At 34.5% G+C, this 144,179-nt stretch overlaps 8 protein-coding genes, 1 long non-coding RNA gene and 1 other non-coding gene across 14 annotated transcripts; 9 read left to right on the forward strand and 1 right to left on the reverse strand.

The window, feature by feature from the left end:
* Positions 1-22,359: 22,359 nt before the first annotated feature.
* Positions 22,360-23,070, forward strand: LOC145639886 (uncharacterized). Its single transcript, XM_081691210.1, has one exon. It carries the CDS (start codon positions 22,360-22,362, stop codon positions 23,068-23,070), a length of 711 nt encoding a protein of 236 aa, XP_081547336.1.
* Positions 23,071-28,892: 5,822 nt separating this feature from the next.
* LOC145638814 (large ribosomal subunit protein uL16) lies at positions 28,893-31,821 on the forward strand. Its single transcript, XM_081689851.1, has 4 exons — positions 28,893-29,051; positions 29,675-30,176; positions 30,601-30,682; positions 31,536-31,821. The coding sequence occupies exons 1-4, from the start codon at positions 29,042-29,044 to the stop codon at positions 31,611-31,613; spliced, it is 672 nt and encodes a 223-aa protein (XP_081545977.1). The 5' UTR covers positions 28,893-29,041; the 3' UTR covers positions 31,614-31,821.
* Positions 31,822-41,923: 10,102 nt separating this feature from the next.
* LOC145638815 (uncharacterized) lies at positions 41,924-53,234 on the forward strand. 4 transcript variants are annotated; one of them, XM_081689854.1, is made up of 11 exons: positions 41,924-42,207; positions 42,479-42,923; positions 44,359-49,027; positions 49,153-49,201; positions 49,279-49,361; positions 49,452-49,517; positions 49,846-49,935; positions 50,441-50,617; positions 51,220-51,645; positions 51,735-51,836; positions 52,989-53,234. In XM_081689854.1, exons 2-9 carry the CDS (start codon positions 42,499-42,501, stop codon positions 51,253-51,255), a joined length of 5,595 nt encoding a protein of 1,864 aa, XP_081545980.1. In that variant the 5' UTR covers positions 41,924-42,207; positions 42,479-42,498; the 3' UTR covers positions 51,256-51,645; positions 51,735-51,836; positions 52,989-53,234. The 4 variants fall into 4 exon arrangements, with proteins under 4 accessions (XP_081545980.1, XP_081545978.1, XP_081545979.1 ...); XM_081689852.1 differs by having other exon boundaries at positions 53,004-53,234; XM_081689853.1 differs by having other exon boundaries at positions 51,220-51,460; positions 53,004-53,234.
* Positions 53,235-57,892: 4,658 nt separating this feature from the next.
* Positions 57,893-87,082, forward strand: LOC145638816 (DNA-directed RNA polymerase III subunit 2-like). 2 transcript variants are annotated; one of them, XM_081689856.1, is made up of 38 exons: positions 57,893-57,974; positions 58,252-58,327; positions 58,522-58,643; positions 58,818-58,910; positions 59,912-59,984; positions 60,072-60,162; positions 60,247-60,299; positions 61,469-61,533; positions 63,077-63,182; positions 63,277-63,387; positions 64,991-65,050; positions 65,868-65,906; positions 65,989-66,039; positions 66,169-66,267; positions 66,414-66,473; positions 66,567-66,659; positions 67,488-67,589; positions 67,683-67,793; positions 67,882-67,998; positions 70,288-70,404; positions 70,812-70,892; positions 72,758-72,862; positions 72,936-73,016; positions 73,101-73,232; positions 73,341-73,385; positions 74,548-74,625; positions 74,871-75,010; positions 75,111-75,201; positions 77,988-78,109; positions 78,423-78,558; positions 78,635-78,765; positions 82,768-82,893; positions 82,969-83,024; positions 83,481-83,551; positions 84,892-84,976; positions 85,057-85,160; positions 86,192-86,320; positions 86,518-87,082. In XM_081689856.1, the coding sequence occupies exons 2-38, from the start codon at positions 58,253-58,255 to the stop codon at positions 86,566-86,568; spliced, it is 3,402 nt and encodes a 1,133-aa protein (XP_081545982.1). In that variant the 5' UTR covers positions 57,893-57,974; position 58,252; the 3' UTR covers positions 86,569-87,082. The 2 variants fall into 2 exon arrangements, with proteins under 2 accessions (XP_081545982.1, XP_081545983.1); XM_081689857.1 differs by having other exon boundaries at positions 67,683-67,760.
* An 8,957-nt stretch (positions 87,083-96,039) lies between these two features.
* Positions 96,040-98,596, forward strand: LOC145639887 (uncharacterized). The gene is made up of 2 exons (XM_081691211.1): positions 96,040-96,534; positions 98,309-98,596. The coding sequence occupies exons 1-2, from the start codon at positions 96,040-96,042 to the stop codon at positions 98,594-98,596; spliced, it is 783 nt and encodes a 260-aa protein (XP_081547337.1).
* Positions 98,597-99,507: 911 nt separating this feature from the next.
* Positions 99,508-99,891, forward strand: LOC145639888 (uncharacterized). The gene has a single exon (XM_081691212.1). It carries the CDS (start codon positions 99,508-99,510, stop codon positions 99,889-99,891), a length of 384 nt encoding a protein of 127 aa, XP_081547338.1.
* Positions 99,892-104,119: 4,228 nt separating this feature from the next.
* On the reverse strand, positions 104,120-105,441 carry LOC145638818 (uncharacterized). Its single transcript, XR_014114709.1, has 2 exons — positions 104,726-105,441; positions 104,120-104,569 (listed from the first exon to the last, which is right to left on the reverse strand). It is a non-coding gene; the product is annotated as an uncharacterized LOC145638818 (long non-coding RNA).
* Positions 105,442-105,656: 215 nt separating this feature from the next.
* Positions 105,657-113,065, forward strand: LOC145638817 (peroxisomal OPC-8:0-CoA ligase 1-like). The gene is made up of 6 exons (XM_081689858.1): positions 105,657-106,594; positions 108,495-108,944; positions 109,650-109,795; positions 111,933-112,000; positions 112,113-112,215; positions 112,488-113,065. The coding sequence occupies exons 1-6, from the start codon at positions 105,814-105,816 to the stop codon at positions 112,605-112,607; spliced, it is 1,668 nt and encodes a 555-aa protein (XP_081545984.1). The 5' UTR covers positions 105,657-105,813; the 3' UTR covers positions 112,608-113,065.
* A 6,273-nt stretch (positions 113,066-119,338) lies between these two features.
* On the forward strand, positions 119,339-123,306 carry LOC145638819 (lysine histidine transporter-like 8). The gene is made up of 5 exons (XM_081689859.1): positions 119,339-119,736; positions 120,810-120,943; positions 121,332-121,762; positions 122,004-122,135; positions 122,605-123,306. Exons 1-5 carry the CDS (start codon positions 119,402-119,404, stop codon positions 123,094-123,096), a joined length of 1,524 nt encoding a protein of 507 aa, XP_081545985.1. The 5' UTR covers positions 119,339-119,401; the 3' UTR covers positions 123,097-123,306.
* Positions 123,307-142,578: 19,272 nt separating this feature from the next.
* LOC145641135 (small nucleolar RNA R71) lies at positions 142,579-142,685 on the forward strand. The gene has a single exon (XR_014115202.1). It is a non-coding gene; the product is annotated as a small nucleolar RNA R71 (small nucleolar RNA).
* The last annotated feature ends 1,494 nt before the right edge of the window (positions 142,686-144,179 follow it).

Raw genomic sequence — 144,179 nt, forward strand, 5'->3', positions numbered from 1 at the left:
AATAAAATGAATAAAATTAAATATGAGCTAGTATGACCCCTAATCCTAAGAACTAAGCTTGATTAGGCCTCTCCTTGAACTCTTCATGGATCTCCATCCATCTTCATCATGGGCCTTCTCATCTTGGGCTCTTTTTTGGATTAATCAAGTATTTAAATAATTAAACTAATTCATAATTAAAATAAATTACAAAAATACTTAACGATACGCATATCGTATTTAAATTACAAAAATACACAACTATACGCAGATCGTATTTTCTAATTTAAACTTTGGGCCATACTAGTCATTTATAGCAATAATAATATATCATATATAACATACCATTTCCACATAATAAATCACATAGCATACTTTGCCTAAATTAAAATATCAGATATTCTTAATTAAGGCAACGTATATTTCAAAATATCACATATTTTAGGACACGATTAGATAATATCTCCATATTATTCATTACCATAATTAAAATATCATATATTTAAGTTAGGAATGAGATGAAATCAAATAAATATATCATCTAAGAAAATAAATCACATTTATTTTCTAGGATTATCTTAACCAATTTAAAATTTCATCCTAATCATTAGTTAACCATCTAATTTTAATTTGATTAAAAAATCAAATTATGGATAATCTGTAACACCCTAGAAATTCCTTTCTTTTAAAATACATGTTTTGCCCTGTTTAAAAATTTAAATAGGAATATCTAAGATATTACCGGCACCGTGAAAACGGCTAAGGCAACCATCAAAGACACACAGCGGAAGACTAATTTCAAAACCATTCAAAACAAGTCAACTTGAAAAGTCAACCAACGAAAGTAAAGTCAAAACCAAAGTCAAACGAAGTAAAATAAAACAATCCTACAACTTGGAACCATTGTAGGCCCTTATTAAAACCAAACCGACTTTAAAACTTTTGCGTTGGTCATGCATGATAATAATATCATAAATAATTAAAGCGTTAAACACATCATATACTTATAGAAACTAGCATGATTCGTTCTTCACCCATGCCCATTCATGAATATGCTTCATCACCTGAAAACCTCCTCTCTACTTGTCCCCACTACTCGCCATTAGAAAATGGGTCGTCGTAGGGCCAAAGTAAAGACATGGCCAAACACACAAACACACACAATCAGCAAAGCTGAGTACATAAGCGTAATTAAACACACTAACATGCTTTCACCTATCAACACACACTTACCTCATTGCACTTGTTCACAAGCACACACACCAATCAACAAGACACAATGACTAGACACTAATTAGTTCATTTTGCATTGATTACGCATCGAACGGGTTTCCACCTCCTAACCTCCCCCAAATAAATTTGAGGTTAACTGACACGGAAGCTAACCGTGTCAGCGACAAAACCACTCAAAGGTGGCGGAATTCCTGCGCATAATAATAAATAAAAAAAAGGAATATACAGCGTCTTGTACTCCATTAGAAGTTATGGTTAAATATAAAACCCCATAACTCCCCCCATTGTTCATACTCAAGGTATATACGTTCCAAGAGTTTTGGTGCGTAATCTCTTTCACTTTACGTTATTTACATATTATTAGACTTGGTGATGACTCTCAAAGCATAATAAGTCAATCAACAATAATTATTCAATCAAAAAAACATACCAATTTAATTCTTGAATAATTAGTGACCACATATTATTTAATGTTGAACCCTTTTTAATTCTACCTCAGTGTCAAAGACACCTTAAACGCATAATGCGCCAAAAATCCTATCCCTCGGTGTTAAAAACACCTTAAGTGCACAAAGGCACCAACATACAATTTATTCCTCGTGTACATAGACACTTATATAGCTCCTTCCTCATGCTTAAAGCATTAATAAAAATTATTTGAACCATAATAAAATTCCTTTTCAATATTCCCAACGTAATTAAACATGTAGTTTAATTAATCATGTCTTCTAACATGCCATAAATAAAAATGTGGTTCAAACACAACATGCCCAAAATATAATTTTCCAATCCATAACCATCACAAATAATTCATGTTTCACAATTCAATCACAAACACCATAAATTCACAATTCTATACATACACCTTAGCATGATACTACTTGTAATTAATTGAAATCAAACCTAGCATGATTCTACACCACCAAAATATGCTAAGTACGCGTACGTACCTCAAATAAGCCCTTAAAGTAGCCGATTACACTACAACAATTTCCGAACCAAGTCTCCTACATAAAGGGACAATAATACTATATTAATTACCCTTGTATACACAATTTCCAGCAACTTAAACTCACTTTAAATAACTTATAATAATCTGAAAATTATTTAAAACCCCCTAATTAAACTCCTTTTAATGGATAATCACACCCTCTTATTAAAAATCACAATTATACTACTTTAAATAAAATTCCAACATTTTAAACTAATCAAAAATCCTTTAAAACTTCATCAAAATACATCTTTATACTTAAATTATCCATAGAAACATTAAATTATCTCTTACCCCTTTTAAACTCAAAGATAAAATTTAAAGCATAAAAAAAAACTTCGTTAAAAATCAAAAACTGCTCAAAAATCATATTTAGAGGCTGAATTTGGCCACGAGAGGGTAGTACTCATTACCAAAGGTAGTGAGTCTTTCTTCAAACGTTGTTTTCACTCGAAAAACACTACTTTTTTTATCAAAATCGGAGGAGTTTAGAACCTGATCGGGATTAAAACGAGATTAATATTAACGAACGGAAATCTAATTATTAAAACATGAATTTGCGTGTTCAAAATAAATCTGAAATTAAGTTAAACTAATAAGTAGTTATAATCACCAAAAATTCAAAACATCATTACTATAAAAGCCCTAAATCAATTATTCATAAAAACCCTAAAATCATGATTTTCAATAATTAAAAACCCTAGGTTATAAAATTTACAAAATCTGAAAATTATAAAGTTCAATCATCAAAATACAATTTGATACTAATTAAATTAATTAATTTCAAACAATAAAATCAAAACCCATAAATCAATAATTATAATTACACAAATTAATAAAACAAAGGAGAGAGAAAATAAGACTAACCTTTTTGTGTGGGAAATTTTTGGGGATTCATGGGGTATTTATAGAGTAGAGAGTGTAGGGTTAAATTTGGGCTTATAAAAATGTGGGCTTGAGTTATGGGATGGAATGGGTTATTCCAATAAGAGTATGTAGGAATAATTTACATTGCCCAATAATTAATAAATGTTTGGCCCAAAACATATTTTACTTTTATAAAACTTTATATTTAAAATACTTTAACCCTTTAGAATATTTAATTAAAATACTTGAGCCCTTGACAATACATTTTATTAATACTTAAATACTTTATAAAAATACATAAAAATACGGGGTATTACATAATCACATAAACCAAGTCAAATAACCATAATTGGAATTGCTCATTTATCTCCTTGAAAACAGATTTTCAAACATTTATCCATAATTAAATTTAAATCCATAATTTAAAATTAATTAAAATACTTTATTTTTATCAAAAAAATATATATATATATATATTTTTTTAAATCTAAAACAGGGACTTCCGTGACTGAACAGTTGCCCAGCCACGGCACCGCCGCCGCAGCAGCCAGGCCGGAGCCCAGCCGCCGCAGCAGCCTGCCACCGCAGCCAAGCAGTCGCCAGCCACGGCAGCACTGGCTGGCGCACCACCCTTAAATTTTTTTTTTATTATTTTGAAACAGGAAACAGGGGACTGCCGTGACTATGCAGGCTGCCCAGCCACGGCACCGCCGCCGTAGCAGCCAGGCCGGAGCCCAGCCGCCGCCGCAGCCAGGCAGTTGCCCAGCCACAGCAGCGCTGGCTGGCGCACCAGGCAGCAGCCCAGCACACCAACCGGCAGGTGCTTTCCCCTGAATACGCCACTGCCCTCCCCTGAAAACGCCGCTGCTCTCCCCAGCGCCCCTGACGACCACCAGAGCAGCCACGGTGGACCACCGACGGGCGGTTCTGCCACCCAGCCGTGGCTGCTCCCACTCAGCCGTGGCTGCTCCCACTCAGCTTCTCAATTTCCTTTTTTTTTTTGAGTTAAATTAATTCCACAACTCTTGCAAAATTAATTTGGTGATCTAATTAAATTAAGCATAAACTCCTTTATACATAATTTCAGAAAATTAATCTAAAATCTCCATTTTAAATAATATAGGGCTTTTGATAAAATTTGATTTCTAATTCATATAAAACTTTTTTTACATGAATTAATTAATCACACTAAAAACCCTTTTTAAATATGAGAAATTAAATCAAATAATATGAAATTAACACATTAATTTTCGAAATTAGGGTTCATAACACAACAAAAATCAGAAAATAATTAATGCATTTAGGGCTAAAAACTTCGGCTAGGGTTAATAAAAAAATTGAGCAATTAAATCTACATTTAATTGATTCCAATCAATCAAAATCATATTTTAATTGGGTTATTCGATCCATAATTCAATTCCTCCCCTTAATCAAATTAAAATTAACATAAAATACATCAAAATAATCATATTATTGTGACCAATAAATTATATGCAAGGGGCTAACTGATACCACTGTAGGGTTTTAGGTACTCTAAGCGGAATTTCATGAATCTCATTCATACGCACCTAAACAGGATCTCATGCATATACAAATAAAGGATCACATAATAGTTTAGAATTAACCTTTGATGCGTGAATTCCCAAGCTTTCTTCTACCTTCTTGCGGAGATTAGAGCCCCAGTTGTTGCTCCTCTAATATTGGTCCACAAGTGTAGATCGAACCTCCACCAATGTAATCCCCCGTATTTTTAAAATATTTTATAAATGAAATTTTTTTTATTTATAATATTTATTTGTTATTTTCCGGAATTTAATTTCAAAAGTTTTAAATTATTAATTTGGGTCGAAAATTATTTGAACAAATTATTTTATGCACCTTTATTCTACAATTTATGTCCAATCAAACAAACCTAACCCATTTGTTTACTTAATTGACCCATTATTTTTATGAGGCCCAATCTTTCTTTTTACCCTACAATAATTCTCTTCTATAAATACCCCATGAATCTCCAAAAATTTCCCACACAAAAAGGTTAGTCTTATTTTCATCCTCCTATGTTTCATTATTTTGCTTAATGTTAATTTAATTGTTTTGGGTTTTGATTTTAGTATAAAGATTATATTTTTAGTATCAAATTATATTTTGATGGTATAAAGATTATAAATTTCATATTATATTTATGTTATAAATTTTCATATTTAATGAATTATAAACCTAGGGTTTCAATTTATTGAAAATCATGATTTTAGGGTTTTTATGAACAATTGATTTAGGACTTTTATAGTACTGATGTTTTGAAATTTTGGTGATTATAATTACTGATTAGTTTAATTTAATTCCAGATTATTTTGAATACGTAGATTCATGTTTTAATTTTTAGATTTTCGTTCGTTAATATTAATCCCGTTTTAATCCCGATCAGGTTCCGAACTCATCCGATTTTGATGAAAAAGTAGTGTTTTTTGGAAACAACATTTTAAGAAAGACTCACTACCTTTGGTAGTGAGCACCACCCTCTCGTGGCCAAATTCAGCTTCTAAATATGATTTTCGGGCAGTTTTTTATTTTAACGAAGTTTTTTTATACTTAAAATATTATCCTTGAGTTTGATTAATAAAATTAATTATGTTTAAAGTTAATTAATCATAAATATATATGTTTTTATTGAAGTTTTAAGTGTTGGAAATAGTTTCTAAGTACTACTTTTGATGTTTTATAAAGAGGGTTTAATCACCCATTAAAAAGGGAGATTATTAGGGGTTTTTATATAATTTTCAGATTTTTATTAGACTTTGAGCTTGCTGTAATTTCATGTATAAGAGTGTATTTTAAGGTTTTTATGAAGAAAATTTAAAGAACTATATATAAGCCTTTAATTTTAACTAAAGGGAAGGTTTTAAAGTGTTGTTTGATTTGGATTTTGAAGGTTTTAAAGTAAGTTAGTATTGCTGTAATTTTGATTGAGATGTTATTATTTGGTTTAGGAGAGGAGTTTATTGAAGGTGATTTCTAGTTAGTAAAGTGGCATACCAATTCGTTTATTCAAGGTACGTACAAGTTACGAAACCTTTCTTTTAGGTGCATGTTTAAGGACGACGGATTGAGAACTTAGTATCATGTATAGGGATGACTGAGTTAAATTGTTTGGTTATACATTGTGAATTTCGTATGACGTGCACTATTTTATATTGCAAGTATTATTTGTGCTCTAAGTATGCAAGGTGCGCTTAGAGGCAAAGGTATATGATTGGTGTAATGATTAATTTATTACTCATTCATAATTATGCAAGCAGGATGAGTAAAGGAAGAATTTAAGTCTTCTAAGACGAGGTTAAGGTTTTGGGGTGCCTTATGCACTCAAGGTGTTTATACACCGAGGTAGTAAAAGAATAAATAATAAATGTTGCTTGCCACTAATAAATCAAGAATTGAAATTGAAAAGTTGTTTTACTTGATTAAATTGATATTGGATTGATTGTATTGTTATGCATATGAGTCATCACCAAGTCTAAACCTGTAAATCACATAAAGTGCAAGATGGATGAGCAATAAAACTCTGGATTGGTGCACTTCTGGAGTAATGACAATCAGGGGTTGGGGTACATGGGGTATTAGCCGTGTACTTTTCTCGAGGTCGTCTGATCTACGAGTCTCTTATTTCAAATATTTTTTCAAAACTAGGAGTTAGGTGAGATCTCATACTAACTACGGTCACGGAGTCGCGCCCGTGGTCGTTGGATGTTTATTGATGTTTCCGAAAGGAGGCATGGGGTTTTTCTTTTATCGATGTTCCAAATGGAGCATGGGTTGGACAACCTTGTCTATTGCGTAATACAATGAATAAAAATAATGATTTACCTATTATTAATTAATGGAGTCTTAGTAATATAAATAGTTGAGTCGTGTGTTGAGTCTATAATTTAATGATGCATGATGATTGATTATTAGTAGCATGTTATGGATTTCTTAATTTATTTTGCAGCTTGTATGTACTCAGCTTTGCTGATTGCGTTCTTTGTGTGTCTTTCTTTGGTCATGGCCTTCGCCTTTCAATGACCCTGTGACGATCCAATTTTTACACTTGTAATATTGGGGAGCAGATTAACTACAGGTTCTTACATACGCAGCATTCGCATCAAGGTTGTGGGATTTTGAGTGGAGAGTTAGTTATTGTTCGCAGTTTGTTTTCTTTTGCAAGTTTGAATTTATTTAAACTCGGTTTTATTTTTATACTATTTCTTCTAGTTTGGATTTTGAATAAGGACCTTAATGGTTCCAGCTTGTATCATTTAATTTGGTTTTGGTTATTGGTTTTGAAACTTATTTATAACTGAGTTAGTTTTTCCGCTGCTATTTTCTGATAAAGCCTTAACGTTTGAACACATGGCGGTAGCACGTCAGTAATTCTCTTGGATTTTCTTCAGGGTATTTACAGGTTTTAAGAGAGAATTATTGGGGTGTTACAACCAATGCTAGTTGGACGGGAGAGATTAATCTCCTCTTCTATGGAGAACTTCTAACCGGTTGTAGAGAGAGAGGAAGGGAAAAATATTACGTTGTTTCTTTTTTAGAGATGAACGTCTGTTTTTATTTTTCCCCAAGCCCTTTATTATATATAATCATATTATCTAATTAGGGCAAGACTTATTCCTATCTTACTCCTTATGGCCAGTCATTCAATAAGCCCAACATTTGGACTCGGTATTCATGTTCGACCTAACACTATAACGTGTGACCTCATAGGATCCATTTAGTTGGCATTGGTTTAACCCAATGATCAATATTGGTCTCTAGCAAGACGTAAAGACGACCCAACTAAACGAACTTATTATCTCCATAATACGATCCATATTATATTTTGTAATTGCACGAGAGTCGAGGACACATTTCCTTCATTAACATGTTCCTTATATTCTTGTGATCAGAGTTTGAATCTCACTAGACTACTACAGATAATTTATATTAGAGTCTTCTATTTTTAATCCCCTTATAAAATTAAGAATCCAATTTTGAACACTAAAAACTTGAACAGGCTCCCATAATATTCTAGATTTGCCCCTGGTATTGTGGTAGATTTCACAATTAGGCGCTGCGAGTTACTCTTAATTTCCCAAATAATTATAGATTAATTCTACATGATTATTAAAGGGCTATAATCACTTCTATTATAGTGACTACAATTTTTGTATAGCCATTACTCACATAGCCTTTCTATTCAATTGCTTGTCTCCTGACTCTCCTCGATGGTGATGTTTACACTACTTCAACTTTCATCCATTGTAAATTGCAGCCCAATTTAACTTTTTCATTAGTTTACATGTCGAAAAATCTTCGGTTAAGGTTTTAGAGGTCATTTTAGTTCTTAGGGAATCGAATTGAGCTCGGAATTAGCAAAAAAAATAACCTAAATGTCTCATTTTTACAGTTTTCCATAAATTAATACATTTTTATTACGCAAAATGAGGCACTAACATTATTTTTTCGACATATAAACCGATGAAAAAGTTGAATCGGGCTGCAATTTGCAAATTTTTTTTAATGGCTGCAATTTGCAAATTCCCCTTTTTTTTATTCAGTTTGTCTCTATATATACGTTCTATAAAATATAAATATTATTTCAACTGTATTTACCCAATAATTATAAATTATGATTATTAGAAATAGATATTAAAAGTTTGAAACCAATCTAACAAGCTAGATATCACACAATATATTATTTCTTATATATTAGTAATAATCTGTGATCTTTGTCACAAAAAAAAAAAAAAAAAAAAAAAAAAAAAAAAAAAAAAAACTGTGATCAAAACTTATAAAATTTACAGTAACTCAAAAAATGCAATGGGGCAACAAATAGAAAAAGAGAAAATTTTGTTTTGTCAAATGCCAATAAAATATTCAAGTACGTTTATATATTCTGCACCTTTTTTTTTTTTTTTTAATCCAAAGGAACTTATACAGACACTCTGCTAAACTATCCAATTTTTTGGGTAGTTTCTTAACAACTCTCATTTTCCTAATAATCTTATTTTATTAAGCACAATTTCACCACTGTCGATCTTGACTTCAATTCGATTTTGTCCTCTATGAAATGACAAATCCATATTCCTTATCTAGCTGTACTTTATCATTACTTTAAGACCAAATAAAAAGTGCCAAGTACAATGCACTCATTATTATTGTTAATTATAATTAGGAGATGCTTTAATCCCATCATTATCTAACGATTTATGAAGCAATAAGTAGATTGAGTATCTAGTTTACCCAACGAGCGTATATTCTACTTCCTTTATCTCCAAATATTGTTCATAATTTAATAATTAAACTAGTGAGTAGCCCGGGCGTTGCCCCGGGTTAGTACTTTTATAGTTGTGCAACGGCTAATTTTTAAGAGTATCTAATAGTTTGTATGTAGTATGTATGTGACTTCAATAGTTTATAGTATAATATTATTTATTGTGCAAGGTTAAAGTATGATTGACAATTAGTCTAGATGGTTAAACAATAACCTTTCTTCTAAGAGGTCAAGTGTTCGAACTTTCAGGAATCATTTAACAATGGTAAAACATACAAAAGTAAGTTTATTACCAACTATTTTCATTGTTTCTTTTAGGAATTCTTTAAGAGTGGCAAAACAAACAAATGATCATATATAAATGATATGATAAGATTGTAACAAATTAAAGTCAACACACTAACTCCCTTTTTTATATATATTGGTACAAATTCTTAAATGGACCTGGTTCACACTAATTTATTGTGGACCACTAACATTAGAGAAAATATGGTTGTTTTATTAATAAAAAAAAAGGGTCACTATAATTAAAAAAAAAGGTCACTATATTGAAATAAATATCATTTTGGTAATATATAGGCCTAAATGGTTATTTTTGTAATGAAATATTTTATATACTGATCAATATGAATAATAAAGGCCACTATGCTAAAATTAGGGTAATAGCGTCGTATTTCAAGTTCACAATATTATTAAACGTTGTAGTAGTTTTAATAAAGGTTACTAGGTTAAAAATAAGGTTACTATGTTAAAAATAATGGTCACTATGTTCAATATAAAGTCAGTTGCGTGTGTATAGACCTCGGGTCCACAATAATATTATTGTGGACCAGGTCCACGCAAGTCTTTTGGCGTGGACCTGGTCCACAATAATAATATTATTGTGGACCCGAGGTCTATACACACGCAACTGACATTATATTGAACATAGTGACCATTATTTTTAACATAGTAACCTTATTTTTAACCTAGTAACCTTTATTAAAACTACTACAACGTTTAATAATATTGTGAACTTGAAATACGACGCTATTACCCTAATTTTAGCATAGTGGCCTTTATTATTCATATTGATCAGTATATAAAATATTTCATTACAAAAATAACCACTTAGGCCTATATATTACCAAAATGATTTTTATTTCAACATAGTGACCTTTTTTAAAATTATAGTGACCTTTTTTTTTAATAAAACAACCATACTTTTTCTAATGTTAGTGGTCCACAATAAATTAGTGTGAACCAGGTCCATTTAAGAATTTGTAAAACACTTGCGTGGACCTGGTCCACAATAATATTATTGTGGACCCGAGGTCTATACACACGCAACTGACATTATATTGAATATAGTGACCATTATTTTTAACATAGTAACCTTATTTTTAACATAGTAACTTTTATTAAAATTACTACAACGTTTAATAATATTGTGAACATGAAATACGACGCTATTACCCTAATTTTAGCATAGTGGCCTTTATTATTCATATTGATTAGTATATAAAATATTTCATTACAAAAATAACCACTTAGGCCTATATATTACCAAAATGATTTTTATTTCAACATAGTGACCTTTTTAAAAATTATAGTGACCCTTTTTTTTGTTAATAAAACAACCATACTTTCTCTAATGTTAGTGGTCCACAATAAATTAGTGTGAACCAGGTCCATTTAAGAATTTATATTTGATATATTGGAATGACATAGAAAATGAATCAAACAAAACATAATCACAAATTTTGAACACTAATTATGTAATTAGGCAACCTAATGTCGGTAGTTGATATAAAGCTATCTTTCAAAATTATTAACTAATTAATTAAATAATTGTACGAGTACAAATAATAGTTTTCCTCTATTATGTTTGTGCACGTGCATACACCATAACAAAACGAACCTTGTTAGCAACAAAATCATCATATAATATCTTAATAAAATCCATAATTATTTAATTAAATTGTCCCTCATTAAAACAATAGTACGGAAGCTTCTTACAAATTGACATTAGTTTCCTAACTAGCTGTTCCCAACCTAAACCATTTTAGGAAACTTCATTCAATCTTCCTAAATTTTACAAGTATAAATATAGCTTGAGTTAGTACCTAATTCTATCATCATTATCATACAAATCATCATAATTAGCAATAATCAAAAATTCAAACTAAACCAACTCAAAAAACATCTCAAACATGTTTTCAAGTCTCCCAAACTTCACCGAGCTAAGGGACCTTCACAAGCGTGCAAATGACCTCCTTCAATCATCCCAAGTCCAACAAGCCTTAGGCCAACACCACCAAGAGCCTACGACGACGTCGGTCCGAGAAATCTCTGAGGCCTCATTAGAGATGCTAGATCTTAGTGGCATAACAAGGGAAATCCATTCATTAGTTAAAGAACATTTACAAGAGTTACAACACACATTACGTCGAGCCAAGTTTGAGGCCGGAGGGTCCGATTTCGAGGCCCAAATGTCGGCTCACGGGCTATATAGGAAGAAGCTTAACAAAGAATTGGCTAAATGCTTAAGGACAATCAAAGGGAGTAAAAATAAGTATTTTACGTCGGATCTTTCACTAATTGACCAAAATCTTATAGTAGTAGTACATGTTTTAAGGGAGATTAGAAGGGCTACTATTTCTTTAGTAGAATCTTTGTTAAATCTCCTTTCATTCCCTACTACTATAAGTATTGTTCATAGCCAAAGATCATTATCATCGTCATTAGCCTCGAAATTTCGACGTGTAAATTGTCAAAGGTTGTTGGAACGATGCGATTCGATGGAGGTTCGAATGGCGAATAAGAGGTTGGAAGAAGTTGAGAAGACAATGGAAGATGTTGAGGTTGAATTAGAGTGTATTATTAGGAGTTTGATCCATACTAGAGTTTTACTCTTAAACATAGTTAATTATTAGAAATATTAATTATCATATAATATGAAATGAAGTATAAAATTATGGGTTCAATTCATTCATGACTATTCTTTGATTCTTTATAATTTGTCTCCTTAGAGCACTCTCACCAATGGGGAGAAAAATGCCTATGGGGAGTTTTTGGGTTTTAATCCAAAAATAAAAGTCCCCATCAATGGGCTAAATAAAAAATGCCCATGGGCAAAACATTTTTTTATCAAAGTTTGGGCAAAAATAAAATCAGACCAAGAATGAGTGGGCCCCACGTGCGACGCTGGCAATAGCGTTTTTTTTGCTCACCACGCCTCAAAACGCAGCGTTTTGAGGAAGTGTGTGCTGCGCTTCAACTCAAAACGCAGCGTTTTGAGGAAAGGAAAAGCAAAAAAAATACTAAATGCACCCCTGACAGGCGCGTCAGCACGCCCAATCAGGCGCTGACACGTGTCCTGTCAGGGAACTTGGACCAATCAGGAAATTCCTGATTATTGCAACGGTCATATTTTTGTAACCGTTATTTTGTGCTTTTAAAATTAAAAAAAAAAAATTACCAACGGCTAGAAAAAAAAAATTCCCTACAAATAGAGACCCATTTTGCCTATATTTTCATATTTCCAAAATTCACATAAATTTGTTGTATTTACATTTTCTCTCAATTTCTCCCTCATAATTAGTCATCCTTTTAATATTATTATTATTATTATTATTATTATTATTATTATTATTATTATTATTATTATTATTATTATTATTATTAAAATAAATATTATTATTATTATTATTATTATTGGAAGTATAATTATTATTGTTATTATTTTAGTAGTATTGTTATTAATATTATTATTGTTGTTATTATTATTTTTGTTATTAATATTATTATTATTTTTTTTATTTGTGTTATTATTATTATTATTGTTATTATTGTGTTAGTTTTTGAAATTAATAAAAAAAAATAGATATGGATCCCAATAACTCCTTTTACTCACTACTTTCTCAAAATTGTAATGATTTAGATGAGAATTTCATGAATCAACCTCAATTTCAACTTTTCCTACAAAGAATGAGCAACACCTCTCTGCAAAATCCTCCACAACAACAAATACCTCCACAAATTCCAACTGAAAACACTGATTACGAGCAATCACCTCCTGTCTACCAAGGAAGTAACTCTCAGTACGATGATAGCTTAATTAGAGGTGTGACATTCTTGGACATCCATCCAATCCAATGTTGTACTTCAACTTCATTCTGAGATATGAAATAATGACATTCTTATAGCTTAATTAGAGGTGTTATTAAATTACTTAATGATTCCGTTTATATTACCTAACTCTATCCCAGGCCAGGAAAGTTAAATTGTTTATAATTCGGCTTGAGCTTTTTTATCCCAGCCACAAATACAAGTATAATTCTTTATATATATATATATATATATATATATATATATATATATATATATATAAAGGGATCCGGTGAGAATAGGTCCATATGTGAGAATTCATACTTATATGAGAACTGATTTAAAATTTAGAACATGTGGGTAAAAATTTAGAACATACGAGTTAAAATTTAGAACATGTGACTCAAATTAAAATTTTGAACATATGAGTAATAATTTAGAACATTTGTGTGAGTAATATGTTTAGAACATCTGATTTAAGAATTATAACAAGTGATTAAAAATTTATAAAATTTGCTTTATGAAATTTTAAACATATGAGTAACATTTAGAACACTTGATTTAAGATTATGAACATGTGAATAAAAATTTAGAACAAACTGATATTGAATATAGAAAATGTGAGTAAAGAATTTAGAACATACGAGTAAAAAAAATAGAACATACGCTTTAAAATCTGGAACATATAATTAAAAAATCTTAGAAAATCTGGAACATATAATTAAAAATCTTAGAACACACGTTTTAAAATTTAGAACATAAAAGTTAAAAGTTTGGAACAAGTTATTTAAAATTTATGACATCAAGCTTAACTAATTTATAGTTTAGAACATGTGAGTAATAAATTAGAACATTTGATTTAATTTAGAACACCTAAAAAAAAGTTTAGAACATCAGATTTAAAATTTAGAACATACGAGTAAAAATTTAGAACATAAAGAGTGTTCTCACATAAGAAAAATTCTCATATAAGAAAAATTCTCACGAGAGCCTTCCCCTATATATATAATCTGACCATCTTTTCAATAATAAAAAAAATTTAAAAGTTAAATGGCAACATACAAATGTTGGTTTATTAAAATAAATATGTAAATAAAATAAAATAAATCAAGACTGCTATGGGTTGTTTTAGTGTGGTCCTATGCGGACCAGTTACACCAATCGACCATGTTATGTTCACTTCACTTAAAATAATAAGTTGTAATGTAATCTTAATTTTTTTATTTGATTCGTTTGATCCAAATTACTATGATCACTTGATTTTTTGTTGTATTTATATGTTAAACATGTAAGAATACACATTATTATGTGAGATTTGAATTTCATTCTTCTTAACATAGGCATAATTGATAGCTTGTAATTGGGATTTAGAACAGTGGCGGATCCAGGAATTTATAAATGGGGGTCCAAAATAAACTTTCAACTTAATCATACCAATGTACGAACAACAAAGTAAAGAAATGTCAAGATACATCACCGAAAATTACAAATTGTTTTCAATAATACAAACCAAATACATTCATAAGGGGGATAATCTGCTGCTTGGAGAAGTCGGAACTCGGAACTCGGAAGCGGTCAGCGGCGACGAACTTTTCCGGCACCAATCTAGCGAACTCAGGTCGGCAAAACTAGCTGTGAGGTTGTGTTAGGCGGTAGTTTGGTAGTAGTACTAAGTAGATCTGGGCATTTGAGCTATTGAGGCATTTGAGTTAGAGAGAGAAAGTTGGGTAAGGGTTGAAAAGGGTGAGTGACTGTACAAGAACTTTTTAAAAAATTAAAAAAAAAAAAAAAAATTGTTTTTATGTACCCCAATCACATGAAACATTTAGGAGAATTGAAGAAATAAGGAGCCCACTACTTGTTTGTAATGTGCCAGACACATTTAAAATGGGGGTTCAATTTTTTGGGGCTTTTTTTTTTTAACTAGCTTGGGCTTATATACCTGATTTTTTTTTTTTTACAAAATGGGGCTGCAATTGCTCACCATAAGGGCTTAATAGGTTCACCCCTGAGTTAGAACACGAATTTCTCAAGCATTACTTGAAATAAGGTATGAAATGTGGTTTGAATTTTGCTTAATTTTTACCTTATTGAATCCATTGCATGAGAGCTTGTATATCGATAGGAAACATATATGTGATATAGTTTTTTTAATCTTAAATACAGTTTTGCTCCAATTATGCCCCAAATTGAGGTTTCACGTCAATTAAAATTTTAAATTTTGCTTAAAACTATGTTAATGTGTTGTCTATTTCACTATTTGTCTAGATATGGGATTAATAGCATCAAATATTGCGTACATGGTCTGGCGATTAGGGATTCTTATATAAATTTGAGGTCTTTTGAACAAATCTTGTGCAAAGCTAGCATGCGTGTTCTTATTACGTAGTATATACAAAGCACTCAAAGAAAGATGGTCACATAGAACGTTAAATTTCACATTCTCTTTATTTATCCCCTTGTTCCTTACACAAACATTAAAACACACCCATTTTGATCATCATCAACATAATTTTACACCTGCGCTCACTCACTATTTACAAAACTCACCTAAAAACAAGAGTGTACAATAAATGAGTGTCATGTTATATGTATCATAAAAGTTTTGGCGGGGAAAATATAACACCATATATAAAGTGTCAAGTTTCATTTATTACATAGTGTAATTATAATAAGCTACTTTGTATATATTAATCTCATAACTTGGCCCAAGCTAAAAGTTGAGCCTCCTTACTCCTTAGTCCCTCCATCATAAGGGTCTGTTCACTTCAACTTAATTTCAGTCCAGTTCAATTCAGCTCCAACCAGTTCAGTTCAGCTCAGCTCTTAATTTCCTTCTCTCATAAAATATTCATTTAAGCTATATTCAGTTCACTTCATCTCCAATCAGTTCAGTTCAGTTCAGTTCAGCTCCAATCAGTTCAGTTCAGCTCAATTCAGTAAATGTGAACATGCCCTAAGTCCTAACTATTGTTCATGCAATGAGTCTTGTATAAGGCGGATTAAATTAATTTTATTGTAAGACACTCAATTTGGGGGTAGCTTTAACAATTTTTATGGTAACTTTAATCTCTTTAAGGTAACTAACTTTTAGTTTGTAAGGAGTTTGATTGTATTAAAACATTAATAATGGATACAGCTATGAAGGCTTTTGATTAATCTAATACACTATAAGTGTTTTTTAATGTAAAATTTATGTTAGGAAAATGACAACTTTTTTAACTTTAAATATCTATAGGGTAACTTTAACCCGTCTTACAATAAGTTAATGAAAGATTGTCGTAATCAAGAATATGTGTTATTCTTAAGTAAATCTGAAAATGCAATAAAAAAGTGTTAGATTTCGGGAAAACTCCTCAGATTGGAGTGTGCACTATTGATTAAAATATATGGCGGTTTACAAGGGTCGTAATCCTATTATGATAAGGATACGGAGTATAACAAATAATATACAAAATTATCCTAATCTTGTGACAAATATTATCTAACATATAATATCTATCACACCCCCGCAGTCGTAGCGGGAGGAGGTCGTACGCTAAGACTGGACCTGAATTCCAGAAATAATTCGCGTGGTAGGCCTTTCGTGAAAATGTCTGAAAACTGATATCTTGAAGGAACATGTAGTACCCGTACCTGCCCCAACGCAACGTTTTCTCGAACAAAATGAATATCCATCTCCACATGTTTGGTGCGTTGGTGCTGTACCGGGTTACCAGAAAGGTAGATAGCACTGACATTATCACAATAAACTATAGTAGCCTGCCGTAGAGGACAATGCAGCTCAAGTAAAAGGTTACGAAGCTAACACGCCTCAGAGACAACATTAGCGATGCTTCGATATTCTGCTTCTGCACTCGACTTAGATAATGTATGTTGACGCTTAGATGACCAAGACACGAGGTTGTCCCCAAGGAAACAACAATATCCCGAAGTGGAACGTCGGGTATCGGGACAACCTCCCCAGTCAGCGTCAGTGTAAGTAACCAAGCGATGAGAAACAGTAGGATATAAATGTAAACCATGATCAATGGTACCCTAAACATAACGCAGAATGCGTTTCAATGCCTCATAATGAGGTTCCCGGAGATCATGCATAAAAAGACACACCTGTTGTACCGCATAAGAAATATCTGGCCTAGTGAAAGTGAGATACTGAAGAGCACATGCTAAACTGCGATACAAGGTAGGATCCCGAAAAGGTGGTCCTGCATCTGCACTAAGTTTGGACTTAGTGTCTACTGGAGTAGCGGCAGGTTTACAAGAGGCCATACCTGCATGTTCTAGAATCTCCTGTGCATACTTTTCCTAGGAAAGTAGCAAATAAGAAGGTTTTCGGGTTACTGCAATACCCAAAAAATAACTCAGAGGCCCCAAGTCAGACATAGGAAACTCAGTTTGCAGCTGAGAAATGATCCCTGTACGCAACTTATCAGAAGAGGTAGCTAAAATAATATCATCAACATATAGAAGTAAATATGCCATATCATCACCCTACCAGAAAGTAAAAAGAGAATTGTCACTCTTGGCAATGACAAAACCCAATTTGATGAGAAAATTTGCAAAGCGTTGGTACCAAGCTTTGGGAGCTTGTTTCAAACCATAGAGAGCCTTGCGGAGCCGACAAACATGAGAGGGAGACCTCCGATCAACAAAACCCGGAGGTTGATGCATATAAACAATTTCCTGCAGATCACCATGTAAAAAGACATTTTTAACATCTAATTGATGAATCGACCACTTTTTAGCCAACGCTAAACTGAGAACAGTGCGAATGGTGGCCGGTTTAACAACCGGACTGAAGGTCTCATCGCAATCCACACCTACTTCCTGCGACATGCCATCACATACAAGACGAGCTTTGTGCCTTTCAAGGTCACCATTAGACTTGTATTTATGCTTAAATAGCCACATACAATTAACAACATTTTCCCCCGTAGGCCTAGGCACCAAATCCCATGTCCCTGTTTTAATTAAAGCACTATACTCATCATTCATCGCCGCATTCCAATTTTGGTCATTTAAAGCTTGTTTATATGATTTTGGAAGAGGGGATTTTATGTGAGGAGGACCCGAGTTTTGAACTGTGAGGTTACAATATTTCGGGTTAGGCTTAAAAATGGCCCGTTGACTACGGGTTATAGGTGGGGACGGAGGAGGTGGCTGTGTTGGTTGAAGGGGTGGGATACCACGCATAGGCGGTGGAGAGTATGTAGGTGGCGAAATTGGCAGGGGGATTGCGGGGTTCCTGCGGATGGAGAAGGTGGGCCGCAGGTTGGGTGTGATGTGGGCTGACCGAAAGTGGGGGGAGGGAAATTTGGTGTGTGGGCTGATGGGGAGCCGTTGGGAGCTGGCCCAGTGAGAGGTTGGGTTGGCGTGTGTGGGCCAGGGGAAGGAAAGGAGTGGGCCTGCTGACTTTGTGGAGTTGGGTTTGTTGATAGCTGATTTCGCAAAAAGGGGTGTGTGATTATAGGGGATATGTCATCATAACCAAGAAATTCATAATCCTTTAATGTGAAATTAGCTAAATTCTTGTATGGGAAAGTGGACTCATCAAACACTACATGCTGGGAGATATTAATTTTATTTGTTGAAATATCTAGACACTTGTAGCCACAATGATTAGAGGGATACCCTAAGAAGACACAAGGTGTAGATTTAGGAGCTAGCTTGTGAGGAGTTGTGGCGGTCAAATTAAGAAAACAAAGACACCCAAAAACCCGAAGGTGATCATATGATGGGTTAGTGCGAAAGAGAGCTTGTGCCGGGGTCAAGTTCTTTAAAGACTTAGTTGGAAAAATATTTAAGAGATATGTAGCGGTCTCTAAGGCATGTGCCCAATAGGTAGGGGGTAAAGAGGCATGGAATAGTAGAGTGCGGTTGACATTATTGATAGTGCGAATCATTCTTTCGGCTTTACCATTTTGAGGAGAAGTGTGAGGGCATGAGAATCTAAAAACCATACCATTTTGTAGATAAAATATTTTGAAAGGATCATTGTCAAATTCCCGACCATGATCACTTTGAAAGGATTTGATGGGACGTTCAAATTGAGTTAAAACATATTGTCTAAAGATGAGAAAACTTTGGTAGGCTTGGGATTTAGATGCTAAGGGAATAGCCCAAACATAATGAGTAAAATCATCAAGAAGCACTAAATAATATTTGTGACCATTACTACTACGAATAGGAGATGTCCACAAATCGACATGAATAATGTCAAAAGCACAAAAGGTATTACTATTCGAATGATTAAAAGAAAGTCTAACATGTTTCCCTAATTGACAAGAATTGCAAAAATTGGAGTCTATCTCCTTATTGTAACTGTTTAGGGTATTTTTACCCTGCCACGTGGCCCAATCAGAGGGTGACACGTGTCAGCCTCAGATTGGTCCAAAATGGACCAATCCCTGCTTGACACGTGTCATTCCAGAAATAAAGGGGAAAAGGCGGCCTTCAGGCCCAAATCCCGAGAACGCCGGAAAACGGCGCAGCCCACCAAATGATTAGGGTTTAGTGAACTAATCAGGGGCAATTCCCAATGACCCTATAAATAGGGAGATGTCCTTCATTTCAGGGGCACGTTTTGATCATTTAATACACCTGCATTCTCTTACATCAGAGAAACACCTGAGCTTGGAATCCGAGCAGATACCCACCTAAATTTCCGTACTCTTTATTCCTTTTCAAGTTACTAACTTGATCGTTGGAGGCGGAGCACCACTCAACAGGTGTCTCCGTTTGTTTTGCAGGTACAGCTACTCCCGGATCATTCTTCGTGTTGTAACTCTCCCGAGGGACAAAAACCCCCAAAACAGTAACTAATGAAATTATTACTCCTAAGAAAGCTTATAGAAGAAGCTCCCGGGTGACCTAGGCGATCGTGCCAAGTGGAGGGGGCGATTGTGGTGAGAGAAGTGGCAAGGCATGTGCTTGGATCGGTTGTAGTGATAGAATAGAGATCTCCCGAACTATTGCATCTGGTGATTACCCTCCCCGTTCGAAGGTCCTTCACAGAAAAACCATTAGGGTCAAATTCAATGGAAACCGAATTGTTAGAGGTGAATTTACGGACTGAAATAAGGTTTTTAATAATTTGAGGGGCTACGAGGACATTATTAAGGGTAAGAGAATTATTCGGGAAATTATAATGACCTTAAGCAGTAATTGGAATGCGATGACCATTGCCTACTAAAATATGATTATTAGTGCTTAATTTAAATAAGGGAAGAAGATTACCGGAAGTGTGAGTCATATGAGAAGTGGCTCCCGAGTCCATATACCATCCGTTATCCGGTGAGGACAACCCCAGTGTTGAATAAGCACTACCAAGCTCCGTGGGAGTCATGGGTTGACCGTAAATGGGAGATCCAATGTAATAGGCCTGTGATACCATGTTAGATTTCGGGAAAACTCCTCAGATTGGAGTGTGCACCATTGATTAAAATATATAGCGGTTTACAAGGGTCGTAATCCTATTATGATAAGGATACGGAGTATAACAAATAATATACAAAATTATCCTAATCTTGTGACAAATATTATCTAATATATAATATCTATCAAAAAGTATAGCCCCCTGCAGTCCCACTCGTGCGCAACAAACATGAAACATCTCCTCAATCCCAAATACTTTTAACCCGGATTTGGAAAATTGGATCTAATATCTGGCCAAGACGTGTAGAAATTGGATCTATTATAATACAGTAGTAATTAACGTAGTACACCCAAATGTAGCTAATTAAGGGTACTTACTTAGCAAGGCAAATGAAGTAATTTCAAGGAGCATCACCCCCTAAAACTATGGATCTATATATCAGATCATCGTAGATTTTCTCTCAGAAATCTTATCTTATTGTATCACAACATGACAGATGCATTATCTGTTTCGTTTGAGATACATTGTACATGTACATATGTATTTTTCAAATCTACTAGCTACTTTCACACGTACAAATTCTCATATACTTTCAATTGTTGCAAGTATATGGTTCTAAGATGTAGAATTATTCTTACCGCAAAAGTATTGTAACTCGGATAAATATACAAATAACTAATATTGAAGTGATCAATAAATACAATGCAAATAACTTTTCATGTCTTGTAAATTTGCAATAAGCTTGTTATAATCGCTTTATAATCTTTACACATTTCAAGGGTTTTTAAAAGCATTATAAAGTCTCTAATTAAAGAGGATAGATGACAAAATACTCATAATACTTTGATAGTTGTCGGTTAATGACTTGATTCATGCTCTTTCATTCCAAATAGCTTATAGTCCAGGTTTATATGTATTCGAGTTTTAAATTATGAGTATTAATTAGTCAACACTAAATTTTCAAAGTGATTTGGTTTGAATCGAGTTTTGACATGTCTAGTAGAAATACTTCCTTTGTCGCCTACAACATGCAACACACAAACAATATTATACATACAATTAACCACCTCCGATCCATGCAATAGATATAATCATTTGCCAATCAACCTGGTACGTTGTCTATTTCATATAATCGACCACGTACGTACGTTACTACGGAAGGTTCCTAGTGGCAAATATGCTACATCTAACTAGCTGTTCCCAGCCTAGCTTTTTGTACGTATTCCGTACATCATCATAAAAGGAAACTTCATGTTCTTCTTCCTACATTTATTTAGATGTTTTTCTACAATTACAATTATATAAGATCACATCTACTTAATTAGGATCATATTCCATAGTAATCTCAACCTTGATTTGATTTCATTCACCTACTATACTAGCGACAATTTTTGTGTTTTTAGCGGCTTCTTTAATTTGAGTAGTAGGTAAAAGCACAGATTCTTGTTGTGTTAGGTTAATACTTATCAGGATATACACAATTTATTTGTCAATAAATTGTCATTATCATCCCTTAATAATAAAATAATGTCATCTCCTCGCCCTAATTTCACTGATTTAAGTGATCTCCACAAATGTGCAAATGATCTACTACACTCACCACACATCCAACAAGCCCTTCACCACCAGCAACAGGAGACGATGTTGTCCGTTCGAGAGATCTCGGAAGCCTCATTGAAGATGTTAGATTTGTGTGGTACAACAAGGGAAGCTCATTTACTTATCAAGCAACACCTCCAAGACCTCCAACACACTCTCCGTCGAGCCAAGATTGAAGAGTTTGACTTCGACGCCCACATCATGGCACACACCCTACACCGGAAGAAGCTCAAGAAGAAGGTGTCTAAATGCCTTAGAATTACAAAAGGGACGATGAAGAGTAAATGTTTTACGTCCGACCTTTCGCTTTTAGACCATAGTCTTATAGTAGTTGTGCATGTTTTGAGGGAGGTTAAAGGGGCTACTATTTCTATTTTAGAGTCTCTTTTATCTCTTGTTATATTGCCAACTACTATACCTAGTGTTAATCATGGCAAAAGTTCATCGTTCGCGTCGAAATTAAGGCGTATAAATTGCCAAAGATTGTTAGAGAGATGTGATTCAATGGATATTGGAGTGGCAAATAAGAGATTAGAGGAAGTAGCAAGTGCCATGGAAGAGCTTGAAGTTGAGTTAGAGTCTATTATTAGGCGGTTGACGAGAACTAGAGTTTTACTCCTTAACATTCTTACAAATTAGGTGATAGAATATCTAATTAAGGACTAGCAAACCCATTTCATTATTTAATAATGGTGTTTTGCCAAATGTGGGGTTAAATGATACTAGTAGCTTAGCTAGTTTAAAAGCAATATATAATTCATAGCAGAAAAACAAAATTAGCAACGATTAAATAAAGGATTTTTATCTGGTAGCAACATATATAATTTTGTATAATCTCATATTGGTAATAATTGTTCTCTAATCTAGCTTTGTTTATTTCTAATTTTTAACGTAAATTATCATTGTAAATTTATTATAATGTTAAAGCTCAAAGTTTGGGTTTATTGTTTGATTGAAAATCAAGTTGATATAGTGAAATTTGAAATTAAGGCACCCAATACGTGTGTGTGTATATATATATATATATATATATATATATATATATATATATATATATATATATATATATATATATATTAACACAACCACCTTTTTTATGATTCCTTTCACCAAAGGTATACTTGTTTTAGGTTGCAATCTTGAGAGAAGACGGACTTAACTTTACCCATACCTATTGGCCTAGGAAAAATAATACTAAAACAATATTACTCTTTTTTTTTTTTTTTGAAAAGACGGACTTAACTTCACCCATACCTTACCTATTGGCCGGAAAAAATAATACTAATACGAATTGAAGTATATGTTTTGAAATCAGATCTAAAACCCCATTTCAAGCTAAGGGGCTGCCTGGAATGGGTGTAATGGGAGGGGGAAAATTACATGAGTAATAATTCTGGATTTTTTTAAAGTTTGGATCTAGGGTAATTAATCAGTGGGGTAATCTATTTCCCTAAAAATGGGGTTAATAATTACCCACCTCCCCCCTAGCATAACAATTTCCCCCGTAACAATTCCTCTTCTATACTGCATCTTCTTTTCCCCTGCTATGTACTCTCTCCTTCACCTTCATATCCCTCCACCCAATTGAAGTTGTTGCCGCCATTATAGCCGCCTGGTGGAAGCTGCTAGCCGCCATAGCTCATCAATTCCGGCGAATTACGAACAAGTATCTTGAATCGGACCCACTGGTTGAAGAGATAGTTGAACAAATGGTTAGGGCTTTTGATCCTTCAAGTGAGGTGATGCTCGTGGTGGTCTCAAGTTTATCAACGACATGGTGGTTGCCGCCGATTGCCATGAATTGGTGGTCTTTACCCTAGGATTGTTGCCAAACTTTAGAAAATGAATTATTACTCTCTAAATCAATGCTCAAGTAGAATCTATCCCGTTAGATATTACCCCCTTCATTATTTCTGGAATTCCAGGCATGCCCTAAAGCTAAACTATATACTCTCCTGATCTCCTCACACACTAATCATCAGTTTTATTTAAATGCAACAAAAGTTCCCACAATATAATTAATCTATACACGGATAAATGATTTATTTCTATAATATTGGGTTAATATTGCATTATTTTTTAACACAGTTAAATAATGTACTCGTCCAACATGTTCATTTATTGCATTATTTTTTAGCACAGTTAAATAATATATTCGTCCAACATGTTAATTTATGTTAATTATTTTTGGGACGAAGAGAAATAAATTTGTTTAATAAGGGCCCTTACAAAAAGATCTACCGGCCCAATGCATTCCTAATTCTAACAGGCCTACTAACAGCCCATCAAGGCGCATATAAATAGTTGCCTAATCTCCTCCAATTTGTAACAGGTAACTAACTACTACTGAGTAAGACACTGTTTGATTCACCTTAATTTTGCTGAACTGAAATTATTTTTACTGAACTGAACTTATTTTTACTGAACTAAAATTATTTTTATTGAACTGAAAATATTTTTACTGATTTTCTATTATAATTCTTCTTTAAGAAAACTGAATTTTACTGAACTGAACTTATTTTTACTGAACTGAAATTATTTTTACTTAACTGAACTTATTTTTACTGAACTGAAATCATTTTTACTTAATATTATTTTTTTAAGGTGAAAAGAACAGGGCCTAACTCACATTTACTATAGATTCACTCGTGAACAAACATACTACAAGTGTCAAGTCACCCTTGCTTTGGTTCATCAACTAATTTAGGGCCTTTAGGCAATGGAGGGATTTCCTTTAACTCTTGAACAAACTTCCAATATAATGCTTCCTTGAACACACCCATTGCATAGTTTTTTTAAAGAGATTATTTAGGCAGTTTTTTAAAACCAAAAAGAAACACAACTATATCACCCATTCACCCTGACCAATACGGTATACGAATATATAATAAGTACACTTTTTTTTTTCTTTTTTTCTTTTTTTTTTTATAACACAAACAATCATTATATGTTTCATCTACAATCTTTCTTACTTTATTTTTTTTTAACACACACCAAAGATATATTATATAGATATGACCTAAAGGCCTTTAGGCAGCTTAAAGTTGTTCATTACAATAGTTAGGTAAATTGGTATAAACTACCTTTTTTAAAAAAAAAAACCACCTTTTATGTTTTTTTATTTACTAACCCAACTTTTTAAGTACCTAAATTTTTTATTGCACCACCCTTATTTCAAATCTAACAGATTGCATCTCAACTATCTACTTCCAAATCATCAACCATAGAAAAACCTTCCCTTTCATCACTTCAATTACCTCGATTTAAGGTTTGAGAATAAACAAATATCACAATTTAATTTTTGTAGCAAAATTAGGTTTGGTTTTTTAAAGCTTTACTCAATTTAGTCATGAATTTATATAGAGGGAAGGGTAAAATGTTTTTTGGGGTGAAAAAATACATGATTTAGAAGCGAAAGGCATAAGTTGTGGGCCCCCTGACGTCTCAGTTAAATTTTTCGTCAAAATTTGAAATAGAGGTGGTGCAATCAAGAATCTATGCTGTATATTAAAAGGCGTTCCTTTTAAAGGAACGGTGCCACGTGGCACTTTTCAAAGTATGTGTGCCTATGTCACAATGTCATGTCATCATCCAACGTATATGCGCAACGTAAGCTAGCCACTTCATTTAACAAAATAAAATATATATGCTTTCAACAAGATTCGAACCCATAACCTCCAATATATGTAGGAAATCTTCAGCATTCTGAATCATTTTCTTTACGACATCAACATCTGTTTCTAGTTCAAGGTGATGCAGGTTGAACTTTTTTGTAGCAATAAACCCCTCCCTTTTTGTATTTCTTCCACTATACTTTTAATACCCATAAGTCATGATACCAATTTTTTCCCAAACATATGTTTTAAAAGATATAGTATATTCAACAATTGTGGTAAAAAGAGTTTTAAAAAAAAATTCATTTTCCAAATCAATCAATAATTATATCCTAGGAAATTTTGTCATTTTTATTTTTTTTTATTTTGTCAAAAACTACCTAGTAAATTTTTTTTTTTTTGTGAGAAACTATCATCTAAATAAAATTAGGGCTTGTTTGGTTCACCTTATTTTTACTTATATGAACTGATCTGATGTGATCTAATCTGATCTGATTGTCTAATTTGACTAAACATTTATCTTAAATGTACGATAATCTATAAGGAAAAAAATATCAAGTGAGATCTTGTTAAATTCATAATAATGTGTATTTTATTAATATGTAATTTTCACAATTTTTTTAATTACGAAATTCAAAATATTTAGCGATAAAAAACTACACATCAAACGGTGATCTCATCAGACATTATTTTTTCTGATCTGATCATTACTTATTTTTTCTTAAATAAGTATAAATAAGGTGAACTAAAAGACTTTATTTGCAAAAACATGTCACTCACCATATTTTCAAGTTTGACCTCAAAAACACGGTGTTGACCAATCATGTGACTTCATTAAAACTTTTTTTTTTCCTATTATTTTCCTTCCTCTTTCTCATTTTTCCCTATCCTAAATTCTAAAATTCTTGATACCAATTTTACTTGTTTTTTCTAACAACAAAAAAAAAAAAAATTACTCGTAATATTTGGGCCATGAACCATAGAATTGATCAATAATGATTTTATTTTATACAAATTCTTGGCTGCATTCTAGTGCAGCCAAGCTAGCTGCAACAACAATAAATATGAACATATAGTACGTTAAAATGAACATACGTTTTTTTTTCTCCTATATCTTAATTCTCTTTCTTCTTCTTCCTTAGCTCTATTATTTTTCTTTCTCTTCAGTTTTCTTCTCAATTTAAAATTTTCTCTTTCCTCTTTACCTCACTTCCCTTCAATCTTTAAAGTTTTCTTCTTCTTTATATAAAATTTTGAGTTAGTAATTCGTGTTTTGATGGGTATACTCTTTTCTTTCTAAATCTATGAGTTTCAGATTCAATCATTTGGCTTTATCAAAGAGGAAAGAAAAAAATGGAGGAGAGAGAAAGTTGAGGTCAAAGAAAACAATGGAGGTTAGATTTTATCAATTTGTAATTGTATTTTGTATAATTTCGTTGATCATGCATGATGATTTATTCTTTGATTATTTGAAATTATTATGAGTTTGTGATGAATATCAATTAAATTGCTTAATTGTTAATGAATATCAATTGTATTGCTTAATTTGTAGTTATTTTCTCTCTCCCCTATCTTTCTCTCTCTCTTTTGATTTTTTTTCTTTTGATTTCTAATCATGTTACAAATCAATAATTATTTTCTCTATGATGAATCAAGATTAGATTTAAGGTTTATAATCAATTTTTTAGAGTTTCAATAATTACAATCGATCTTGAATATAATTTCTGCAAAAAAAACTGAATACGTAGGAATTTAAAATGAACATCTTTTACAAAATGAGCATTTAGTACACCGAAAATGAATATTAAATACATAAAAAAATGAACATATTTCGACAATTTATTTTATCTTTATTTTTCATTAATAATTATGTACAATGAATTTGAACCTTTATGAAAATCATGTTCATTTTAATATCCTAAATGTTCATAACTTTTTGTTACATATTCATTTTATAAGTGTTCATTTTTTAATACTAAATGTTCATTTTTATTAGGTTGAAAGTAAAATATAATACGTTGAAAGTTAAACTATCTGAACATTTATGTTGAAAATCTGAACAATTTATTATGAATATATATGTTTCGTTATTGTTTACGAACATATCTGTTATTGATTATGAACACATATGACATATAAAGTGAATATTATTTATATTTTTAAGTATTGTATTGATGATTATATATTATAAACATTCTAAATAATTATTATGAAGATATTTTGTGATGATTATGAAAATTCTGATTATTTGTTATATTTTAGTGAGTACATATTAATTGTATTTGTAGAAGACAAAGACTCTGAATTAGTGAAGAAACAACTAAGAAGTGATGAAGAAGTATATGATATGTACAATGAATTTGCCTTTAAGTTGGAGAATTTCCAATGTATATGATCCCAATTTAATGGTTGTATGATAAAGGTTCATTTCTAATATACTAAATGTTCATTTCTTTTTTTTTTTTTGACATGTTCACTTTTTATTACTGAATGTTCATTTTTATTACTGAATATTCTTTTTTTTTTTTATTTATGTGTTCATTTTTCTAACTAAATGTTCATTTTTAAGGTCGTGGTCTAGCAAATTTATGATTATATGATAATTAGATTCATTTTTAATAAATTATCATTTCCTTGTAACATGTTCACTTTTTAGTATTAAATGTTCATTTTTTTTACGTGTTCATTTTTTGTTTTTATATGTTCATTTTTTTCATGTTCATATTTTTCAACTAAATGTTTATTTTTTATTTGGGTCGCGCGTTTTGGGCTTCACTTGTTGTAGCTATCTTAGCTGCACTCACCAATTGTTCATTTTAAATACGCTAGCACAAAGCCCACCAACATCACAAGTTAGTGAGTTACAGACCTTAACAAACGGCCCAATAAATAGGGCACCGCAAAAATTCCTTGTACTATATAAATTCTATTTCTTTTTAGTATCAACACTGATTTTAGGGTTTAGTTGCTCCACATTTTGCTGAAGAATCGCCGCCATGGGAAGAAGTAATCCTCTTAATCTCTCTCCTTTTTATTTTTCTCTTCCATTTCCAATCTGTTTGTTAATTATTCTGGAAAGTTATACCGATTTGTATGTTATTGATCTGTTTGTTAATTATTCTGAAATATTATACCGATATTAGTATAGAAATGTATGTTGTTGATGATTCAATTTGCAATTTTTGCGCATTTCTTGATATTATGATATAAATGCTCTTGTTTTTGCTTAGATTTCATCTGCTAATGTATTCAGTATTGTTGAATTAGATATGAGGAGTTAATTAGTTAATTTGGCTGCTTTTATTTGTAATTTTTGGAATTTGTGTGAATAATAATTAGGTTTTTAGATTTTGTTCAGCTTCGCCCTATTTTAGAGTTGTTTTAAGTCTTACAATACTTATTTTTATGTGCATTTGTTATACTTGAGATTGAGAATGCATTATAGTAAATCAAATTTAAAACTTTATAAATTTTATATCATGTTTATGAGTTTTAATGTTATATTCGTATAATGATATTGCCTTTGAGGTTTTACAGTTAATGAGATTGAAATGTGAGATGTTTTACATTAGATGGATAATGATTGAATAAAAAACTAAAATGGGATTTGGGTAATTTGATTTGTTTAGGACCGGCAAGATGCTACCGTCAGATTAAGAACAAGCCATACCCAAAATCGCGATTTTGCCGTGGTGTCCCCGATCCTAAGATTAGGATTTATGATGTGGGTATGAAGAAGAAGGGTGTGGATGAATTCCCATTCTGTGTCCATCTTGTTAGTTGGGAGAAGGAAAATGTGTCGAGTGAGGCTTTGGAAGCTGCTCGAATTGCTTGCAACAAGTACATGACTAAGTTTGCTGGAAAGGATGCTTTCCATCTAAGGGTTAGGGTGCACCCGTTCCATGTGCTCCGTATTAACAAGATGCTTTCATGTGCTGGAGCTGATAGGCTCCAGACAGGTATGAGGGGTGCTTTCGGCAAACCTCAAGGTGTTTGTGCCCGGGTTGCAATTGGGCAGGTGCTTCTTTCTGTTCGATGCAAGGACACTAACAGTCACCATGCTCAGGAGGCTCTCCGTCGTGCCAAGTTTAAGTTCCCTGGTCGTCAAAAGATTATTATCAGCAGGAAGTGGTATGCTATTTATTGGTTTTATTGATTACTTGATTTAATTTATTGTGTGTGGTTGCAAACATGCAATATCATTGCTGAACCAGAGTTTTCTTGTAAATTGTGATTTTATTAACTCTATTTGAAAAGCTCCAACTTTTTTTTAAAAAAAATGATCAAGGCATACCACATACTCTTTAGTAATTTTGTTTTTAAAGATGTTTAAGTTGATGCTGAAACTGGTTTATCATAGTATGGAGGAATATAATTCCTGTATATGATGTCCTTTTCGATGAAAACTACCTGTTAAAATTTGTTGATTTAACCCCAAGTTTTGGCATTTATTTGTAAATCTTGAATTGAAGGTGTGATGGTCATGTAAATGGGAGATTTGTTTCTTTGTGGAATTGCTGAAAGTAATCTTTTTTAAAATTTGTCTCTGATGCAGGGGCTTTACCAAACACAACCGTGCTGATTATCTCAAGTACAAATCTGAGAACAGAATAATGAATGATGGAGTCAATGCTAAGGTTTGTGAAGTTTTTTGTTTAATGTTACTAGGGAACTCCTAGCTTGTGTATATTTAACATATTCTAAGTTGCTTGATTGTTTAATCATGGATTCTGTGGTTTATTTTCTAAATGTCACTGATCTCAATTTTCATCCTTGATCCAACACTGTCAGTTGCAAGTTTTAACTATACATGTTTCTGTTAGCCAACTAGCTGTTAGTTACATGTTTGTGTCTACTCAGCATTAGTCTGTGATTCACAATGTAATGAGCCTGCTTATAGTTATTTCTGAGTAAAAGTTGCCTTAAAATGATGAACCCAATTCCAAGTATGGGACTTCTTTCAAAAAATAGTGTCTAAGCATACCAATAATAAATTTTTTATTGTTGTATTGAAGAGCTAGATGCTATCTGGTTTGGGGTGAATGCATGGTATTGTGAACTAGGTGTGATTGTGTGCAGTATTTTCTCATGAAATATAATTACTAGTCTATTTATACTATTATATGTTTAATGTTCCTATGATTAAAGAACTCTTATAGTAGCCTTTTTTCCCAGGTACATGTATGAATACTTGTGTTGATTATCTGGCTTTAAATGTTTAATGTTCCTATGATTATGCATGTTTAGTATAGTGTTTATACACCTGAACAATGGTAAAAATTATGGTGTTGTGTTCGATGCTGAACATTGATGACCGCATTAAACTACAATTACTTGTACATCTTATGCATGAAAGATACATACTTTTATATTATATTTGCTTATTTATTGTGCTTTCTGGTCTTATATACTCCGTATGTAATTTCCTTCAAAAATTATAGTAATGCAGCCTCTGGGATTTCATCTGATCTCTATTTTCTTACCTTGCAGCTTCTTGGATGCCATGGACCTCTATCCAACCGTCAACCTGGCAGAGCTTTCCTAACTGCAGCTACTGCATCTACATGAGAAAGAGTAGCTGTGTTCCTTGGCTTTGAGTAGTGATCAAACCGAACCAGAACCCTTTTTGACTGTAGTTTCAACTTTATGTTATCTTTTGAGTTTACTGTTGTTGCCTTAAGTTTTGAAATTGAACTTCGTATCTTTAAAAGTCATGTACACTTGCTGTTTGCACCAATGAATCTATTCATAGTTGTGCTTTTGTGGTTGTTTCTGATTGGTAGTGTGATTATGAAATTGAACTATGCTGTTTGAACTAGGTTGCATCTAGAATCTGGAATTTCTTAACCCTAAACAATGTCCCAGATCAATGCAGGATGAAATTAGAGCAGTGGGCAGTACTCCATGCACTATTTAGTGTTTATTACGAATATAAGAATATTTTTCTGCTCTTGGTCTGATTATGTGAGATTTCTCTTATGTGTGAAGTTTCTTATCATGTGATTTATCATGTTACAGTCGCCTGCGTTGTTAATGTGGTACTGGGTTATCTATACTTGCTCTATTGACACCTTTTAAAGGCCTATGTTTAAGATTTGAGTATGTTAAATTTAGGGCTGGCAATCCCTAACATGACCTAACCCGATAACTCGAACTCGACTTGAAGTTACTGAGAGAAACCAGAACCTGAACAACCTGAATTTGACACGATTTTACTCGAATTTCATATTTCATAATAACATTAAGTTTTACACTATTTTTATGGTTTGTAATCATGACCTGAAATTTACTCGAAATTTGACCCGAACTCGACCCACTGACCTGAATTGTTAAATGTCCTCTTTGTGAAGCTTTGAAATCAAAGTTGAAGGCTGTGCCGCTGTGCGGGTTTTGATGTTTACTTTACTCTAGAAAAGTATTAGGGCAGCGTAACGGGGTGGGCTGTGGTTGGGCAGGTAGAAAGGAAGCAAGATTGGTTGCCATATGTGTTTGGAAAGGGAGGAAGAGAAACTGGAGAAACTACGTGAAACGTAGCCACACATATTTAGTGTTCTCTAACGTTTCTTTCCGCATAAGATACTTAGTTTCCTTTTTCAAATTTTTTGGTTTCCTCTTTTCCAATTCTCTCTCTTCTCCTGTCTTTCCTAATTCTCATCAAAGTTTTTCATTAAAATTTATCACTAATTTTGTTCTCTATTTTTTATTTCTGGAAAAATTATTCCCTGTTTTTTTCTCCTTCTTTAATTCCTTTTTCCTTTGTTTTTTCTGGAAAAATTATTCTCTGTTTTTGCGATTGCATCTGTTTCGATTGGATAATATGATAAAAAATATCATTATGATTTTCTTTTCCTCTGTTTTTTCTCCTTCCTTCTTTAATTTCTCTCTCCTTTGTTTTTTTTTTTTTTTTTAAATCTTTTGTTTCAATTTTTCGATTCAATTTTTCAATTGAATTTATTATGTGGTGAATTTGTGCTTAATTTCGATTGATTAAGTTTATATAACTTTTGAATTCATATGAATTGATTTTTTTTTTTTTAGCTTCGATCAATTTCAGTTGTGTATGAATTTCATTTGATTTTTTGCATTTTTTTTATCGATGAACATAATTATGTAAAATATGAACATATGCATAGGTTCCCTTAAATGTGAACATTAGCTTTTCATAAAGTGAACATAGGCATAAAAAATATGAACATATGCATTTCAGAAAGTAAATATAACAATTCAAAATATGAACGTAAGCATTGGTTTCCTTAAAGTGAATATAAGCATTTAAAAGGTGAACATATGCGTAAAAAAAATATGAAAATATGCATTCAAGAAAGAGAACATATGCATAAACAAGCTTAATGAGAATATTTTATGAACAACAAATATTTACTATGAATATTTACATTATGAACATATGCAGAGGTTCCTTTAAATGTGAACATTAGCTTTTCAGAAAGTGAATATAGGCAAAAAAAATATGAACCTATGCATTTCAGAAAGTGAACATAACATTTCAAATATGAACGTAAGCATTGGTTTTCTTAAAGTGAATATAAGTATGTAAAAAAATATGAACATATATGTAAAAAAATATGAACATAAACATTTAAGAAAGACAACATATGCATAAACATATTTAATTAATATTTCATGAACAACACATATTTACATTATGAATATTTGAAATTATATATGAACATATAAAATATTATTATTAATATAATGCATTTAATTATGAACATAAAAATTTGAAGAAATAAAAAATAATATGATTATGAAACATATACATTATAAGTAATAAATGTTCATTTTTTTTACATGTTCATTTTTTTCATGTTCATATTTTTTTATTATATGTTCATTTTGTAGAGCGTAGTGTTGATTTTGGCAGATCGCAGATTTTTGTTGTCTGGGTTATTAATTGGCCCGCGCGATTTAGGCCTTCCCTTGTTGCACCTATCTTAGGTGCATGAGGATGCACCTAAGACCAATTGGAGAAACTGTTGGGTGGTAAAGAGCATCATCAATGCTATGCAAGCCCAAAGTTTTCTCATTTCTTCCTTGCTCTACCTCACTTCTCACTAACTTTGTTCTCTATCGTTTCTAAATCGTAAATCCTTTTTGTTTTCATCCTATTGTTTCTAATTCCTTTTGTTTTCAACAATTGTCATTGTGTTTTTTTTTTTTTTCCATGTGTCACTTTGCTATCGGATTTTATTCGTTTTTTCAAATTAAAAAATCACAGATGACTGTATGGTGAGGAAGGGGAAACTACTTGGCCCCATTCTTGCAGTACCGATCTTAACGATGCTATAAGGGTATTTTAGTTTGAAGTATATTTATAATTTGCAATGACTGAAGAAACGTTGGTTTCATCTCATATTAATTTATTTTATCTTACTTTAGAAAAATAAGATTAAATAGTTTCAATTAAAATTTCAGAATAAATCATTTCAGAAAAATAATTTCAGAAATTCAAAGAAAATAAGGTCAAATAAATTAAAATTAGTTCATATTGGACCGCAAGAAACAAATGGATTTTTGAGGGTGAAGACTGAAGAGTGGGATCCAAATTGATCAATGGAGTATGTTAAGAAGCTTATGCGTGAGCTGAAGGGTGAAGAAGCTTGTAATGTAGGTGGGGGAGGACGGGCTAAGCAGCGCTGTTAGGCTTTGGGTTAAGCTTGATGTTGATGGGGGTGATTGTGAGGGAGTGGGGAGCTGTACTGGTGCTGTTGTGAGGAACGACAGCGGGAAGCCGTTCTTGCGGCCTCTGGATGATGGAGGATCAATGGTTGCCTGCCACAAACATAGGAGTTTTATCCTATCTATAACAGAGAATATATATGTTGTAAACTTGTTATTTACTCTATCCCTATACATTAAGTGTATGACCAATACCCAGATCCCCTTTGAGTTTCTAAATCTCATACTTAAATGTGTGGTTTAACAAGTCGGATGTAATAAAATCACAAATAACTTTATGTCGGGTCAATATTAGGTCAAGAAAAAACAAGCCAAGTAATTAAAGGGTTGGGTAACTTTTGGGTTAGGTATCAAATAAGTTCATATTTACAATTACGTTACTAAGTCTAATGGATCGGTTTCTAATCAAATTCATATTGTAGATTAGCCAATTTATCCTCATATTAACTTCAAATAGATTCCAAGATTTCTCATGTCAAATCTGTTTAGAATTGGATTTCGGTTTGAAAAAGAGCAATTTTCAATCATGATTTTTTTTTAAAGGTAAGATGAATGACCTACTAAATCGGCACCTCTCATAGGTTTAGTCAGTTTAGCTCTGCAGGTCATTGCTTGATAGTAGAGGGGGGAGGTAAGTGAATCCCTCTAATTCCAAGCATTTTGTAGTTAGTGAAACTCAAACTCGTGACCTTAAAGTCACAAGGAGGGAGATAAGGAAATCCCCCTAATTTCAAACATTCTTCACCTATAAAAAATCGTCAAAACTACTTAAAAAAAAAAAAGCATACACAAATACAGTAAATGTAAACTATTCAAAATTAAACAAATAAATAAACTAAAAATCAAAATATTACAATTCAAAAATATAAAAGACGCATTAAAAGTTAGAGGAAGAGAACATCTCTAAATAAGGATCATGGACAAAAAAAATTGGACAAAATGTACAAACACGGGGTAGGAGCATCCGAGAAGGCCAAATAAATCCATGTGACGCAAGTTTGTTGGGATGCACGGTTGTTGCAAGCTGCAAAACATAATACAACTACGACTATAGTAATACTTCAAGTACTTAGGGTCTGTTCACATATACTGAATTCAGCTGAACTAAACTGAACTGAATTAAGCTGAGCTAAGTTGAGCTAAACTGAACTAAAATAAATATTTTATAAGAGAAGGAAATTAGAAGATGAAGTGAACTGAACTAAACTGAGCTGAGCTGAGCTGAGCGGAAATAAACTAAAAATAAAAGTAGAAAAATAGGCCTTTAGTATTCTCTTAAACTTTTGGAATCTTTTGTTTAAACAATCCATTAAAATTAATTAAAAATAAAAAGTAATACTAGTACTTAGTATGTCGCTGTAGTGATGGGCCCTTTACTCGTTTCTTTACGTATGATCACTGCATGTACCATCGCTTTTTCTATTTTTGTATGCTTTATAAATTTTAAATAAATTATGAGTATGAATTTTTTGGTAAAACATTGATTCTTTGAATATTATTGAATATACACGACCGACGTTGTCAAACTACATTTTCTAATTAAATTAAATTACTTTTCTCAATGGAATATATTTATCCTCCTTACGATGTTCCGGTATTACTTTATTTATATGTTTTGTTGGATGCATATTTGAGGTAGCCAGGTGGTGTATATTAATTTATAAACATTATCTAATACAGAGGATTATACATAAAGTAATGGATGGATCCGTTTTATTGTGAGTCTATTCATCCATAAATTTATACTATACATGCTCAATAATTTGTTTCAAATTTTAAAAACTTTTATGAAGTGTCCAAAAACTTATCTATAAATTTCAAAAGTTAAGTTGTTCCAAAGTTTTATGAAATATCTTAAACGGAGTAATGTATAATGACTATAATCGTCTTAGCATAAGTCTGAACTCACATAATACCTTCTCTATTATATATTTATATATGGGGTATAATTTTGAAATTTTTTAAGAGAAAAATCAAGCACATTGGAATTAGTAATGTTTAATGTTTTTGCATTTGACTCTATTCTCAATTTTATATGGGGTAAGAGAAAAATCAAACACATTGGAATTTAGTAATGCTTTATATTTTGCGTTTGACTTTTATATACATAGTCATAATGGTTACATATACAATTTTCTTATTTTTTAATATCATTGATAATTGAGTGGATGGTATTAACTTATCATCTTAATCACTCATTTCAACTTATTTTGAGGTAATCAAAGCATGATAGTTCAAACACGTACACTTACAAACAAATTCTAGTACGGAGTACTTTAAAATTATAATATTAGGCAAAATAATTTAACAAATAAATTAATGTTATTGAGAAAATATGGTGGTCTAATTTATATGATATAGTAAAAAACAATTACAAAAGTTCACAAATTAAATTTAGAGTTATATATATTTGAATATAAAACACTAAGAGCATATGAAGTACCTAATGCCCACATGATGGCGGTAGCAACTAGCAAGCAACTTCCTCTACGTTTTTTAAAGTTTACTTATTGTTGATTACTGATTTAGGAAGTTTATGAAGTAAGAAACTACCTTAACTTTTGTAATGCCGAAAAAAACACAAAAACATGCACAAAGAAAAAAAAAATCTCCTTTTATTTCATTCGTTTCATGAAATCCTTCTAAGTTATAAGACTAATTTATAAAGTACTTTTTACTTTATTGCGCTATTACTAATTGTTTATATTCCCTTTGATCCGTCTTATAATGCAATGCCTTTTTAGATTTTTACATTGGAATTAAGAAAGTTGTTAATTGTTTAATTAATGAATAGAAGTACATATATGCATGTGAGGTTAGAGAGAGATAAAGAAAAAGAAAAAGTAATTGGAAATAAGGAAGAGATAAAGAGAGAATTTTTTTTTTTTTTTTGAACGGAGATAAAGAGAGAAATTAAAGTGTTGAAAATCGATGTCAAAAGTACAAAAAAGAAGAGGGAAAAAGATGACAAGTTATCAAAAAGAGAATAATAATGTCAAAAGTACAACCTTTTACTAGAAAGAGACATTGTATTTTAGTTTTTTTTAAAAAGGCTTTGTATTATGAGATGAAAAGAATAGTGAAAATTAATTATTGATGCCACACTACTTAAGAAAAAAATAATAATAAGTTTGACTCTCAAAGAGAAAAACAAATTCTTATGGTTGCCATGAGAATTTCTCAACCTAATGTAAAAAGGGTGAAACATTTAATTCCTCAACTTCTCCTAATTAGAACTTCATTATATTGTTTTAAGGTGTTTATATTACAATATGTTATCAAAATATGGTTGAGAAAGGGGGCAAACAATGCAAGAAAGTGTACTTTATTTAAAAGGAGATTAATACAACGTCCCTACTTTTATGCTTGTAGTTGTCACTATATAACTTTGATCATTGATATATCTAACTGTTCATAAGTAACAATTTTCATACAAATTTAACATTTCGAAAGTACATGCCAAGCGGACTAAGACGTTTGTAATAAGAAACCATGTACTTTCTTAAGTATGAATCATTGAAAATAATTTTAAATAGAGCATGTCAAAACACTAATAATGGGATTGGGAGGAAATACTACAACAACATAATCGTTTGATAAGGTGTTCTCGTTAAGAAATGAAGACTCACTTAAATAAGTTTTCCTGTAATAATTTTTTTCAAATCAAGAATAATTACTTTTTTTCACTTTAAAAAACATTCAATACACTTTGGAATCATTAACATTTTTGCTGAAAAAGAAAGGAATAATATATGATTAACAATGAATTAGCTCTAGTACAAGTAGGATTTTAAAACGTTAAAGCTAGATCTTAGTGTCAACACAATTATGCTGAATAAAAGGAAAAGGTAGAGTGGCATGAGGGGCTCCATTAGATCGATCTTTGCTTTCTTTGTTGAACAAAGAATGTAATGATAAGTACTAAAAACAGTGATATTACTAATTTGTTTATGCTTAACTACTTTTGATTTGCTCTTTTTTTGGCTAAGTATCTTTAAGGGCATGTTCTCATTGACTGAACTCAGCTGAACTGAACTCAGCAAAACTGAACTGAACTGAACTGAAATGAATATTTTATAAGAGAAGGAAATTAGGGGCTGAACTGAACTGCATTTCAACGTATGAGAATAGGCCCTAAATGTTACTTTCTCCGTCCCACTAAAATTGCCCTATATTTCATGCATAAATAATATAAACAATATAACAGTATTGACATACTATAAACAATATAAGGATTGTTACGTTATATTTCATACAGACTTGCGCTACTTTGGTCCCACTAATTTTCTCTTTTACCAACTTTATGAAACTAAACTTGTGAAAATTACAGTATTGTTACATACGTACAATCACGGTGTATTGAAGTAATTAATATTTTAAAACTTTTTTTGGGCACTAATTATCTAATCATATATGTAAAGCTTTTAAATAAGGATTATAATGCTTTATTTGAATCTCTATCTTTAACCTTTTGTTCAAAACCCAACCATTATTACAGTCTTTATATTGACTGTCATAATGTATGTCTTTGGCTTCCCAGATTTATAAAAAGAAGAAGAAATGATGTCTTGGCTTGCTACTCATCATAAGTTATTGGGATGGTCCACTTAATATCTCTCAGAACTTTTATAAAATACTTGATAGGCTGAGCTGTGATGATATGATGTGTGCTGATAGTGAGACTGTTTATTGCATAATGTATAGGATGGATTATATGTTGGCATTTTCTTTCATTAGTAATAGCACATGTTTAAAGGTCTAGTTTTAGGCATGAGATCGGCTTGTAATTTGTTGGTCTGTATAATGTCTTGGATTATTTTAGACTTTTAAATTTGGTCATTTGTATAAATTAAGTTGAAGAATTAATTTGATGATATTAAGTTCTACTTGCATTGTAATACAATGTGGTAGCTAATACCTCATAACATACCTAAGATTGATCATATTATCCTATCAATCCTAGTCGATATCAACCAATCTATTAATTGGTTAAGTTTACAAGATACTCAACAATCAACAATTGCTTAAATTGTTCGTATTGTTGGCAAGTTGTGTATACCTATCGTATGCTGAGCTTATGTCGAACAAAATACATAGAATACTCTTGTTCCATTTTTCTTAGGGCCTGTTCACATTTACTGAACTGAACTGAACTGATTGGAGCTGAACTGAACTGAAATGAATATTTTATGAGAGAGGGAAATTAAGAGCTGAATTAAACTGAACTGAACTAAACTAAACTGAACTGATGAGCTGAACTGAATTGATGAGCTAAACTGAACTGAACTGATTGGAGCTGAACTGAACTAAACTAAAATTAAGTAAATGTGAACAGACCCTTATCCCAACCGTTTTTAAATACTTAGCTTGATCCATTTTCTTATTTAGAAATCTTTTACAATATTTAATTCATTTCTTTTACCTAATGGACTGAACATAAATCATAATTTATTAATTTCTCCTTCAATTCTCTCAACAACTTTTGTTTTTTAGCAAATTTTTATTCTTCCCTCCACCCCACTACCTCTATATTTTATTACTCCCTCTATCCCATAATACTTAACACAATTCCCATTGTTGTTCGCCCCAAAATACTTAACACGTTACTAAATATGGAATGAGACCGCTAATAAAAAAATATAATAAAAAATATTTTTCCCGTATTTTCTCTCTCCTCACCCAACTCACTCCCACTCCACTTGTTGATTTCTTATAATATAAAAATACAAAAGAGAATCTTTTATGCAATAAACAAATGTTTTAAATAGATCTATTTGAAGTTTTTCTAAAACTACGTGTCCATCTCAACGTCACAAGTATTATTGGACGGAGGTAGTACTTTGTCAAATTTCTCCTAAAATTTCGCGCAATGAGAAATGGAGTAAGTATTTATAAACGAAAAAAATTAACAAATTTAATCAAGGTTCATGTCTAGATGCATACTAAAAATTCCTACAAGTGAACTCAATTTGCTAGGCAAGTAAGACAACTAAGTACTACCTCTGTTAATTATTAGTAGTACCGTGCAACAAAAGAGTATTATTTGTAAAACATAAAATATTTATTTGTTGCAACTTGCACATAATAATTAAAGAAGGTGGTATATCTTATAGTGTTACTTTCTTTATCCCTATTTGTTTGTCCCGTCGTAAATAAATTGTTTTTTCTTGTTGCGAAGAAATGTCTTCAAATGTAAATAACTCTAAATTTGTTTTTGTAAATATTACTAAAATACTGTATGATATTTTAAAAGGATCGGAAAAAGCTCATTTCAAAAATAGACATTGAAAGGAATTCAACAATATAGATGAGTAATAATTTGAACTCACATAAATGTAACGTGGCAAACAATTTGAAACACAAGAAAGAATATTTTTTATTAGGGTAAATGATATATGCAATTCTCAGGGCTATATAATTATATATAAACATAAAATATACTTATTAAAATAGAATTTAGCTTTTAAGCTAATTGTTATTGTAGCAACTTTGAACTCCAATGGCTAGATATTAGCTTACAATCTAAATCAATTTCACATCCTTTATTAACTATTTATATTTCATTTTATTAGTTCTATTTTACATTTTTTTGGTAAGTTTTTCTCCAAGCAAATTAATTTGCTTAGCCAAGCTAATTGCATTTTCTAGCTCCAATGGTCAAGCTAATAGCTCGGAATTATTTAATATTGCAAGCAAGTCCCTAGCAACAACTATTGGAGTTGCTCTTATAGCCCTTAAAGGCTTAAAGCTATGCTTATCATTTTCCTTTTTTACTACTTCGTATTATAGTAGCAACTTATTCAATATTATTAACAAAAAAATCCAAATTGTTTTAAGAACGACCACACCAAAAACATTCTACTAGTACCTGTTCAAATCAAAACATCAATCATTTTCAAAATTTGTTGAGTTTACATTTTATACTCAACAATCACATTGTTTGTTGGGACAAGTAGCTACCACACAAGTAATTTAATTTATTGCAAATTATAAAATTTGACCTAATTTTACACAACAAAAATACAATTGAGTTGACTGGTACATCAACTCTCACTTTGACTAATTACCAAAATACCAGTATAAAATTCTTATATTAATAAAATTATTTATATTTAGCAAAAAAATTAACACAAAAATACTCAATTAAAAATGTCAGAAAATTAAAACGCGGTATAATATCCAGCATGAATATGATTGATTCAAGCTACAAAAAGCAATGTTAGCAAGTTTTGTTACCTCTTCTTTCTCTCTCCTCTCAATCATACTTTCTCTCTCCTCTGCAACTCTTTCAAAACCCAATACCAAAACCAAAACCTCCATTTTTGCTCTTTTAGACACCGACCATAATCCAATCACAATCGCCATTAGTCCTTGCATTTAATTTTTTCCAGAAAATGGACTTTCGCTTCAATTAATCCCAAGTTTTAATTTTTGGGATTTCCCCCAAATTTTAAACAAATTTAAGGTTTATTTTAAACTCCCCTTTTCTGGGTTTTCATTTATTTAATAATATAAATGTCAGTAAACTCCAAATTAAGGTTTCGATTACATATTTTTCTGGGTTTTTCTTTTTTTTGTTTTGGGAGAGAAATTCTGGGATTTTCTTCAAAATTTTTAAAATTTAAGTTGTAGTTTGAAAATTTCTTTTCTGGGTTTTTGTTATAGTACAAATGGGAGAAAAACCCATAATTTTTTTTATTTATTTATACTAATTTTATTAAGATCCAATGATGTAGAGGAAGAAGAAAAATCAACAATGGCGGAAGTAAAGCGAGCAGCAAGTGGGTCGTCATTTTCTCACTCCACCAGCAAGAAGAAGCCACCAAGCTTTAGCAACAATGGAGTAAGTTCTAGCTCTACGTCTTTCAAGCACATATACGACGACGTTTTCGCTTCTTCGTCTCCTAGTAAGGTGAAATCGTCAGCCTATTTCATGGAAGATGATTATGCTGAAGTTTTCGGGTCCTCGAAATCGAACAATGGCGTTTGGAGCATTTCGTATTCGTCGATTCCCATCCTCGACCTTCCTCCGAAAGAGAAAGAGAAAGAGAAAGGGAGTTTTGATTATGGTGGTGTTTTTGGAGATGATAGTCATAATTTTGGTTTGCCAGATGGTGAGGAGTTGTTTGATCAGTTGAAGAAGAAACCCAAAACTTCATCTGCTGCTCATATTTTGCCAAGGTATATTTTATATTTTTATGTTTTTTTTAAAAGAAATTAAATGATTACAATTATTGGGTGAACTTTTGAATGTTGATGTGTTGTGTTAGTTGGTTGATTTTATTCTTCAATAATGCCATTTTTGTTGATAATTTATTATCACTTATCATACAGGTTGTTTTTATGTTTGTAATATGTTCTTTTTGGATATAGCTGTCACATGTAATTGATACTACGTATTACACTGTCAATGTAGCTATTGATTAGTTTAATTTGAGAGTGAGGGATAGCTCAAGTGGTTAGAGCTTCCCTTCCGGTTCCAGGAGATGTTGGGATCGATTCTTACCCCCGCCCTTGTGGCTCTCTAAACACCAAAAATTGATTAGTTTAATTACCTCTTACCAAATGGGTTGTTATTCGCTAAGGTTTATGTAACTATTGATTTCGATGGAGGGGGTAAACAAATGAAAGACGTGGGTGTCTATTTGTAGTTGAATGTAGCTTCCAGGCTAGCGGGTGCAGGGTGCTTTTGCTCAAGGAATAAGTGGACTAATTATGATCAAGGATAATATGTACACCAAGGGAAATTGTGTATTTCTTGTATGCCCCTGAAAGTTGGAAGTATCTTAAGAAGTGAAAAGTTTTCCTTATGAAAGGTGTTGCTAGCTCTTCTTGGAAGTTTGAGTGTTGGGATCCTGAAGTTGATGTAGGTTAAAGTACACGATGCAGATACGCTAATTACTAGTAATCTTTTGGGAGGTGTCTTGGAGTACATGGTATTGGTCTTTTGTATGGTCCACTTCCTTAGACTATCATGTTACTAGATGAATTACAGAGTATACAGACTAGTTGGACATGTTCGTGAAATCTGAAATGTACTGAAAATAAACATTACTTCCAAACTTCCAACAGAGAGGCCAGGTTTATTAGAGTAACTCTGATGGCGAGAATGCGAGATTAATGAAGATAGAGATGAAAGTGATGTCTCCTTATTGACCTTTTGTTAGGAACCAAATAGTTTGGTCGTATATACTTCTGTAAGGTATGGAGTGGTTGGTAGTTACCTCATCAAACAGTGGATGTATTATAAAGTCCTCTGAAAATTTCTGTCTCACCAGAGTTTGACAGTCCGACTTATGTAATCCTGAACATCCTAATTCGTTTTGACAGTATTGGACAACTAACTACTACTATTTATAAATTGATTACTTATATAAGAAGCTTTGTTAAAAAATTTCCTTGGAACCACTAAACCTGGATACATTTCCTGTTTAGAGGTCTATTATATGTGACATCGTTTTCTCTCAACAGTAATATATGTACTCCAGTCACCAATTCCACCCTGTTTTCTATCTATTTTCTGCACACAAACACGTACATGATACTCCCGTGTTTGCATGTATTGATTCATGTATTGACTGCATTAACAGTGACCATAAGCTTTAATATTTTTCAGTTTTAGGAGCCAAGGGCAAACCACGGATGCCACCAACCCCGAGATTTCAGGCCAATCTTATGATGGCCAGTCACTGACAAATGGATTTTGTCCATCATTTAACAATACAAAGCAATTTGAGCCTGGGAATAAAGTGGTTGTGAACGCTACTGGAGGGCCAAGAAAAGTAACTCATGCTCGTGCTTATTCATTGCATGAAGTGACTGCTACTCAGAAGACCCTGTCTAGTCAAACACCTGTGATAATATATGATTCGGTAGACACAGACTCCAAGCAAGGGAAGCATGCCAGGCATACTAGTTTGGATCTTGGTGCTGTCAAACAGAATAATGTCAGTGATTCTGGCCTTCAGAAAGTATCTGGTATGAGTGGTTCATTTTCAGTTGATAAATCTCGTGGCACATGCCAGTCCAGTAACACTGCAACAAATAGATTCTGCGAATCAGTTGACAACACAAAGCTTTCAGGAACTAAGATTAACAAATTAAGCTTTAATAGCACTAGCAATGCAACACACTCAGCTAATGCTCATCCGTTTCCGGAATCCAATCATTCAATAAAACCAGAAGCACGACCAGAGTCTTCGTTGTCCAATGAAATCAGCCCTACTCAAAAGACCCTGTCTAGCACAACATCTGTGCTGAGCGGTGAAACACAACCTAGCGTAGGTGTTGACCTGGAAAAAGAGCAAAGCAGGCATTCAGGTAATACTAGCTTGGATCTTGGTGCTAACAGACAGAATGGCCAGTGTGATCCACTCTTTCAGAAAGAATCAGGATTGAGTGAGTCAGCTTCAATTGATGCCTCTCATGAACCATGTCAGGCAGCAGGGCCGTCTAAGGTGGTAAAGGATACTGCTGAGATTGCCATTGGTTGTGATGAGGTTAAGAAGAAAGATAGGCGTTTCAGGATGGCCAGCATAGACCTTGGTGATTATAAGCCTTCTTGTGAGCGTGATGAAGGACCTAAGAGAAAACCTCGTTTTGGCGGTTCTTATTCATTTGATGCCTCACATGATCCTAGTGCTGCCCAAGTTAAAGCACAGCCCTCTATGATGTATCCTTCTTCAAGTCTGCCTAGGTTCTTTCCTGTTGAGAGCCATTATAAGGTATCAGAGAACTCAAGCTCAAAGAGTTCCCAAAAGAATCCATACAGAAGCACTGTAGGTGCAATACCACCCCTTGCCGAGGAGTTAGATGTAAACTCAGCTGCTGCAGTTTCTGTAGCTGTTTTGCAGAGAGCAATCGAGGAAGCTGAAATGAGAATTCGGTTGGCAAAGGCATTCTTGGAGCGAGAGTGTCGTGGCTCTACCAACTTGAGGTTTAAGGATACTTTGAAGGTGAAAGTGTCCAAGAAGAGGGGACTGGCCAATGAGATTAACAATTTTAAACAACCTGAAATGCGTCATTGTTCTCCTACTGCAGATAGAGACATGCAACCATGTTCACCTTTAGAAAGAAAGAGGGTGGTAGAGAATGCTAAAGCGCATCCAGTTTTTGAAGACCAGGTGCCCCCAGTTTGTGAAGCCCAGGCGCTCCCAGTTTTTGAAGACCAAAAGAATTCTGTTATGAATGGGGAACTCACTGAAAGTGGTGCAAGGAAGTCAAACTTGATTGGAGGGGATGATAAACAAGAAGGAGAATGGGAAGCAGCAAAGCACCTTAATCAACTTATAAGTGGAGTGAAGAATAGACTAGCTAGCTTTATGTCTTGGCAGACTGAGACTGAGACTGATTCTGAGAAGAAAGAGGGTTTGAAGGAAATGGAACCTAATATTGAACTTCGGCAGCAACTGGAAGAAGTTGAACATACTTTTGATGATCGTGAGGCTCTTAAGCAAAAAAGATTAGAAGTAAATCATGGCATTGCAAGTGCTGGCAAAGTGATGAATGCGGAAAATACGGTACAGTTTGCATCTGAGGCTCTGGTTCCAGAGGAGAACGAATCAATTAAGAGCTTCAGTGACAGTGTCAAGCAGAACAAAGCTGTAAACACTGTTGATTTCATTCCAGATACTGAAGGCTCTAGTTCAGAAAACTTTCAGTTCTTTGCTTATAGGAATCAGATCTTATGCGATCCTCCTGATCCAAAAATAGAAGAGACGGGACCACTAGAAATTAGAGAGTGTGAGATGGAGAATGGACAAGAGCAAGTGATAAAGGAGGTGAAAATTGAACACAGAGCATGGCACGACGAAGAGCAACAAGATTCCGGTGATAAATTTGTGGCTCATGATACTAAGAGGCAAGATGATGTATATAATATGAATGGCTTAGATTCTAGTGATGATGAAAATGACAAGACAGTGGACGAGCCTTGTTCTCTGATTGAGGATAATGAAATGGAAATCTCTCATGAAGAGGGAAGGGAAGGTTTAATGAGTAGAAACAGCAATACTTGCTCCTTCAATGAAGAAAAAGTTGAGATGGTGGAAGAGCATTGTTCCATGGATGCACATGACGAAAAGGTACCCGCTTGTGAAGATGACTGGCAAGATGATACAATTAGTAAGGACTATGCAGGGTCTTGTGATGATGAGTTTCATGAAATACTGGAGGAACCTTATACCATTGCTGAGCATGATGGCAAAAGACTCACTCATGACGTTGATGGGCAGGGTGATTTGTGTGAGATTCATTTAGGTGATATTAATGAAGAAAGTAATGATAGTGTGAAGGAACTTTGTACACAGGCTGGGCATGAAAGAAATAATGTAATTCGTGAAAAGGGCAATGATATTAGTCTGAATGAGGAATTCAGGGAGGTATCGACAGACAATTCTCATTGGTGTGAAAATATTTTAGAGAAAACTGACAATGATGGTGATTGTGAAGTGCTAAAGGAAAATAAAAAACAGCACGAGAATGTAGAGATTGTGGAAGAGTTTAACCTGGTAGGAGAAACCTGGAAGAATGATAGTGATCAACGAGAAAGCAATCACATTGAAGAAGTTTCTAGACAAAAATATGGTTGGGAAGATATTAAAGTTAAACAGAGTGAAACTGATCATATTGAGCCAATAGAGGAAACTGCAGAAGGAGTGACTCTGCAATCAAGTTTCATTGTTTCAGCTGAAGGAGAACACAAGCAGAAAGAAAATGAATATTTAAGCAAAGGGGAAGCCTGTAGTTTTGTTATGGACAGTTCCAAGATTAGAGAAGCAGTATATGCTGATGAAGAAATTGAGAGGATGATGGAAATGTCTAATTCTTCTTCCGAACTTGAAATGGATTTAGAAAATCCAGTACAGGCTCAAATGGGAAGTGGGTTGATTGGAGAATGGCCTCCAGTATCAGCTCAAACAGCTAGGGAGTTGATTGTTGAAGAGCCTGTGCTTACATCTGTGTCAACTGAAATTAACATGGAACATGATAAAAATGTGATTCAGAAGGATCTAAATGGTAACATCAGAACACTTCCGCATGAAAATCTTGTTTCATTTGACAGTGAATCTGACATGTCTCTTGAGCAAAAGGATGTCAATGTGAAAGTCGTGGAACCTGAATCTCAGGATAATTTGGAAAATCAAAATGACTTGCTGCATGAACCTGGGGACAACCTGCATGTAGGGGAGTTTGATACAGGAAGTGATCAGGATGCGGAGAGGTCTGGTGCTGAAGCTGGCCACAGGAGAAGAAGATGGTTTGATAACAGCGGGATTATTGGGACAGCTGAGCGTCCTAGCATCCTGGAAGGTAACCGAACAGATCTGGAGATAGAGCAGGAGATATTGGATGAATCTGAGTTATCTGGAAGCGTAGAAATCCATGCTGATGAACTAGATTGCAGTGTTGCAGAGCTTAAAACTGGTAAAGATGCTGATATTCCTTCCAATCAGGATGGTGTCAAAAATACTGTTGAAACAACTCCTACCAGAAGAAAATGGTTTGTTAAAAGAGGGGAACAGGGAGCACCTGAGCCTCTGTCCCTTTTTGAAGGTATTAAAGTGAATTTGGAGGTACCTCTTAACAATGTTAATGAGTTGGTAATGCATAACACCTCAGACGAATGCCTTGATATGAAAACCAAATGTGAAGAATCTATAAATGGAGTGAAGTCTGATGTAGCAATTAATGGGGAAAATAGCAAGCAGAATGGAGAAACAGCTCCGAGAAGGAGAAGATGGTTTGAGGGCGGAGAAAAAGTAGGAGCAGGCCAGCAATTAAGAATTAATGAAGATGTTGGGCTGACAGTAGAGATGGATCAAGAATCCAACGTGAAGGGTTGTGTAGAGAAGCATGGAAAACTTAATAGCATGTCTACTTCACAGGAGAAGGATGATGTACACAACAAAGTAGAACCAGTAAAGGAACACCTCAGTGACCAGGATGATTTAAACAGGAAAGAAAAGGCGAGAGAGAAAGAAAAAATAGCAGTTGAAAGGGCAATTCGTGAAGCTAGGGAGCGAGCATTTGCTGAAGCCAGGGAAAGGGCGAGAAAAGATGCAGCAGAGAGACCAAATGTGGAGGCACGCCATAAAGTAGCAGCTGGAATTCAAGAGAAGCTGGGTAAGGTTTCTTCTGAGGCAACTTCCTCGTTAGATAAGGCCTCAGTGGAAGCAAAACTAAAAGCCGAGCGTGCTGCTGTAGAAAGAGCTACATCAGAGGCTCGGGAGCGAGCACTGCAAAGGGCTTTATCAGAGAAAGCTTTTCACAGGTCAAAAGAACAGGTAGGAAGATATTCATCTGAGAAAAATTCATCATTAGTAAATGTTGTTTATGTGTTTTCATTCATATATGGTACTTGACTACTTGTCTCTATATAGTGACTTGCTGACCTTTTAATCTGTTGCAGGAGCCAAAATATCAGAGCTCAAGAAGTTCAGATTCCTCAAATAACAGTGGTATGTGTTCTGATACTGGTAATTCTTTCACGTGCCTGAATTGTAGCCATTCAACATCTGGAGTTGTTTATATGCAGAAAAAATTGATGGAGCTGATGTTGAATCAACTCAAAGGCGCAAAGCTAGATTGGAAAGGCAGAAACGAACAATGGAACGAGCAGTATGTTTTTGCTCATTTTTTATGATAAATTACTGACACACAGCTGTAAATATCCATTCATTTTAAGAATTTATAATCATTCTTTGTCAGACTAATGCTCTTGAAGAGAAGAATAAGCGTGATATCCTAGCTCAGAAGGAGCAAGCTGCCAAAAATGTAAGGACTATTTTGGGTTAGAATGCTGGATGATTTAATGAGTTTTTTTTTTTTTATAATCATTTGTCGTTTGATTACATTGGTCTGAAAAATATCTTAGTAAACTGCCCTCTACTTTTTATTATAAGTTGTGATGTTTTATGCTAGTCAATTTCTTTTCGAGGTTCTAATGTAAAAGGAAAATAGAATAAATTGCCCTAGGTGGTAATCTCTTTAGAAGTACCATGGATTAGGTGGCGCTCTGTTTGGTTCTTTGGGAGTTTTTGATTAGTAGCTTACTTTCTTATGAGCCTGCTATCAAAGTTTCATGGTCTACTTTATATTCCAGATACTGGCAGATTCTCTGGATTCTGAGGTCAAACGGTGGTCCACTGGAAAGGAAGGAAACCTGCGTGCACTGCTTTCAACACTACAATATGTAAGATGAATAATTAACATTGCGCATGAATGTGTATCAAATCCGTATTGCTCTCTTTCTCTCTCTCATATCTCTGTTTACCTTGAATTGAATCCCTTGACCAGTTCTAAGTAAATACTCTGTTTCAATAAAACTTGTACCCATCTTTTGGTTTTTGTTAGATGAATGAGTGGCGTTTGGTTAGGTATATATATTTTTAGTTTACCAGAACATCAAATTGTAGTTTTGCACCATCAATTTTCTACTTTTTTCCATTTTACAAAAGTGCACTACATGAAATTTGAATTCTAAAATGTTTGCTTTGTTTTAATTTTATCTTTTGAATTTCAATTCATTGGAGGCACATGTTGCACAATATTTTTCTTAGAGTTTTCCATATTTCATAAAACAACTTTTTTTTTTGGTTCAGGCCTTCTCTGAAATCTTGGCGTTTCTATTCTATTCTTATCTGCAACATCTTTTATATATATTTGATGATAATTCAACTACATATATTCATGTGCAGATATTGGGTCCTGATAGTGGATGGCAGCCTGTTTCCCTCACTGATTTGGTGGCTGCGACTGCTGTCAGAAAATCTTATAAGAAAGCTACACTTTGCGTTCATCCTGATAAATTGCAACAACGAGGTGCATCCATTCAGCAGAAGTACATATGCGAAAAAGTTTTTGATCTTTTGAAGGTGCGTTTTGATCATATGATCTTCCTTGCTCTGTAATGCCTCACCATTCTTACTGTTTTAACTTGCTTAATATTTGTTAAAATTAGGAAGAGCATTTATTCCAAATTTTTTGCCTGATTTCACTGTTAGTTTGATCATATGATCTTAATATTTGTTAAAATTAGGAAGAGCATTTATGTTTTCTGAACTTATTTGAATTTTATTCTTGTTTCTCTTTTAAAACCCCTTATTTTTTCTTAAATGCTCTTTCGTTTACTCACTTTAATCACCTTTTTTCAAACTCTTTTAAATGATAGTTTTGTTATGTCCGTTTCGTTATACCGTATGATTCCTTATGACGTGTTAGCTGTCCCCAAATCATTTTGGGATTAAGGCTTTGTTGTTGTTTTTCCGTCCCAACTCTAGTGACAGTATATTAGGTAATGTAAATTGTACTGTGTGCAATCATGTTGGACTTGGAGGTCACTCTTATGGACATGTTTTCAGTCATTTTACCGGACTCTTGAATGGCCTTTATCTTGCCTTTTTGATAGCCATGTTTATTGAAAAGCTCAAAACAGTCAAAATCATGTGATATAATTTCTATTTTTGGTTATGTGCAGGAAGCTTGGAGCAAGTTCAACCCTAATGAGCGTTAATGTAGATCTGCCAAGTGCCCGCTACACTTGTTGGCTTCAAAATACTTGATACCTGTTGGCTTCACAATATCTTGAAGGGAATTAAGATTTGAGTTCCATCTCGGCATGTGACTGTTGGTAAACTGCAATGAGTACTGATCTTAATCTCTCTGGTTTCAAATGCTGCTTGCTGGGTGCTGGTGGATGACAATTGAAGAAAATGCGGGTAGGGAATAAATGAATTTAAATAAAGATGCTATCCACTTGCACTCATCCCCTCCCCACTCCCCAAGTACAACAACAAAGCCTTGGTCCCAAAAAAAAAGCCTTGCCACAATTCCACCCTTAAACTAAAGCCATAGTCATCGAGCAGTCTTGCTTAGCCAAGGGTTGGATTTGCATGCTTGGAAAGTAAGCTTTATTTTTTCATGTTTTCTCTCAATGGTCTTCACTATTGTTGCATCTGGCTTGACTTTTTTTTTTTTTAATCATTACTGCAGATTTGTCTGGTCAATGAATGATTCATCTGCTTTGACTTGGCCTGTATGCTACAACATTGATGTTTCTTCCTTGTCAAATCTTCTCAAGGCCTCAATATTTTGGTATGTCTAGTATAATCCAATCTTGTATTTTTTTTTTTTTTTTTTTTGAGGGAGTAATCCAATCTTGTATGAAAAAAAAAGAGATTCATAAATTATATATATGATTCTAAAAACTAGATATTTATCAACATAAGAATCCTTTATCTCTGTGTAATTGGTTTGTCCATGAAATCTATTGCTCAACACTTTCACTTTCAGTTCTTTTTTAATACTTCGTATGCATATTAATTTTATGGTTGCAATTTTGATTAGATATGTCATATCAGAATCTTCAGGGTTGGGTAACTTAAGGTTTGGGCCAGTTTGTGTTCAGAGTTGGAAAATGCATGTTTGTCAACTAAAAATTGAGTTTGGACCAGAATCTTCCTTAAAACCAAGTACGCCTCCCTAGGCATGCTTTATACTCCCTCGCTCCGTTACATAATGTTGTTCCCACTTTCCCTTTTAGGTCGTTTTTAAATTTCTTCGTGATTTTGCTTTGTTTCAATTTTTTGTCAAAGTAATACTGTTATTTTACCTCAACCTGCTCCAGGTTATGGTATTAATTCATTTTTTTAAACTCACATAATGTAATTACAAGCACTTGTGTCTACTTTGTTCAGATTCCTTTGTTTATGATAGAAAGTGGGAAGAGTTTTTTTTGGAATGAAGGATATTGTTTATACTGGCATTTGTTCTCAGTCTGACATTCAGATCTCGCCATTATCTTCTTGAAGGGTCCCTTGGTGTATCTGTGTATCCAGGCTCACTCAGCTCTACAATGCTCCCTCTGGTTTGGAAACATGTAGATTTAAAATTGTCGGCGAATATTGAAAAGATGAAACATTAATATTTTGATGATAGCTAACCTTAATTTAAAATTTGATTATCGAAAAGTTAGGTAACTACTGCTAAACAATACTCGGACTTGAAATTGAGGATCCTAAACAACACTCCTTTGATCCTTTCTGACCGGAGGGAATACGTTGTTGAATGGCTTACATGTTAGTACATGTTTCTACAAGCTATAGTTCAAAATTTATGTTCTGTTGTAGCCACCCAACACTATTGTTGATAGGCGATTGCCAGAATTTCAATACTGCATAAAATCCTCATCTTAATGCCATTTTGTCACTTGTCTTTGTTGATTGGACTTTTGGCTGGTCTTAACAGTGTCGTGTTTGGCAGGCTATGGCCTTTTCTGGGAATGAAAACCAGTTCTCTGAAACACTTGGGATGTTATTAAAGCTGCTACCAGATGTTCGTTCACTGATTACAATGCAGGTGCTTGTGCTTAATGGGATATCCTCATCGATGATGCTGTATTGTAAAATTTGTTGTGTATATAACTATATGTGCATACAGCTTCACAATTCTATTGGAAATAAATGGCTTCTACATGCATATATTTTACCTTCATGTCTATGGAACTTTAGTTTGGAGTACATTTCTGAACAGCGAAAAAACAAAGCGTAGAACGCTACTAAGCTGCTTCCTCTTCAGCAGCCTTTCCTTTTACATCTCCATGATTGGAATTCGCATAAATTTCCCAAAGACATGGCTAAACAAATTCAGGGATTTATCTGTGTTTTGTGAAGAGAAGTAGAGAACCATCTCTCAATCATATATTTTTGCACTTTCCATTTATTTGCCAACTGGTAGGCTATTATGACAATTTTAGTTACAGTATTTATTTTGACAAATCTGTCTATTAAAAGGATCTTAACAAGCAGTATTAATAGATTAGGAGAAAATTCATGTATCTCAAGTTCTCAACATGAGATACATATCATGTATCTCAAAGGGTATATTTGTCATTTTATGATTATAATAATCCAACCTTTCCGTGGTCCAATTCTATTATTAATCCGACCTTTCGTATCTCATATTAAATTTGATTATAATAATCCAACCTTTTCGCGGTCCAAATCTATTAATCCGACCTATTTGCTGTTTTGAAATACAATTCTTGTATCTCATATTTAGATACTACGGCTTCCTTATAGATTAGTCGGTTAAAGTAGTAATTAAATTCTTTTTTATCTTTTTGCCATTGTAAATATATTTACATCCAATTATTTAACAAAGACTATTAAAATTCATCTTAAGAATACAAAATTATTTAACAAAGACTATTAAAATTCATCTTAAGAATATAAAATTTTCCAATCTAATGTAAACTGATCTAATTTGATATCTGATTTAATCAAACATTGATTTTGAAAGCAAGGGATCCAAAGCCCATTAAGGTGTAATACGTATCAACCTATGTCTTATAGGTGTTTGAGTGTTTACTAATTGTTTTATGTAATAGAAATGTATTCGAAATTTATAGTAAACATTGGTAGTAATAAAGTGTCTAATCTCTAAATGGTTGTTTACTTGCTTTTTATGCTCAGTTAGTTCGGAAGGGATGAGTTTTGAACTTGAGATCTTGGAATTGTCTAATTACTCACCTACCAACTAAACTATGGTATAAGTAACTTGAAAAGTTGCAACAATTCATATAAATTAAAATTTAAACCAAGGGGAGACCATGGCCTACCCTAGCCCCTCTTGATTCTGCCACTATAGAGTTGAAATTTATCGAATTATTATAATGTACTTTGACTTAATGGAGTGAGAATTTTATTTTTTTTTCTCCAAAATAATCCACAAAGGGACATTATTATACTAATAAATCAGATGAAGTGACATAAAGACTCTTGTAAAAAAAATAAAAATAAATAAACAGTGACATAAAGAATGCGAGTCGTGAGGGATAACTCAAGTGGTTAGAGCTCCCCTCCCGATTCCAAGAGATCTTGGGAACGATTCTCATCACCTGCCCTTGTGGCTCTCTAAACACCCCAAAAAAAAAAGTGATTCGTGATTATGTTATTTAAGTAATTCAACACTTGTTAGCCAACTTTCCAGGGTTGAAAATGAGTCAATTCATGTGCTATCCTATTCCCACCACGCTTCACACACACACAAAAAAAAAAAAAAAAAAAAAAAAAAAAAAAAAAAAAACACTTAAAGCAATCAAAAGAAGAGCACATTTTTAAAAGGAAAAATTGCTCCCATTAATCTGAACTTTGCCTCGTCCGCCGAAAATAATCCCAACTTTCGTTTATTATCTATTGCACCCAACTTTGGGGGGTATTAATTTCTATTGCACCCAAATGACCTGCAACCGGTAAATCAGGTAAACATTTCTGATTTTTTTTTTTGCACACGTGTCAACATGTAATTGGTTGAAAAAAAAAGGAAAAAAAAAAATTAAAAACATAATTAAAAAAAAAACCCCAACAGCCACCCTTAGCTTCTCCACCAGCCACCAGCACCACCATCACCACCATCACCAGCACCGCCATCACCAGCACCACCATCACCGGCGCCGACCCCCTCTCCCGCGTATCGTCCCCTCCCTCTCCCGCAACCACCCTCCCCGAAACCCTTCCTCTCCCGCAACCACCCTCCCCACCCTCTCCCGCAACCACTCTCCCGCAAAACCACCTAAAACCCATCCCCCACCCTCGAAAACCCTAATCGGACCTCCCTAGCCATCGCTAGGGGTTCAGTCAGGGTTTTTCGAGGGTGGGGGATGGGTTTCCGGGGGTGGGCGGTGGAAATTAATTTTCGGGGTGGGTGATTTTCTGGGGTTTTCGTGGGTGGGGGAAGGGAAGGGGTGGGTTTCGAGGGAGGGGGAGGGGTTTCCGGGGGTGGGCGGTGGTTTCCGGCACCAGGGGAGGGTTTTTTCGGGGGTGGGGGTGTTTTCCGGCGGGGTGGGGGTAGGGGTGTGGTGGCAGCCGCTGGGTATGGGTGGGTTTGTGGGGTTTTTATTTTTTATTTATTTTTTTTAAAAAAAAAATAAATAAATAAAATTAAGCCAATCATACGCTGACACGTGGCTAGGTAACCTGCTACATCAGGTTAGATGACCTGTTGGGTGCAACGAAAATTAATACCCCCTAAAGTTGGGTGCAATAGATAATAAGCGAAAGATGGGATTATTTTCGGCGGACGAGGCAAAGTTCATATTAATGGGAGCAATTTTTCCTTTTTAAAATATCTTGGTCATGTAGACTTGCCTCTTAGAGCTCGAATAACATTCTGACAATCGCCTTAAATGATGATTATCCTCACCCCCATCTCATGCACATAATTCACACCCCAAGCAAAACCTTAGACCATTCTCATTCATTGGTAGGGATTGGGGGAGGGGTGGAAATAAATGACATTGTCTTTTTACCCAATTACTCCACTTTTACTCATGGACATCATATTTTTATAACTTCTTACACACTCACGGACTAAAAAAAAAAAACCGCACTATTCTTTCTCCTACTTTTTCTTTTCCTACAATAGGAGTCTTATCAACACTCACAACTCTTTGTTTAAATTTTCAAGCTTTTTATTTTTATTTTTATATCATGCATGTCTCACCATTAATGTAGCTTTTTCTTTTGCCATTGCTGTGGGCAAATGTCCAATTCCTCATGGTCATTTTTTTTTTAATGCCCATGAATGTGAACTTAAAATACCCATTTTTTCACATAATTCTTCTCATGGGAAAAAATATGCCCATGAGTGAGAGTGCTATTAGGTTATGCTATATTCAAGTTAAAGGAGCTCAAGTGTTCGATAATAATCTATAATAAGGTTGCAAAGGTGTAATAAATACCACATTCTAAATAATTGATTTGTATAGTTGGGATTTTATAAGTCTTAACATTCAATAATGTGATTAAGTGTAGCGGTGAAAACTATGACGTGTAAGTTTCCATAACTTTACTTTAAGGTGAATTGCTTTCTTATATTTCTCTTCTTATTAGTTAGAAAATCAGGTACGATTTTATCCTCTCAGGTACATGAAAGAATAATCATTACAAAAATAAAATCATAGTTTTACCAAAATTCAAGTTAATGGAAACTTTCGAGTTCAACGTACCAGTTGACATAACAACCCACTACAAAAGTTGATTTATTTAATCATTGTCCCGTCTCAGGTACTTAAAAAAAGTATTTTAACACAAACCCCTCCTAGTTTTTTGTTGAGAGAAGGTAGGCTATACCATTTAGCATATGCAACAATTACATACGATATTTTCTGGGTATATTTGGGTCACCGATAGTTTCAAGTTGGATCAAACCAAAAAATTTAAAACTGTTTCAAGTTGGATCAAACCAAAAAATTTAAAACTATATCCAATCGATCTTGGTGTAGTTTTCTATTTTCTAGTTACATGATATTTGTCTTATAAAGAATGAAAAGGTGAAATTTATTAAAATCATCCTCCCTATGATATTTGTGTTATGGTTTTTTGTCATTAAAAAGAAAAAAACGATCACGAACAAGCACATAGTGATAGCTCAAGTGGTTAGAGGCTTAGAGCTTCCCTCTCAATTTCAGGAGATCATGAAATGGATTCTCAACCCCGCCCTTTGAGAATTTTGAATTTTTGTTCAGTACTTCACCAAAAGCTCGTGTACCATATACGAGATCCATAATTAGACGACTCTGTAAAGACCGCCATATTTATAAGTTATAAACTAGTTTTTGAGCCCGGGCGATGCCCCGGGTTATTACATAGGGTTGATCATTAATATATATATATATATATATATATATATTGTAATTTATAACTCAATTTTTTTTGTAATAATTTATTGTTCATATTGAATTGTCATTTGTTACATATTAATATTTTGTATTAAAAAAAATACATAAAAAATAACTTAGCTTGGTGGTAAAACACTTAGTTTTAAATTTAAAGGTTCCATGTTCAAATCTTGTGGAAATCATTTTTTTTTAATTTAATTATAAGTGCATGACGTGGCGTAATGATTAGTTTACGTGACACGTGGGCGTTCTTAAGAACACTTTGTGCATGACATGGCGTAATGAATAGTTGAATTGGTGATGTGGCGTAACGAGGGGAGTCCACGTGACACGCGGACATTCTTATAAACGCCGTAAAATTCAGCTTTTGGTGGAGTACTAAGTTCGACGGATTTGACCCATTAATAGGTGGGTCGGGTCGGGGCTTTTAACGGGGGCTCCAAGGCCTATTGTTGTCAATAAGAAAACAAACCTCCTCCTCCTCTCTCTCAGTCTCTCTCTGTTCGTTCTCCACTGAAGCGCACTTGACGTTCTCCATTCAAGCAGCTTCTCAAGTAAGTTGCCACAATCTAGGGTTTAATTTAATTCAATTGTCAGTGTAGTAAGTTAGGGTTCAAATATCTCAACTATTGGTTCTAATTACTAAGCTTATAACCAGCGATTTTTCTGTTACAAAATACAATTATGAGCCTAATTGATTATTCAATCAAAATTTAATCAAACTTTGTTGCTAATGTATTGCAGAATCCTTCAATGTTAGGATTGTACTATACTACTATGGAATTAGTTAAATATTGTTTTTTGTAATTGTTGGTGTAATGTGTAATTCAGGATGGACAAGCAATCTTTAGCAGCCCCTATAAAATCAAGTGTTGATAAATTTCAACTCATTCCTGAGTTTTTGAAGGTATGATTATTTCAATTTGTTTTTTTTTTGATGATTAATTCGTTGTTTTGAACGAAAGGTTTGAATGATTATGGTTTCTGGGTATTACTGGGTTTATTTCATGTAATTTCTACATTATATGTTTTGGAGCATACTTAATAATTGGACTTTTGGGTATTGTTGTGTTTTTTTTTTTTTTTTTTTTTTTTGTATAGATGAGAGGGTTAGTGAAAGAACATTTGGATTCTTACAATTACTTTATAAGTACTGGGATTAAGAAGATCGTCCGAGTTAACAATGAAATTCGATCCAATGTTGACCGCGGAATCTATCTCAAGTATTTATCTCTACCGCTTGAGTCTCTTATTAATGTTATTATGCTATTTACTGCTTGAATCCACACCACTTTGAAGTGAAACATCCTTATTCTTTCATGTATTTATTTAATTGTTTTATCTTAATGAAACATGTGCTGTTTCTTTGTCAATGTTTTGGGTTTTATTTATTACAGTTTTTTAGATGTTAAGATTGGCGAACCATCTATTGTTTTGGACGGTGTTTTCGAGAAGATCAATCCTCAGATGTGCAGACTATCAAATATGACGTTCGTAACTATACTCTTCTACCTTATTGGTTTTAGATTTTGTTCATCCTTATGGTTCTATTATGTAAATCCTCTATTTTTTCATTGAATCATGTTGTCTTTTTACACTATTCATGTATTAAACTTTGAGCACATATTTTACTAACATGTAAAGAAAAAATTATTGGAATTCCTTATTCATGCTTTGAAGGGGGCCTTTGGAGTTAGTTATTAGGGAGCTGTGGATGACGAGCCACATAGTCTTTTTGTAGATCATTTTTGCTTCCCTTTTGTCTCATACCTATGCAACTCGGTAAAAGTGGTAGCTTTTTCATATTTTTTGGCAGTCATCAATCTCTACATGGCTTTTCGCTTCCTCATTCTTGGCTGTTTCGTTTAGATGAGGTTGGAGCTCTATAAAGTTTTGTGGAATTTTAGAAAGATTCTTGAATATTCAGGGGATAGGTCCATGAGGCTACAACCCTACAACACTAGGACATTCACGTCCAAAACTACATTATTGGCAATATTTAAGTTGTTGATGGATTACATTATCTGACATTTTTTCTTAAGAGTATTTTGCATATTGTAAGAGCTAGATTCATTTTTCTCTTTATCTTTCTTATTAACTCTACCATATTTGCGAAATTTTGTAGATATCATCAACCTAAAGAATAATTGGATGGGTAGAGAAATGAGTTTTAAATTTTGGCCTTACTTTCTGATGTAGATTTATACGTGGTACTTTGTTGATTGACTGGCGTTAGTGCTTAGATGAATGGCAGTTTTTAAATGAGGACTAAAAATGCCATTTTCGTTTTTTAACTCTTTAAATTATATTTTTTCTATTAAAGTGGTTTATCAATTTTCAGCATCTGGGTCATCTATTCTTTTGACATATAAACCCTGGTACCTATGTGGTAGTTGAATCAGAAGGTTGCATGGAAAAGTCCAAAAAATATCTTATTTGATCATCCCAAAAATCATTTTGAAACTAAGGCTTTATTGTTGTATTATGGCAGGTATGCGGCACCTATAGAAGCTCATATAGAGTATGTTACTGAAACTGGTGGTCAAAAGCAACTCTGTGAGAAGGTATGTCTGTGATATTGGGCATGAGTTTTGCATAATTAAACATTAGTTATTAATGCTTTTCACTTCAATTTTTTTCATATTTGGCAGAAAGATGTAATTATAGGAAGAATGCCTATCATGTTACGAAGTCGTTACTGTGTGTTATATGGGAAGGATGAGACTGAGCTAGCCAAACTTGGTTTGTCACTGTCTTATCTGGTTGCATTTTCGTTCATTTGCTCTCTCGGCGACATTATAACATTGATTTTGTTTTTCTCATCAGGGGAATGCCCACTTGATCCGGGAGGGTATTTTGTTGTGAAAGGAAATGAGAAGGTGTTGTATTCTTTGCCCCTTTTTTCAGTATTCTTTCAGCTAATACATAAACTTGGTGTTTCCTTTCGTTGCTACTTTAGCTTATTTGACTCTAGGGAAATCCACATGCATGATGTGACATAGCTTTATAGTTGATTCATTTTCTTTTCGTGGATGATGGATGTTTGGAGCCCAGTCACCCCAGTGATGAAATTTATATTGAGTGGCAATCATCACTTGAATTTGTGGATAACATCATGGATACCATTTTATTTTAATCTACAATCCTTTATTTATGTATTTAGTACAATATTATTCTGTATCGTATATCTTTTCTTAGGACCATAAGAACAATCTTTCCTATTACTATATACAATTTTACAACTACTATATACAATTTTACAAATCATACTTCTGTAAGACTTCTTGACCATTGATCTAAAGGATTTCTGGAACATCTTTTTGCTTAAAAGTCATTTTTGGTCGCAAATGATGAGATGGTTTAGCAACATAGCAAGAGTTGCTCCCTTTTGCTTTATGTTTGAAAGGAATTTTCCAATGGTCTTCCCTGCTATTATTACTTTTCCCACTTGGACGACTTAAGATCCCAATTAAGGCTTTCTTTAAGAGAAGGAATGTTTGTTGCAAGGTGGTGTAGTTTGTGCTTTAAGGAGAAAGAGTCTTTTAGCCACCTTTAGTTCTTCTTTCCTTTTTTCCCCTCCCTCTTTAACACTTACAGTAGTTTTGTACTTTTGTTCAGCCTAATTTAATAAAAGATGCTTCTATAGCTTGAGAAAGATAAATGCAAAATGGCTTGCTAATATGTGGAATATGGTTTTGTTGGCAAATTGGTGGTGCATTGGAGAGAAAGAAATTGATGGATACTTGAGGTTGTTATATCCCCTTGCAAGGTTTCAAGTTCTCATTCAAGGCTTTTTTATTATTGGGGTCAAGTATTAGGTATCAAGAGATGCTTGATTTATCATGATTTTGTCTAAAAATTGATTCATGGTTGCTCAAGGGCGTGATATTTTTTATTTAATTTTTCCCTCCTTTATGTATGGGTGACACATCTTTGTTTTTTTTTTTGTAAGTATAATTCTTAAGTACAATTATATTAAGTCATTGAATAGTTTTTCCCTTTAGTGAGTAAGGCAGGCTCATTGATATCATAATTTAATTATGTGCAGGTGATTATGATTCAAGAACAGCTTTCAAATAACAGAATAATTATTGAAGTTGATAAGAAGGGAAAGTGAGTTCAGCGTTTGATGTTGCTTCTTATTTATTTGCTAGTTTAAGCTTTTCCTCTACTTTTCTTTTTTTTTTTTTTTTTTTTTTTTTTTTTGAGGTTGCGAAAGATGGGTTATTAGTTATGGACCCCTTTTTTCCTCACATTAAAGAAATAATAATTTAAAGGATTATCCTTTCCCCGCCTTAATAGTAGACTAGTCTAATAGCCTATCCTTTTCAACCTCAATGCTCCCTCCGTTTTTAAATACTTGCTCCACTTTCCTTTTCCGGTCGTTTTTAAATACTTGCTCCATTTCCTTATTTGGAAACTTTTACAATATTTAATCCATTTCTCTCACCTAGTGGACCCAACTTAAATCATATTTTTATTAATTTCATATTCTCTCTCCTTCAATTCACTCAACTACTTTGGTTTTTTTACAATTTTTTATTCTTCCCCTTACCCTACTACCTCTATATTTTATTTCATTCTCCAATTTCTCTTAAAACTCCGCGCATGGAGAAATGGAGCAAGTATTTAAAAACGGAGGAGTATTAAATTTATGAATTCATTTTACTTATATACGTGATTGATGCTGTTATTCATATATATCTGGACATATACTGATCTTGAGCAATTTTTTATAAACAATATTATCTTCAAAATTATACTAAATAATTTAAAGTTAATGGCTTGCCACTTGTGTGTTGTGTTGCTGATTAAAAATGGTATTTATTACTTTAATACTTCCTCCTTTCTTTAAATAATGCAAAAGTTCTGTTTTATGCAAGCTTCATATTTATTACAGTGTCTCCTTGTTTGGTCAAGATGTTGTATATCCTATCACATTGATCCCCCTTTTCATCTCTCTCTCTCCCCCCATTAATGTGATTTATGTTATTGCTCATATAATTAGATTTCCATTTTATGACTATATCCACCTGGGATCATGAACCAAGTAAAGAATAGAGGTCAGCAACGTGCCCTGGGTCTGGGCAGGACCTTTGGGCCTGCTATTTCATCACTATTTAGATGTATAATTAATCTTGAGCGATTTTTTGTAGATACTATTAGGCGTGACACTTGTTTTGCTGATTAAAAATGGTTTTTATAGTTTTAAACTTTTAATACTTCCTCGGTTTTTGAAAATATTGTAAATTTCCTTTTATTATGTGGTCTTCTTATTTGTTTTATTATGTGATCTTCATATTTGTCTAACATATTTTAGCTGTCTCAATTTGACTGTTGATGGTTTAGTTATACTCTGTATGACAGCTGGTGATTGCTAAGATTTAGTTGTTCACTGTATCCAAAAATTGTTTTGAAGTTAGATTACTAATCTTAGGTCATCACTGTTTGCTAAATCACTTTTTTGAATCTGGACATGAACATTTTTACTTTTCACATTTCCCCTAAGTGCTCAATATAATTATTGTATTGGCATGACACTTTTACTTTCTCTTTGCATTTGTAAGATATTCTAATTATTTCACTATTCTATGATTGCCTGAGAAACAAAAGATGGTCAGGTTGAGCACTCTTTCTAATTATAATTTTGTGTCAGTTTGGTTGCATCTGTTACTAGTCTGGGTGCAACATTAAGGAGTAAAACTGTTATAATGATGGAAAAAGAGAAGATATATCTACAACTCAATAGGTTTCAGAATAAGGTATTTCTTATATGTTATATTAGTCTTGCATTAAACATTTACGTTTCTCATTACTTGATGTTGGTTGTAAGCAAATTATGCCTGTTGCCTTTAGGTTCCCATTATGGTGGTGATGAAGGCTATGGGAATAGAGAGTGACCAAGAAGTTGTACAAATGATTGGACGAGATCCACGCTATAGTGCTTTACTATTGCCTTCTATTGAGGTAATTATTGTAGAACTCTAATTTGTTTTTTTTTATCCCTCATTTTTTTTAATTACTAGGCATGTTTATCTACACAAAATAGCCAAGTCGGACGCTTGGACACGTACTCATGTCAGACATATGGGTACTTGAGTCCATGTAATTACTTTTTCATGAGAAAGATATAGTGTAATAGGAAATGTAGCCCCATAAAGTGGACTAATTTTGGTGGGGGGGGGGGGACTTCATGGAAAACAGGTAATAAATATTAGTGGGAGGAACTTCATGGAAGGACTCTAAATGGAAAGAGGGAAAAACTTTATAAAATGGAGGGAATAAATAGTCTTATTTTCGTAGCTACTGGCGACTTATATTCTATGTTCTTTGGGGTCTTAGGAGGCATGGTTAGTTTCTGTCAACTAGTTAGTAAGTACCGAAGCGCTAATTACTTGTGCCGAAACGCTAACGTACTTGCAAGGTTCGAAGACTTCAAACTGATTAAAATTAAAGAGTTATGAAACGTGATTTGTAATTGAGTATAGAGTAGTTGTGTATATGGATAGGTAATAAGTCTTTACTCTATTTAGGCATCAAAGGGATATCATCTTTATATTTAGTTTCTCTTTGGTATAATGCTAGTGTAATTTTTGCCGGCAGGTCATGTCCCTCTTAGATGTAAATGTGGTTTGAGTTCTTTAGTTTTGCTAAGTTATGGCACACTTCTGGAATCCCTCTTGATTTTCATATTTTGTTAGTGAATGAAACTTTGTTATCTTATGTATACTTGGATTTTTTATTTATTATTTTATGTTATTTATTTATTTTTTCCCTGGCATATGATTAGATTTTAGCCCTAGTTCACTTCACCCTAGTTAATGTACCAAGAAGGCCCTATTCACTTCACCCTAGTTAATGTCATCAAAAAAGTGTCTAGCTGATGATCTAAGTTTTTAGGTCTTAAGATGGTGGGTGATGATTGTTCCTATTTAGGCCCTATCCAGTTCACTTTTAAAAAATAATATTCAGTAAAAATAATTTCAGTTCAGTAAAAACAAGTCCATTTCAGTAAAATTAATTTCAGTTGAGCAAAAATCAGTAACTCTAAAGAAAAAATTATAATAGAGAGTTTGTAAAAACACTTTCAGCTTAGCAAAATTAATTTCGTTTCAGTAAATATAATTTTAATCTAGTAAAAATAATTTAAGTTTAGCAAAAATAATTCCAGTTCTGTAAAATTAATTTCAGTTCAGCAAAAATAGGGTGAAGTGAATAGGGCCTTAGTCATAGTTCATATCACTTTCAAGTTACTACTCCCTCCCCCCTTCTCCAGATTTAGGCGATCTGAAAGTTTTGGAGAAAAATATGCTTCATTCTGACATGTATCTTCCCTTTAACCTTTTTCAGCAAACATGTTTAGAAGTTAGAAAAGGGAAGGACTAAATCAATTCCACATCTCTTAAAATAGGCCACATAACTTATTATATTAACTATTAGAGACTTCTTTGTCCTCACGGTATATCACTGTATAGTTGCTGATTGTTTTGTATTCTTTGTGCTTCTCTGTGTTTATGCTTAATCCTGTTTCATGTTTCAATATAAATTGTTGATTACGTTTGTGTTTTAGGAATGTGCAAGTTTTGGTGTAAAAACACAACGACAAGCTCTTGAATTTCTTGAGAAAAAGGTATGTATTGTTTGTACTAATTTAAATTGTCGATTACACTTGTTTGTGCTGGTATTTATAATATCGGGGATAGTCTTCCCTAGAAGTTGCATAATCTTACACTGAATGGTTCATTTCCTTACAATATCTTGTATTTAATTCCAAAAGTGAATGATACTTTTAGCAGTCATATTGTGTGTTTCAATAAGTCTATACTCTATACTGCTTACTGCTCCAACTCCATTAATTGTTGGTGCTAGTTGAGGCAGCTTGTTTTTTCGCCCATATTAGATTTTTGTCCTTTTTCGGATTGCTTTTTATGCGCAGCAATTGTGAAGGGCTTACTTTAATCCTATGAAATGTAAAGGCATGATGTCATGTGTCGAAAATTTGTTTTTGAAGACGTTGATTTTTTTTAGCTGCATTCTTTATCTATTTGTACTGAATCTAGGCTACTCATTGGACTGTAAAGTGACTATATCCACACCTAAATTTAAATTGTTTTTAACTATCACTACTGTGTCTAGTAATATTATCTATTTATCTGAATATTCACCGAGTTTGAAACATGTTTTGGAACTTTTTTTCTTTTATGTATTTGCTTGAGTCATTTGTAGTTAATATCATTAAGGGCTGGATGCTGGTAGTGCAGGCCTTATGCAAAAAGAATGTTATTGGTGCATTTCAAAATGTTCTTTATTTTTCTACTGCATACTGGATTTATATTATCTGAATGATATATAAGGAATGGGTGTTGTTAGATAATTAAAATTATCTTTTAAAATCATCTATGACTGATTTATCCTGGTTGCTTAATTTATTTGATTACCTGTTTCAGGTCAAAAAACCACAATTTGTTAGTGCTCAATCTGAAAAGGTGATGTTGTGTCTCTCTTAACCTTTTCAATTATGGAATCTTTCTATGCTGTTCCTGACAAAGAGTAAAAATTTAATTGCAGGAAGATAGAGCTTTGAAAATACTACAGGATATATTTATTGCACATGTTCCGGTTAGTTACGCTAACTCTTGTTTCAACATATGCAGTTCCTCTCAGTTCCAATTTAGATTGGTGTTTCTGTTGAGAGGCTTATAGGAAAACAAAGAACTTCATATTAATCTCATGTCCCGCCTCTTGCAGATGCATGGGAGCAGCTTTCGTGCCAAGTGTTTATACTCTGCTGTGATGATGAGGCGTATGTTAGAGGCATTTTTAAATAAAGCTGCAGTAGATGACAAGGTGCGTTTATTGTATGTGCAGTGCTGGTGACTTGACGTCCACACTTTTGACTGCCGAAGTTTCAGCTTTTTGCTTGTTTTCTGGAAGAATATCAGATCTGAATCAACAAATCTGACCGACATACCAAATTTTTTGTGATGTGCTAGGATTATGTGGGGAACAAGCGGTTTGAACTTTCTGGACAGTTACTCGCTACGCTTTTTGAGGTATTGTCTTATATGCACTGGACATTTTTTCTATGTACATCATAGAGTTTTATCTCTTTTATATATTGAACTAAACTTTGATGATAAATTTAGGATTTGTTCAAAACGATGATTACCGAAGTTGGAAGAAAGGTGGATGCAATATTAACTAAAAAAAGTCGCTCTAGCAGATTTGATTTTTCTCAGGTAAAAGTTCATGGATGGTTCAGTTGGACATTATTTTTTGCATCTTTTCTGTTTAGCAAATTAACATTTGAGGGTTTTCACCATTTATCTGCACCTTTTCTGCTGAGTTTTCTATTTGATCTATTGGTATGTGCACCCACAGAAGAGCACATTTCTAGCATGCTACTTCTGATGTTCTTTTTCAGTTGACATGTTTCTTTTATCACATTCCAACACACAAGTGATTAATATCTCTAACTATCAACATCTAAAAAATATTAAAAGTTGATATTAATAATATGTAAATAGAAAGGATTCAAACAAGTTCCATATTACTATGTAATACCATAGCTATAAATCACAAAACCTAGTCAAAGTAAAGTTTGTGAATAATATCAAAAGTTATAACTTGTCAGATAAAAATAATAAACTGAGGAGGTATTTTCTTTTTTTGTTTTTACCATGCATTCAATGGAGAATTGCATTTCGCAAATGTCAAATTACATCTTTTGGGTGCAACTGCTCATGTTGTAGTGCTGAACAAATTTTTAGCCATATGTATGATCAGCCAACTTCTAGCATTTATGGAGGCAATTTCTTTTGATGGAATCTTTTTTATGATATCTGTTTTATACTGTAGTTTTAAAATGTAATATCTCAGTGTGCATCATTTTCTCTTTTGATGTCTTTTTTAATTATCTTTATAGCAATAATCCTTTTATGAAAGCATCTTCATAGCATATAATTCTGGTTTCTGTTGCGACTTGATTTATACATAGTATTTTCTGTTTTTTATTTTATTTTATTTTATTTTCTGCTCCCTTTCTGAGTTTCTGTTAATCTTTTCAGCATATAATAAAAGATACTATTAGCTTTGGTTTAGAAAGAGCTCTTTCAACTGGCAATTGGTGCATCAAGCGGTTCAGGATTGACAGGAAAGGTGTAACACAGGTTTCATTCTTCTTTCCCGTATCTTCAACTTTTAGTAAATTACTGTTTTTGGTATGATGAAGCTTTTAGTGATTGAGCCTGTGGATATGGTAGGTACTTGCTAGGCTATCTTATATTCAAGCATTGGGCTTCCTTACCAAAATTCAACCACAATTTGAGAAGTCGAGGAAAGTTAGTGGACCCAGAGCTTTACAACCTAGCCAGGTCATAGTTTCTATGAGATTTTAGCTCTGCAACTATAAGTCTTTTAAGCTTCTGGTCTTGAATAGAAAATTGTGTTGTCCTGTTGCAGTGGGGTATGCTCTGCCCATGTGATACGCCAGAAGGTGAATCTTGTGGATTGGTAAAGAACTTGGCGTTGATGACTCATGTTACCACTGATGAAGAGGAAGGCCCATTAGTATCTCTGGTATGTTTTTATTGTGGAAATTCATGAACTTTTACAGATTCAGTAGTCTATACCATACTGTTCTGAAGTTGAGTTAAATACGTCAGATAGGTTAGGTTCAAGTCAGGTTATTTACAAAATGGGTCATTCATAAGCAGTCATTTTTTGTTCATGACCCTAACTCCTAGCGTATAACTTATTATAATCTTTCAGTATTATACTACTCTCTCTGTTCTTTTTTGCTCTGCCCAAATAATGTAGATGCCATTTTTAATTTTATCTAATTGGTCTATATCCCCTGCAAACCGCGAATTGTCGTAAAAGGTAAATTATACTAAAAACTTTGTTATTTTTGGCCTAAAAAGACAACTTTGGCAGCTAATTTCAATCCTGTACTTGTGAATAAGTTAGTGCTGGTAGAAACTAATAGCAAAGTATATAAGAGCGAGGGACATGTAAGTATTAGGCATATTCAACTTAAAAGGAGAGAACATACCATTAAAGAAAGGGTATAGGAGAGTTTGGAAAGGGAAAATGTAATCTTTTTCTAAGTTTTTAAAATGTCTCATCTAGACAATTAGGTGGCCTCACTTTGGCGACGATGGGTTTTAAACTACCTTTCCTATATATACATGACTATATATATATATATATATATATATATATATATATATATATATATATATATATATATATATATAGGGGAGGGATCCGGTGAGAATAGGTCCATATGTGAGAATTCATACTTATATGAGAACTGATTTAAAATTTAGAACATGTGAGTAAAATTTTAGAACATGTGAGTAAAAATTTAGAACATGCGAGTTAAAATTTAGAACATGTGACTCAAATTAAAATTCTGAACATATGAGTAATATGTTTAGAACATCTGATTTTAGAATTAGAACAAGTGATTAAAATTTTAAAAAATTTGCTTTATGAAATTTTAAACATATGAGTAAAATTTAGAACATCTGACTTAAGATTATGAACATGTGAATAAAAATTTAAAACAAACTGATATAGAATATAGAAAGTGTGAGTAAAGAATTTAGAACATACGTGTAAAAAAAAATAGAACATACGTTTTAAAATCTGGAACATATAATTAAAAATCTTAGAACACACGTTTTAAAATTTAGAACATATAAGTTAAAATTTTGGAACAAGTTATTTAAAATTTATGACGTCAAACTTAACTAATTTATGGTTTAGAACATGTGAGTACTAAATTAGAACATTTGATTTAATTTAGAACACCTAAGGAAAAGTTTAGAACATCAGATTTAAAATTTAGAACATACGAGTAAAAATTTAGAACATAAAGAGTGTTCTCACATATGAAAAATTCTCACAAGAGCCTTCCCCCATATATATATATATATATATATATATTTGTTTTTATTTTTTTTTGTAAAGGACCTTTTATAATTTTTATTACCTTGCTCTGTTGTAGTAATATTGCAACAAGGATGAAATTACACATATCAAAGCACATTTTATGTGTTAAATATCTATAATTTTATAAGAATTAAAAAAAAAAGTTAATATAATGAAAGCATATTACAAAACGAATCTAATTAGACCCCACATGACTATACTTGTCTTAATGTTAAATCATAATATTTGGTCAAACAAAGTGATGAATAGTACAAAAGTCACATTGCCTTTTAAAACTAATTATGAGCCTATGACTTACCAAGTTGCTTAAGCTCGTTAACTCTACAAGAATCAAGATTTATGAAAGAAATATGTGAAATATGAAGTTTAAAGGTGATTAAATTTGTTAAAAGAAGCTGCAAAAGAGCACTTGCAAAAGTCACATCAGCAATGTCTTAAAGGTTAGTTTGTGTTTCATCCAAGAACAAACTTATAATGTTTGAGTTTGGCAGTTTCATCACGACTGCATTGTACAAAGTAGAATATTTGCCACAAAGCACCCGCATAGCGGCATAGCCAACTAATGTGATTTCGCGACAATTACCTTGATTGTGATCACATCCACGATTCAAAACTATGATTAACATTAACTACTATATATGGACCGTTATATCTAGTTTAGGCTCCCCACCCTTATTTTTAGTAACAGGATCCCCCTTTACTTCTATCGTGGTTCTTTTCCTAGAATAAATTTGACACTGTTCTTAATTCTTGTACCATTGTATCAAACTTATGCCCGAATTCTTATTTTATTGGTTACATTTTTGCCTATATTTCCTGCACTTTATCATTTTCTTTCAATATCTGAAAAAAATGTCTATTTTTCCCTGTTATTTATCTTTTCTTTCTATATCTGAAACTTGTGTATAGTGTTACTGTTTGGGTGTTGAGGACCTGGAACTACTCTCTGGAGAAGAACTGCACTCGCCAAATTCATTTCTTGTGATTTTCAATGGGCTTATTCTTGGCAAGCATAGAAGGCCACAGGTATATATGGTTACTACTCCCTCTGTCTCAATATAGTTGTCACACCAGGCTCTACATAGAGTTTTGTGGATAAATTGTTGCCTTATCTATTACTCCTGAACTTTATAGTTGTTAGACTTTGACAGGACAAAGTTTCCAATGCATGATTCTGACCATTGGTATCTTTGATTATCTATTATGTTTGTTATGTATATGTTTTTAGTTATACGTCAAGAAAAACTCAAAGACATGAATCATGACATCCATTTTTATATTTTAGTTAAAATAATGGTCAGTATAAGGCATGTGTTAAGGCTGAGTACTATCTGTGGAGCTATGTTTGAAGAGAATTTCTGTAGTATTTTAGCTGCTATAAATGTGTTGCTAGGATTGAGATTTTTTAATCTCTCTTTCTCTTTTAAAATCAGCATTTTGCCTCTGCCCTTAGAAGATTGAGGAGATCTGGAAAGATTGGCGAGTTTGTCAGCGTTTTTGTTAACGAGAAGCAGGTATTTCTGCTCTAAGCCACTGATAATAATTCTTTAACTAGCCTTGTTTGAACTTGTATCTTATGATTATTCTGTTGCTTTATTATAAGGTTATATGGCTTGGATTGTTATGTAATTGTGTGATCTGTATTATTGCTTATCTAATTAAGTTTTTTTTTTAAAGCTTTTAGTAAAATTGCTTGTGTAGTAGTTTGTCAGTCACTGATTGACATAATATTTGTCAGTTTGTATGAAAGCATGTGGGTTATTAGTGCTTCAGAAGAAATTGATTGAATGACTTTTCTCTTTGCATTTTTAATTTGTCTAGCCTTTTGTTGGGAAGTACTTTTTATTCAACTAGTCAACCCTATGTTTGGGAAGTCTTGTAACTGACTACGGGATACGAACAATAAAAAATGGCCAAAAGATTGTTTGATTGATAAAGCTTAAAGCTTGCGAAATAGCGTCAACGGCTTTAGGCCATTACTCTCCAAGTGTTTGCTTACAATTTTCTGGATACCTAATCTACTTTAGACTTCCTCTACTTATACTACTTCAAGTACTACATAAATGGAAAAAAGCCTTAATTGCTAAATTGCTACTACTTGTCACCTAGCTGAGTTACCATAGTAAAAGCTAATTATCCAACAGCCCTGCTTTGCCACTAGGGAGCCGTTGCTTGTGTTTGTGAGTGGTGTGACTGTCCTGATACGCCTGCTGTTCTTGTCCCCTCCTTGGTCTCCTGCTGTACACCAAGGTGAGTGGTGGAGGGTGTGGGTGTATTGCAAGTCTTTTTTGCTTATTTCTTACTTGTCAAGCCTTTTATTGTCAGTTATTGTATGGCATAAACTTTAACAGCCTGTCACTTGTCAAGCCTCTTTATTTTGGTTCATCCCTCTTTGTTTTAGTGAGAGCTGCCTTTATCTCTATTGACTGTTGTGCTTCAGTAACATGCTTTTATGCCTCAGTGATGATGTGCCTCACCACAGTTGTCGGTATTGAAGACTTGATCATGTACCCTTATATATTTTTCACTAAAGATATGATGACAGACTTATGAAAATGCCATGGATTATGTTTTAGCCAAATTTAACCTATGTGGTGACACTTGGTTGGGACGTCGGCGTCTAGACTAGGGCTCTATTTTCTTCAACCGCTTTCTTTTTAACAGAAACTATTTACCAAATAAACTAATATGTACTGATTAAATCAGATTTCTTTTAGTGATTTCAACTTCGTTTTATTTATTTGTACATGTTGAAATTGATATTTATGCTTTTTTTATTTGTTGAAACTGATTTTTATTTTTCTAAATTTTACAGATTCACTATAATATTTATAAAACCAACGATTCTTACAGATCTTAGCTAAATTTTACCTATTGGAATTGATCTTTGCCGATTAAAGCTTATTTATGATGAATATTATTCTTGTAAGGTGAAGTGAAAAGGGCCCAAATGAATGAAATAAAGACGAAATTCAAATGGCATTATGAGAGATATAAGACAGGAGATGGTAACGTTGAGAGCCTACCTAATGTTGCTGATATTAAAGTCTTGATTTTCTTGAGAGAGAGAGAGCTAAATATGCCACTTGTAATTTAAATGCCGTGCCTTCTGCTTCTAGATGTCTAATGTCTTGATGATATCAGCGTTTCATCGGCAATTGGCTCAATTCTTTGTGAATTGAACCAAAAAATAGATGTTTTACTCTATTGCTTGAAAATATCGTAGGCAATAGTGGATCTTTAGTGTCACAGTTATTTTGTGGACAGACTATTCTTGATAATTTTACAATTTATGTAGCTTGTTCATTCTGGTGTGACATTATTTGCTTTTACCCGGTGCCTTATGATATGTGAATCTAATATACTTGTTATTTTGCAGAGTTGTGTGTATATTGCATCTGATGGAGGTCGTGTTTGTCGTCCACTTGTAATTGCTGATAAAGGTGTATCAAGGATCAAACATCATCATATGAAAGAGCTACAGGTGAATTAGGTGCAGCATTAACATGGTAACGAAAAAATAGAATTATGCTAAACGAACCATCATGCTTTTGTAGGATGGAGTGCGCACTTTTGATGACTTTTTGCGTGAGGGTTTGATCGAGTATCTAGATGTTAATGAGGAAAACAATGCCTTGGTTAGCTTCTTAATTACTTAATTGCAATACGTATCTTTGGCTTTTCCATGCAATGTAAAAATTATATATATGCGTTCTTGTTAGATCGCATTGTATGAAGACCAAGCCCAACTGGAGACAACTCATATCGAAATTGAGCCGTTCACAATCTTGGGTGTTATTTCTGGGTTGATCCCTTATCCCCATCACAATCAGTCGCCTAGAAATACGTATCAGGCATGTATCAGCCATTATTAACTGGAAATGAATAAGAACTTGAGAAGTACTTCTTTACTTCCTTTTCTATCCTTCTACTTAACTGTGGAATTTCTTTTTGCTCTCTAGTGTGCTATGGGAAAGCAAGCCATGGGAAATATTGCTTATAATCAGGCAAGTATCCATCTCATCATGCTCTTTCTATTGTCAATTCTTTTTTTTTTTTTTTTTTTTTTTTTTTTTTTTTTTTTTTTTTTTGCGATGCAGATTTATTCTTATACTTTTCCATGGTCATTAATTCTTTTGTTTTTTGGCTTTGTTAGTGATCTGTAACTCTATTTGTGGAAGTTAAGATACAGAAATTTGTTGTCAGGACTGACCAAGATAGAGTAGGATAGGCTGAAGCTTTAACATATGTTTGTTTCAATAATTATATCTCCCACGACCTTAACAAGATGTCCATAACTTTTTGCTTGGTTTAAACAAGGTTCATCGAGTTGCCAATTTAAGTATCAGAGCAATAATCACTTTACATTTTTGTAAAATATGGTATTGAATGAATTCATGTGCGATGGGATTTTTAATAAAAACTCTCATATAAAGGGTGATATTGACCAAACTGAATTACTAGTAGTTGGTGTTAGGGAGTGCACTTAGTCTTTGAGAGAGAGTAATGCTACTCATCTTTGGATACCTGGTTGCTTTCTTGTCGCTTATTGGCTGAGTTCTGAATCAATTAAATTATGTGCTGTTGCAGCACTCTTTGTTAAGTAATACTACTCTCTAATGTCTGTAATAGACAGATTTTGTGATTTATCAGATGTTTTGGTTTAACTGCATTAAATGCTCTTGTAACTGCCAAAGCGGGTTGAAGTGGTAAGATACTGGTCGATACTGGTTTCTGGCTCTTTGCACCATCCTGTTCTGACATGATTGATCATATATTATTTATTAATTTTTTATTAATTTTTTTTTTATCTCCATCTGAATTTTATTTAAAGATTTTTTTTTCAGAAGTTATATTGAAAATTAGTCTCAAGGGATTCAAGGCGCTTTTGGATGCCTTAGTTTCAACCTTTTTATGCATGATCTTCTTTGTAGCCATGTTTTTTTTTGTTTACATATTATTGTGATCATGCTCTATGAACATCCTTTCTCTTTAGATACTTTTGGCTGTCTAGATTTTTGTTGTACTCTTTTACAAGCTGGAGTACATCAAGGACACATATTTCCCTGTATTCATTTCGTTATAATCTTGTCTTAATTACTGCCTCTTGCTTATATTGATTTATGATGAGCTAATTGCACATTATGTTATTGCTTGTCAATGATGTAGCTCTTCAGGATGGACACATTACTATATCTTTTAGTATATCCTCAACGACCATTGTTGACGACAAAAACAATCGAATTGGTATGTTCACTAACTTGTTGTACTTGGCTACTTGCCGATCTATATTATTTTTTCTCAGAGGAGAATTTTTTATTGCGAGTGTTATGAATGAGCATGGATCCCCTTTTTAACTTTGTCTTTTTCCTTTGAATATGAGTTTGAGTCTATTTCACCAAATGGTGGTTATTGACTGGAAAAGCTAAATAGAAACAGCCTGTTAAAGCCAAAGACTTTTTCTGAGCATGTGGCTTTGTACTTATTTACAGGTGAAGTATGATAAGCTTGGTGCTGGACAGAATGCAACTGTTGCTGTAATGAGCTATACTGGATACGATATAGAGGATGCTATAGTTATGAATAAATCATCATTAGATCGTGGTTTTGGGCGTTGTATAGTGATGAAGAAGTATTATTTAAATTTAAGCAAGTGACTAATTTATATTCTTCAATTTTGTACAATGACTGATTTCTTTTTGTCATCTTGTCTTGTGTCTGCCGTTTGATAGGAAGAGTGCAATTATGCAGAGGTACGAGAATAACGCATCTGAAAGAATACTACCCCCTACAAGAGAAGGATATGCTGCAGAAAGAATGCAGGTAATACATCAATTCTTTGACAATCTGAATATCTTTTGTTCAGTGTGACATGCCACTTTGTGAAATGTCTCTGCGTTTTTTGCTCTTCTTTTTTCTTTTGGGTCGTGTGCATGCTTGTGTGTTGATGATTATAAGTTGTGTGGGGAAGGGGGGGGGGGTGTTAGGGATTGAAATTTTTTCAAGGCAATGAATTAATTAATATTCTGTGTCTAAAAGTCTAAAAGTTATCATTTGTCACTTATTAATTCTGATAAAATTACAACCTATGTACCATTGTTGTAGTAGGGTGACAAAACATTTCTAATATGGAAAGCTGTTGAAACACAAAAGATATGCTACTTTTACCCTTTAAATATTCTCAGGAGGTGTTGAGATTTTGTGAGCAACTATAATCAAATCTGCGTAGCCTTGATCTTTATTGTGTTGGAACTTGGAATGTATAGACATTACTCTTATATGTGAATCCAATTTATGCTTTTTCCGGGGTATGGTAATAATATTTTTCCATGACTATGGTGTGCATCATACAGAAATATTTTTGGTAGCTATAAATATAGATGACTTGGGAATGTTTGGGGCATCCCACATACATGTGGCTAGGCAACTAGTAGATTTACACAATGAAGCACGGGTACACCATTGATGTGCCATATCCTGTACAGGGGACGTATGGCATTTCCTTGAAAAGTGGTACAGGAAGGGTTTTTGGGCATGGCAAGGATGAGAGATTGGGACGTTCTAAGGACATTTTGGCTATTTTTCGACGTCCCTAACCCAATCGAGCCCCGTCCGTTCTTAAAAATCACTTTTACTCACCCGAAAACCGACCACCTGTAGAACCCAAAAAAATTGTTTAATATCTATGGTGGCAAATTGCGACTACTTGGTCATATGTCGGCGTGTTCGTTTGTGTGAAAGAAAGAGTTGTGGTGGGTCAATTTCCAACACCATGTTCATTGACATCTAGGGATGGCAATGGGTTAGGACACTTGCAGTCCTTATCGGACCCTACCCTAAAATACGAGTATGGGTCCAATTTTTATAGACCCTATGGGTACGGGTAGGGTATGGGTATAAGTATAGGTGGTACCGAGTAGGGTTTAGGGTCCGGGTACATTGTATTTGGACCGAGACCCTACTCGTGTACCCGTCAAACCCAGACCCGTACTTAGACCCGCCCAGTTTACTTAATTTAAAAAAAAAAAAAATCAAAATCAAATAATACTTGTAAAACCCTAAGTACGTAAGGAGCTTATAGCCGGCTTGCCGCATATTCCACATTTCGCATCGAGTTCCAATTTCCAAACAGAGAAACCTCAAGTCCTCGACTTCATTACTTCACCGCTTGTTTTACGATTTGTCAAATTAATTGTTAATGCTCTCATGTATTAGTTTTTAAATTTTTTGCGTGATATATACAATCGTACACTAAAAAATACGATTAAAAATTAGCGGAAAAAAGGGTAAAGGACCCTGATTGGACACTGGACCCTACCCAGACTTGCTAGTTATAAGTTTCACAACTGACATGGGAGAGTGAAAGTTCTATGAGTTATCTTCACCCTTACATGTAAAATATTGGAATATTGCAAGAGTCATTGTAAGAAGGAATTTAGGGTATACTTCTTTAGGGTCCTATGAAAGTTTTGTGCTGTTGTATTAAATGGAGAGCTATATATTGGTAGAAATTGGTTTAATCATAAGTTTCAAAACTGACATGGGAGAGTGGAAGTTGTCTCTTTCGTGTTGTAGTCATCATTTGGAAGGCTAGGAATATCCTTCTTGTGTTGCCGTGTTGGTGGTAATGTGGGAAATATTGTTGTTTTTATTTATTTATATGTTAAATCTTTACTCATCAAACCAATTTAGCCTACTCTTGGGCATTTGGGTTGGCATGACCTAACACATGATACATTGTGCATTCATAGCCAACACATTAGACAGATGATGGCTAACACATATACATTTTGGGAGGAAGTTAGAAATTGGAGTAACCATTTTGTGTCTATTTCCCTCAATTATATAACTTATCCACTTTACTTTACACTCCTGTTTCCTTATTCCACTCTTGTAATGGTTGGGATCTTCATTTGTGGAGCCATCAATGTGATGGGGAAATAAATGAACACCTTGGTTTTCTCAGTGGTTGAGGATTCTAGAAGGTGATTGAGGGATTTATTGGGCTGCTCAACTTCCAAGTCTTTGGTTTGCTTACATCCCTAGTTATCCTCTCTTCCCAGTTGACAAATTTATTAGAAGGGGCAGGTTCCTCTTAAGGTAAGAGCTTTTGGATTTGGGTAGAATAAACATTATTGATATGCTCTTTTGCTGGACATGTGCATGTTGTGTGGTGCCAATAGTGAGTCGTGCTTGCCTGCCTTCCTTCATTGTGAGGTGGTGAGTAATATTTTGAGGCAGCTGTTTGCTGTGTACAGGTAGTCCTGGATCCGTGGTACTTTTTTATTGTTGTAAATTTTTGTTTTGGTCTTTTAAAGGCAAAGCAGATGTTTTTATGATGATGCTGTTGTGCCTGTAGTTAATAGTTAGAACGGAATGCACAAATAGTCTCTGGAATCATTCCAACTTGTGATATACTTTCTAGGATAAACTAACTTGTTTAGCATCTTTGTGGACTACAAATTTGTAATCTGTTTCTGCTGCTATGAGGACTAATTCTGCTATGTATTTTCTGCTTTCTATTCATATAGATTAAATAATCTTTTTTCCAAATAACAATTAACACTTTTATAGCATTTTTCACTAAGCAACTTTTGTTACTTGTTTAGGCATTGGATGATGATGGTATTGCTGCTCCAGGACAAATCATTCGACAAGATGACTTCTTAGTTAACAAGTCCACACCAAAGATTACAAAGGGGCCAATCACCTCAGGAGTGATACCAGATAGGTTGTTTGATTTTTCATTTTATTCCGGTTGCTTATTTATGCCCTGTCCCAAAATATTGTGCTACTTTGGAGAACCATCTCAAGGAAGGCTCTTTAGGAAAGTAAAGATAAAGAATGGTTAAGGAGCACATGGTTTTAATGAATCACTTGTTCTTTTTACCTCTTCCTCTTGTCCATTCCTAAATCTTCTTATGTGAAATGTTTTACTGTATTAACTATGTGGAACGTTATTATGGGACACCTAAAACTTTTAAAGCTGACAGTAGTCTCTGCATATAGTAACATTTTGATGTAACTTGGTATGGCTTCTCCAGTGAGTATAGACCAACACCTTTCAAACTTAGTGGTCTTGCTGGAGATAATTCAGTGATAGATAGAGTGGCACTCTTCGCAGACAAGAATAGCAACATGTGTATAAATTTCATAATTCGCCAAACTCGTCGTCCAGAGGTAACTGCAATTATATTCATCTTTCAATACAACATCCATTTGTCATATTAAAACACACACTCATTCTGTCTTGCAGGTTGGTGACAAGTTTAGCAGCAGACATGGGCAGAAAGGTGTATGTGGTACCATTGTTCAGCAAGAGGATTTTGTTTTCTCTGAGCGTGGCATTTGTCCAGATCTGATTATGAATCCCCATGGGTTTCCAAGGTATTCTTGTGCTGAACACCACCACCACTAAGATTTGATGTAGACAAGATTTGATGTTATGAATGAGAACCACTTCCCTAGACTTTAATAGATAACAGAAGAAGTTGATGCTTATAACACCAAACTTACAAGTTTAATCTTTTTTACTGAAATGTATTCTTAGAAAGTTTAACTGTCAGAGGGGAATCATATTTATTACCAATTGTGTGTTTTGTGCATTGTTATTGGGGAATCCGGGGGCATATGCTCTTACATGGAGGAATAGCTTTTTCATGTTTACTATATAGGAAACTATTGGGTTGGGAGTTTGGGACTGGCTAGGTTTGCTCGCAGACTCTGATAAACATTTGCAGTTGACTTCTTTGGGAGGCATAAGAGGAGAAGATCATCTTGGCTACCAACTTGCATGCCTATTCCTTGAGATTCTATTTCAAATTGCAAATAATTTCTTGCTTTTATTTGGTGTAATTGGCATGAAACATATATTATTTTTTTTCCCAAAAAGTTCTTTGGTGGAAATCTATATTCTCTTTACAGTGTATGCTTCTTCATTATCTCTATGATGTTACTTCACTTCATCTTACAGTGTTTGGCCAAGATAAATATGTAGGAGTCTATAATTTTCTTTTAGATGTTTAAATTATTTTTTTCAATGAAAGTGAATGTGGTTTTGAAAAGGACTAAGAACCAATCACATAGCTTCATAAGGATTAATAGTCCCCCCCCCTCCCCCCGGGGCATTGAGGCTAAGCGAGAAACTCTCTTCTGAAATTATCCCTTGCAAGAGCAGCCCTCTTAGATAGCCACACGTGTGGATTACAAATGATATTCTATCCCTTTGAGAAGTACTGAAAATAATAACAAAACTTTTAATACATAGCTGTAATAAGGCTTGTATAATTTTTTTACTAAACCTTCTGTGTTAATAATTTGGACTTAAGTCCACTTCCTTATGTTCTTTACCTCTTAGCAATTTTATTTCCTACTTCATTTTCCTACTTGTGATTATTGTTCACTAGTGATAACAATGTTCCAAATAAAAATAAAAAATAAGGAAAAGTGTCATGTTGCTAAAGCTAGAAATCAGTGATTATAAATTAAATTTAATATATGCTTATGTCAAAGGTAGAATGGAACTATTTGATTGTTGTCATTGCATCTGTATAAAAGAATGGGAAGCCAACACTTAATGGTAATAAATTTATGTGAATGCAAAACCCCGTGTTTCTTCTAGGGAATATCCTAATTGTTCTAATGCAACCATAAAGATTTTCTTTAAGGGATATTAATTCCATCTTGTTACGATGTTTGGGGCAAGCTGATGTTGGTTTACGTGAGTTTGGTATATATACTACAGAATTTGAAAAGGGAGATCTTTTATTTTTTTTGTTTTTTTTAGGGGAGGGGGGTTTGTAGGGTGTTAGGGGAGGGTGTATGATCAGTGATGGCTAAAATCCAACCTTAGTAAGCATTAGTGATGTTCGACTCTTAGGCCTTGTTTGGTTGAATAAAAAATGTGGGGAATTGAAAAATCATGGGAATTTAAAAACGGGGGGTTTGTTTGGTTGACTATAAAAAGTGAAATATGTAGGAATTAAATTACCAAGCCCTCCCCGGGAATTTAACACTCCCGTGATTTGCAAATTCCTTCTCTACAACCAAACAACTTTATGCAATTCCTAGGAAATTGAAAGAGGAAATTTAATTCCAATGAAATTCAATTGCCTATGGGAATTAATTTCCTATATCAACCAACCGATACCTTAAATTTAACCTCCTTTTCATGTTAGGCTTTGGATGTAATTACTATGTTACTTATTATGTTTTTGTATTCAGTGGGGTAATTGTTAAACCAAAGCAAACTTCTTTAGAAATTGATGATCACTGGATGAAAATCAACGCCCCCTACACATTGTTGTCTTACTTTAATACCTACGCATTGTGGTGTAGGTCTTGATAGATATTGTCTAGCCACTCTTATTAGAGAACCTTAGATACCTAAGGGGTCCATGATTTCTTTTTTTTTTTTTTTGGTCTTTGACCTCATTTGTGCCTCCAATACGCACATACGATTAGTGTTGGACTTTAATGCCCTCCACAATGTATCTGTTATCAATTCCCTTGGCAGACTACCAGATTTAAAATAGAGAAGGTTGGTTTGTAGAGAAAGCTCGGTCAATCCTTTTTTCTATCTTATATGTTATGTACACAATACCTTACTTGTGGAATGACGATAGTTTGATTTCTTGTTGTAATTACATTTTAAAGAGAGCTCTTTCATTTAGGAGATGAATGAGTTAAAAGCTTTTGTTTTCTACTGCTAATCTTGAAGAAATTGCTAGAGTTCCGTAGTCCTTAGAACATCTTCCTTTTTTCTTATCTATTTTTCTTATAGGAAATCTTGAGTTAATAGTGTTTATTTAGATTTCTCTTGTTATAGTTGTGTATGGTTTTTGATTACATATAAACAGAAGGACATGTAATGTAGGATCTGAAGTGCAAAGTTTTGATTATGGAGGAAGTTAAAACGATATGTAGGAAATGGGTTTGTATAAGCACATAGCACAATTGTATTAGATTGAAGTGAATGCAAGAATAGGTTTTTGATGGCGCAAGAGATAATTTCCTCATTCATGTAGTTGACCTTATCCTTTTGGGATTAAGGTTTTGGTATTGTTGCCTTTGTTGGTGCAGTGAAGGATCTTTTATTTTAATAATTATTTGGTTGTGCTGGGAGTGCGGAGGAGAGGTTACATTTTCCCTGTCATTTACACCAATAAACTACTTTGAAGGATAAAAAGTTGAGGGCAAGATGGCAGCCAATTGCAAATTGACCCATAAATAGCAATAATATACTCATCCCCAATAAAAATCACTACTCAGTCTGTCCCTCTCTCTCTCTCTCTGCTGCTGCTACTGGGGTCATCCTAATCTCATCCAATAAACTTTGCAACTTGCCATTTCACAATTCAGTTTTGAAACAAAATCTTGAAATATTTTTGAACAGATGAGAATAAAAGAAAATTAAATTTCACCCAACAGTCTCAAAAAAATTTAGAACTACAAGTATCAACCCAACACCCCCCCCCCCCACCCCCCCCCTTCTCCTTTTCACCCAAAAAAGAGAAGGTTTGTGTCTTATAGCTCAATGTAAACAAAGCCCTGAATTCAAACATGGAATTGTAGGATTCACTGAAATATGATTTGTAATTACTATGAATTAGGATAAAAGGGTTTTGCTGGATTGTGTGAGTGAGCATTGAATTGAAGTAAATGTCGGAGTTTGAAGGTGAAGAAGAGGATGAATGCTTGTTTTGGGGGGATTGGGTGGTCCTAATTGGCTGGATAGAAAACCGTTTTTCAGTTGCTGGAGTTTAACTGGAATCTGTTCAATACAGTTAAGGTAGCAAGCATTTGGTGGTTGATATTTCAGTTGCTGGAGTTAACTGGAATCTGTTCAAGGCTTTATATACTTTATCTGATTGATTGTTATTGACATAATATTACTCCTATAATTTTTATTTGGCTTTATGTCCTCGTATTAGTTCTGTGGCTTTTCCCTCTTTGGCAAAATTCTCTATTTTCAAAAGGCGGAAAAAATCACTTTCAGTATGTCTTCAAAGTAACTTAATTGCATGAGTTGTGTGTGTGTGTGTGTGAAGAAAAAACTAGTGAGAAAGGGATGCCTAAATATATATGTTGGTGCACTTGGCAAATAATGCTTTAGAAGTTTTTGTGGGAGAGCATGGAGAAAATTATTCGATGTTATGGTAATCATTATTGTTCAACAATCTATATAGTATACATCATGTGTTGTTGCCTTGTTGGACATGACTAGAATATGAACTGATATTGGACATGTTTACATGATTTATATCTTTGGTAGGGTAACATATCTTTCTTAATATGTGTGTATTGTAAACTGATCATATAGACGGGCATCTTGTGCTTGATTGTAATCTGTTTATATATAATGTGCTTGTGTGGCTTTGTTTTTTTCAGTCGAATGACTGTAGGGAAGATGATTGAGCTTCTGGGAGGTAAAGCTGGAGTTTCATGCGGCAGATATCACTATGGAAGTGCCTTTGGTGAACCAAGTGGCCATGCCGATAAAGTTGAAGATATAAGGTTTTGTATCACTTGTATGATAGAGTTTTGGTTTTCCCAAGATGTCTTCTGAATTTAGTTTGTGCATTTTCCCAGTGAGACTTTAGTGAAGCATGGATTCAGCTACAGCGGCAAAGATTTCCTCTATTCAGGTTATTATTGCCCATCTAAACCTTTTTACATCATGAGATATGTATTTCTGGCCTCTCTCTTGCATTTTTTCTTTCTTATATCCATTAGTTTTTCTGTCAAGTGTCAACATTCTACAATATCTTGGATATTATTTATTTCGAATATGAAATATGAAGCCATATTTCATGTACTATATAATATATTTTTACAATTTTTTGTGGCTGATATTATTTTTCCCAAGTGTTGAGAAAATTTTCATTACCAAATTGTTAACTTCAAAATTGTCTGTGACTTGCTTATCAATTTTATTACCAATATCCATTCAATGTCCACAGCTTTAAAGAGCTTTCATTTCATTGTTTACTGCTGTTATTCAGCTAAAAAATATGATATTGAAAAGTTACCCTCTATTTCCCCCCTTGTCTGCAAATTATTATAGTATGAATGTAAGTTTAATTTTCTTACTTTTGCTTCAGGCATAACTGGAGAACCACTGCAAGCATATATATTCATGGGGCCAATTTACTATCAAAAATTAAAACACATGGTGAGATTATTTGAATCTTTTGACAACTATTTACTGTGCATGAAATCTACTTCATACAATGAAAATGTTGCAGTAATTTTTTCTTCTATCCCCCCCCCCCCCCATCTCCACCCCCGTCCCCAGATTTGTTTGTTAAGTTGATTCGCATGCTTCTATAGCGACTAATATAAATGCTCTGCACAGCTTAGTAGGAAGATAAATAACCTTCTACTATTCTCTCCCCACTTCTATACCTTGATCATCTTTGTTTGGCTCGCAAGACAAGTTGACTTATTCATGGAGTTTCTTTACTTGTCAATTTATAGCCTCCTAGATAGAACTCCTAACTTAGGACCTTTCCCGATCACCAGCTTTTTAGGAGACTGGGTTCTTAAGCAGGTTGCTGGTCTGGTGAAACTCAATACATTTTTGAACTTTCCTATATGAAAGATGTTGCATCCTCATGCATGGAATCTGTGGCTTTCTACTGGAGAGAAAGGGGACCTCTTCTTGTAATGATAAAGTAGATTTTCCGTGGTTCCAGGATTCTAGGGTTTAGAAATACTACCTCTATTTCTATTTGGTTGCACCATTTCTTATTGGCACAATAAATTAGGAGAAAAAGTAGGGGTCTGTGAAGTGTATTTTAAGCAAAGAAGATTACATGAATTAAGGCAACTGGGAATTGGTCACCATGTGAAAAGTAGGGGCATATAGGTCCTGTAAAAAACCATGATAAGAAAAGGGTGCAATTTTTTATGATATTTCCGTTTTAAATAAATGGTGCATCTAGAAAGAAACGGAGGAAGTATTTGGGTGTAGTACCTTAGATTTTAAGAGTTGTAAAGTTTTTGGGCATTTGACTTTTATGCTATTATGGGTGCTTTGGTTAGAGGGGAATAGGATTGATTATGATTAGTTGTCTTTTTTGGCATCCTTATTAGCTAGTAGTATTCCCTCCTTATTTTTATTACCTGTTTTGACTTTGAGTACTATTAATACACTGATTTCTTTGATTTAGCCTTTTCTTTTCTCTAGTTTGATGGAATTCTGATCCTTCTTATTGTAGTTTCCTCTATCATCTTCAGTTCTCCTCTCCAAACCCCCCCCCCCCACCCACCCCCATCCCCACCGCAGGAATAAAAATAGGGGGAAAAAAATAATCTTTTCGTTTTGTGTTCATGAATTGGATGCACATCTTTCTGTAATCTATTCGGGATCTTTTCTACTATCAAAGATTTTGGTTTTTAATACTGAGTACTATATCCCTGCTCTTGCTTTCATGAACAATTCTAGTTTCTTGTGGCGTGTTATGGTACCGAAGTTTTGCTACTAATTGCTCCATTTTTTGGTGCTAACAGGTGTTGGATAAAATGCATGCGCGAGGCTTTGGTCCTCGTGCTATCTTAACTAGGCAACCAACTGAGGGGAAAGCTAGAAATGGAGGTACTAAAATTACTAATATAACTGTGCTCTTTATAAACTGCTAAAAGTTCTGTTTTCGTTGACACCAATTGTCTGTTCAGGATTAAGGGTTGGCGAAATGGAGCGTGATTGTTTGATAGCTTATGGTGCTAGCAATCTGATTTATGAACGCTTGATGCTCTCAAGTGATCCCTTTCAAGTTCAGGCAAGTACATATGTTTGTAATTAGAACCTGTTGCTGTCTATTCTCATTCTACATGGATATCACTTATCCTAGTAAATGTGGGATGCTATCTAGTTGTTTTACTGAGTAATAATATTGTGGGACCATCTGTTTCCTCATTCTAGCTTGTTGCAAGGAGAAAGCTCTGCTATCTTCTTGTGTTTTCGTTAATGTTCCGTAACTAAAGGTGTTCAATGTACCGGACAATATTGGAAATTTATCCATGTAAATTTGAGAGATTGGTTTAGAATTTATTCAGTTTAAAAGGGTTTCTGGAAATGGTATATTTAATGCAATGTGAGAGATGCACACAAAATTTTCTTCAGTTGATCCAGTAAGAGATGCATCAGCTCTTGAATAAGATGAAATAGAGGAGCTTTTGTCAGGGATAAATGGGAGGATGAGTGGGTTTTGATTTTTCACCTTCAGCATCAATTTAATGGGTTTTTCCTGTCTTCTCCAGTGAAGTTGAGTAAGCATTTGATTCACCTTTGCTTTTGGGGCTATCTCATGTTAGCTATTCACCAAGTTCTCTTCTGGTTATCTCAGTCTACAAAGCTGGAATGTTATTTGTGTTGAGGGACTAAACAGCAAATGCTTTCAGTTGATCAGTGACATAAATATTTAAAAGAATAATAGTCAGAAAACACAATAAGAAGAGTCATTTGTTTTAGAGGTTTAAGTTAGAATGAATACAGAATATTGAATATCCGTGTACGTAGTGTAGAAATCTGCTGAATTTTCTATTGTTAAAAAGTATTTATGTTTTACTTCTTGACATGCCTAAAAAATTCCCTGTTCTGCTCAGGAGAGGGTGGGGGTGAGAGTCAGTTGAATTTTTTTTTTTTTATGTTCTTCATATTGGATGGATGTTCTCCAGGATCAGCTATTACCAGTGTTTAATTAAAACATTTTTTTTTTCTGTAACTGTATAATTCATATGATCTGTCATTAGATTGCATGCTGGCATGCTGCAGTTTTGCTTAACTCCTATTCATCCTTAATCTGTGCAGGTTTGTAGATCATGCGGATTGTTGGGATATTACAACCATAAACTGAAAGCTGGTATTTGCAGTGCTTGTAAAAATGGGGAAAATATATCCACCATGAAATTGCCCTATGCTTGCAAGCTCCTGTTTCAGGTAAATTCCACTTCCCCATGCAACCCAGTGCCTAAAAAAATTACGAAGTACATAAATGTAACAGTAATGTTTTTATTTTATTTATTTATTTATAAATGGTAAGATAAAAATTCATTAGGAAGCCCTTTTGTTGTTTGATTGTGACTAAACATGTTTCTAGTAAAGTATTTTTGACAAGTTACTTCTCTTTTTTGCAGGAACTCCAATCGATGAACATAGTTCCTCGTTTGAAGTTGTCCGATGTTTGATTTGCTACTATCTCTTAAAACACTTGAGCTCTGAGATGCAATATTGTAATGATATCAGTATGGCATTGGCATGATCTCCATCAGCTAATGAGCGGAATATTGTGAATAAAATGAGTGTAGCAACATAAGGAAAAATGGTGCATTTGACCAATTGACCTTTGTGGGGGATGTGGTCTAGTGTCCACCAAATACATCAATCGCGGGAACCAGGATTTTCTCTATTGTGACCAAATGTTGCTTTATCATACGAGGGAGAATAGGTTCAGGACACATGCAGCACTGTAACCCCTGCAGCCCTGCATTCAACCAGGGATGACTCTTGGAGGGTGTGTTGTCATATGCCCGTATTAGGAGTTTTGTAGACACTGATCTTAGAAATAGTCGTGTATATATATGATGTGCGCATCACTTACTATTCTCTTTAGCATTATGGGAAATGCAGTTTTGTATGACTTTGATACAGAAAAAAAAAAAAAAAAATCAATAAAGAACGCTTCAGTTACTTTTTTCTTAATCAGTAGTTGGACTTGTGAGTTTGTGATACCATAGGGATGATAATGAGTAGAGAGCTTCACAAAGTTGGTGTCAATTAGTGCAATTTTGCCTTTAATATACTAATATAGATTGATTACTTTGGATGTTGGTTTGTATTAAGAATCTACCCTTCATTATTTATATTCAAGTAAGATTGTACGATCCTACCAACCTTAAAACACAACCTATGATTTAGATTGTTGGATCAAATTATGATTTTAACAGCAAACTTAACCCACAAGTGGTGATAATACTAACAACGTCGTGGAAGGAGGAGGGAAGCATGGGTCAACTTCTTCAATGCTACAATGTGAAGCTTGGGCATGCTTTGAAGCGCTAAAATGGGCTACAACAAAAGGGGAACAAGGGGTTCTAATCCTTTCTGATTCGGTAGCACTCATCAACAACCTGCAAGACGGTCTAGGTAAGGATGTCTCTATAGCTTGGACAACTAAAGAAATAAAGAAAATGGGAGAAACGTTCCAAAGGTGTGATGACAGCTAGCCTTATTTAGTTTAGGATTGAATCCAAGTCTCTTTTACACAACTTGCAAATTGCATTGCCCATTGCCTTACTTTAAAAAAGTAAGCAAGTCGAGTTCAAAAGCCTTTGTTTGGGGCCTCCGGCTAGACTAACTCCTATCTATTGATCATGTTTAATTATAAAAGTCCAATTGTCCAAAGAGATCAAGTTCAAAGGGCACATGACATTGATTTTATGTTTAGTAGCTAGTGTATGATTCAGCTTTGCTTATGTCAAAAAAAAAAAAAAAAAGGTAAATGTAATATTTAATTTTTAAATATTTAATTAAATAATAGTATATATTATTAAAAAAAAAATTGACTACCTCATTTTTCTGAAGTCTTACCCACTTTTTGTTTTCATCCGTTTTTTTTTTACTCATTGTTATGACAACTTTTATTCATATATATATATATTTTTTTTATCATCTATAACCATAATCTCGTACTCACTATCTCTCCTCTTTTTAATACGAAGAACAAAATACCTACATGCATGATCCCCATTTTTATTTGGATAAATACTATTTAATAAATCCAACTATTGGCAATCTACTTCTAATAATCACAACTAAGTTTTATTATCTAATAATCCCAACTGTGGGGTTAATTTGCCTCTAGTGATCCCAACCAGTCAATACCAAGTCAACGACTTGTTGTAACACATAACTCATACACGTGTCAGCATGTGATTGATTTTAAATTAAAAAAAAAGAAAATTTAACACGAATAATCCAACCTTTCGTCGGTTCTCCCAAAATAATCCAACCATTCAATTAACCCTAAATAATCCTACCTTTACACTTATTCTCCCATACCACCCCCTGCAGGTCACCATACCCCTTATGACCGGTTGCCAAGCCACGTGGCACTCTCTTATTGGTTAAAATTTTATTATTTTAAATTAGTCTTTTAATTTTAATACTTTATATAAAAAATTAAAAAAATCTTTCTTCTTCTCCCTCATCCCTTCCTGCTCCAATCTGAGCAATCTCTCTCCTCCCCTTTCATGGCCACCATTAAGCCCGGCCACCACTGCCACTTTTATGAACGCCATTAACACCATCTTGCCATCTACTACACCTAGACAGAAAAAACACCACCCCACAACCATCGTGGTGCTGGCGGCGATGGTAATCAGCCATTCTAGCAGCAGCTCCGGCGGCAGTTGCCTCTACTCACCCACCGTTGAAATCTATCCACATCAACCAGAAAACCCTTAACCTTCAATAAAAAAATCGGATTGTGAGGGTGGAGTTTGGGGTTCGCGGTGGTGGGTTTGTCAAGAGAGAGTAAAGGATAAGGTGGTGGCGGTGTTAATGGATGGCTTGGGGTTCGTAGTGGTGGTGGTTCGTAGTGGGGTGGTGAGTGGGTAATAGTTCAATTCGTGGTGGGGTGGTGTAGGGGTTTAGGTGACGGTGGCCTGGATTGAGGTCGTGAGGGTGGAGCATAGTGGTGGTGGATGTGGATTGAAAGTGATGTGATCGTTGATCATTCTATTGATCAGCCATGAGTATAAATACATCAATGTTGCGAGATATACTCGGCAACTGTCAAGCTACAAATTAGGCTATGATTAAGCTAGGATATTCACTTGCTATATTAACTATATACAAAGTCAAACGAATATATTTACATGTATTCTAACACACCCCCGCAGTTGAAACGGGAGAGTCACGGACGCTGAGACTGTCACGGAAGTCATCAAACAGAACCCGGGGAAGTCCCTTAGTAAAAATATCTGCAATCTGATATCGAGAGGGAACATGTAAAACACGTACTTCACCCTTAGCGACTTTCTCACGAACAAAATGAATGTCCATCTCAATGTGTTTCGTGCGTTGATGTTGCACCGGATTACCTGATAGGTATATAGCACTCACATTGTCACAATAAACAATAGTTGCTGTATGAATAGGAAAATAAAGTTCTAGCAACAAATTTCTGATCCAACAAGAATCAGATACCACATTAGCAACCCCACGATATTCAGCCTCTGCACTGGACTTAGATAAAGTAGGTTGCCGTTTAGAGGACCAGGAAATCAAATTATCTCCCAAATATACACAATAACCTGAAGTAGATCGCCTGGTGTCGGGGCATCCCCCCCAATCCGCATCAGTATAAGCAACAAGCTTATCAATCGAAGACTTATACAGATGCAAACCAAAAGACAAAGTTCCCTGTAAGTAGCGTATAATACGCTTCAAGGCTCCCATGTGCGCATTGCGCGGATCATGCATATGAAGACAGACCTGCTGAACTGCATAAGAAATGTCAGGTCTAGTGAAAGTCAGATACTGAAGAGCACCTGCAAGACTCCTGTACTTAGTAGGATCCTCATAAGGAGCATCATGAGAAGCACTAAGCTTGGATTTCGTGTCAACCGGTGTCGGACAAGGACTACAGTTCGACATGCCTGCTTTGTCAATGATAGAAGAAGCATATTGTTTCTGAGACAAGAACATACCATTAGCATCACGAGTCACAGCAATACCCAAAAAGAAACTCAAAGGACCTAAATCCTTCATTGCAAATTCGGAGCTCAAAAGATCCATAATACGTGTCCGTAGACGATCAGAAGATGCCGTAAGAATGATATCATCAACATACAACAGAATATAAGCAGTATCAGAGCCCTGTCTGAGAATAAAAAGAGAGTTATCAGATTTACTGTTAGTAAATCCAATAGAGGTGACAAAATCTGCAAACCGCTGATACCAGGCTCGAGGAGCCTGTTTGAGACCATAGAGAGATCCCCGTAATAGACATACATGATCAGGGCGACTTTTGTCTCTGAAACCCATGGGCTGATACATATAAACTGTTTCATTGAGCTTACCATGCAGAAAAGCATTCTTGACATCCAACTGATGGATCGGCCAAGAGTGAGAAATAGCAATGCTAAGAACTGTACGAATAGTAGCCGGTTTGACAACCGGACTAAAAGTCTCATCACAATCAATAACCTGCTGCTGAGTCTTGCCATCAGCCACAAGACGAGCCTTATACCTCTCAAAAGAACCATCAGAATTTCGTTTATGACGAAATATCCACATAGACCGAATAACATTCACATCAGGGGGCCGAGGAACCAAATCCCATGTATGATTATTAATAAGAGCATTATATTCTTCTAACATTGCATTTTTCCAATTAGGGTCACGAATAGCACTAACCGGGTCCTTTGGGATAGGAGAGATAGTAGTAGTGGTCATCGTGTTTAGGTTGGAAAAATATTTTGGGTTAGGTTTTACAATGCCATCTTTAGCTCGGGTAGTCATAGGATGGGTTTGGGTAAGGTGCTGGCCGGAAGTGTGAGTGGCAGAGGCGGGGCTGCTGGTGGCGGATTGGTCGGAGTTGGGGTTGGCAGTGAGGGGGGAGGTGAGTTCCTCAATTTGGGTTGAGGAGTGAGCTGGGCTGTCATCATGGTGAGGTGAAGTGGTAATGCTGAGTTGAACTCTTAAAAGGAGGATGAAACAGGAAGGGGAGGAAGGAGAAAGAAGGGGTTTCGTTTTAAAAAAAAAATTGTATAATTTTCTGTTAATTAAATAAAAATAATTAAAAAAAATAAAAAAGAAAAAATAAAAAATTACCGGTTGTATAGGTTAGAGGTAAAATAGGATTGGTAAGGGAGAATAAGTAGTAAAGGTGGGATTATTTAAGGTTAATTAAAAGGTTGAATTATTTTAGGAGAACCGATGAAAGGTTGGATTATTCTTGTTAAATTTTCCTTAAAAAAAAGGAAAAACAAAAAACTTAACAGCCACCAAGGCCACCATCCCTCCCCTTCCGCCATCGCGAAAACCAAGGGCTAACCCCTAGACCATCACAAAGTAATCGGTTATCTCCCCTAACCCCCGTAAACGGCCGGTCCACCTCTCCTAACCCCCGAAATCACCCTAGTCGGCCCACTTCCACCCGCCAAACCACCCACCTAGCTTCCCTCGAAAACAACCTCCCAATAGTCGAAATTGACCCTCCTCCGATCCCTTCCCAACCCCCAAATTCGGCCCCATGGGGGGTTTCGAGGGTGTGGGAAGGGAATGGGAGCGCCGAGCGCCGAAGTAACACAATACGATCAAACTCTAATATCTTTGTAGTGTCTCAATAAGCTCGACAATTGTCATAATTCTGCAAATTCCTACAAAATAATACCAACTCTACAAAAATACTAGAAAACGTATATTAGTTATAAAAATAGTTCCGCGGAGCTCAAAGAAGCATAAATATGATTGTGGGACGGGGAATAAAAATATAGTATCTCCGGTTCTTATTACTCGCAACAAAGGGTATTATTTGTGAGATATAAAATATTCCTTTGTTCCTAGTAATTTGAATCGGAGGTAGTATATAAAATAGACTCATCAAGCGGGTGAACGCGTTGATGGACTTTACTATTTCCGTGGTGTTCCTGAGGTTAAGGCATTGACTGTGAATGGACATGGGTTGTTCCTTGGAGTTATGGCATCAAAGATTGGGACATCCTTCGAAAAAAGTACTACGTTCTCTTCCCATTGTGAGTAGTTCTAGTAGAGGCATGGCATAAAAAATAAACCTTGTGATGTATGCCCACGGGCAAAACAACATAGGATTAGATTAGTAAAAATAAAGCTAGTCGTAGTTTTGAGCTAGTTCACTATTTTGACTATTATACCTTCGTCTTGTGGTGCTCGCTATTTTTTTTTTACTATTATAGATGATTTTTCACGTGGTGTGTGGACCTATTTGATAAGTAATATAACTGAATTTGAGTTTATGTTTCTTAGTTTTGTTGCTATAGTCAAACATCAATTTAATCAAGTCCTAAAAATAGTTCGTAGTGACAACTGTACAGAGTTCAATTCCTTGAAAGATTATTTTTTTTTGCTAATGAGATAGTTTTTGAGACAACATAAGTTGGGACACCCCAATAGAATGGGCGGGTTGATAGGAAACACCCACATAATTTGAATGTGGCTAGGGCATTGTGCTTCCTAGAAAATTTGCCTATGAAATTTTGGGGGGAATGTGTTCAAGGTGCTTGTCATATAATTAATAGAACACCCTCAAGATTGCTTGACTATTTTTTTTTGGGTGTTTAGAGAGCCACAAGGACGGGGGTGAGAATCGATCCTAGGATCTCCTGAAACCGGGAAGGAAGCTCTAACCACTTGAGCTATCCTTCACTCTCAAGATTGCTTGACTGTAAAACACCTTTCAAAGTTTTATTTAATAAATTACCCTCATATGAATACATTTGGGTTTTTAGTTGCTTGTTCTATGCCCATAATCAACGGAGTAAAGGTGACAAATTTGCTAGTAAGAGTAGAAAATGTATCTTTTTAGACTATCCCTTCGGGAAGAAAGGATGGAGAGTCTATGATTTGGAGACAATGCAAATGTTTATTTCATGGGATGTGCATTTTTTTTAGAGTGATTTTCCTTATCTCCAACCCGATATTAAAAGCTCACCTAAGCCCCGGGTTGTGCCTGTGATGGAAGAGTATTTTAGTGATAATGAATGGGGGGATAGAGGTGCATGCTCAGAGTGAGACAAGGGAAGAGAATGCTGGCAGCGAGCAATCCCCCCCAACCCAGCTCACGCACATGATGAAGGGGGTGCTCTCCTCCTGCCCGCGTCTGATCAACCCAATGGATTTCCTTTGGGCGCTGGTGCAGGGGGCGAGACCGAACAACAACAACAAGTGCATACCGAAACAACCACGAGAGGGAAGTACGAGTACTGGCACAATGGGGCATGATAATGATGACATGGGTAAAAGAAAGCAGACAAAGTTCCCTTCAATTAAGTTTTGTGATTTTGTGACTCACACCATTCGGAAGAAAAGTCCATCCATATCTCAGAGTTCACTTGCGCCAACTTTTCAGGTACTGTCTATCCTATAACACATTTTGTTGATTCTCACTGATTTTATGTGACATACAGAAAATACATTGTAACAATTTCAGGTGGAAATTTTTTTAAAAGAAGCTATGAACCATGAAGGATGGAGAAAGGTGATGGCCAATGAAATTTGGACACTTGAAGAGTAGGACATGTGGGTGCTCAAAGATTTACCTCCTGGTAAAAGGGCACTTGGGAGCAAATGGGTGTACCAAGAGATATATAATGAGCATGGAAATTTGCAGAGATTGAACACTAGACTAGTCATCTTTTGCCATCATCAGGTTGAATGACTAGACTATAATGAACATTTGCTCTGGTGGCGAAGTTGGTGACAGTTTGAACTTTTCTTGCAGTTACAGCAGTAAAGAAGCTAAGTGGGATGTTCATCAAATGGACGTTCATAATGCCTTTTTACATGGTGACTTGGAGGAAGAGTATACATGAAAATCCCCCTGGTTTTGACAAAAATAATTCTAGAAAAGTGTGCAAGATGAAGAAGTCATTGTATGGCTTGAAGCATGGTCCTCGTTGTTGGTTTGCAAAATTGGCAACAGCTTTGAAAAATTATGGCTTTAAGCAGTCATATTATGATTATTCCCTCCTTACTCTGACGAGAGGAAAAATGCAACTTAATGTGTTAGTTTATGTTGATGATTTAATTGTTGCAGGAATGATAAGTTTGCTATATTGAATTTCAAAGCATATTTAGGGAACTGTTTCAAGATGAAAGAATTGGGAGTATTAAAATATTTTTTGGGGCTAGAGGTAGCCCGAAACAAGCAGGGAATTTTCATGTGTCAGAAAAAGTATGTCTTGGATATTATTGCAGAAGCAAGTTTGCTTGATGCAAAACCCATAGATTTTCCCATGGAGCAAATACACATGCTTGCTCTGGCAAATGGTGATTTTTTACATGATGTGGAAAGGTATAGAAGTCTTATAGGACGTTTAATTTATTTGTCGGTCACTAGGCCGAACTTGGTCTATTCGATGCATATTTTATCCTAATTTATGCAGAGCCGAGAGTTGAGCATTGGGAGGCTACATCGCGTGTTGTGAGATATTTGAAAAAGAATGCGGGACAAAGTATTTTGTTGAGGTCTGATAGTGTTTTGCTGTTGAAAGGTTAGTGTGATTCAAATTGGGCGAGCTGTACATTATCTCGACGACCATTGACTGGTTGGTTTGTTTTACTTGGTCTATCTCCTGTGTCATGAAAAAACCAAAAAGCAATCCACGATGGCTAAGAGCTCAACAGAAGTAGAATATCGTTCGATGTCAACAGTGACTTGTGAGTTAAAGTGGCTGAAACAGCTTCTTAGGGACTTGGGCGTGCGACTTGAAAATGGGATGTATATTTATTGTGACAGCCAGTTTGCTTTTTTACATTGCTCAAAATCTTGTGTTTCATGAACAAACTAAACATATTGAAGCAGGTTGTCACTTCGTATGAGACGCATTTATAGACGACACTATAAAACCTTCGTATGAGTCTACGATGGTTCAACTGACTGACATCTTCACTAAGGCTTTAAGGAAGTCCAAGTTTGAGTACCTCATTCGCAAGTTGGGCATTTGTGACCCGTATGCTCCAACAACTTGGGGGGTATTGGAGATAATTATGTGATATGATAATATTGTGAAAAGATATGCTTAGATATTATTGTGATATTCAGGCAGTTCTGATCTTTAGAGAATATAAGGACTTTTCCCCTTAAAACTTATATTTAATTTACTACGTATTTTTGTTGTTTGTGGAAAAAACTACTCCCTCCGTGTTTTTTTAAGTGATACACTTTGACCGGCACGTAGTTTATGACACTTTATTTGACTTCAATTAAATATTAGGATGGTGGGACAGCTGAGTAATTAAATAATGAAAAGAAAAGATAGTGGATGAATTATTTTATTCATGACTATTGCAAGTGGGGACCATCTTTTTGGTGGGGTGGGGATTGTTAGTCATAATAGAAGCAGTTTGGAGGGAAAGGAAAAGTGGCGCTTCTTATTTGGCACCAACATTTTACACATACAGTACACTTAAAATTCAAAATCTAAAAATTTCATTTCCCTTTTATGTTTTCAGCAATTTTTGAACTTGAAATTTACAACTTCGAAAAATTTTCATTTTCCTCCTAATACTTCAACTACTCAGCTCCATGCTATAAATACCACAACGTTCAATGCAGACTTGATTTTTTCCACCACATACCTGAAAAAATAGAGGGAAAAAAAAAAATTAGAAACAGTGAAAAGCTAAGAAGAAATCACTTGAAAAAAAACCGAGGATGGGGGGGTGGGGGGGAGGGTAGATTAGTGTTCAATTTTTCATTTAACAATCATCTATAATTTTTCTGTATTAAAAAAAAAAATCTGACCTCTAAGAATCGAACAAAGATTGCAGAATGGTTACTCAGTCGAGCAGAATCCGGGAACGTTTTTCGTGGGCTTATGAAGGAGGTTATAGCCATATATTGTTGCTCAAGATCCATAGTATAATGAATTTGGGCACTTGCAAAGAAAAACATGCAGGCAGGAGAGTCCATGAATGTCCAATCGAAGAAGTTCAAGTGTGGGAGGAAAAAAATTAGAGTGACTGTAGAAATGATACGGGCTGTTCTGTATCTGAAAAGGGGGAATATCAGAGCTTGTGATGCAGCCTTAAATGTGTCCACAACCACTATCAGAAGACTGATAAAGGAAGGCAAGCTTAAACCACACAACAACGCCATAAAGCCATCACTTACTGAGCAAAACAAAACACAAAGGCTGAACTGCTTCATGCAGGCAATTGCAGAAAGTAGTTTCGATGAAAATCCGGTGTTTGAAGACATGTTCAACACCATTTACATCGATGAGAAGGGGTTTTACATGACAAAGGGCAAGCACAAGTTTTACTTGACATCGTGCGAGAAAAGGCCTTACAGGACTTGTAAAAGTAGAAGATTCATTAGCAAAGTCATGTTCCCTGCTGTAGTTGCACGACCATGGTTCAATTCTGAGGGGTTTGTGTTTTTGATGGCAAACTGGGAATATTCCCATTTATCAAGTGGGTGCCTGACATGTCTATTTTATATAGTATTTTACCCCCGTCCCTTGGTCATAATCAGTAGTGTTTTTGGCTCTTTAGATGCACTTTTATTACTAATTGGTGTTTTCTAGTGTTTTCGTAGATTTGGTTGACTTTTGTAGGGATTTGCACTTTTGGAGCATTTTCCCGAGATATTATGGAGCAACTACGAGCATTGGAGAAGCACGACCAGTTTCTATAGCCCAGGACCGGTTATAGCCATCGAACCGGTGATTAAGGGTTCGGTATATGTGATACCGGGGCATTTGGATCGAGTATTCAGGACCCGAAGAGGAAATCCGGATTGGCCCGAAGAGTTGGAGCCCAATCGAAGTCCAAATAGTGGCCCAAGAGTGTCGCCCGGCCAAAGGAGCTACCGCCCGAAGGCGCGCCCGGCCGGGCGGGGGAAGTAAAGTCGGCGCCCGAACTCGCGCCCGGCCGGGCGCGAGAAACATACCTAATGAGCAAAAAGGCGTGCCCGATCGGGCGCGTGTTATTATTAGTAGTCGATTAGCGTCGTTTAAGTTTGTTTTAATTTAGGATTCTTGCTTAATATAAATACTTTTCCATTAAGCGAGTTTAGCATCTTTTTTACTCTTTCTTAATTATTCTCTTAGATTTTCTCTCTCTACTTAGCTTTTAGATTAGTTTCTCTCTCTCATATACTTTGTTCTTAACTCTACTCTTAATTCGAGATTACTTTGGTAACGATTTCTTCTACTTTAATTTCAGTTATTTATTTATTTTATTCCTTTGATCATGTCTTGTTTTATTACTTTGATTAGCTTAGATTTAATTATGTGTGAGTAGTTTCCTTTCTAGGGTTTGTGGGAATCCATAAATAATATGAAGGGGTAATTTATTGTTGTTGATTATTAATGCTAAGATTAATTTCCTAGTGATTGATTTAATGCTCTATGACTAGATTAGGTCTGATCTTTTATGCATGAGTTTGACAATATTGATTCGAGATTCAAGAGATGAGAATTGATGTTTAGGTCTAGTTTCAATAGGCAGGTTAATTTATAAATGGTTAATTCGAGATTCGAGAGATGAGATTTAATACTGGTAAATTAATTGTGTGATTGTAATATGTAGCGAAAGCCCTTTATGATCTGATTATTTTATGCATTGATAATTGATTATTATGTTTTACCCTGGAATATTATTTATTGGTGAACCTATTCCCTAGGTCTTTTATTCATTGTTTTCTCCTTACTCTAAATCTTCGTAGTTTAGTTTCCTTTGATTATAATATTTTAGTTACTCTATAATTCAGACTGCTTGAATTAATTAGGAATAGAATGACCAGTTTCCCTGTGGATTCGACCCTACTTCTCTATCTATTATTAGTTAGTGGTTTTAGGAATTACTTTTGATTAGGTGATACGACTTGAGCCTGTCAGTGCCGACAAAGAAAAAAAAGCAAAAACAGACCAGCGGGAACCCCTGAGTTAAAACCCATACTATCAGTCACCAAAGAAGCATACAGAATGATGCTGATTAGGAGGGTTTTACTAGCAATTTTAGAGAAATGGCCAGCAAGTCACCAAGGACCAATATTCATTCAGCAAGATAACGCAACACCACATATAAAAACTGATGATGCAGAATGGTTGGAAGCAGTTCAGCCAAGTAACAAAGACATAAGGTTAGTGTTTCAACCACCTAACAGTCCAGACCTAAATGTTTTAGATCGATTTAGGCTTTTTTAATGCTATTCAGTGTCTCAAGGATCAAACAACCCCTAAAAATTATCAAGTGCTGATACGGAATGTGCAAAATGCATACAATGAATTCTCTTCGATTAGGGGGAACAAGGTATTTTTGAGCCTGCAACTAGTCATGATTGAAATTATGAAAGCTAAGGGGGGCAATGACTACATTTTAAAACACATAGCTAAGGAAAGCTTAGCCAGACAAGGCATATTACCTACTGTTTTATCCCCACCCACAGAACTTGTTCAGGAAATACTAGATGGGTTCCAAGCTGCTGAAGTAGGAACTTGGTGAGCAGCAATAAATGTTTTGGAGCACTGCCCAAATACAACACTCAGCCAACATTACAGATGCTTTTTGTAATGTAGAAATATGTATTTAGTAGGTCTTTAGTGTTAAGTATCTTAGAGGTGCATTATGGATGAATTTAGCATGCACGTATCAGAGTTGAATGTGGATAAGCTTTTGTATAATTGACTAATGTATGTACAACTTTTTGGGTACTACTCTAGAAAGACAATATGGTAGGAAATTGTAATGTCAAGTGATTGTAATATGGTAGGAAATTAATGATAAATATTTTGTTATATAAATGTGATTATGTCTCTCAGGATACCATTTCAATTCACATGCAAGTGACAACAACAATAACACATCAATGCAACTTACATTCCTAATAAGGATCAATGTATTTTGAAGTCATGCATATCCAAATTGAAATACAATACAGGTAATCATGCATCATTGAGGAAGGCCATATTTTCATTATTCATTCACATAAAACCAATATTTTCATACAACAGAGCAATAATAACAACAGAGCATTAGCCGATAATGACAATAATTACTTAATTGATTTTCCATAGAAATACACTGGTACAAGCAGTCGTAACATTTCATGCCCATGTATTTCATTAGACTTAGGTGACGGTATTTCATAAGAGGAAGGCGGTGACGGAAATTGTTAAGATATATTTAGGAAATATTTGGTCTAGATATTATTTAGATATTATTATTTCCATATCTCTAGAATATAATTGCCATATTATCTTTGTTTCCCTTAGCTGTTAAACACGAGTTGGTGTAGGCTTAGGAAACTAGTTTTGTATTATTATAAATATTGGGCTCATGAAGCTAATAAAATCAAGCCAAAGTTTACAGTTTTACATGGTATCAGAGCCAGGTTTTAATACAATTCATAAACCATGGCTGGCGGTGATGATCAACCACCACCACCACCTCCAAAAATTGAACCAAATTCTCCATATTACCTTGGTTCTCAAGATCGACCGGGGGATTTCATCACTCCCACCCGCTTAACAACAAATAATTATGACTCTTGGGCTGCCGACATTCAAATGGCGTTAGAAGCTCGGAGGAAATTTGAGTTCTTGGATGGCACGATCACTACTCCATCCCCTCCTTGCACGAAGTCCGATTGGACGGCGATAAATGCAATGTTTGTTTCTTGGATTTCTAATACAATTGATCCTGATTTAAGAACAACCCTGACAAAATTTAGAGAAGCAAAATCCTTTTGGGATCATCTTAAGCAACGCTTTGCTCAAACAAACGGACCTCGCATTTAACAATTGCGTTCCTCGATTGCAAAGTGTGAGCAAACTAAGTTAATGTCGGTCTCTGTGTATTATGGCAAATTACATACTTTGTGGCAGGAATTAGATAGACATGAGCCTTTGATTTCTTGTTCCTGTTGTGCTTCGTGTACAGCCGGAAAATTGCATGAAGAGCGACGAGCACAAGCCCGGTTACACGATTTCTTAATGGGTTTATTCCCAGATTATTACTCTGCCTTGCGTACACAAATTTTATCTCAGGATCCGCTTCCGAGTCTTGACAGAGCCTACCAATTGGTAACTCAAGAAGAGCGTGTTCGATCAACAAAGCAGGAAGTCGAATCCACACCACCTGACCCCGTTGTGTTCGCTGTGCGTGCAGGCAATGATGTGGCAGCGGCGGCTCGTGGTAGAGGCAGGAACAATGATAAACCTGTATGTTCTAAGTGCCGCAGGACTGACCATGAAACCTTGAGCTGTTGGGCAGACATTGTGTGTGGATATTGTAAGAAGAAAGGCCATCCCGAAACCCACTTCTATGAGCTTGTGGGAAGGCCAGATAATAGAAAGAGGGGGCAAGGTCGTGGACAGCCACGCGCTAATGCAGCCACCAGCGGCAGTCAATCTTTATTTACCCCCGAACAGTGGAAGGCTATTGCGGGTGTTGTGGGTAATGCTCAAATTCCGGAAAATAGATTGACCGGTAAGTTTGATGTTTCATCTTGGATAATTGATACCGGCGCGACTCATCATGTCACCGGAAATAGCTCTTGGCTAGTTGATACGAAAAATATTGAATGCCCTGTTGGGCTGCCGAATGGTGCAAAAGTAATTGCTACTTTGGTGGGATCCGTTTGTTTATCGGATAAAATTACTCTAACCGGAGTCCTTTATGTACCAAATTTGAGTTGCAATTTACTTTCTGTTTCTCAACTTAATGATGATTCTAACATTATTGTACAATTTGATTCGCATGTTTGTGCTATACAGGACCAAGCGAAGGAGCTGATGGGAACAGGACTTAGGAGGGATGGACTATACTATTTTAGCAAACCGAAATTTGTGTCTACTATTAAAGCTACATCAAAGTTGGAGTTGTGGCATCGTCGTCTTGGACATCCTTCCGAAAAAGTAGTTAAGTTGATTCCTACTGTTAGTGGTAGTAAAGATCATCTAGACATAGGGTGTGAGGTGTGTATGCATGCTAAACATCCGAGAGATAAGTTTCCTTTAAGTGATAATAAAGCTTCTCGTATATTTGAGAAAGTACATTGTGATTTGTGGGGTCCATATCGACATACTTCGTCATGTGGAGCTCGTTATTTTTTGACTATTGTTGATGATTTTTCAAGAGCAGTTTGGATTTATTTGTTAGTTGATAAATTAGAAGTTTTTCAAATGTTTATGGCGTTTGTTGCAATGGTTGAGAGACAATTCTCTCAAACAATTAAAGTTGTTCAAAGTGATAATGGGACTGAATTTAATTGTTTGCTTGACTATTTTCGGGCCGCTGGAATTCTGTTTCAAACATCTTGTGTAGGAACTCCTCAACAAAATGGGCGTGTTAAGAGAAAACATAAACATATTTTGAATGTTAGTCGAGCTTTGAGGTTTCAAGCAAAACTGCCCATTTATTTTTGGGGTGAATGTGTTCTCACAGCCGCTCATTTGATCAATCGTACTCCAACTCCCTTTTTACAAAATAAAACACCCTTTGAAATTCTCTTTGAAAAACCACCCTCTTTTGATGCCATTCGAACCTTTGGGTGTTTATGCTTTGCTCATAATCAGAAATCAAAGGGAGACAAATTTGCTAGTCGCAGTAGAAAGTGTGTGTTCGTGGGATATCCGTTTGGTAAAAAGGGGTGGAGGTTGTTTGATTTGACTACGAAAGAATTTTTTGTCTCAAGGGATGTCAAATTTATTGAAGAGGTTTTTCCTTTTGAGAGTCCTGAAGCTGTGAACATTTCACATAGTGAGTATGATGCTCAAGAAATTCATGAGGATTTTTCTGAAATTATTTTCGAGGAGAAATTGGATGTTGGAGGTAATTTAGAAGAACAGGTCATCGAATTGGGCCCTAGTCATGAACCAGCGACAGGTCCACCATCATCAGCGCTCAATGGGCCTCCCAACCAGCAGCCCGAGTTGGAGTATGCTCAGGCCGCTGGAAACCCATCGGCTGCTGGGCCTTCCAATTCGCAGCCCAATGCTGCTTCTGCTTCAACCGCTGGAAGACTAGCGCCAGTTGGGCCTATGCATATGCAGCCCACTTCAGAAACCTCTAATGAGGCCTACAATGCAACAAGCACCGGTGACAATGATGAAGACATGGCCGGTTGTGATCAACAAATGGGTCGTGGATTTCGACAAAAGTTTCCAAATGTCAAGCATCGTGATTTTGTGACACATACGGTTTTTGCTAATAGTCCTCTCCCCCCCCCCCCCCCCCCCGTTGTGATTGCTCCTCAGGTACTCCTTATCCTTTAGCACATTACATAAATTGTGACAATTTTTCTAGCAATTATCAGAAATTTCTTGCAGCTGTTATCAAGGGTAAAGACCCAAAATCTTTCAAGGAAGCCATGAAACATGATGAGTGGCGACAATCTATGAAGGAAGAAATCCGTGCTCTAGAAAATAATGGTACATGGACTTTGGAACATCTTCCTCCCGGGAAACGTGCTCTCGGCAGTCAATGGGTCTATAAGACCAAGTACTTATCCAATGGAGATATTGAGCGACTCAAATCAAGATTAGTGGTGTTCGGTAATCATCAACAAGCCGGTATTGACTATGAAGAAACTTTTGCTCCGGTTGCCAAAATGACTACAGTTCGTGCCTTTCATGCAATAGCGGCTTGCAAAAATTGGGAGATACATCAAATGGATGTTCAGAATGCTTTTCTACATGGTGACCTGAAAGAAGAGGTTTACATGAAGCTTCCCCCCCGGGTTCGAAAGCCCGGATCCTTCTTTGGTGTGTAGATTGCGCAAGTCTTTATATGGCTTGAAACAAGCCCCTAGGTGTTGGTATGCAAAATTGTCGTCGGCTTTAAAACGGTATGGTTTTCTCCAAGCCTACTCTGATTATTCTTTATTCACATATACTAATGGCAAAACCCAAATAAATGTCTTAGTTTATGTGGATGATCTTATTATTTCTGGGAACGATTCCGCTGCACTAAAGGTTTTCAAGGCATATCTTAGTGATTGTTTTAAAATGAAAGATCTTGGACCTCTTAAATATTTTTTGGGCATTGAGGTGGCTCGTAGTACTTCCGGGTTGTTTCTGTGCCAACGAAAGTATACTTTGGATATTATTTCTGAAACAGGTCTATTGGGAACAAAGCCAAGTGGGTTTCCCATGGAACAAAATCATAGACTTGCTCATGCTAGTGGCGAATTGTTGCACAATCCTGAAGCATATCGTCGTCTTGTGGGACGACTCATATATCTTGCAGTTACTCGACCGGACCTTGCTTACTCCGTTCACATTCTATCCCAGTTCATGCAACAACCTCGCATAGAACATTGGGAAGCTGCTTTGAGGGTCGTGCGTTATCTAAAAGGAACTCCCGGACAAGGAATATTGTTGCGTTCAGATAGTGAGCTCACCCTAGAGGGTTGGTGCGACTCGGATTGGGCGGCGTGTCCTCTCACACGACACTCGTTGACCGGATGGTTAGTGTTTCTCGGAAAATCTCCGATTTCATGGAAAACTAAAAAGCAGCCTACAGTTTCTTTTTCTTCTGCAGAGGCGGAATACAGGTCTATGTCTGGGGCCACTTGTGAATTAAAGTGGCTCAAAGGCTTATTGTTGAGTATGGGTATTCAACATCCAAAAGCAATCAAGTTGTTTTGTGATAGTCAGTCTGCGTTACATATCGCAAGGAACCCTGTTTTTCATGAGCGTACGAAACACATAGAGGTCGATTGTCATTTTGTTCGTGATGCGATCAATGAAGGCTTAATTTCACCATCCCATGTGTCTACTAAGGATTAATTGGCGGATATATTCACAAAAGCACTCGGGAAGACTCAGTTTGACTATCTTCTTTCCAAGTTGGGCATTTTCGACCCTCATGCTCCAACTTGAGGGGGGGGGGGGGGGTGTTAAGATATATTTAGGAAATATTTGGTCTAGATATTATTTAGATATTATTATTTCCATATCTCTAGAATATAATTGCCATATTATCTTTGTTTCCCTTAGCTGTTAAACACGAGTTGGTGTAGGCTTAGGAAACTAGTTTTGTATTATTATAAATATTGGGCTCATGAAGCTAATAAAATCAAGCCAAAGTTTACAGTTTTACAAAAATTCTTCAAACTCGGGAACAAAAGAGTCCTCAGGTATTATCTAGTGCTCATACACAAGCTTTTCTTCAATTTTTTTTAACCACGATCCCCAACTGATGCTTCCACTGTAAGAGCAGGCCTTTCAACTTTTTGTGGAGAGAGCCACTTCATGTTTAATTTCCCTCTAACCTGTCTGATAAATTCATCATCACTTCTCTTTTCTTAATCAATCCTCTCTAGGGAGTGGTCCAGACATGTTCTGGGGCATCTGGGACTACAACACCCTTAGAAGGAGGCTGAGAAAACGACGGGGTGTTTGGGATAAATTCACCATCATCATCACTTTCCGACAATGAACCACCTTGCATCGATTCCATTATACCATTAACCTACAAGCAATAATTACCATGTAAAAAGTCGATTATTTTTTAATTTGCTCGTAATTCTAATTTCAATTCTCTACCATTTTATAGATATTGACTTAGAACCAAATCTAATTTAATTAAAATCAGTTGTCCATAAATAAAGCCAATTACACAACTTACCAAACAATGCAGAAGCTTTGAGCTACACCAATTGCTTGAAAAAGCCCCAAATCGATCTACGGTTTCGTCTTAAGCATCAAATTAGGGTTTACAGAGAAACCTCAACAATTCATCGTTGCTACGTACCAACTACTTCGTCAATTCAAAGCGACTCACTAAAATACAGCGTAGATAACCACCGGTCTCTGCATTACCCCTGTTTGATCTGGATTTACTGCTTGTTAAAACCCCCAAATTCGAGCAAACAAAATGAACCCAAATTTTCTGTAACTATTTTTACTGGGTTTTGAAAAGGAGTGGAAAGTAATTGACGGCCGAACTACAACAACAATTGAAGGAAATTAGCAGTGAGTTGAGGAGTAAGGGTTATACAGATTTGAGTCCAAGCTTCAAGATATGAAGAGAGGGAAAATATCTGGGCTAAAATAACGAGAGGGGGTGGGGTGGGGTGGGGGGGGGGGGTGGTGGGGTGGTGGGGAGGGGAGGGTAGCATTAAAATATTATTTACATGGGGACCACTGCAGGAGAGTGAAATAATTTTTTATGTGGGAGTGGGGATCAGTTTACATTATTATCCTAAAATGGAAGTGTATCACTTAAAAAAACACGGCCGAAAATAAAAAGTGTATTACTTAAAAAAACACGGAGGGAGTATCAAATTTTCAAATTGGAAATTGATGTTATTAAACATCAATAATTGGAACTGATGATGAAATTGGGGGAGATTGTTAGAGAAAAAGAATACTAAACCTTTTTTTTTTTTTTTCAAAATTATGAATTATGTTGTTAATTAGGTATAATGCATGTTCCCCTCAAAAAAAAAAAAGAATAATGCACATGTTGCTTGTCTCGTAGCATTCATCTCCAATTCTTCAGTCTCCACTAGAATTTCTTACACCTGAGTTTCCACCAACATCTTTTTCGAACAGTCAACTTTCTTCTTCCACTCCACTTTGGCAACTCCCTTTTACTACTCGTAGTATGTAATATATCTTCAATCTCCCTCCCTATCAAACATCAAAACTCGAGAAAGAATTATTAAGTTTGCAAACGAATTTAGAGCTGTCAAAAACTGACTCGACTCGAACATGGCGCAAGATATCAAAAACATGGACAAAAAAAGCGGGTTTTGCATTAGCAACTCCACTTTTTACAGCAAACGTCCAGCAATTCCACTCCCACCAAACACATCTTTAGACATCACCACCTTCATCTCCTCCCGACCCCACAGTACCACCACCGCCTTCATCGACGCCACTAATGACCGCCACGTGTCCTACTCCGAGCTCTGGTCCACCGTTGATTCCCTCTCCTTTTCTCTCTCCTCCACGTGGGGTGTACGCAAAGGCCACGTCATCCTCATTCTCTCTCCCAACTCTCTCTCCTTCCCCCTCGTCTGCCTCTCCGTCATGTCCCTCGGCGCGTTGATCACCACCACCAATCCTTTAAACACCACGCGCGAGATTTCCAAACAAATCGCGGACTCGAAGCCGTTCCTCGCCTTCACTACCCCTGAACTCGCCCCCAAGCTTGCCGGCTCCGGCATCCCGGTGATTCTACTCGGCGGTGAAAAGGGTAGTTTCGGGAACTTGAAAATATTGACGACGTTGGAGGAGATGGTCAAAGGAGAGAGAAAAGAGGTGAGAGTGAAGGAGAGAGTTTGCCAAAACGACGCCGCAGCGTTGCTGTATTCGTCGGGAACTACTGGGGAGAGTAAAGGGGTAGTTTCGTCTCATCGGAATATGATCGCAATGGTACAGACGATAATCGGACGGTTTAGATTAAATGATGAAGATCAGAGGAATGGTAATACATTTATATGTACTGTTCCCATGTTTCATATCTATGGCCTTGTTGCCTTTGCTACAGGTATTTTTACTAACCTCATATATTATTTTATTTTTTACTGTTTTAATGGATAATATTTAGTTATTTACTACGAGTTCTAGATTTACTTTACTTGACGTTGTGATTATTACTTTATTGGTTTCGTCTTATAATATAGGACCTGTTCTCATTGACTGAAATGAGCTGATATGAACTGAATTAAATTGAATATTTTATGAGAGATGGAAATTAAAAGCTGAACTGAATTGAACTAAATTAAACTGAAAAAAAAATGAAGTGAAAATAATAGACCTATAGTGTCTATTTCATTTTATCTACGCACTTACACAAAGCTAATGGTGACTCATTACTCATTCATGATTATGTTTTTCTGTTTTTTTAAAGTAATGGAAATACTTTACTTTTGGGAGTAGTTAAAGTAAGTCAATGTGGGTAAATGTGGTCCAAGTGTATAATATATTCATTTTATATCAGCCGTTATAATTACACTTCATTAAAGATATTAATTGTTAATGTTTGTTACTCCCTCCGTTCCCGAAAGAACGACCCATTTGGGTTGATTTCGCGGGTATTAAGAAAGTTAAATAAAAAGAAATAAAAGTATATTGGAAAGATGAATTTACATCGGGTTTGTAAAAAAGTAGAGAAAGAAAGTAATAAAAATACATAAAGAAACAAAATTTTATATGGGGAAGCTAATTTGGGACTAAAATTCTTTTTGGAACTAAAATTAGGCCAAATAGGTCGTTCTTTTGGGGACGGAGGGAGTATAATGATGATTGATACTATTTTTTTTTTTTTTTTTTTTTTTGGTGCAATGATGATAGATACTAAAACTTGTATATAACTCCTTTTTAGCAATGAGGCCGTAATTTTAGATTTTGTGTTGTGACTAGTGGATGCAATATTAATGGATATCCTCATATCATTAATTTAATCTTATAGAAGTAGCTTACAGAATTCTATATCAGTATGTGAATTGATTTCGAAAAAGCATCAAGGAATGAGTTTTAACTTTGAACTGTTTATGTATGAGTTGCAAGCTAAGGTATATTTATAGAGATTTCTTTTTTATTTTAATGTCCTTTCCCAGTATCAAAAACTGAGAAGAGCCCGAAGTTGGCTAGTCCTAGTAAATCACATGTCAAATTTCTAATGTTAGATGTTCGGAATATGGACATTGACTCCTTGTGCTATGGAGGATGATCTATGAAATGACACCAATCATCATGCTGTATTGTATCAAAATCGAAATGAGTCTGATTTTTTTTTTTTTTTTTTTTTTTTTCCAAATTTGTTAGGATATCCAGGAGAATACTTTTATTGGTATTGTAAATTTGTATGAAACCTTACTTGAGCTTGGGACATGTAGTAGTAACTAACTAATCTTTCACTTTTAGACTCCAAATTCAATAGGAATTTAAAAAAAATGGTTATTAAAATAAAAAAATAATTAATAAGAAAGTAAGGCCTTGTTTAGCTCACCTTATTTTTACTTATTTTAGAAAAAATAAGTTCAGATCATATCACATCAGAGAAAACAAGTTCATATCAGATCATCGTTTTATATGCAATTTTTTTTATAGCTAATAATATTTTTAATTTCGTAATGAAAAAAAATTCTAAAAATCACATATTAATAAAATACACATTATTACGAATCTAACAAAACCCCATTTGATACATTTTTTCCGTATAGATTATTGTATATTTAAGGTCAAAGTTTGGTCAAATCTGACATTCAGACTAAACCAGATCAAATAAATTCATATGAGATCAAATAAGTTTAGATAAACAAATATAAGGCGAACTAAACAGTGCCTAATAACCTTTTGGTTTGATGCTTAGAAGTTAAAACAGTTACACTGAATGAATGTTTTAGCTAATGTTGATGTTTTATGTCTTGGGCTCTTGGCCACAGGATTACTAGCAGCTGGAGCTACCATTGTTGTCTTGCCCAAATTTGAAATGAATGATTTGCTCCTAGCAATATCAAAGTACAAGGTCAGTTACTTTCCGTTGGTCCCACCAATTCTGGTAGCAATGGCAAATCACGCGGATCATATCAAGAAGAACTATGATCTGAGTTCATTGAAGCATGTTTTGTCTGGAGGCGCCCCATTAGGAAAGGAAGTGATCGAAGGATTCTTGGAGAAGTTCCCAAATGTTGTGATCATGCAGGGTTATGGGCTTACGGAGTCTACAGGCATTGGGGCTACAACAGACTGTTTGGAGGAGAGTCGGAGGTATGGGACAGCTGGGTTGCTCTCACCAAGTACGGAGGCAAAGATTGTTGACCCTGAGAGTGGAAAAGCCTTGGGGGTTAATCAGACTGGTGAACTTTGGCTTCGCAGCCATACTGTTATGAAAGGTTGTTTGCTCTTTTACTTCAATTCTTAAGTGCTCGTTGCCATTGTTTGCTTTGAAATTGTTTTCCCTCAGTAACTTTTTACAAAAATAGGAAAAAGGAGGAAGTTTATCATCTTGCTTTATGAGTTTTATGGATGGCTTGGTTGAAATTAAAATCAGCAATTATTGTTTTTTGATAAATTTATAACTAGTAAGGTTTTTTAAAACAGGAGACTAGTAAGTTTTAACATGTTGCTTTATGAGTTTTATGGATGCCTTCATCTTTATTTAAATCAGCAATTTTTATCCTTACCTACCTTCAAGCCCAAAAGGCGAACATCCATATTCACATATTTATCCAAGGCATCAGATCATAAATTGTTACTTAGAACTTGGACCTTGTAGTTCTGACATTGTCAAAACATCATGTATGCATATTAGATTTGGTCCCTAATAAGACTCCTGTATGCTGCTTTATAGTTTTTATTTTACTGCTTCTACTTTGAACCTGTTGCTGAGATGTATAAGTGGAGCCATAAATATGATGCTGTTGTGTAGTTGTTTACTATGTTATTCTGTTTTAAGACTGAAAATACTCAAAATGTACCAGAACTGGAAGAACATGACCTGAGTATGACCTGAAATTAATGAGTCTGATCATTCTCCTTGCCAAGCACAATTTATTTTCAGATGATATGTTGTCTAAAGTCTTACATTATTGTTGCAGGCTACTTTAACAATCATGAGGCGACTATTTCAACTCTCACTTCAGATGGTTGGCTAAAAACAGGGGATGTGTGCTATTTTGATGAAGATGGCTTCCTCTTTGTGGTCGATAGACTAAAGGAATTGATCAAGTATAAGGGATATCAGGTACTTCTTAACCCAACTAATTCCATCCCGAGTTAAATCTATAATTTAAGAAGTGGATATGTATTTTCTTTTCCCTTTTATAGGTGGGTGTGGGCTGGGGAGTAGTAACTCTTCTTATAGTGCTTCCTTTGATGATTGATTATGTTTCTTTCCTGGAAATATTTACTTATTGATGCATCAGACTAACATACCTTATACAACTTTCTTCCTGTTATACTCGGTATCTTATAAAAACACTAGTGCATTCATTTGATCAACAAGGTTATCTGCTGTTCTGGATGCTAAGCTGACTAGTAATCTAGTATGCTCATTTCCTCATTAACTTGGCTACTTTCATCTCTAATTAACTGCAAATAGTGATATATTTTTATTTAAGTAATCAAACAAGTTTTACAGTAGATTATACAGGTATGTGTATCAACGTACCATCGCCATCAAGTTCTCCTTTGTACAAGGGAAATGCATTTCACCTTGAGTATCATGTTTTGGGTACTAAAAACTCCTACATGTGTACGGATGATTTAAACTTTTTCTGTTTAGGTAACAACACGATATTTCTAAAAAAAAAGTAGTCCTACAGTAGACTTGGATAAGTTCCCATGTTAATGAAATGTGAAGGGGATTCTAGTGGAGCTTGGGTAATTTAGAAAGCTCCTGCATTTCTATATATGTGGCCAACAGGAGTAGACATCAAAAAAAATGTAAACAAGTAATTGCAATGGAATAATGAACCTAAATCGATATCTTGAGCTTTTGGCTCTTTGAGAGCCTTGATGAATACGGAACATCTACTTCATTACAAGACTCAGGGCCTGTTCCGATTGACTAAACTGAGCTGAGCTGAACTGAACTGAACTGAACTTATTAATTAGTGATTTTTAACTACGGATTAGTGATATTTGATTATTTATTGATTATTTATTACTATACATATGTGTATATACAAATGTACATATTATTATTAATATTATTATTATTAATTATTAATTATTATTATTATTATTATTATTATTATTATTTATTGATTATTACTATTATTATTATTATTATTATTGTTATTGTTATTATTATTATTATTATTATTATTTATTGATTATTATTAGTATTATTATTTCAATTATTATTGTTATTATTATTATTATTATTATTATTATTTATTGATTATTATTATTATTATTATTATTATTATTATTATTATTATATTATTATTATTATTATTATTGTTGTTGTTGTTGTTGTTGTTGTTGTTGTTGTTGTCGTTGTTGTCGTCGTTGTTGTCGTTGTAATAAGAGCTTAAAAGAATGAAATTTGGCTTTATATCATTAGCAATATCATTAGACGTAAATTAAGAGCTGAACTGAACTGAACTGAATTGAACTGAGCTGAACTGAACTGAACTGAATTTCAACGGAACAGGCCCTCACTCTCTTTTATCTAGTACAATTCTTATAAAAAGACCGTCTTACCATCACAAGAATACCTTGTATGTAGGTTATGTTAAGAAGAGAGTGAAATTCGGATAGGGGAAAGTGGTCTTATGATGGTAAGGTGGTCTTACACAAATATTTTAGCGAAATAGAATATGCAAACTCTCTAGTCATAAGTCTCATAACTCATGAAACTATGAGCTAGGAGCATCCATTATTATCTAGGTCTATCGAAATTGTTTTTGTAATGCCCATTTGGAATCAATAATCATGCTACTCATGTATGCCACATCCTGATAAAGCCATCATATTTGCAAAACTAAATTTATATGACTTAAATTTCGAACATGGCATGATACCCTGATGTAGTGGTGGAAAGAGGATTGAAAAAAAACTACTACTATCTTATTTATCTAGGTAATGTTAGTAAAATCCTAATGAATCCCTTAATTATGGAGGGTCGAACAACAATATGACTGCTGATTTTCGACATAGGGGTAATTGAGGTATCTTAAAGTGACTCTTAACCCTGGGTTAATATTTCTCTAATTGTTGATCTTCTGTCTGAATATGAAGATTGGTTTTAATTTAACACCATATGGTTGATAGGATGTTCACAGAAGATTAACATTATACTGAATTTTAGACGCGAAAATAATATCTTTAGTTGCTGCCCCTGAAAAATTCTCATTGATGTATTTGATATTTAGGTTCCACCTGCTGAATTAGAAGCATTGCTGCTTACTCATCCAGAAATTGCAGATGCTGCTGTTATTCCGTAAGATATTACTCTAAACATACACACATCCTTCTTTGTGATTTCATTTATTTGTCTGTATGTAAATCATTCTGAAATACCTGATATAGTAACGCTCCTTTTTACACAACAGGTTCCCAGATAAGAATGTTGGTCAGTTTCCAATGGCATACGTAGTGAGGAAAGCTGGTAGTAACTTATCTGAGAATGAAATCATGGATTTTGTAGCAAAACAGGTGAGCATGAAACAATTGTTAGACGTTTTTAAACTTAACCACGCTTATGAACTTATCTGAAGTTACTAACCCTTATTTGACTCTTATAAAAAGTTAATATTTTAGCTTGGTTAGTCCTTTGATCTAATTTTTACTTATCTGTTGAAGCAATTGGATGGGAAACATAGAGTAGAGCACAAGTTGGGATGTATAAGGAGACACGCGATGTCAAATTTGTGTTTCCGCTTGTTCATTCAAAGTTGTATGAATTAAGTTAACTTTTCATGGTGCAGGTCGCTCCTTACAAAAGAATCCGGAGGGTGGCCTTCATAGATTCTGTGCCCAAGAACGCATCTGGGAAGATTCTGCGGAAAGACCTCATCAAAATGGCTACTTCTGGCTCGAAACTGTGAGCCAGTTGTATTGTAGGAAAACAAATCTGTTTGAACCCATTGGTGACCAGCTTGTATCAAGAGCTTGGTCGCGTATATAGATTCATTGTTATTTGATATATGAGATTGCTGAGGAATAAATAACCTCCCTAGCAATATGGCATTGTCGCTGTTGTATGAATTACGTACTGGAAATCTTGAATAAGCTTGCGTATAGTTTGTTTGAGCTACAAAATTAATGGTAGTTTAACATGTACTTGTATTTGACATCAATTGCAACAGTTTATAAGGTATTCCAGTCTTTAAGATTTAGTATTGAATGGACATGTAGTGTAGGCTTCTAGAAAAGTAGAGAGAAATTACGTATCTTAAAAACATAATATCCCTGTGAGCTATCTTTTAGGGACACAGAGAGTAATTTGTATATTGTCGATTGTCACAGTACATGTTGCAATAAGACTTGCAATCAAACTATGCAATTTTTGGTCTCCTGGCTTCTCTATTGTATAGTTATGGAGGTAATTTGAAGATCTAGCTTTAGACTGTTGGCATTAGATCCATCAAATGCCTTAGGTTGTCACATTCTCAATTTTAATTACATTGTCAGCATAACTATTAAATTTGAACGAGGGTATATATATGAACAAAATTGAAGAAGAAAAATGCTATAATAGCCAAAAACACAAAGCCTAAAAATTCAAATAGACCCCTTGATTGTGGTTGGGATGCATAGTACGGATGAATTATTAAAATATTGTTATAGGGGATATTCTAAGGTGATCTACTAAGGCTAAGGGTATATCTTATTTCTTATATAAAGGCTTGTTTAGTTCACCATATTTGTGCTTATCTGATTTAATCTGATCTAGTTTGATCTTATTTGATTTGATTGTCAGATTTGACCAAATTTTAATTTTAAGTGTACAATAATAAATGAAAAAAAGGTCTTGTTAGATTCCTAATAATGTGTATTTTACTACTATGTAATTTTCCTAATTTTTTCATTTTTATTAAAGATATTTAACGATAAAAAAATACATATAAAAAAAAGTTGAACAAAACCAGGTCTAAGAGCCTGTTCAGTTCAACTCCAATCAGTTTAGTTCATTTCAGTTTAGCTCTAATTAGTTCAGTTCAGCTCAGTTCAGTAAATGTGAACATGCCCTAAATGTAACTTTTTACAATCCCCACAACGGCCAAGTCATAATAATAATAATCATTAATTAAAAAAAAAAAGATTGTTTTAGATTGTGAATTGAACCAAGGAATTATCATGTACATTTTTTTTTGTTTTGTGTTTTTTGCCAAGAATGTAATTGACCATATTGGTATAAAAGTTAACACCCTTATGACAGATTGGTATAAAAGTTCTTGCCGGCGACATATTGGTATAAAAATTAACATGTGGCGACATATTGGTATATAAGTCAACAAATTGCGATATTTACCCCTATTTTCTCGTCGGAGGATATGCGTATGATACACGCGCTTAATTTTAGTGCTAATAACTTTTATTTGACATTTTTTTTTTGTACTTTTCTCTACTTTTCATATTAATTTTAAAAAATTATGAAGAAAAAATAAAAAAATAAAAAATAAAAAATAAAAAATAAAAAAAGTTGAAAGCCCAAAAGTGATGAGAAAGAAGCTAGGGGAAAACGAATAGGAAAGCTTGAGCAAAGGGATATAAGCTTGAATGTATTGAGGGCGTTGGTCATTGAAGCATCACAAGGGTAGATTCTTCTTTTTTTTTTTAAAACACACACACACACACACACACACACACACACACACACACACACACACACACACACACACACATATATATATATATATATATATATATATATATATATATATATATATATATATATATATATATATATATATATATATATATATATATATATATATATATATATATATATTCTTATTATATTGTTGATTTACAAAGTTGTGGGTATATATAATTAAACAAATGAAGTAATAATGAAAGTTAGCGTCTACTAGTAATTGGTTTTGAAATTAAATAACTAATATTGAGATTTTGTTTATTGTTTATTAGTTCTTTGGGGTTTTATCCAGTGGCGGATCCACGTTGACGCCCGGGGGGGCACGTGCTACCCCCACGAAGAAGAAAAGAAAAAAAAAATGGAAAAGCATCCCTTATATCTGTATATATATTATAATTTGTAATAATGTTAAATGACTTTAGCATTGCTTCAGTGGTTAGGGAGTTGGATGGGTGAACAATCTTTGTTTAAGAAGTTCAGGGTTCGAGACCCCATAGCATCAATTTTTTTTGCTTTGAACCCAATTGAATTTTCATTTATAATTTTTTTTTTTTCATTTTCACACTTTTTATAAACAGTCCTTGTTAATATGAAATACTCTCTCTGTTATATTCTTCTCATTTTCATTACATAATATTTATTGCATTTATTTGGCCATTATTAAATGTTATTTATAATCGTATGAAAATTTACACTGAAATAAATATAAAAAATCATACTCCAACTGTGTTTAAATAAATGAAACTTTTTGACTTTTTGTACAATTTATCTAATTCAGTTTAGCTAATATTTTGTGATTTATACATAACAATAAATAAATTCATGTGGGTACTTGTTGGAATAGTCAAATTTATTACTTTAATATTCAATTATTATAAGATTAATTATTAAAGATATTTTCATTCAAAGTTTTACGTTAGCATATGTGCACAAGGAAAAATTTATACCAAAGTTTTCGTTATAAATTCATATGTAACTTTGACAAAATAAAAAATAAACAGGTAAAAAGTTTATAATATTATAATCGATATCCACAATATAATTGAACTTTTTTTTTTGACGAGACACGATATAATTGAACTTGTCAATATAAATGTCTAAATTTGATTGTTAATTATTATACGACTACACAACGCATTATATCCATGTTTGGCTGATTATATATTATGATACGTTACAACAATGTTATACTTATTATTATTATTATTATTATTATTATTATTATTATTATTATTATTATTATTATTATTATTATTATTATTATCTAGTGCTACCCCTAGTTTAGATTCCTGGATCCGCCACTGGTTTTATCATTTGATTGATTTATCAAAGTTATTGTATTGGAAGGGAAGAGGGAAAAATTATTATTTGGTGCTGAATAAGTATATTATGATAATAAATAAGATTGCAAAAGTAATTAAAACAAAATTTTGAAGTATACAACACGCTCTTTCAACCGAAGAAAAAATAGGGCGGGGTAAATGTCACAATTTGTTAATTTATATACCAATATGTCGCCACATGTTAATTTTTATACCAATATGTCGCCGGCAATAACTTATATACCAATATGTCATAAGGGTGTTAACTTATATACCAATATGGTCAATTGGCCATATTTTCCCTGTTAAATGATTTTTCTTAATTAATAGACTTATTAAATCAAACTTATGTTTGTTGGCATTGATTTCCAAAAAGATAAAACCGAAAACAACCAAATATTAGTCTAGATTAATTGACAAGAAGCAACAAGATGTGTAGCACCTTAAAAAGTTGGTCAATTTAGATTTCCACATGAAAATGTGGATTTCCTTCAACCACCATCTAAGTTCAAACAAATTACAAGAAATTAAGCAAAAAGAAAAAGAGGTATGGAAAGAATATTAGACAGCAAATTGCACATAAGAAGCCATGGAATTAATAGAGGAAGAAGGTACCAAGAAAGAGCTCCTTTTTTATGGCTATTTGCAATTTCAATTATTCATAGTCTGGTTTTTGCAACTTTACACTTGCATCACTTCCATTGACGGCTATGACATCATCGTAAAATTATATAAGTACGTACCATTTTAATTTATTTGCTCATTTTATCACTTTATTTTCTTTGTCCTACTTTATTTTCTTTGTCCTTTTCCCCAAGTATCTTAATCAAAAGTGAAACTCACTTAACTTGAAAGATTGCTTTACCAAACTTAGATAAAAACATAAGAATTCAGTTACATACAAAACATTGAGCAAGAACGTAACTATGTGACACTAATGGTAAGTTTAATTTGATTACTTTGATCCTACGCTGTCCTTTTAACTATGGAGTATATTTTATCACGCACTCTCTTTCACATGAGAGTCCTCAAGATTGAAATGTGCGTGAGTAAATTTAGCATAAGTTTTCAAGTACTCAGCATTAGATATTTCATTTGAAAGGAAATATAAATTAATGAGATTTGACCTTGTGACATTGTCATGCATGATAGCTCTGACACCATGTTGTCATATTAACTATTACACTTGGTTTTTACAATCTTCTATTGTAAGAAGGATTAAAGTTGTCCTAAAAATATGTAAATTAAAGTTACCATTATATACTATAAAAATTATCATATTTTAACATAAATGATATCCCTTAAAAAGCACTCGTTATGTATTAGATCAATCCTATCAGCCTTTATATCATGTATCCACTATAATATACAATAATACACATTACAATACAATCAAACTCAATACAAATTGAAAGTTACTCTTCAATGAGTTGTTACCGTAAAATTGTTATAGCTACTCTTAGATTGATAGTCTAACATCGAGTACGTCAGAGGGTACGGTTGATTAAACAACTTAAGTTAGAGGGCACAACTTGTAATTTTGAAAAAGCATGGGCACACCTTAGAAACTCAACAACCTTAAGGGCATAGCTTAGAAAAACCCCTAAAAAGAATTATTAGTAATTTTTTATCTTTAAAAAAAAAAAAAAAGAATTAAAGAAGACTTATTAGTAAATTTTTTCTGAAAAAATGAAATAAATTAAAGAAGATATAATATCCAACCCATTTGAACAATAAATTGTCCTTCTCCCGAGAAACAAAAATAGTTTCCACCCAAATTAAAAATTTTACTTGTATTATAATAATTAAATGGACTCGTCAAACCCACTTTTTTTTAAAATATATATATATATATATATATATATATATATATATATATATATATATATATATATATATATATATATATATTATGCACAAATTACATTTGTTACACATGGTATTATTTTGATGATAACTTGTACTGTGTTCATTGTATAGTATGTGAACTTATATTATGTTCTTGAATTGGCTTAAAGCAAATTGACAAAAGCATATATAGAGGTGACCAAAACTATACCACAAATATAAATCATGCACTTACTAACAGACATTTGTGGTCGGATAACGTCGCAATCTAAAGGGAGATGCAAGCAACATCCATGCAAGTTCCCTATACAATCAATAAAGGGGCCTAGCTACAATAACCTTACCTTACATAAGCCACATGATTGGATCCATCTTTTGTGAACTTTTCTAATCCTTTTTTCAATAAAATAAAATAAAATAGAGAAAACAAAAAACATTTTCACACTTTAATTATTATATGTGTGTGGCCAGCCACTATAGGGTTATTTCGTGAGTGTTATAAGGATTGCTCGGTCAGTATTATAAGGGTTAATATGTTAGTGTTATAAAGGTTATTCCGTCAATGTTATGAGGTTACTCGGTCAGTGTTACATGAATTATTCGACCAGTGTTATAGGGGTTAATTTGTTCTTTTATATATTGTCACACAGTGTGGCCAACCGCATACGTACAACACGCGTTTTACGTGCAGAGAATTATTATTTGATATTGTGTATTTCCCCACCTCTAAAAAGCACCCTTTTTAATTTAACTACTACTTTTGTTTTGTTTTGTTATTTATTTAACCACCTCAAAAAAAATGTCATTTAAAAAAAATAAAATAAATAAGACCTCTGTTGAGGTTTTGAGTGTCACATAGTTCTTAAGACATCAATTTGTGCTCAAAATTGTCAAAAAATAAATTATATCGGTTTTCGCAGTACAAAATATATTTCTTAGCTTGCAAAACGAGATAGTTCCGATAATTTTTTTGGCCTTAAACTAATTCCTAAAGAGTCAATACAAAATGATCCATAAAACCTTAACTTAGCAAATTTTTAGAAACCGAGTAATGTTTTTTACAGAAATGAAATTGGACGGTAGTTGTAAAATCTATTGATTATTTATTTTATTTTTTTAAAAAAAATTATTATTATTATTATTAGTATTGTTGTTGTTGGTTGAATGAATTGACCAAATAATAACTGGGCCGAATAGATCTCAAATATCAAAACTTAAAACCCTATAAATTTATAATCTCGACTTTGATTCTTTAAGATGATTAGAATCTAAATTAAAGCACCTATAAAGGAGTATAGATAAAAATAAATATGGTGTACGCACTACATATCAAGAATGTAAAAGCAACTTAATCTATTTAGCTAAGTTAACTAATTAAATTATCTAATGTACGTAGAGCTGTTTAAAATGGTTGTATACTTATATTATAAGATTGTACGATTTGGACTATTGAATAATATTTCAATCAATACATGAAATATGAAAAGTGACAAACTTTTAAAGTGTAATCTTCTTCACAGATTTGGATAGCTTTCAATAGGGTTTTAACTAGTATTATATACAATTTAGTAATAGGATTTTTTTTTTTTTTTAAAAAAAAAAAACATAATTACATATTTATTAAAAAATAATAATTAGAAATAGTCCACCAAATGAAAGGCTCAAGAACCTCACTCTATACTTGTAAAATGTCTAGCTACACCAATAAGTCTTAGTCAGCTTCCACTTTTGACCCTCACATTAAACCTTATATATACCAACAAAACCCTCAAAAAATATTTATGCATGCAAGTTTAATTAGTTATTATAGTTTTAGCTAGAGAATTTATTTATTTTTTATTTAAAACTAACCATGAATTCAAGTGATCAAGTAACGTCGGCTCCTCAAGAGCTCCGATGGTTCTTTTCCCAATCGCCGTTGCTCGGCGAATCAGCCGGGTTATGGTCCGATGACACCCCCATAACCATTCACGTAATGACACCTATATCCAGCCCCATGAAAACGGGTGTTGCAACAACCATGCATGATAATGTTGTTACAAATAATGTTGTTGATCCACAAGAAGAGTGGCTTCCTATCACTGAATCTAGAAATGGTAACGCCTTCTATGCCGCCTGTCATACCATTTCTTCTGGCATCGGTTTTCAAGCGCTTATGCTTCCCTTAGCCTTCGTTTCCCTTGGATGGTAAGTTTAATTTTGTTTTTTTTTTTTTTTTTTTTTCACTTCTTAAGTAATCTATACATCTTCAATTAGTTTGTTTAGAATACTTTTCTTTTTTTAAAGCGTTCAAAACATGTATTACTACTTTCTTAAAAAAAAAAAAAAAAATAAAAAAATAAAAAAAAAAAAAAAAAAAAAAGTATTTCTACGAGTACATAGTTCTGTTCTCATGTTCAAATGGTAGGTAGCACAGTGACAAGATGGGTTTATACTCGTCAATAAGAAAAATTTGCTAGATGAGTCCGGTTTCACAAATTCTTGTATATTTAGTGGAATCTAATTTATAATAAAATATCTACCTAACATTTTCCTTACAAAAATAATTTTGGACCTTTGTTTTGGTACAATTTGTTACAATTTGTCATATGTATGTTACCATAGTTTACAACACTTGATTCCATGGCCTATGAGAACTTCTTAGACGTTATGATGTAAATATAAAACACAAAATATCGACTTTTAGAATATTCACGCACTTCTCCTTTATTTGCGTAGAATTAATTGATAATAAATTGATTATCATATCAAACATTAGCTCAACTATTAAGCAACTATATGCATAGTGTTTGAAAATAATTGTGAAAAAAAAACCCAAATAAAAAAAATAAAAAACCCAAATAAAAAAGGGATCTTAATTTAGACACATGGCAGCAACGAATTAGAATGATTGGTACGTACAGAAACATGTCGTGCCTTAAATAGTAAGAAAGATATTATCAATATGTGGAGAAACCTCCTTTAACCCCTTTTTTTTTTGGTGTGAGTTTATATGGATATTAATAGTAAGTAACTAATCAATCTATCATAAACCAGTCTTTATTTACGCACATAAAGTGTAAAGCTTCGATCAATATGGTTTCGTTTCATATTTACATGTTATCATACGACAATTTCTTACCATCTCATATAAGAATGTGCCATATAGTAGGCTTAGTAGCCAAATCCGATATACCTCTTTTTTTTTTATTATTATTATTTAACAAAGGTATGTAAATGTAAGTTTACCGTGTAATATTTGTTGTCTGTTTACTTAACAGGATATGGGGCATTACATGTCTTTCATTAGGTTTCATATGGCAGTTGTATACGACGTGGTTGCTAATCCAATTGCATGAATCAGAGAACGGCACACGCTACAGTAGATACCTTCGGCTATCTATAGCAGCCTTTGGTGAGCTTAGATTCACTCTACTAGATACACATTTGATAGAACGAAATTTCTTAAAGTATATTTGTTATCACTTTTATTATCTATCAAAGAAGACGTACAAGTAATAAATTATAAAGAGTACTTCATATGTTGTAGTAATTGCGAGTACTAGAATTAAAGCATGTTACAAAAAAGTTTGTTTCCTTTGCATACAAGATAAACCTAAAAATATGAATATAATTGCATTAAAAAGACCATGTGACTTTTCTATTAAACATCTTTGAAATATTTTTCAACGTATTACTATACTCCAAATGTGCTCTCATATTTTATTGCTTTTCATACTTTATTAGTCAAAAGAACACTATTAAAGATGTAATTAAACAAAGTAACTTTCTTTATAATGTAGGAGAAAAGCTTGGGAAACTTCTATCCTTGTTTCCAATCATGTACTTATCAGGTGGCACGTGTGTGGCTCTGATCATGTTTGGAAGTGGGACCATCAAGATTTTCTACCAAACAGTTTGTGGGCCCAATTGCAAGGAGGCTAACCCATTAACCAATGTTGAATGGTACATGGTCTTCACTTCTTGTGCTGTGATACTAGCTCAGCTCCCCAACTTGAACTCAATTGCCAAAGTATCATTCATTGGATCCTTAACCTCAGTAGGGTATTGTACTCTAATATGGATCATATCCGTATGCAAAGACCGACCCACGAGTGTATCGTATGGGCCGACCCATGTGGAGTCCTACGCCAATAGGGTTTGTGGAGTAGTCAATGCAATTGGGATGATTGCTTTTGCTTTTAGAGGGCACAACTTAGTGTTGGAAATTCAGGTAAATATGACATTCATGCATAGAAGAATATGGTATAAGAGAGTTTTTACATTCTTATTAATATGGTATGTATGGAGAAGGCTAATCCTAGGAGGAAGGGTTTTAGGAATATCCCTTCTTGAATGAGATTGGTAAGTCCTCATGCCTGAAAGTCGAAGAGCTAGTCAACTTCGAACCTTGCTCCTATCTTAGGGGTCAGTAAATAAATGAGCATTTGGTAAAATGTGTGTGTTTGGTGCAGGGAACCATGCCAAGTAGTGTAAAGCAACCATCAAGAATAGCAATGTGGCGAGGGGTGAAATTTGCTTATTTGATCATTGGATTGTGCTTATTTCCTATCGCAATTGGTGGATATTGGGCCTATGGAAACTTGGTTAGTTCAAACCTCAAATTTTATTTCTTAAATTTTAACTTGCATTGAGATTTGTTAGGATTAGAGTACAACATTTTCCAATTAATATTGTCCTTCGCACGAAAACTACATTTCAATTAGCCTAAAACAAGAAAAGAAAGTCTTAATTTATTAACCCAAAAAAAAAAAAAAAAAAAAAAAAAAAAAAAAAGGGTAAACTCCTTCCTCCCTCCAAAAAAAAAAAAAAAAGTAAACTCCTTCCTTTCTAAGGACTTATTTTTATACTATATTTAAATTTCATAAACACGAAGAAGAAAATGACAATTTCTAAATTGCTTTATACACCTTGCAATTTATGTTTACAAATTTAAGGCGGTAAGAAATGAGATGATCGTCACTTTGGAACCAGATGAAATTTAACTCAGCCAATACAAGAACCTGCTTGAAGTCAACTTTCCCTTTTTGCTAATTTGGTTTTCTATTGCTATAGATTATACCTACAAATAAAGGGCTAATAAAAGTCATGTATGAATACCATGGGCACGACACTTCCAAGTTTCTACTGTGTCTCACAAGCCTGCTCATCGTGATTCATTGTCTCAGCTCGTTCCAAATATATGCAATGCCGGTGTTTGACAATTTGGAGTTCCGGTTCACAAGCAGCAAGAAGAAACCATGCCCTCGTTGGTTGAGATCAGGAATCAGGGCCTTCTTCGGATGCTTAACAGTCTTCATAGCATTTACAGTACCATTCTTGCCAAGTTTGGCAGGTCTTCTAGGAGGCCTAACTCTGCCTCTCGCCCTAGCATATCCCTGTTTCATGTGGATAAAGATCAAGAAACCCCGAGAGTTCGGCTTTATGTGGTACCTTAACTGGGGGCTAGGATGTTTTGGGATACTTCTGAGCATTCTGCTAGTGACTGGAGCCATATGGAGTATAGCTATCAAAGGGATGCCAGTCCACTTTTTTCAAGCCAGATGAGCAATAGTAAGATGTCCAAATTAGGCAGCAGAATACAGCTTGGCATAACCAGATATAACTGAGCATTGTAAATTTTAACACACCAGAATAACTTGCCCCCTGGCTTATGTAATGTGCAGTGATGTGTACAAGTTCCACAATCTTACAGCCCTTTGTATGCAAAGTTCATGGACCATAGTAGCCACCCATAGTGTGTGTAAATGCCTCAATACCGACTGTCCAGATTTAATGCGACAATACTAGACCGCAGCACAGTATTTGCTTTGTGACACATTGCTTCATATAGCAGGCTTGAGATCTCTTGGCGGTCATCAGATTGACACAAATCACAACTACCATCTACTTTAGCTGCTTTAAATGAACTCCGATGCCAATAAAAAAAAATAAGAGCAAAATTGAACAATAAAATTGGGTAAAATCTCACATTTTTACAGATGGAATATTCCTAAAGGACGTTACATTGATAATGGTAGAAGCATCCTTCGTTTCTTCTTACGTGCCAAACGTATTTGCTTTGTGACTTTCATGCACAGAAGTAGCAACAATGTGACACATAACAAAACAAACGCAAGTTGCACATGTCTGAAATACAGCGAGACTCCTGAGAAAACCAGGAATGCAAGAATGACGAGCTCCCAAATCACGAAGATCACTATATCCACCCTGCTAAAGAGAACCACAGCCGTCTAAACAATCAGAAATTTCACAACGATTTGCAGGACGGTTGGGCAGAGGAGTAGTAACAGTTGAGAAAGTACAAATGCAAAATAAATAGATAAATAGCAATGAAAACTACAAAGCAAGTGGCAGTATAGTCATCAATGACAATGAGGACTTTGACCTAAAGTAAAGAGATAATGCATTTTAAAACATGATAGGAAATAACTATGGTAGGAAATTTGGCATATTGAAATAAAAATTTGGCATAGGCAAGATTCCAAGATGCTCTTCATAAAAAAGAATGTGCATACAGTAAAGAGCACAATGCAAACATCCCATCCCACACAAAACTGAAAATAAACTTCTCCCCATGTTGTTTGTGTGCGTGTGTGTGAGTGAGTTAAGACTTTCTGCAATAAAATTTTTTTTATTAGTTACACTTTCACTCCAACTCCGCCACTGAGTTCCCCCCCCCCCCCCCCCCCCCCCCCCCCCGCCAGTCCCAAGCTTGGATAAAGGAGGGTTACGGTAGGCCAGTGGCAGCCATTGTCAAACTTTTCACATTCCAAGATGCTCTTCATAACAAAGAATGTGCATACAGTAAAGAGCACAATGCAAACATCCCATCCCACACAAAACTGAAAATAAACTTCTCCCCATGTTGTTTGTGTGCGTGTGTGTGAGTGAGTTAAGACTTTCTGCAATAAAAATTTTTTTATTAGTTACACTTTCACTCCAACTCCGCCACTGAGTTCCCCCCCGCCAGTCCCAAGCTTGGATAAAGGAGGGTTACGGTAGGCCAGTGGCAGCCATTGTCAAACTTTTCACATCACATCACATGACCCACAATGATTGAGAGTAATACCTGGGAAGTACTCGTGTTGGTTCATGTAGCTGATCCCACTTATGGGATTAAGGCGTTCAAGCAAGCAAGCACACTTTTACTCCATAGTCAGCTTCTTTTTTATCTTTTTCTTTTTTTTGGGCTACACTGTTACATAATTAATATCCCATACAAACCCCTTCTCCTACTTATTTCTTACACAAACCTAATTAGTTTCAAACTTTTTCCTACATTTTCTAACACGAACCTCACTTGCTATCCTCTCTATTAAATCCTACCCTCCTTGTGTTCTGTAGCCTACAGTTACTATAGCCAACAGAAAAAATCAAGGGAATTTAAGCAATATACTTCTTGCATACCATAGTTATTTCCTATCATGTTTTAAAATGGAAACATATTGAAGACATTCTATAAAAAATAAAATAAAAACGTGAACCTACTTTGAAGATGTTAATTTCACAAATCAATCAATCAAAGCCTTAATCCCATAAGTGGGGTCGTGAACCAAAATTCACGAATCATTAGTTAGCAAGATAAATATAGAAGAGGTAGCTACTGACAATAGAAAATGGATAGACAACAATAATCGCAACTGTTAGTGGCCTTCTCAAAATCATTCCAACAGCCAAACTATTACATAACTTTGAATAATTCAATTATAAGCCTTATCTTTCCCAAAACTACCTGAGACCATTAGTATTGTTTAAGGAAAAAAATGACATCTTTGCTTTCTCTCTAGCTCACACACCCTGTCCCCCATGCCAAAACAACCATAGCACAAAATTTCACCACTCCCTACCCTAACCACTTAATTCTCTCTTCCCTTCTCTCCACCCCCTGCTACCAAAATCCATAACCAAGAGCCTTTTTGACATATTATGCACCAGCAGCCAACTATCCAGCACCAAACTACTGCCATGGGCCCATGAACAAACCCCAGCAAGTGCAAAAATTTAAAATCCATAACTAAGAGCATTTTTGACATATTCAGCACCAGCAGCCAGCCATCCAGTACCAAACTACTGACATGGGCCCACGAACAAACCCTAGCCAATATCCACCTTTTCTTCTGTTATGATCCCTTGGTTAAAAAGACATATGGTAGAGGGATGGGGAGGCAGGTAGGGAAATTTTGGAAGGTAGTTCGTAGAGTTCACAGCTGGAAAATGGATTGAGAAGCAATTTTTTGGCCTAGTAAAGGAACAGAAAGGCAAAGGGGAAAATGGATTGAGAAGCAATTGCTTAGTTAACATAAAGTTTGCAACACTGAAAAATTACAACTTCCGAGAAAATTTGAATTCCCACATATCATGGGAAGTTAATTACCTAACTCCACTTTGGTCATTCACAATTCACATGAAATGCGAATTCCCTTATGTGAACAAAACAAGTTTAGCAAACTCCTAGGAAATATAAGAGAGAAGTTATTAACAATGAAATATAAGAAAGAAGTTTTTAGCTATGAAATATAAGAAAGACGTTTTTTGCTATGAAATGCAAATTACCATAGCTCATTCCTAAATGCAACCAAATAAGAACTTTGACTACTATAGGAAGTGTAGAACAATAGTTGGGACTTGGGACTACTGTAAGCTATTCAATTGATAGGGTTGTTTTGAGAAGAGCAATAATAGTTAATACTATGTATTACTTAAGTTAATATTTCATATAAGTTAGTGCTATAAAAAATAAAATCAAAGAGACTTGACTCTCATCATCTTATCTAGAATTAGTTACCTACAAAACAACCAGCTAGATAATCAAGCATGCAATTACACTCTATTAGTGCGTGGGAAACTATTGATTGATATTCCAAAACCCATGCCCATAACATTTCTATCTGCCATGGACGTGTATAAAATTCAAGCCCAAAATTCATTTTAGGAAAATCTTCACTACGGATGATAGACAATTTGGGGAAAAAAAAAAGGAAAATAAAGAAATAAAAAAACACTCAAAGTCGAGCAGCATCCCAAAGTTTAAATCCCTCACATTTCTATATTTAGCGATTCCCCAAAATTTGAATTCCTCACATTTCTAATTATATCCAACCCCTATCTATCCTAGGGGTCAGATAGAATTAGTCAAATCACCACACCGGTTGGCACCGGCAATACAACTCTACTAAATTTAAAAACAGAAATACCATTAGGAATAATTGAGAGGAACCTTGGATCAATAACACCAAGGGTTAGGGAGGTGAACTCAACCTAAGAACACTCAAAGTGTTTGATTATATTTCATTAGCAAAAGCTGGAGTTTTTACGATTTATATCCATCACCATATATAGCCTTATTTTGGATACTATTACAACAATCTAATTTAATGCAAGCTGCAGAGTTTAAATTTTATTGTTAAAAATTTGACATTGCAACATGAAGGTATGGATGCCAACATGAAAGGCTTCTAGAGTTAGTCAAACTTTGTTAAACTCCCTCACTTGGATGTCTTTGCTTTTTTTCAATCTCATAATATGGGGACAAGTCACTAGCAGAAATGATGTATTCCCAGTAGCTCGATCTTATATGCATTTTCTCCAATCCTTTCTAGCAAATTTATGCAATTAATGAATCGCGTATTTCGGGGTTCCGCCCTTCTATTGGCATGTTCATAGTTGTTTACTATGATGACATCCTTGCGTATAGAAGAAGAGCATATGGAGCATCTGCAACAACTTTTTCAAGTCCATCATGAACAAAAGTTGTATGCCAATTTAAGGAAATGCCACTTTCTTACAACCAAGGTGGCATTTCTTGGATATATTGTTTCTAGCAACGAGATTGAGATAGATACTAGCAAGGTCGAGGCTGAGATGACCAATAGCTTTCTTAACTAATGAATCAAAGCACAAGTACTCAACATACAAAACATAATTTTATGAACTGGTACGAACCCTAGAGCCATTATCCTTTGGCTAAAGAGTTTATGCTCTACTTTGATCATGGGTCAATGAGCAGTCACCGCCAATTCCATTGACAAGAAGGTTACTTATTCAAAGGAAATCAATTTGCCAAGATGTTCACTATGCGAGATGGTACTACATGAATGACATGCTGGCCATTTTGGTCGGGATAAGACATTAGGCATTGCAACAAAGAATTCCTATGCAAGGAATTAATATTTGGGAGAAGACCATATTAGTCATAGTCTACTAGTAGTGATTTGGGGAATAAGTTAGAAGTTTGTTAGGAGAGATTTTCTATAAATAGGCCTCATTAGGAGGAAGAAGGATACGTTGAATATTGTGAGGTTTGTTATTGAGAGAGAGTGAGTCTCTCAAAAGCTCATACTTGTAGAGAATACACCTCTCAAAAGTAGAATTATCATTTAATCTAGTGTAATTCTCATCTTAATACTATAATCGTCATCAATCTACTTATTTTTTGCCATCATGTCAGTGCCTAGCATTCTATTGGCAACACATGGTTTGTGACATTTACTGACATGTCAAGTGATGTCGAGCGTATGTTGCCAAGGCTCGTGGTCAAAACACTGATCTCTATACAACATTGCTTATGGCCAATGCTCCTTGGGAAGATGTTAGTATGGATTTTGTTGTCTAGTGTCTAGCGCAACAAAGATTCCATCGTGGTTGTTGTTGATCGATTCTCGAAGATAGTTCACTTTGTTTCATGCAATAAGACTATTGATGACATGCCTCTACTTTCAAGAAATCTTACGTCTAAACAGAATCCCAAAGACCATCATTTCTAGTTTATGAGCCACATTTGGCGAACCTTTGGTGAAGCTAGGGTTAATCAAACACTTTGAGTGTTATTAGATTGATTTCACCTCCCCATTGGTGGTGTTATTGTATCCAAGGTTCCTCTCAATTATTCCTAGTGGTGTTTCTATATCTAAGAATTAGTAATGTTGTATCATCAAAGTGGTGCTTTGGCTAATTCTATCGGACACCTGACTAAGTGTTCCACATTAATAAAACAAAAGACTTTTACCCATTTTATATGTGTCAAGTCCTTGTAAACTTTGATTATAGGAACCAAAGGTATGCACGCACATGGACTACGTCAGGCAAGGGCATGACGCACGTTCGCAAGTGTATTTTTACCGTTGGTTCGAATCATTTTGCCTTAATTGTAAGGCATCCACATTCAATATTTCAACGATTCGTGATTGTTACAGATTTCCCTTCTAATTGGTTACACTCCCTAAATTATGCTAGTCATTTTTCAGATTGGTATCGTTCCCCAAAATAGCTAGCCATTCTCCCTGATTAAAGCTAACTTGATAACCTTCACGATTAAGATTATACAAACCTAGCTTCTCTACAATGGAAAATACAACTTATTTTCATATTTAATGTCATTATCCTTATACACCGAACAGATGGAGTTGTGTATTGTGCATGGCAAATTGGACTTTATGGTCGCAAGTTATTTCACGCCAGAACATAATCAAATAGGATCGTTCGAATATTATTTGTTGTTAGCTATTACTTCTGACATTTTAAAAAGGCAATTAATGGGAATCAAATCAAAGACCTTCGTTTTGATTGCTATATGCACTTGACCACTGAGTCACTCTTCATAAATAAATTTTCAAGAAGGCAATTCACTTGGAACGGATATAACTTTTGCAATACGGTGGTAGTTGGCTTAGAAGGATCCCAAATTTCCACACCCACCACAAAAATATAAGCACAAAAATGTTCAAATTCTTGCACTTGATTAATAAAATTATTAACATCTGTCATATAAAATTCTAGCCAACAAGTCAATTACTATAGGCATATTTCTTGGTTCAAAAATCATTAGTATCATTCTAGGTTTTTAGGGCATCCCAAATATCAAATTAAAAAATCATCCAATACACTCCTCGAGCAATATAAAGTCTAATATAACCATATCCACAGGTCACCAAAAAATATATACCCCAATCTATCGACCAAGTATTCAAATTTCCTCAATCTCAACAAACCCTACAAGTTTTCAATTTCACTCAAAACTAAAATTCTCAAGTTTTAAATTAAAAATAACACAAATCAAACAAAATTCTTAAACAAAATATCGTTACAGATCTAAAAGAGAAACGAAATTCGCGATCAGATCATAAAAACCCAACACAAAAATAGAAAAATTTAAAATTTAAAATCGAAATTAAAGTGAGTAATCAATCAAAGAATGATACCTAGAAGTGAAATTGGAAGTGGAAGAGAAGAAAGAAGCAGAAGCCCAATCATGTTTGGATCGAACCTGGTACTCTCTGAGCTGCTCCGCTAGATTATGCCTCGTAATCATCCCTCAATATTCTCAATCCTCCTCAAAGATGAATCGAAGAGGAGAGAGAATGAAAAATTGTACGAGAATAAATTAGGGTTGTTGAAGATGGAGTTTCAGAGAAGAAGAAGAAGAAGGTCCGTTAACGGAGGTTTTGGGATCGCCGGAGAAGAAGATGCGCAAAGTGTGAAGAAAGCAGAAAAGAAGACCCAAACAGGAGAGAGAAAGAGAGAATCAGAATTCAGAAGTTTGATGTTTAAGGTGGGCCTTTGATTTACTAGCCCAATGGCCAAAATGTTTGGACTTGTACCCTCATTCATTCGTCGTTAAAAGATTGTCTCAGACGTTAATTTCAAGTTTTTAAGAAGCAAGTGTAAATTTGTGTATATATGATATAATTGGAAGAATTATCGATGATGATAGAGATAGAGAAAGCAAGCGGGTTTTATAGTTGAGAAAATTTATTAATTAAGGTGTCGAATAATCTTTTAAAATGTTCATTTAATGTATGAGATAACTTTTTTAGAGATGTAAGAAATAGGTTAGTAGACTAGCTGTGAGTTTAAATTTTGGATTACAAAGATAACTTTGTGGAAATCTAACTTAAGGGGCATATGGTATGAACAATGGAAACAAAATTGAGGGAAACCCAGAGAGAGGAAAAGAATCATTAAAGTATAATCTGTATTGCTCTTAAATTAAAAAATAAATAGTAACCATGAAAATGAATCACTTAAATCTAATTTCTTGAACCGCTCATAATTGGAAGTTTTGCCTAGTAAATGCATATGAGCAAAGCTTTACTTGATTGGATAAATATCTCAATACAATCGTTAAAGATGTCATCAATTCAAATATAGGTTAGGCTGCAAATTAAAAGTTTTAAAGCAAAGCATTATAAAATACAACATTTTTGGAACATATTGCTTCTTCAACTTATTAGATTCAGCTTGAAAAATAATTCAAAGCTCATGATTTCCACCCATTTGAGAATCGTTTCCACTTCTAAAGTTTCGAAAGATGAAACACCGTCCTACTTCATAACTTCTTCTAACACCATCTTCTCTTTGTTATTCATTTTTTGCTCCCTTTATTCATCTTTAACCATGCATTTGCCAATTCCAAGATTAGCATTGATTCCCTAAAGAAGTTTTCCAAATTATAGAAGTATTATAACGATAAGCTACTTATCGACATCATTTACTTTGATTGTATCTTTTCTTTTCGCTTCAAATTTTTTGTCTTTGTTTTCTTGAAAAGGAAATTATCAAACTCTTTCTTCGTTAGACACTTATAACAATGATTTGTAGAATAAGTGGTAGAATTCACATTATTATTTCGTCATTCTCAATTATCATTGGCCGACTTGCAATCTCATCATCCTTTTTTTTTCTTTTAAATAGAAAGAAGCACGAATATGATTAGGTCTATGATCTCTCAAAACTAAGACCTAATCTATCAAATTGGAAATTTAATTTCTCAAATAGGGTTTATCTGTTGAAGCCTATATATCACATTACCTGCCAAGTGATGTAATACCCCGAATTTTTGAAAAATATTCTTAAATATTTGTATTCAATTATAAGCCAAAATTAATTTTAAATTTTGGCGCTAAAAATAAGTATATATTATTTAAACAATTAATTATTTAAGTATTTTAAAATCAATAATAATAATTAATAATCTTGATCGGTTCATCTTTTATTTTTTCTTAATTATTTTTTATTCAATTATTTGAATCAGGAGCCAAAATTAATTTTAAATTTTGGCGCTAAAAATAAGTATCTAATTATTTGAACAACTAATTATTTAATTATTTTTAAATCAATAATAATAATTAATAATCTTGATCGGTTCATTTTTTTTTTCTTAATTATTTTTATTCAATTATTTGAATAAGGAGCCAAAATAAATTTTAAATTTTGGCGCAAAAAATAATTATCTAATTAGTTGAACAAATAATTATTTAAGTATTTAAAATCAATAATAATAATTAATAATCTTGGTCGGTTCATATTTTATTTTCGAGATTTATGTGGTATGGAATTTATCTTAATGATTTACAACTATTTTAGTTTGATATTGTCTAATATATTTTAGCTTGATTTAATTATCAAATCATTTATTTTAAACTATGATTTTCAAAAAATAAATAAATAAATAAATAAATGTTGGTCGTGAGTTTCAAGATGGCTTACTTATCTCATGGCTTTATCTTATTTAACCTTAAGTATTAAATCCCCTAGTTTATCTTACTTTCTTTCTTCCCTAACCAAATTAGCACCTATCTTATTTTCACCTCAAATCTTTTTCATTAGATTTTTCAACATGAATTAACCTAGACCAAATTTTACTCAAATTCATTTAACAAACTTAAATTTATCATGTTCTTATGGTAATCTAATTCCTCCGTGAACTCTATCTTACTACCCCTTAAACACTATACATAGACCCTTAATTCCTGCCATTTACTCACGATCAAAAAAAAAAAATCAAATTATCTCCTCCCTTTACTACCTTAACTCGCATTCTCCTTCTTTCTCTATTCCTTTCTTGTTTGCTCAAATAAACACCGCAGCCACACTACCATTTCTACCGTCAACTGCCACCTTTTTGCAGTCTCCCTACTATCTTGCGGCTACCACTCTATTGCTGTCGTGACTTGCTGCTAGAAGGTGCAGTAGCACCTTCATTATTTCCTAGCTTCAACCTCTTTTTTTGCTGCAAGAATCTTAGCTCTATAAAAAAATTTTAAAAAAATTGATACTTTGCTTTCCTTAATAACTTTATCATCGTCGGTATTATTATTAACATTTACTTTACCAATTGTTAACTGTAGACACCTAAAAATGTCTCCCAAAAACCAAACCCGGTGATGAACAACCTTTCACCACCATTATTGGTCGAGTTGAGTATTTAATCTTGGAGTGCTTAAATCCATATTTCCATTTCATAAAAAAACCCAATTCCTATCCCATTTTCCCAAAACATAACTTATTTTCCTCTTTTCGTGCCTTTAAACCCAAAATAATTCATTTTGTGTCCTTTCAAATCATTCATTTTGTGTCCTTTTTATAAAAATATTTAGTCCAGTTTATTTTGGTCAATAATCTAGGTCTAATGATTGAATAGTTGGATGGGGCTTGAAAAAAACTTTCCAACGATATATTATAAGCCCAAATCCGAGTTATAACGATTAAGTTATGACCAAAATATTAAACTGAGCCAAAACCGAACCTAAGCCCACATTACCTACGACCCAATGATCATGTGGAGGGTCCAAATTATTTAATCCCATTCCTAAACCAATTAGGATTAATTATAAGCTTCTATAAGTTTATAAAATATCTTAATTATCCTTTTTGAAGAGATAAGATTAAAGAGTTTGAAATTGAATAAAACTTTTCTTTTTGAAAATCTTATTTCTATCCGAATTGAAAGACGTTCAAAGATAGTTAGATATGATTTTCGTGCCTCACATTCTTTATCCAAATTTTATATGGTTGGATATCCCTTGAAATTAACTTTTCAATGATATATTATTATATCAATTCCGAGCTATAACGGAAAAGATATGAATAAAATATCAAACTCTATCCAAAACTGACACTGTCTCACTATTTTGGCCATATCTTTTATTCTACAAAATATTTTAACCTGATTCTAATTGGGTTAGAAATTAGACTTCAAGAGCTTTCCAACAATATCTTACTTATCTTATTCCAATTTCTGAATAAAAAGATATGATAAAAACAAAAACCGCAACAACTGCAGTCTATCGAGTTTTATTCCGATTTAATTCGGATCTTATCTTGTTTTTTCGACCCTTCTCTATAAATAGAGGTCATATCTCCCCTTATTTTAAATCATCAACAAGTTTGATCACAAATTCATTCTCTTCTCCCTCTTTATCCTAAACACTAGCCTCCCCATTCTTTCAATATACCTTCCTTTAAGCACTCCAAGGAGTCCATACGTACAACACCCAAAGTTCTATACTTAAACGAAGGCGTGAAAGATATAATTAATTGAGGGTTTGGACCAAATCAACTTTACTTTTTATTTAATTTAATTGTTTCAATTTGATTATATTTATTGAAGTTACTAACAATTTATTCATGATGTAGCAATTCAAGGAAATGCGGAAAGTGAGTAATTAATCACTTAATTACTCTTATTTTTATTCTTGTTGCTAGTATCATGATTAGGTTTATTATTTGATTTGACTAACGCTATTATTGTTGAATTGCTTCCAGTATTAATGTTGATTTTTATTATATTTGTTGATCACCATATTGCATGTTTAAAGGGAATATGTAATTGAAAATCACGCCTAATAAGATAATTTAGACAACCGGTTTAGGATCCTTTTTAATCTTTTATTAATTCAAGTGATCACTAATATTTAGAATTATATGTTGCATTAATATTCAACCAATTTAGCCTAATAATAGTTTGGATCAAATTGAATCTTTGTTTGTATGCCTTTGAGATCGCAGGAATCACTTTTCACAATAAGAATCGAGTTGAGGCCAATACGGGCGAATGTGACTCCATGACTCACTTCGTATTATCATCCCTGATCCTCCTTTTGTGGTTCCGAACCATATGGAGTTAGTAATCTCATGGATTATGAATGGGGTGTAACCTTCACGGGTCAATCATTGTTGCCTCCGTTGTCCCTTATTCGTGGTTGCCTTAAATGATCCGTGAACGGTTTACAAGTTCCTTAAAAACTTGTTGGCGGCTCCCTACTTTCCTTGTCCCTAATCGTATTATGTCAATTCCTTCTTCCTATTAGTGCCAAGCATATTCACAACATGATTTAACTTAGGCGCACTTCGAACGACGCCTACAATTTGGCGACTCCACTTGGGAGGATTCTTGGTTATTTATCGATTTGAGTGATTGGTATTTAATTGAGATGAGTGGATGAGACTTGAAAGATTCTTAAATTGTATTCCTGCAATTTAATTGGCATTGTCACATATGCATATGCAATTTTAGGTTACCTATTTTTCCACAATAGTACGTGTTCTACGTATGTGGCTAGCCCGGGGGATTTAAGCTCTATCAACCTGAAAACGTTCATGACAATAAGGGTTCATCCGAGTTTTTAAATCCACCCAAACCATGGAGTCGAGTTCGATTTCATCACGAACTCGCGAAGCCGCCCGTTGGCATTGACAGGCTAAAGTCGTATCACCCAATCAAAAGTAATTCCTAAATCCTCTAACTAATGCAGATAGGGAAGTAGGGTCGAATCCACAGGGAAACTGGTCTTTCTATTCCTAATTAATTATTATAATCTAAATTATTAAGCAACCAAATTATTATTGTAAAAGGAAACTAAACTACTAAGAGTAAAAGTGGGAAGGAATAAAAGTAGGAGGGAAATCAATGAAATAAAAGCCTAGGGCATAGGTTCACCAATAAACAATATTCCAGGGTAAAACATAACAATCAATCATCAATGCATCAATTAATCAGATCATAAAGGGCTTTTGCTACGTATTACAATCACAGAGTTAATTTACCGGTATTAAATCTCATCTCTCGAATCTCGACTTAACCATTTATAAATTAACCTGCCTATTGAAACTAGACCTAAACATCAATTCTCATCTCTCGAATCTCGAATCAATATTGTCAAAATCATGCATAAAAGATTAAGCCTAATCTAGTCACAGAGCATTAAATCAATCAATAGAAAACTAATTTAGCATTGATAATCAACAACAATAAATTACCCTTCATATTATTTATGGATCCCCACAAACCCTAGAAAGAAAACTACTCACACATAATTAAATATAAACTAAACAAAGCAATTAAAGGAGACATGATAAAAGAAATAAAATAAATAACTGAGATTAAAGTAGAAGAAATCGTTACCAAAGTAATCAGAATTAAGGAGTTGAATTAAGAACAAAGTTATAGAGAGAGAAACTAATCTAAAGCTAAGTAGAGAGAGAAAGTCTAAGAGAAGAAGTACTAAACAAAAGTATTAAAATCGTACTTAAACAACAATCTAAAATTACTCCTTATTGGAAACTAAGAAATCGCCGAAGATGTCTCCCCAGAAACACGCGCCCGATCGAGCAAAGGGCCGCCCGATCGGGCCCGCCTTTTTCTTTGCACATCTTCTGAACAGCCGTGCCCGATCGAGCCAATGCTCACCCGATCGGGCCCGACTTCTCCTTGAAGCTTGGAACTTTGATTGGGCTTACTCCTTAGCCCAATTCAGATATCCACCTAGGGTCTTGAATACTCGGTCCAACGCTCGTATTCCACAAGCCGAGCCCTTAATCACCGGCTTGATGACTCTAACCGGCCTTGGGCTTTAAAAACGGTCGTGCTCCTCCAATGTCCGTAGTTGCTACATGAAAACCCGGAAAAATGCTCCAAAAGTGCAATTTCCTACAAAACTACGAAAACACTAGAAAACACCAATTAGTAATAAAAGTGGCTCTAAAGAGATAAAAACACTACTAATTATGACCAAGAGACGGGGGTAAAATACTATATAAATTAGACACATCAAACTCCCCCAAGCCAAACATTTGCTTGTCCCTAAGCAAAGAGCTCATCAATGAACATATAAAATATGCCTCACCCCAAGGAATCAAAATCAAGCACAAACGATTCAAGGCAAATCTAATAAACATGCTTCAATGTCAATCAATCTCATTCATCTAATCACTCTTCCTCACCAACAATTGTCAAGTAGAGCAAACCACATGAGCATATAGAATTCAAGACTAGTGCTCACATACTCAACTCTCATTTATGTGGCGAGTAAAAGATGTATTCGATCGCTCTCCATCCCAACCCCTTTAATGTGAACAATGCCCTCCCAACTCACACTCTCGTGTGTTTAAAAAGATATACACTCAACCTACTAGTCGACTCGAAATATGTCAGATCATAACTTGCATTGATAAACAACACTTTTACATTCATACAACTCTATGCACAACGCTCAGAAGGTCTTTAAAGCTTGTAATGTAAGACTAGGGTAAAGGGTAGGAAACATTTAGGAAAATGTGGGAGAAAAGCCATGCTTAAGGGAGCCATATCCTAACAAAACCCAAGGTCGAAATAAACAATGACCAAATCATCTCCAATCATAACTGAACTTCACAAAAGTTCACCAAACAATCTCATACATAACAACAATCCCAACACTTACACATTCACTCACAAAAATATGATAATAAAGAATTAGAGTGAAATAAAACAAACTTTGAACTCATTCTTTTTTTTTCTTTCCTTTTTTTTTTCTTGAGCAACCTTCACATAGAACATTTGAATATTTGAAACAATTTTTTTTTTCTCTTTCTTTTCTTTTTATCTCACATTGGAAATTTTTTCCATTCTTGATCAACAAACTATCAACAATTTTTCCAACCATAAAATCAAAAGAAAAAACACTCTTATTTTATTCCCACATTGTGCAATTGATATGCACACCACAATTCCCTCACCTCACCAACTAATAGCTCCCCCAAGCCAAGCTTGGTACTAGTAAACAATGGGGCTCATATAGGCTTGTAATGTGGCTAAATAATCAATAAAAGGACAAAACCAACAACATGGGTAGCAAGAAGGAAACAAATGTATCTAATATCGTCTGAAGGCTACCTAAAAGAATAAATGCCTTCGTCCTCCTCAATGTGCATAGTATTGAGCCATACAAACATTACTCATAGTTGAAAACCAATACTAAAATTTATTGACATACCAGGACCTATCACACAATTCCTAATTAATCAACTAGTCAAGCACTATATTCACAAATAGTTGGGCAAAATTGACGTATGTTTAGGCATCCGAACAATCAAACTTCAAATCATGATCAACAAATTCATAATGCTCATTATCTTAGACTAAGAATCAAAACAATAATTTTCAAGTATGGGGCACAGGGAGGTATGATTTACAATTCATTGGAACGTATTTTTGATTTTTTTAATTTTTCAATTTTTTTTTTTTTTGTATTTTTCATACAAGAAATCAATAAAAACTACACTAGAAAGCAATTAAATAGAGAAAAGAGAGAAAGAGTTACCATATGTACAAGATCATCTTCCCCCAAGCCAAATCAAACAATGCCCTCATTGACTTGGGGGTGTAGCTAGAAGTAGCTACTCCTCATCATCATCCTCATCCATCCTCGAGTAGCCACCTCCATGGCTAGAGTCGGCACCTCCATGTCTCATACCAACGCCACCATAACCCGAACCACCTGAAAAGTAGTTAGGGTCCAAATTCCCCCCAATTCCACCAAAAGGAGCATCGGCCCCATAACCATGGACCGAAGAATAGTCCATATAACTACCATAGGCATCGGGGTTCGAATACCCTCCTTGGGGGTATTGAAACCAGTCGGGAACAAGAGCCTCGGGGGGGAATAGCCCCTCGGCGTGCATAGTCATCGTACATGGGTATAAACCCCTCCCTAGGTTTCTCTCCACATACGCAACCCTTCTATCTAGAGAAACTACTCTAGTGTCCAGGTTTTGCACCAAACCCTCTACTCGTCCTTGTCCCCTCTCAATCCTATATCGAGTTGGCTCCTAAAAGCCGAAAAGTCATATGGGGCATGAGGGTCAATGTTATAATCAACGGAAGAGGTAGGGATTCCATGTGTGTAGGGTTGGGGTGGTGGTTGGAATTGAGGTTGTGGGTGGGGTGGTGTATGATGAGCCGCTTGAGCCTCACCTTGACCATATAACTCGAAAGTGTAGGAAGACTTACCATTCTCAAATTTAGTAAAGGTGGGGTTGGGTAGCTTAAAGGCTTGGTCTCTCTTACCTGACTCTCGGTGGATTATCCACCATGTCTCACCACCCATGGGTTGGATCCAGTTAAGGCCTCCTAGGTAAGCAAGATCCATAAGGGTAAAACCCTATACTTTCCTATGGCCGGTCGGGGTGAAACCTAGATGTTTGACCACAATGTGGGTAACCAACCCACCAAAATAGATAGGTGCCTTAGACCTACCCCCATCGGCCGCATTGGCCGCCCTTTGGAAGTGTTGGGCTATCCTATGCGGTATGTTCAATTTTTCGGCGCTAGGAATCATATAGGAGGCCAACAACTCTAGCTCATCCCTCCTTACATTAGCCGGTTCATGCCTCCTAAAGATGGTGAGGCCAACAAACCGTAGTCAAAATTTTGTCACGGGATGTTGAATCCAAGTTCCCTTGGCATGTTAGAGGTTAGTTAAACCCTCCCCTGTAAGTTTTTTATAGACCACGACAATATGGTCCTGGGAAGGTTCAATGGGTTTATCCGATTTTAGCTCAAACAATTTACCAAATTTTTTCAAAGTCATTCGCACATCATTGTTAAGCAATCGAAATTGAACATGAGTAATCAAAACATTAGATTTAATCACATTAAAACTAGAAATAAATTCCAAAGTCAAACAATCATAAGTGTCATAATGCATTTGAATAAAGCCTCTCATTCCAATACCCTTGAACAATTTTTCTACCGGTTTATCAATTCCTAATCTAGACAATGTAGGATGATGTACAAAGCGAGTAGAAATTACCTGCCTCTGAATGAGGTTAAGTATCCTAGCCCGTTGTACGGTTGAGGTGATCACCACCTCGCTCCACCCCGGAATTTGGAGTTCCGGGTCAACCATTGGTTGTTGTTGTTGCCTCGAACTTTCACCCCTTTGTTGCCTAGATCTCTTGGAAGCCATTGGAGTAGGAATTTGATGAATTTGAAGCTTTCTCTCTCTTAGGGTTTTCACAAATATTGAGAGAAAGTGGGAAAAATTGTATGGAGAATGTAGAGGAAGGTGAGAGGATGAAGATTATGTGAAAATTTATGGGTTTTGATGGGAGAATTTGAGGGGATCTTGAGGAGAAAATGAGTTTGAAGGATGAAAATGGAGTTTAGAGAGAGAAAGAGTGAATGAAGAAGATGAAATAAGGAGGAAAAGAAAAGAAGGGAGGAGAAAAAGAAGTTATGTAAGTCGGCCTAATTTAGGCGCGCCCGATCGGGCGGAATTACGTGATTCTGGAAGTTGCTTTGCGCGCCCGATTTGGCGACCTCCGCCAGATCGGGCGCGAACTCGAAGTAATTTTTGCCATAACACTCGTCCGGTCGGGCAAGATTCGCCCGACATTTCTTTTTCCTTTACTCGATTTCTCCAAAATTGCGCCCGATCGGGCGAATTTTCCTTGAATTTCCTTCCTCACTTGCGCGCCCGACCGGGCAAGCCTCACCCGATTGGGCGAGTTAAAGCACCGAAATTTCTTCACTTGCGCGCCCGATCGGGACTCCTTGCCCGATCGGGCTAATTTTTGCTCGATTTCATGCGTCACTTACGCGCCCGATTGGGCCCGTGCCCAGCTCGGAGTACACAAATTCTTCTACTTTTTCTCTTTAAATCTCCTTACTTGTTAAATCAATACCTGTACAAAAACACTTTGGAAAGGTAAAATTGCGCTCTCCTCACCTCTCTAAAAAAAATAAAATAAAATAAAGGAAAGGAAAAGCTAGTCTAGAAAGCAAGAAATACGGGTTGCCTCCCGCAAAGCATTCGTTTATCTAGGTCTCGCACGACCTTCTTACCAAGTTTAAAAATTAGGACCCATGGCCTACCACTTGGTCGGGTGGTTTCTCACCCGGTCGAGCGGTGATTAGACCACGATGTGGCTTCCTGACATACCCTGTGGGACGCCAATTAGGTGGATCCTCCGTGACTTGAACTGGGGGTTCTTTACTATCACACACTAGAGACCCCTTTTCGACCGAAAGTTGCTTCAAATTATCACTAGATTGAGAAATTGCAACTCGATCTGGCGGAAAACTTACTGTAGGCTCAATTTCCACAACTTGCTTATTTATTTCCACCTTCTCATCTTCAAAGCCAAGACCGACAGTGTAGAGGGCTCTTTCTATTGCATCTTCCTTTTGCCATTTGTTTATTTCATCTGTAGAAGATGCAACACAAGATACCGCCTCCAAGGGATCTTTTACAAGAGTTTGGGGTTTGTCAGAATAATTATGAACCACATTAACACTAAAACACTTCTCCTCTATCATGGGGCTTTTAGGGGTATTATTCAGATTAAATGTGATTTTATCATCCCCTACTGATAGCGTCAATTTGCCACATTTCACATCTATAATTGCTCCTGCAGTATTAAGGAATGGTCTACCCAAAATAATTGGGGTTTTCATATCCTCATCCATATCAAGAACAACAAAATCGACAGGTATATAAAATTTACCTACTTTAACAAGGACATCCTCTAAAACACCTAAGGGGTATTTAAAAGAATAGTCGACCATTTGTAGAGTAATATTAATAGCTTTTAATTTACCCAAGTTTAACTTGGAACACACAGACAATGGCATGACACTAATGCTAGCACCCAAATCACATAATGCATTACCAATCATTAGATTGCCAATATGACAAGGGATAGAAAAACTACCCGGATCTTTCAGTTTAGGTGGAGATTAATTTTGAAGTACGACACTACATTCTGCAGTGAAAGAGACTGTCTCTATCTCACTAATAGACCTTTTTCTAGTCAATATTTCCTTCATGAATTTTGCATATGCAGGAATTTGTGTAATTAATTCAGTGAATGGAACTGTTACCTGCAAATCTTTAACCATCTTTAGAAATTTACCAGACTACTTATCCAAATTTGTTTTCAAGTGACGATTGGGGAATGGAAGTTTGATAACTGGCTTTGGAGCATTACTGTTCTTATCTAGAGGTGCTACCTTCCCTGGAGTCATACCCTGCAATGTATTATCAGAAATATTAGTACTACTCTTAAGCCCTACAGGGCTATTAGCTACATTGTCAGGTTTAATGGAATCAAGATTAGCATTATTCATTAAAACAGGTTCATAATCTCTGGGCATAGGGGGCCCATCATAGTGTGAACCACTCCTTAGAGTAATTGCAAAAGCTTGATCCATAGGCCTGGTTGGCTGTGCTGGCAGGGCTCCCTGTTGACAGGCTTGTAGAGTAGCAGAAATCTGCGCAATTTGATTATCTACAATTTTATTATGTGCTATGATCGAATCAATTTGGGCATCTCTACTCTCCATGTGCTTCTGCATACTAGCCAGCATCGCTATAATTTCTGCCAAAGCACGGTCGGAAGATGAGGAGGGTTGTTGTGGTTGGTTCTTCTGCCAGCATTGGGGTGGTAATATTTCTGCTGAGTTTGTTGCGGCGCTTGTGATTGTTGTGGAGGTGGCGGATTTTGAACATTGGTGCTCTGGTAGGAAAGATATGGATGAAAGATATGGATGATTCCGGTACCCAGGATTGTAGGTGTTGGAATATAGGTCATTCTATCTATAAGCTTGAAAGGCATTGACTTGCTCCATGGAACTCCTGCAATCTTACTCCCAATGACCTATAATTCCACAATTTTCATAGAAAGCCTCATTAGCATTATTATTAATTGCAGAAACATTAGCTACATTTGCAGTACTAAGATTATCTAATTTTTGGCAAATAGAGGTTAATTGAGCTTGTAAAAAGGATACAGAGTCGACACTATGTTTCCCTTTGTTAGCAAAGCCTTTGGGATTCCCATATTGGGAATTATATATTGCCATATCTTCAATAACTTGACTTGCATCATTAACATTAAGGTTCATAAACCTCCCACTAGCTGCAGAATCCAATATTATTTGAATTTCCAATCCCATTGTAAAAGGCTTGGATCAATTGCCATTGTGCCAGATTATGGTGGGGGCATTCTCTCTGTAAATCTTTGAACCTCTCCCAAGCCTCATATAGAGTTTCATCGGCCTCTTGGGCAAAGTTCTGAATAGCACTCCTTAGTACAACTGTTCTCTCTGCAGAATAATATTTGTTATAAAAATTTAAAACAAGAACCTCCCAGTTAATTATACCAAGTGCAGTTCTATTTAATCCATTATACCATAATATGGTTTTTCCACATAAAGAGAAAGGAAATAGAATCTCCCTGATTTGGTCATGTGTGACCCCAGCTTGCCTGATGGTATTACAATACTGACAGTAGTTTGCGATATGAAGATTTGGGTTTTCACCCTTAGCTCCACTGAATTGCTTCCTTTCTATCATCGTGATAAATTGGGGTTTAATCTCGAACTGTGCCCCATCAAGAGCCGGAGTGGGAGTGAGGTGTGGAAAATCTGTAAGCTTTGGCTGCGAGTAATCACTGAGCTTCTTAGGTACCACCACCTCTGATTCTGGATCTGAAGGATTTCTGAATCACAAGAATCAGTTGGAGAGTCTCTTCGATTATTGTCTTCCTCAGAGCCCGCCAGGATTTGTCTATAGAGATTCTTTTGTCTATGGAAAGAGCGCTCGATCTCAGGATCGTATGAAATGTAACCTGATCTGGAACACCTGGACATAAACAAAGAGTTTAAACACAAATATGAGAATTTCCTCAAAGAACTAACGTTCTCTGAGACAATAGGGGATAATCTAGACTACAAAAATAATCAGAAAATAAAACTCCCCGGCAACAGCGCCAAATTTTGACATGCTAAAGTCGTATCACCCAATCAAAATTAATTCCTAAATCCTCTAACTAATGCAGATAGGGAAGTAGGGTCGAATCCACAGGGAAACTGGTCTTTCTATTCCTAATTAATTATTATAATCTAAATTATTAAGCAACCAAATTATTATTGTAAAAGGAAACTAAACTACGAAGAGTAAAAGTGGGAAGGAATAAAAGTAGGAGGGAAATCAATGAAATAAAAGCCTAGGGCATAGGTTCACCAATAAACAATATTCCAGGGTAAAACATAACAATCAATCATCAATGCATCAATTAATCAGATCATAAAGGGCTTTATCTACGTATTACAATCACAGAGTTAATTTACCGGTATTAAATCTCAAATCTCGAATCTCGACTTAACCATTTATAAATTAACCTGCCTATTAAAACTAGACCTAAACATCAATTCTCATCTCTCGAATCTCGAATCAATATTGTCAAACTCATGCATAAAAGATCAGGCCTAATCTAGTCACAGAGCATTATCTCAATCAATAGAAAACTAATTTAGCATTGATAATCAACAACAATAAATTACCCCTTCATATTATTTATGGATCCCCACAAACCCTAGTAAGAAAACTACTCACACATAATTAAATATAAACTAAACAAAGCAATTAAAGGAGACATGATAAAACAAATAAAATAAAAAACTAAGATTAAAGTAGAAGAAATTGTTACCAAAGTAATCAGAATTAAGGAGTTGAATTAAGAACAAAGTTGTAGAGAGAGAAACTAATCTAAAGCTAAGTAGAGATAGAAAGTCTAAGAGAAGAAGT

Source organism: Chenopodium album, chromosome 7 (assembly GCF_948465745.1).
Source record: "Chenopodium album chromosome 7, dcCheAlbu1.1, whole genome shotgun sequence".
In the NCBI taxonomy this organism is placed as follows: domain Eukaryota; kingdom Viridiplantae; phylum Streptophyta; class Magnoliopsida; order Caryophyllales; family Amaranthaceae; genus Chenopodium; species Chenopodium album.

What these genes read in the sequence shown, in the direction of transcription:
- LOC145638817 (XM_081689858.1), top strand. Translation starts at nt 105,814, where the DNA reads ATGGCGCAAGATATCAAAAACATGGACAAAAAAAGCGGGTTTTGCATT. An exon ending in TCAAGTATAAGGGATATCAG is followed by an intron (nt 109,796 to 111,932) that starts GTACTTCTTAAC and finishes TTTGATATTTAG; the next exon opens with GTTCCACCTGCTGAATTAGA. An exon ending in TGGATTTTGTAGCAAAACAG is followed by an intron (nt 112,216 to 112,487) that starts GTGAGCATGAAA and finishes TTCATGGTGCAG; the next exon opens with GTCGCTCCTTACAAAAGAAT.
- LOC145638814 (XM_081689851.1), top strand. An exon ending in ATTATTATCAGCAGGAAGTG is followed by an intron (nt 30,177 to 30,600) that starts GTATGCTATTTA and finishes TCTCTGATGCAG; the next exon opens with GGGCTTTACCAAACACAACC. An exon ending in ATGATGGAGTCAATGCTAAG is followed by an intron (nt 30,683 to 31,535) that starts GTTTGTGAAGTT and finishes CTTACCTTGCAG; the next exon opens with CTTCTTGGATGCCATGGACC.
- LOC145638819 (XM_081689859.1), top strand. Translation starts at nt 119,402, where the DNA reads ATGAATTCAAGTGATCAAGTAACGTCGGCTCCTCAAGAGCTCCGATGG. An exon ending in GCTATCTATAGCAGCCTTTG is followed by an intron (nt 120,944 to 121,331) that starts GTGAGCTTAGAT and finishes TTTATAATGTAG; the next exon opens with GAGAAAAGCTTGGGAAACTT. An exon ending in ACTTAGTGTTGGAAATTCAG is followed by an intron (nt 121,763 to 122,003) that starts GTAAATATGACA and finishes TGTTTGGTGCAG; the next exon opens with GGAACCATGCCAAGTAGTGT.
- LOC145639886 (XM_081691210.1), top strand. Translation starts at nt 22,360, where the DNA reads ATGTCATCTCCTCGCCCTAATTTCACTGATTTAAGTGATCTCCACAAA.
- LOC145639887 (XM_081691211.1), top strand. Translation starts at nt 96,040, where the DNA reads ATGCAGGCAGGAGAGTCCATGAATGTCCAATCGAAGAAGTTCAAGTGT. An exon ending in AGGGGTTTGTGTTTTTGATG is followed by an intron (nt 96,535 to 98,308) that starts GCAAACTGGGAA and finishes AATGCTATTCAG; the next exon opens with TGTCTCAAGGATCAAACAAC.
- LOC145638815 (XM_081689854.1), top strand. Translation starts at nt 42,499, where the DNA reads ATGGCGGAAGTAAAGCGAGCAGCAAGTGGGTCGTCATTTTCTCACTCC. An exon ending in TTCACAGGTCAAAAGAACAG is followed by an intron (nt 49,028 to 49,152) that starts GTAGGAAGATAT and finishes AATCTGTTGCAG; the next exon opens with GAGCCAAAATATCAGAGCTC. An exon ending in AGGAGCAAGCTGCCAAAAAT is followed by an intron (nt 49,518 to 49,845) that starts GTAAGGACTATT and finishes TTTATATTCCAG; the next exon opens with ATACTGGCAGATTCTCTGGA.
- LOC145638816 (XM_081689856.1), top strand. Translation starts at nt 58,253, where the DNA reads ATGGACAAGCAATCTTTAGCAGCCCCTATAAAATCAAGTGTTGATAAA. An exon ending in TGCAGACTATCAAATATGAC is followed by an intron (nt 58,911 to 59,911) that starts GTTCGTAACTAT and finishes GTATTATGGCAG; the next exon opens with GTATGCGGCACCTATAGAAG. An exon ending in ATGAGGAAAACAATGCCTTG is followed by an intron (nt 73,017 to 73,100) that starts GTTAGCTTCTTA and finishes CGTTCTTGTTAG; the next exon opens with ATCGCATTGTATGAAGACCA.
- LOC145639888 (XM_081691212.1), top strand. Translation starts at nt 99,508, where the DNA reads ATGGCTGGCGGTGATGATCAACCACCACCACCACCTCCAAAAATTGAA.